At 29.0% G+C, this 121,896-nt stretch overlaps 6 protein-coding genes across 8 annotated transcripts; 3 read left to right on the top strand and 3 right to left on the bottom strand.

Moving 5' to 3' along the window:
• Positions 1-749: 749 nt before the first annotated feature.
• Positions 750-6,835, bottom strand: LOC132941594 (nucleolar protein 14 homolog). The gene is made up of 14 exons (XM_061009717.1): positions 6,611-6,835; positions 6,406-6,552; positions 6,207-6,345; positions 5,802-6,118; positions 5,575-5,723; positions 5,402-5,499; positions 3,597-3,872; positions 3,195-3,376; positions 2,976-3,128; positions 2,746-2,910; positions 2,308-2,643; positions 1,409-1,548; positions 1,192-1,347; positions 750-1,112 (listed from the first exon to the last, which is right to left on the bottom strand). The coding sequence occupies exons 1-14, from the start codon at positions 6,749-6,751 to the stop codon at positions 1,016-1,018; spliced, it is 2,496 nt and encodes an 831-aa protein (XP_060865700.1). The 5' UTR covers positions 6,752-6,835; the 3' UTR covers positions 750-1,015.
• An 18,051-nt stretch (positions 6,836-24,886) lies between these two features.
• On the top strand, positions 24,887-38,060 carry LOC132941516 (probable sodium/potassium/calcium exchanger CG1090). Of its 2 annotated transcripts, none has more exons than XM_061009605.1 (10): positions 24,887-25,300; positions 29,749-30,057; positions 32,061-32,280; positions 32,768-33,056; positions 33,156-33,279; positions 33,355-33,561; positions 33,897-34,104; positions 34,239-34,340; positions 35,569-35,700; positions 36,012-38,060. In XM_061009605.1, the coding sequence occupies exons 2-10, from the start codon at positions 29,788-29,790 to the stop codon at positions 36,203-36,205; spliced, it is 1,746 nt and encodes a 581-aa protein (XP_060865588.1). In that variant the 5' UTR covers positions 24,887-25,300; positions 29,749-29,787; the 3' UTR covers positions 36,206-38,060. The 2 variants fall into 2 exon arrangements, with proteins under 2 accessions (XP_060865588.1, XP_060865587.1); XM_061009604.1 differs by having other exon boundaries at positions 24,888-25,300; positions 29,767-30,057.
• A 6,232-nt stretch (positions 38,061-44,292) lies between these two features.
• LOC132940833 (disintegrin and metalloproteinase domain-containing protein 9) lies at positions 44,293-72,163 on the top strand. Its single transcript, XM_061008618.1, has 18 exons — positions 44,293-44,743; positions 58,683-58,792; positions 63,937-64,019; positions 64,098-64,173; positions 64,233-64,315; positions 64,382-64,497; positions 64,552-64,595; positions 64,703-64,867; positions 64,941-65,110; positions 65,182-65,397; positions 65,458-65,556; positions 65,661-65,820; positions 65,905-66,045; positions 67,141-67,313; positions 67,388-67,589; positions 67,665-67,860; positions 67,927-68,068; positions 69,764-72,163. The coding sequence occupies exons 1-18, from the start codon at positions 44,635-44,637 to the stop codon at positions 71,217-71,219; spliced, it is 3,741 nt and encodes a 1,246-aa protein (XP_060864601.1). The 5' UTR covers positions 44,293-44,634; the 3' UTR covers positions 71,220-72,163.
• A 1,672-nt stretch (positions 72,164-73,835) lies between these two features.
• On the bottom strand, positions 73,836-75,263 carry LOC132942207 (alpha-1,3/1,6-mannosyltransferase ALG2). The gene has a single exon (XM_061010524.1). It carries the CDS (start codon positions 75,051-75,053, stop codon positions 73,863-73,865), a length of 1,191 nt encoding a protein of 396 aa, XP_060866507.1. The 5' UTR covers positions 75,054-75,263; the 3' UTR covers positions 73,836-73,862.
• Positions 75,264-75,409: 146 nt separating this feature from the next.
• On the top strand, positions 75,410-76,963 carry LOC132942208 (uncharacterized). 2 transcript variants are annotated; one of them, XM_061010525.1, is made up of 3 exons: positions 75,410-75,567; positions 75,705-76,013; positions 76,081-76,960. In XM_061010525.1, the coding sequence occupies exons 2-3, from the start codon at positions 75,711-75,713 to the stop codon at positions 76,213-76,215; spliced, it is 438 nt and encodes a 145-aa protein (XP_060866508.1). In that variant the 5' UTR covers positions 75,410-75,567; positions 75,705-75,710; the 3' UTR covers positions 76,216-76,960. The 2 variants fall into 2 exon arrangements, with proteins under 2 accessions (XP_060866508.1, XP_060866509.1); XM_061010526.1 differs by lacking the exon at positions 75,410-75,567 and having other exon boundaries at positions 75,593-76,013; positions 76,081-76,963.
• Positions 76,964-80,480: 3,517 nt separating this feature from the next.
• LOC132942206 (tubulin alpha-1C chain) lies at positions 80,481-92,470 on the bottom strand. Its single transcript, XM_061010523.1, has 4 exons — positions 92,263-92,470; positions 84,044-84,266; positions 82,667-83,208; positions 80,481-82,314 (listed from the first exon to the last, which is right to left on the bottom strand). The coding sequence occupies exons 1-4, from the start codon at positions 92,263-92,265 to the stop codon at positions 81,730-81,732; spliced, it is 1,353 nt and encodes a 450-aa protein (XP_060866506.1). The 5' UTR covers positions 92,266-92,470; the 3' UTR covers positions 80,481-81,729.
• Positions 92,471-121,896: the final 29,426 nt, after the last annotated feature.

Genomic DNA, 121,896 nt, shown 5'->3' with positions numbered 1-121,896 from the left:
GCCACCTTCCAAGTTTCGATCAATATACATGTACTTAATACATAATTTTCTCTGATTGAAAAGGAAGTTTGATTCCTATTTACAAATCAAGAACAAAATGTGATTCAACAAACTTTTTTACTCTTAACCCTTTCAGTGCTAATTTTTTAAGTTTTTAATTTTGAGATCTATATGATCTAATTATTTAAGTTTAAAATAAAGCGAACCATGGTTTCCAAAACTTGTACAGTTACCGGAAAATGAGAATATTATAAAATACAGGGACTTAATAGTACATCTGGGGCAGTAAAAGGGTTCATAATATCCAAAAGCAAAAATTTTACTAAAAGAAATCTAATAATATAACGTTTTGAATCAGTTATATTAAAAACAATTATAATACAAAATATAAATTACCATTAAAATGTTGCTTTCTAGGCCCTGCTCAAAACCTCGGAATGCCTGACACTAATTACAAAAACATTTTTAAGTCGATTATATATTAAATACAATAATATAATTATCTTATTTAATAAAAACACAAATTACTAAGAAAAAGATAAACCATATAATAATTAATTCGTTGGTGTGTTGAAAAAAAATATTTTACATAATGAATCATAGAAATTCTATTTTTTATTTTTTTTAGCAAGTTTGTTAATTTCATGAGCTTGATTTGCACCCCAACTGTAGATGTACTATTATCTGGGGCAGTAAAAGGGTTCATAATATCCAAAAGCAAAAATTTTACTAAAAGAAATCTAATAATATAACGTTTTGAATCAGTTATATTAAAAACAATTATAATACAAAATATAAATTACCATTAAAATGTTGCTTTCTAGGCCCTGCTCAAAACCTCGGAATGCCTGACACTAATTATAAAAACATTTTTAAGTCGATTATATATTAAATACAATAATATAATTATCTTATTTAATAAAAACACAAATTACTAAGAAAAAGATAAACCATATAATAATTAATTCGTTGGTGTGTTGAAAAAAAATATTTTACATAATGAATCATAGAAATTCTATTTTTTATTTTTTTTAGCAAGTTTGTTAATTTCATGAGCTTGATTTGCACCCCAACTGTAGATTTGCTTAACTTTATTACGCCTTTCCACATCACTAAAAAATAATAACAATATTAATAGAGAACAGAATAAAATTGATCAACAATAATGAAATATAAAAATAGTTTTAATACCTTTTAGCCTGTTCATGGTACTTGAGTTTAGACAAGAAACTGTTATCTTTTCTTATTTCACGAACAGCCGATTTCATTTCACGTTTATATCGATGCAGAAGTTTTGACCTCTCAGCTTTTTCTTTAGACTCGGTTTTGAATGTTCGGCCATCATATCTGTTAATAAAGATTATTACAAATTTATTCAACTATTAAAAGATTGATGGTCAAAACATACATTTTTTGAATCCTAGGTTCATACAAGCGAAGTGCTTTTGGTCTGTTAGATATTGTCTGAAGTTTTTCTAATTTTTTATCGATCATCTGTAACTGCAGCTTTGTTTTATCAATTTGTGCATTCATTTCGTCAGAATCAATCTAAGAAAACACATAAAATAAATAATTTAATAAAATATTTACAGAAACATACAAATTTAAACTTAAGAACAAAAATGTTAATGGATATTTTAATCAACTAAAAAACATGAATAAGTTTGTTTTTTAATAAATTCTATATTTATAAAAAAATTACTATTAAAATAAATAATATACTCTATTCAGAATAAAATCAGCCTTTGGCAGCGACTAGTTTTCGTTTCGTGACGGTCAGACGTCGTCCCCACTACGGCGGCACGGCATGCGCTGCCACTGAACAAAGCCATGCGCACAACTTGGCTGATCTTATTCTGAATAGAGTATAGTAGTTTATAAACATTGTAATCACTAATCAATACGATAAAAAAATTTAAATAACTTAACAATACATAGTATTACTTCAAAAAATACCCCTCATTGTATATTCTTTCTCAGTCATTGTCTCATTTAATGTTTAACTACTCTGAACTTTCTTAAATTATCTTCTGTCTATGTATTACATATCAAAGAAATTAACTGTGATATTTCTTTCATCTTTTTTTATTGTATTTCCTTTTCGTATAATTGCTTTGACCTTTTATCTCGTTTTTCTTCACCCGATATCATACTTCATAGTTCTCATTAAGCTCACGCATTACATAATTATTTAACATTAATACTCGCTTCTTAATTTAAACTTTTTTTAACTATATAATATTTACCAATAGGCTATTAAATGTATAACAATGTTAAAATTAATGAAAATAATAAATCTTAAATTACCTTTAATGTAGTTATAATTGACAAATGTGGTGCCCAAATTTCAATAATGCTAGGTATATCTTCACATAATTTGCTAAACCTAAATACCAAATCTAATATGACATATAATGAAGTCAGTTTAAATACACAGTCTATATTTTTTTCACTAAATATTTCATTTATGCTCAATTTTTTTGACCATTCTGTTTGAGTTTCGTTATTTTCTAAAGTTAGTATTTTCATATTGGGCTTGAATTGTTGTACATAACTAATAGAACTGTTGTCAGTGGCCATTAGTAACATGCCTCGTAACATATTTACCACTTCTGGTATGTATCTTTTGGACAATTGAACATACTAAACATAATGCATAAGATTAAAACTTATTAAATTACAACTAAGTATTAGAAATAACTTAATTATTGTTTGGTTTAGTTTATTTTTATAAATCACACTTACTTCTAGTAAAATTGTTGTTAACAACAAGCATGATGCTACGTCTGAACGTTTTTTAATCTTGGTTTGTGATAAAATTTCACTTGCTATCATAACAGCATACGTACAAACTGGATGATAATAGTCAGATGAAGGAAACAATAGAGGAACCAATTTTAAAAAAATCAACTATAGCAAAAAAAACATAATTCATACATAACAACATTTAAATTATTTTCATATTAGTATATTACCATATCTGAAGTTATCTGCTTTGGCGAAGAATCAACAAAATCAGTATGTTTTTCTTTCAATACTTCAATAAAACATTTGGCTGCGTGTTCCGGAAAAAATTGTGTTAGGTCATACAGATGTGGGGCTAATGAATTAAGTATCTTCCAACCGTCCTAAAAAGCACAAATATACTTAGTATAAAAATCTACAGGTTTTTAGTTGCAAAGTATAACACTCACTATGGAACAAGAATTATCATTTAAATGTTGCAAAAGATAAGGATACAGCCTCTGTAAATTTGACCTGTTATCATTACCTAAGCTTGGATGATTTACTTTGATCATTCGCTCAATTATTACTGTTTGCTCTGCAATAGATCTATCTTCCAATATTTCTTGAAATCCTTCGTATAATTCAGCAACTGAAATTTGAATATACATTTTATTTAGTTATTACTCATTATATTAGTTGAGTTATTCTAGATACTTTTACCAGTTCCTCGACAAAACATACATGATATTGAAATTGTAATTGGGAACATTTAAAATAAATTAATAGAAAATATGAATATCATAAAATAAAAACTATAAATATCATCTAGGATTGCATTCTAGATACTAGTTATAATTTATAAGCATTACCTATAAAAGTATAAGGTAATTGTTGTCTTGCTTCATCCATTAAAACTTTTTTTTCCTTCAATTTTTTAGCAAATAATTTGGTTGATTTATTTTTATCTGTATTTTTGGTAGATGTATCTATTTCTTCATCATTTGAATTCTCATCATCTTCTTTAAGATCACTCATATCATTATTTAAATTGTTCTCATTTTCACTATCATCTTCTATTTCTTCATCTGATTCTTCTTCATCTGATTCCATTTCGTCATCATCTTCATTTTCCTCATCATTTAAACCTAGAAAATTATTATAAATTATTGATATTGTATAAAATAAAAATATATGTTTAAATCAATGATCATAAATTTATAATTTGTGATAATAGGGAATAAAAATGTATATAACAGAAGTATTATAATATATAATAATGAATGCTGCTTAGACCATCGTGAGTAAGATAATATACGCCTGACTATAGTCAGTAAGATAATGTAAACCCGACCAGTGTCAACAACTTACATGCACAAATTAACAAAACACAAAAATATATAGGGATGGGCCAATACTATAACCGATACTAGATATCGGCCGATATCAGTGGTATCAGTTTTATCGAATACTCCAACCGATAACAAAAAAAAACCTATAGATCAGCATATTGATACTTATTTATATTGATACTATTTAAGACTGAAAAATAAACAACAAATATGTGATAATTATTAAATAACAATCAATGTTGTCACTTTTCTAGGTAATATTTGTGTTATTGGGTATCGGTTTTATATCGGCAGCATATATCGGAGTATCGGATATCAGTAAAAAGTGGTATCGGCCCATCCCTAATTATATATTATTATTTTGGCATAGTCTTAAATCATAATATTATATCAGTAAATTATGATCAAAGCATAATATATTATATTAGATTTTGTGATATAAGCATAATATGCGTTCAAATAAATTAGCTGTATTCTATACTCTGTTCAGATTAAGATTGAACCGCTCGCTCGACCAAAACACATTTTTTTCGCGCATTCCGGACACCGGTGGGAGCATATGCACGGCAGCCAGCGATGACTGTCGGCCAATCACAGAACGCATAGCCATCGCATGGGGGGTCAGGCACTGTTCGGCGGCTCAGTCTGCATGCGTGACACGGTTCAATCTTAACCTGGACTGAGTATAGTCTTTGTAGAATCAAGATATTTTTGTGCCGTTTGAGATCGTCTTGCACGATCCAGGGGGAGTATGTTGATATGTAGCTATATGTTGAACCTTGGGTAGAAATTAAAAATTCAAAAAATAATTATCAACTGTTTGCCGGTCAGATGGTTAATTAAATGCGGTTAATAATGACTAGTAAAATTGTTTTATCTAAACAATATTATTTAATTTGCTGAATACTAAAAAAATTCTGAACAAGAACCATATTATGGACTACAGTGACAGTGTAATAGTATATTATTACTCTACAGATAGATACCTTATATTCTTTACAATGCTTATGATTTATTGCAATATAATATTATATAAAATAACCTATGGCATATGAGTAATGACTAATGTTGGTCAAAATTGTTTTTCTCAGTCATCTAACTTGAAAATATAATTCAACTTACAAGGACCCCTAAATATGAATATTGATTTTAAAAAAAAACTCAATAAATAATTATTTAGTTACAAGATGATATCACAAAATCAAATTATAATCGTGTATCTAAGTCGTTGACACTGGTTGGCCATTCTAAATATTAGCAACCATCGTTGGGCGTCTAGACACAGCGAATAATTAATATTTATTCATCGATTAAGTATATATCACCATTTTGTTCTTCGTTTACAGAAATTAAATCAGTGTTCAGTGGTTTTCCTTCAGAGTTGTAGGCTAAAGGCTGTATCTCATCGTCGCCAAAATCAAAGCTAAACATAAGTAATTTCACTATGAAAAAAATAATTTTAAAGCCATCAAAATGTAATAGAAAATATAATATATACCCATCATCTAAATCATCAGCACTCCTGTGCTTGACAATACCATCATCTTCAATTCCTTTCATTCTTTTTAATCTTTCGGATTCTAATTTCTCTAGTCGTTCTTTTTCTTCTTTAGCAATTTCTTCTTCAGATTTTAATTTATCACTAGCCTGCCAGATAAATAAATATATAAAATAAACTTGAGAATGATTGATTTAGACCATTAAAATAAAAATAAAATAGTTTACCATTCCTCTACGGTCAAATTTTAATGATCTCATTAAAATATCATAAGAATTTTTATCAACTTTCTTTTTAGTAGGAGGTTCGTCTTCAATATCAGTTTCACCACGATTCTTTGTAGGTACAACCGGCATGAGTTCCTTCCAATCTTTATCTAACTGTTCAGTAAGCTCATTTGTTTCTTGTTTAAGTTGTTTTTTTTCGTACTTTCTCAATTTAGATTCGGCTATCAATTTATCAATCAAATCACGATGACTAGTTTCGCCATCACCAGCTCGACTTAAGACACCTCCACCAAAATGTGCTTTCTCAACAAACTCAGCTAAAAAAAATTATACACTATTCATAAATTAAAAAAACAATATGCATAAAATGTAAACAGTAAAATAACAAATAAATGTATTCAGAACCTGCCAGTTTTCCACCATTACGATCATCATCCGAATCAGAATCATCATCACTCATAGGCTTTTCAAATTTTTCAATGGTAGACAATGATTGACCATGATGAGTAAGATCTTCTTCTTCGCCCAAATTATACTTCATTTTCTTTTAAAACAAAATTATTATTATTATTATCATGATTATAAAAATAACAATAATATATACTTTTTGAGCTTTAACTCTGCTTGCAGTAAATCGGGCAATAACACGATCATCAGCTGTCATTGCTCGATTTTTTTCACCAATTCGACGATCAACAAATTTATTTGATTTGTCTTTAAGTTTGTACTCAAGCAGTAATGATTTCTTTCTCTGGAATTAAAACATAACATTAATCCAAATACATTTTAATACAACAATTCTTATATACCTTTTGAATAGACTTCGATCGAGCAATACCAGGTTTACCCACTTCATTTTTTGATTTACGACCTAATATCGTGAACTTCTTGTTATTGATGTGTAATTCAAATGGATTAAGTTGCTTTTCTTTATTCTTTTTAACTTTCATCTTAAAGTAATTGCAAATATAACAGTAAAAATGAACTATTAATTTTAAGTCAAAACTCACGTGTTATACTGTTATTGTGTTAAGATAGTGTTAAGACTATTTGATGATTATGATTATAAATTTGCTTATAAAGATAACAATTATGAGTTATCATAACATTGGTTAACATGTTTTTTTAACCATAGATAAACTTGATAAGAAGGAAGAAATCACGGGAAATAGATAAGAAATCAAGAAACCTCGAATGATAACATATGGTTTAATCAAGGGGTATCAATACACTTTGGGTTAAATAATATTATTCATAAATATCGTTATTAACATTAAAATAAATTATATTATATCATTTTTTAATTAAATTAAAAATGTATTATTAAACTTCAAACTATTTTACTACAGGGCACAGAATAGAATAATCTATTAAGTATTTCAGTATGATTTCGTATATCTTAGTCCGTGGTTTTGGATGATGATGGCGATAAATCTTAGATCCTCCCTTCCCCACAGCTTTTGATTCTTTGCGGAGGGATGAATGTATAGATTTTATGATGATGTGTGTTTCTTAATTTTTTTTTGTCTCTATAAGATAATTTGCGATAACTAGTTCGAATCTAGGACATTTGACACCCGAGACATCTGACACCCAATAATAGGACAATTGACACCGAATATAAAATTTATAAATACTGAATAATCAGCGTATAATAGTATAATATAATAATATAATTGAAAAGTTTATTGTAATCAAATGAAAAGATAAACGATTTTGTAAACATTAATTTTAAAATAATATTCAAATTAGTTCAAATTGTTACGGATTCTCCTTAAATTTCTTTTTACATTATTTTCATTTGGCATCAAACAAGCGGCTACGTCTGTTAATTTGGTAACTTCTTTTGCGTACACTTTAGAAGGAATATCAAAATTGTTTATAATATTTTCTTTCATCGCATTTAAGGCACGACATACTTCAGCTTCAGCAGAATCAGGATTATGAGAATGTTTTAGAAATTTTAAAATGTTGTTTTTAGACGAATTTATCGTTACACTACCTTTACAATAATGTTTCTTTCGTTGAACACAATTATATCTAAGCCCATCGCCAACTTCTTTTTGGAACACATAAATATAATCATTCATTATTACTTTTGTTTTAATTATTTCAATTATATCGGAACATTCTGAGTCCATATTGAATGAATATTATGAATCTGTTACTTTTAAATAAAACTGAGTACACTACAACAGACACTAACTATAAAAATATAGTAACTAATAACTAATGCCTAATGCCTATAGGTACTTACCTACTCACGACTATCGTCATTGTAATCGTAATCGTAATCGCTCGGTGTCGATTGTCCGTGTTCTAAAAATATCGGGTGCAAAAAGTCCGATATCGGCAAAACCGTCGGGTGTCAAAAGTCCCGGGTGTCAATTGTCCGAAAACCAACTAGTTCAAATAAATCTTCGATTTTCAACTTTGAGGATGCTTTCTAATAAAAAAAATTGGATCTACGTATATATACTCAGTACTTTTTAAAGTAATCGGGAAAAACAAATAAATTGAAGGAAAAACGCAAATTTTGACAAGTTTTTGTCAAAAACGATTTTGTTTTTTGGTATAACTTAAAAAATAATAACCGAAGATACTTGAAATGTTCACTAAATGTTTATTTTATCATTTTCTATAGGTACATAATAACATTTTCAAAATATTTTGATTTGTTTTATCTATTGTACCAACATACCGTGTATAATATTGCTGTATTAGGTAATAGGTAGGCCGGTAGCATGTGTAACAATTTTTCAGATAAACAAGTAAAAATATATGGAAGAGTCAAGTGCATGAACATCCGGACTAGACATAGGTAATATATGTGATAATAATAATATGGGATATATAGCATAATGTTGCCCGCGCGTTGCATAAGCAATCGTAGTCAAACCAGGCGCGGCTTCAGAGGGAATCTTCCCGATGGGCCGGTTCTTGTGAGGGCCGGCAGGCGGCAGAGCTGCGATAATTACAAAAAAAAATTACATTTTTAAAAATTAAGCATAAAATATATTAAAAATCAAATACCCACGAAGGTATTATTTTTAATATCTTAAACTATTGCAATTCACAGTAGGAATTTTGGTATTTACTCTATTTCCCTCCGATTCATGCTGATGTATTATTTAGAAATCTGTGGTATTGGTATTTTATACTCTATGGTAGAATTCAGTTAGTTGCGGATAACATTGATAACCTCATCTTATTATTTTTTGTATGTATTTTGATTTTGAAATTTTTCCACAAACGAGTTACCGAGTCAGTTACAGTAATTACAGAAGTGTGTTTAGTGTAAAAATTCAATTGAACTGTGCAATTTAAATTATGTGTGACGCTGGTGAAAAACGAAAGAAGGGTGGCGCTGAAAAGGTACGAGAAAAAAAGAAAAAACTGTTTATGGGACCTATTTACGTGGAACCTTGTTTTAAATTTTCAATCCTTAGCTATAAAAGTTGAACATTTTATAAATTTTTAACTACAAAATAATTATTAAATTTTGTCAAAACTCGAACTTAAAATACTTGGAGCCGCGACTGAGTCAAACACAAAACATTTAATGAATCGCTATAATGAGGACCGAGGAGTACAAGTTAATACCTATGGTCTTGTAGGAATTTACACATAGGTACCACTATTTACGCCATATAGGAACTTACATATACGTACTTTTTTTTTCTCTGTAGGAACTCCGAACTTAAATATCTCATTTCTATATTTGTGTAAGAATCCACACATCTCATATGTAGGAATTAATGTTAGTACGTTTTTACCTATACTACTCTCGTCTCTCGTGTAGGAACTTACGATTCCCCAAAACCGTAGGCCTATTCCATAGGCTATAGATAAAATACATAGACATCAGATTCCTAATATACTATCGATGCTGTCTTGAACTATATGGCATTTTTAAAACCGTGACTCTAAAAACGTTATTTATTGAACTTATGTATATCCGATATATTATGCTATATATACTGTATACCTACTGTATATAGTTAGGTATATTTATTTGTGTATACTGACATACTGTATATATTGATTATTGATATGGTAGGTCTTAGCTTTATGGCTGGCCAGTCGTGGACGTGTGGTCACGTAAGTATTATAGATTCATAGATGGCAGATTATAATAAAAAATAATCATAATTTTTGGTTTAAATCATTTCTATTACTTCTATCAAAGTGTTGTATACCTACTTTAATAATTATTCTTCAATTATTAATCCAAAAATCAAAACAAGCAATAAATTAAAAGATAGAGTGACATCATTCTAAAATTTTAAGAGTGGAAGCGCCTGCGTACCAATATAGTAGGTATAATGTTGTACATCCACACAATTATTGATACGAGTTACAAAGAATAGCTGCTACAAGTAGGACAAAATATAGATTATTAACTAAATAAGTAGGTTGGTAACTAAGCAATGATCGTACTATGAAAATATCAATAAGTGTAATAAAAATAATATGCATTTTAAATATTATGCAAAGCTATGGCGATACCTACTATAAAAGTATAAAACGTTCAAAAGACGGGATTACTATACCTAATACAAATTTACATAATTTTTAACAATAATCCTAAATTACTAAACGATTTATTCAATCTATTGTCTATATTATGGTATAAATGTATAATAGTACCTATATAAGGGCACCAGCTGGCGTTTAGTAACTATAAAAGCACAATGTGTATGCCAAAAAAACTTGTTTAATTTAGCCACACAATAATATATAGGTAATTATAATACACAGTGTGTTCACACTGGTGTCTCTCTCTACGACTCTACCTCTACCGCTAAATATTTAGGCTGGATGATCTTGGATTGAAATTGGATTTTCGGGAGGTGAAGGGAGTTACCTACCTACCAAAGTACACATTTTGAGCAAATTACATTTTTTTAGAGATGTGAGTGCTGTACTGGTAAAGGACTCTAGATAATATCCCCGATTTCAGTAGGTACCTACTCCATTTCAACTCCTGAAAACACTATACTTCAATTAAAATTCCAAGGTCATCCATCGGAAATATTTGGTGATATATCTCGTGTAGCGTGAACAAATTGTATATTTACTGACGTATACATTATTATAATACAGCTTTTTCACTTGTAGTTAGGTACATGTACTACCTACATTACAATACCTATTAGTTACTTATTTTAAATCTGTTTTAGAACATATTTCTAATTTTTATTCTTTTATTTAAATGATTATGAATAATTTTAACCGCATTGTTTATTTAATAATTAGGTACCTAATTATAGTGATTGTATGTTATATCCTAGGATGTTGAAGTGTATACGTACTTTTCGGTGGGTAGTATATTTTACGTTAGTTTGGCATTCTGGTATTCGGTATATTATTGAGCGTAGTCGTTAATGGATATGTTATGGGCCCACTCAGTGGCGTAGTCAGTGGGGAGGGGGGAGGGGTCAACCACCCCCACCATTGACATTTCCCCCCCTAATAAATGTATTATTTATATACGAAAACTATATAAAACCTTATTTAATTTATACTTAACCCCTCGCCATTTCATAATCCTGGCTACGCCACTGGTTTAACTACACTCATACATAATAATTTCAGCGAGTTTAAATTATAGTCATAACTCATAATGTATGTAACTATTAAAGACAATTTTGATTTTTACCATATAAATAGGTACATAATAAATATTATATATATACCTACTTAGAGTAAGGTAAAAAATACTTTTTTAGAAGTATTTCAAATAATATTCAAATACAAAAAAATAAATTCTTTTTAGTTCCGATAAAATTTGTTATAATCGAACATTTGTTTATTGCATTTTATTGATTTTAAAAACATGATTCGTTCAATAATCAACATGCTGATCAGTCATATTGGTTCTTTTTTTATTGATAGTTATTACTTATTAAATGCACCTCAACAATGAATTTTCTCTACAGAGGTATATATTAGTTTAAAGTTAGGTATACAATATTATGTATTTGGTCATTTGGATATCCCATACCGTCATCGATCGTCGTCGACGATAAACGATAATGATAATATTGATAACCATTTTCTCGGTAAATAAGTAGTAATAATATTTTCGTATTGTTAAATAATAAAGTATAATAGCTGAAGCTTATTGCATACTTAATATATATTTTGTTATTGACTTAATAAGTTTATTCTGGTACCGATGTACTGTTTCGAGTCGTCGACGACTGGAGAAAGAAACATTTAATTAAGCTTTTAAATTAAATTATTATTATCATTAAAATATTGCGCTCAGAATCGTTTTTCATCGAATACAATGAATTATCATTGAATTAAAATTAAATTTTTACATATTATCCGTAAATTACTGTAATGGACCTGTAATTATATAGTGACCTACTCAATGAACAATGACAAGGTACACAGAGTACAGACATCGGTGGTCAGACGGGCGCTTGTAAATTGCGCCCACAGTAAGCAGGTAGTAAAAATACTATAGTAAATTGCGCCCGGGATTTTTTTGGTTCCAAAATAGGTGTAGTTAATTGCGCCCAGAATTTTTCGGGGTCTAAAATGGGTATAGTGAGTTGCGCCCATAGTATCTACTATCTAAGTGACCTTGAATTCATCGTTACCTATTATGTGTATTTTAAAAATACTGTTGTTAATTTATTGGTGGAGCCGAACGTTTATCGCTATAATCGATATGATATTAGCGATATCAATGCCTTTACGCGTATACAACGACTTCACGTATAGGTAATATTTAAGTAAGCCGTTTACACACAACAGTGAAGCATTATATAAATATTATGGATATTATAAATACTGAAAGCCAGAAAGGAAATGACGTTATAATATACCAAACATTTAAATTTTCAAAATTAAAACGTGAGTTATCTTCGGGTGAAACAAAGTGGCAATGTGCTGTAAAAACGTGTAAAGCATTTTTGAAAATGGTAGGAGAAAAAAATAACATGTGAATCACAGTCATAAAATAGATATTCAAAAATTACAACGACAAATTGTGTCCGCTAGTGCAAATAGAAAAGCAACCGAAGATATCTGTGAAAGACCAGCAAAAATACTCCATAGTATAGCAATTGTTCAAGATACGAGTTTAATCAAGGTTAATGATGTTAAATAAATCAAAATAAATATGTATAATGGAAGAAGAAATTTACTACCTCCGTCCTCCATTACCAAATACAACTCAATCTGTTCAGGAAGCTTTAAACTCTATGCAATACAAAAGCTTGAAAGGAGAGGATATGCTTCTGTATAATGATTTTAATAGTTGTCTCGTAATCATATGTTAAAATCAAATTTAGAAATATTATGTAAAGCAGAAATGTTATATGTAGATGGTACATTTGAGTATTGTGCCAAGCACTTCCTTCAACTATTTAGTTTTCGTGGATATTTTAACGGGCACTATATACCATTGGTGTTTGGTTTATTAAAAAATAAATCTACTAACCCTTATATCAATTTTTTTCAAACATTGAACGAAAAATGTACTGAAAACAGCTATATATTGAAACCCAACATATTATGGTTATTGACTTTGAAAAAACTATTAATTTTGCTTGCCTAAACGTTTGGCCTGAAGTCGTAATTATATGATGTCGATTTCACTTAACACAGGCCTGGTGGAGACGAATTCAAAAAGTTGGTTTAAGTTCAGAGTATAAATCAAACGGATCTATAATTAGAGAATGGTTATTACATGTGTTTGGAATGGTATTTTTAGAGCCAGAAAATGCTTTCGATTATTTTAACTATGAATTAATGCCTACGATGCCTGAAGATGATCGACTTAGACAATTTTCTTGCTATATTTTAAACACGTATATTTTATTCGCTGACTTTCCTCCGAATATTTGGGCATCAGCTTCCGCAACATTAACTCGGACAACTAATGCCTATAAATCTTTCCACGGTCATTTTAATAAAAGCTTTTATACACCTCATCCTCATATTTATAATTGTATGGATAAAATATTAGAGTTGCAATCTGAAATTTATATAAAAACGAATAGTATAAATGAACATTATAAATTTCAAAACACCAAATCAAAAAAGGTGGATAAGTGGATGTCGCTCTGCTGTACAGTAGGTTGCAAGTGGGTCACTGTAATGGATGGTGTTAAATTTGAATTCAATGATATAATATCGTTGTATAAGAAAAACGATTCTGAGCGAAAACGGTCAGTCAGCCTATGATATTACAAAGTATATTTGATGATATTATTGTGAATAAAGTAATTTATATATAACCTATTTACTTGGAGCCTTGTTTTAATTTTCAATCCTTATAGCCATAAAAGATAAACATTTTATACATTTTTAACAACAAATTAATTAATAAATTATAAATTTGATAAATGTTGTCAAAATTTGAACTTTAAATGCTTATAAAAAAAAATTGTGACTATGTATTTTTAATATTTTTCAACTGCTATTAGAACGATATATCAGGAGCCTTATATTAAATATTCACGCTTTTTTACCCAACAAATAAAATTTTATTGATATTTATAGAAAAAAAAAACTAAAAAAATTGAAAACTGACAATGTCCGTAAACAGCTCAAATAAAGTCAAAATATTTTCAAAATTTTATTGTGTATAGAAAATGCTAATATAAACATTCAGTGAAATTTTCAAGTATCTACAGTCACTTGTTTTTTAATTACAATAAAATAAGAAAATTGTTACATGAGAAATCGAGTGAATATCAAATGTTGTAAAAATATAAATTTCAGACGCTCATAAAAATTTATTCTAAGTTTCTTGTAGACATTTTTTTTTTGATAAAGGTAGACAAACTTATGAGTAATCTTATATTACAATTTCAAATCTTAGATTTAAAAAGAAAAATTTTTATGAATTCTGAACTCAAAATAATTTGCTAATTTTCGTGATTTTTCAGTATTTTGTCAAAATTTGAACTTTAAATGCTTATAAATAAAAACTGTGACTTTTTAATTTTTTTCATCTGCCTTTGAAACAATAACCTAGGAGCCTTCCATTAAATTTTCAAGCTTTTTACTCAACAGATAAAATTTTATTGATATTTATAGAACAAAAAACTAAAAAAATTGAAAACTGACAATGTCTGTAAACAGCTCAAAAAGAGTCAAAATATTTTCAAAATTGTATGGTGTATAGAAAATGCTAATATAAACATTCAGTCAAAATTTCATGTCCCTACAGTCATTTCTTTTAGAGTTACACCAAAAACCAAAATCGATTCCCGTTTTTCCTTAATTTTTCTTTTGTTTTTCACGTCGTTTTTGAAAACTACTGGGACATTTTTACTTTTGACCCCCTAAAGTACCAACTAGATTCACTTTCCTATCAGAAAACTTACTGTTGAAAAAAATCCAAGCACTTTTACTGTCCTAAAAGGTGATGAGTTATAACAGTACAGGTCGAATCCCAACAAACAAGAATAGGTAATGCATATAAGAAGTGAACAGTATAATATCTTAAAGCTAATAATTAAAAATGTAAATAAAAATTAATAACACAAAATGTAAAACGGAGATTTTCATTATAAGTATTATTTTAGTTATCGATTCTTCATCAAAATATTGAAGTGTGGGTGTGTGTGATTTAGATGGTTGTAAAATGAGCCATACTTAGCGAATGTAATTTAGTAAAAAAAAAACTCAAATTACTACAGGGTGCCATTTGCTCACCCTACCAATAAATCTTAATACTTCTCGAGAAAGTTTTTTATTTAGTGTTTTGCATTGTAAAGGTAAACACCATCATAGTTTTTACAGCAGTAATTGGGCACTGCCATTATCGAAAATGATCTTAAACATTTTGTGTATAGTCTCCTTATGGTATCAAATGTCGGTATTATATCAACAAAACTAATATTCGATTATGAAAATTCTTTGGTTTTTATGAATAATCATGTAGCCTATCAATCTACGAATATATTAAATTAGAAATAATTGTTTGTTAATTTTATGACAGACACAAAAATTAAAAAATTAAAAAAAATTTAAATTAAAAAAAAATTTAAAAAAAACACACATCATTGTAAAATCAATACATTCATCGCTTCGCTCAGAATATAAAAAAAATTTAAAAAAATGGAAAAAATTATTCAACAATACAATGCAAACACTATATAACCTACGAAGGCTGAATATATGAACATGATGTCTCATTACTATGCAGATAACTTATAACTGTATTTTTTATTATTAACATTTTTAACCTAACAAAAAATATTTAAAAAACTTAAGTTGATACCATAATATTTAAAAAAAAAAATTAATTTTCCTATTTTCATTAATTTATTTATAGAGGACAGTGATAGTCACCTCCTCGTGGTGTCCTCTGAGTTATGCTAAATGACTATCATAAATATAATATTTCCATTGGACTCAATTTACTATACAGAAATTTGTACCTGAAAAATACCGGATGCAATTTACAATTTTTTCGCTTCGTTGGGCGCAATTTACGTCTGCCCGGTCAGACATACAGTACACACGACAACTAGGTACACTAGCAGTAAACCAATAGAGTGGTTATACCTAATTGACGGCTTTTATTTTTATTATTAGGCATCGTATTAATTATTTACTAAATTAAGTTATTCTGACAAAACCAACTGTAACATTTTAATTCCCAATGACCGCTACAGCCCATCATGGATTCACAGTAATAATAATAAAAAATAGTATATCAATACGCCAAATGCCGATACTAGGTATACCTATGATCGGAATATAATTTCGATATTGATTCCAATAATATGATCATTTTCGTGTAATACAATATATTAGGTATAGATTACAACTTACAAGACACTTGATTAGCTGTACTTAATAATAATCAATACAAAAGTAATTATTATTTATTACTATTTGCTTTTACATATAGTTACAGGATAATAATTTACCAAAGCATGCTGACCCCCATTATTCTTTTAATAGTTAATTTTTAAGTGTGTGTACTCTCGACTATATTATAAGAATCGTAGGTGTCGAATGATATGTGTAATAATATTATTAATATAATACGTAAACTCTGGAACGTTATAGCAGGTATAGGTACGCCTCACCTGTATTACGTTATTACTTATAATAATAAAATATATAGTTGGTACACCGTTGGTGATTATATATTCTATCGATTAACCCACGTCAATTCAGAAAATATTTGTTTGATATATAATTACTTTATATAGGCGGTTACAAACATAAAGCCATAAAGGCCTAAACTCAGAATAACATTATTATTATACCTAAGGTCTAATGGTTGCAAAACGAGATTTTTGAATAAGGAAATTCAATCTTTTACCGTGTGTTCTGCTGTGCTACGTGGATTAACAGTATCTCCATCCAACCAAAATATTGGGAAATCCACTGAACAGGTTTAGACACTGTTATGATATAACTAAATAGGGTAAGATAGATGGTGGCTTGCGTGGGTGCGGAGTAACAATACTCCCAAAACCCACAGAACATTAATTTACGTTTTTTTTTTTTTTTTAAATATTGTTTGCGTTTGACGAATATTATATTTTTATTTTATAACGTAAGTATAATATAATATTGGAACGAATATCGTTATTTTGAAATTATTTACGAATTGGATTACAATTTACCCAAATATATATTTTCATCCCTGAAATAAAACCGTTTTATTATTGCGGCGGGTATTATACGATATAATTGAAAAAAAAGTAGTTGCGTCAAAGCAAATAATATTTGTAATAGGGGACGAGGTGGCCGAGCGGTCTAACGCGTCGGATTCGGCACAGCCGGTCCGAGTTCGATCCTCGACCACCAGGCGGCATTTTTCTCCGGGCAAGTCACGGTGTCCGGAGAACAAGTGCCGCCATCCCCCACCCGGGCATGGCAGATACCTACGGGTGCCCAAATTAAAAATTCTGCCAAAACAAATCACGAGTAAACAAATCTACAGTACCCCCCCTACAGTACCACAGGCTAATGACCTAAGTAGTCGAAGCCTTATCCCAAAAAAAAAAAAAAAATATTTGTAATAATTGAAACATTATATTTGATTATTATATATTATACAACCGTAACTCATAATATTATGTTGTATAACGTATTGTAATTTGTAGTTTATTTTTAAAAAAAATTAAGCCATACTAAAATTAGGTAAATACTTACCTACATTTTTACTGAATCTAACCCGCAGCCATCCCCCACCACAACCACTCGAGACCACCGATACAGTTTGCTGCAGCAGACTACAAATTACGATAATATTATAATATATATTATTAAGATTATTTTTGTATAATATTGTGCAGGGATGTGCGTGTATAATATATAGAATCCGGGCGATCGTTTATGGGATCGGAAAAAAACTCGGTCGTTGTATTTTCGCAATAAAGTTTTTCCTTTTCGTCCTTTTCGTTCTTCGGTGTTCCGTGGTCGCCGTGACCCGCAATCCGCAAACAAATACGAGATCGCAGCAGGCCAAGATTACGGTGGAATCCAATTTTCGATTAAATTGTCCGGTTTTAGAAGATCAATACTTACTGTATTTTTTTCCTCGGAAGATGCGACAATGGGTATTATCGACGGCGAGATCGACATTGCAACTATAATCAGGCACGTAACGGGGATTTTTCAAAAAGGGGGTGTTTCAATTTATTTTAATATTTAAACACAACTAAGGGTGGATGGGTGGTGTCGTAACACCCAAAACACCCCTCCCCTTCTCTCGTCCATCTACACGTTTCAGTCAATAGTGATATTTGTACTCATCGTTGTTATTTGATATCATTATACGACCATTTAGTCAACATTAATTAAGCCAGCAGACACATAAATGCGTATACATTTTAGGAATTTGCTTTTGTGAGAATAATAACATTGATAATATATGTATAAAATTAACCAATAGCGATATAAATTATGATATTATTTTTTCTTAACTACAGTGAGTGGTTTTAAAGCTATGAGTGGCCAATGCTATAATTTTCAAACGCAAAAAGGATATGCAGGACTGTATCTTTGATGGCCCACAGCCAAGTTTGGTTACCTGGTCCAACCCACCTCACCTAGAGATATTAATCCGAGCTTTGATCAGAGTCCCCTATTCCCGTACAAACCACCACCGGCCTTCGGGGGAAAACACGTTTACAAAATTGTCCACGAGCCCGTCTCGACGACGCTACCCCCCGATAATACCAACCTACTCGAAAATCGTATCACACATAGGATGTATAATTTCCTTCGTGAAACACGCAGGTCGCATAGGTGGAAATCCATTATCAACAAATTCCAATCCAACTCATTCGTACGTCCGCGGAGTTGCCCGTTTCGACGGATTCGCCATCACGTGCCGAATCGTCTGTTTTGGCATTGATGCCACCTGCCACTCAGAAGATGACTGCTGGATCAAAATGCCGTCATCCGTCTCGTGGCCGTTGCCACCGGTAGAAGCCGGAGTAACAGATACGGTAACCAGTTGCAGTGACGCGGGGACGGACCTGGCGGTAACAACGGTCACGCCTAGACGTCCGCGCCGTTCACTTTGGAACCGGACGAAGCGGTTCGTCGGGCGTATGTTTTGCTGTGGTGCGATATAGAGAACGAATAGGGCTTATAATATGGTTTTATTACGATAGTATTTGGGCACCAAACGTATGTATAATGTAAATTGGATATTATGTAAAATGTTTATTGTATCTATAAATTTACTTGAATAAAATTTTTTTTTTTTTTATTGATATTTAAGCTTCGGCAACTATGGCCATTAGCTGTAGTGGTTTGTTTGTGGGTTGTTAGTGTCGGTAGGGGAAGGAACACGTGTGTGTTGGGTTTGGCAGAATTTTTGATTGGACACCCGTAGGTATCTGCCATGCCCGGGTGGAGGATGGCGGCACCTGTTCTCCGGACACCGTGACTTGCACGGAGAAAAATGCCGCCCGGTGGTCGAGGATCGAACTCGGACCGGCTGTGCCGAATCCGTCGCGTTAGACCGCTCGGCCTCTCAGATCTCAGCGGTTTTGCATTTCTCCAAATTGCTTAATAATTATTAAATTTATATTTGTATAATATATATATTTGTCTCTATAGTTTGTTCTGTTCTAGAATATGGTTTGTCATTTAGATTTCTCGCCAATCTTGCTCTGTGGCGTTCATTCAGCTTGTATTTTTATTAATATTATGCAGGGACTATGGACATATCGAACACAGGTCGAGAAACGCTGACCTATGTAATGAATTTTACATTTTTTAATATAAAAATATGATTCTATGGTTTAAATCACCTACTTTGCTATTTTTTATTTTAAGTTTGTTTATATATTACCTACATTACGCTTGTTAATTTCCTAGTGTATATACTATATAGACTATAGGTATTTTCGGTTGTACCATATACGTGAGACTGTTGTAGATACCGACTGTAGGTATAGGTACCATTGTATAAAAACAAAATATGTATTTGTGTATTAATATAATATTATGTATTATTGTGCAAATGTGCTGTATACCGACACGGTTTTGTATACGATTTAGGTATTATGTCTATAAGCGTTCAGCAATAATTAGTACATTTTCTGTCAGCGAGTTAACGTGTGCCATTGATATTATAATTATTCTAGTCGTTCGATTGGGACTATAGTCACTTTGTAATTTATATGCAACAACGAATAAACAAATAAGTATAAATTTCAATAAATAGAGTACCTATTATCAGTGGCATGGCGAACTTCATTAACTTATAAGGCACAATAATTTATATGAGTAATTATAAATACTTATATAAATAATTACGTATTTACTTAAATGGTAACTGAGAATGATTGGCTTAGTCTTAGTGTGTACTTAATAAATTATTTACTATATGTGAAATGCCCCTAGTCTCCAGGACATCCACCACCCTTTAAACTGAGGCACGTACCTCAAATAAAGGCCTTCATCACGCCACTGGTGTGTAGACCAGTTTTTAAAATACTTACATTTTTATACTATTTGAAAAGTCTCCTGTACCCACAGTTTATGGTTATAATATAATTTATAATCATTATATTATCAACTTAATTTTTCAAATGAGAATCCCCCATTTTTCCAGTTAAGCATTTTTAGCAGTTGATTTTTAAAATGTTGATGTGTAATGTGTACCTTACATACATCGAAATTCAAACGAGTTTTTTTCGTAAAAACTTTTTTTCTGAAATAAACTATTTATAAGATGAAGTCCGAAATGTCTTGAAAAAAATGAAGAATATTTCTTTATAATTTCAATACGCATTTTTTAGGGTATAAAAATCGTTATTATTTAATCATTTTCAGTTCATTTGTTGAAGGTTTTTAAAGCATTAAATTCCGTAACCTAATCATGAGGAATTATATTATTTTTAAAATTGTTTATGTTGATTCATGTATTTAACTATTTCGTCTTATGACCTTTAAAAGTAACAATTAACGTGTTTTTATTTTAGTGTTACATAAGTATTGTTTTTGATTAGCGTTTTTCATGCACTGTCAGTTGTCACAATTACAATACTGATTCTATTACGAATTTTTCGAATTATTAAAGTTAGTAGTTACTATAGGTCAGTGTTGGGAAAGTTCCTTTTAAAAAGGAACTCGTTCCCGTTCCTCGTTCCTACTGTAAGAAAGGAACTCGTTCCCGTTCCTCTTTCCTGTCCCGAAATAAGAACGCGTTCCCGTTCCTTTTTAAAAAGGAACGCGTTCCCGTTCCTTCATGTTCCTTTTTTTGCAATTTGAGTGGTGGTCAATGGTGTATTTTGCGAACAATTTTTAAGTCAGAAATAATCGAACCGAGAGAGTTAACCGATTATTTCTGACTTAAAAATTTTTCGCAAAAAACACCATTGACCACCACTGAAATCGGTTAACTCACTCCTTTCTAGGAGCACCGATTTTTAACAAAAATGATTTGTCTTAGATTTTTTTTGTTATAATTCAAAAGTTGTATAGCGTAGACTTGAAACTTTATATATATACATTCATATTGCATAATTGCATAATATTATACATTTATATTACTATAGTAGTATAGTATACAGTGTATAGTGTGTACTATACACGATACACCACACATAGAGACATGCTATAGGTTATAGGCTTATAGCCCATAGGAGTATAGGACATAGTATGATACAACAATCTGTTTTTTTTTTTAATTCAATTTATTTGAAAAAATATTTTTATACTGACATTTTGTTTTGTTTGAGAAGAACTAATTTGGCGCGCGGAACCGGAAACGACCCGGAACACGACACGTAGTCGACCGACGGCGTCGCGGCTCAGTTTTGGCGCGGAAACACACTATATGCGCTTCATAAAATATACTGTGGCACTCAACGTGTTAAAATTTTTTCATTATTTGAGGAACGGAAATTTTCGTTCAAGTTCCTTCAAAATAGGAACTCGTTCCCGTTCCTCGTTCCTATATTTTAAATGGAACGCGTTCCGAGCTTCGTTCCTATAAAAGGAACGCGTTCCTCAAGGAACGCGTTCCTTCCCAACACTGCTATAGGTAGGTACCCGGATTGATGCCGGATGTTTGCTAAGGCCTAAAGCAAATAATATGCCTAAACTAAATTGTTATAAAATACAAAATGTAATGTGATTATCCGATTGTGATTATGAATTATAACTTACAATTTATAATGGATCATTGACTCATTATTATCAACTACTAAGTATTATATTGTAGTTGGTTCTGAATTTGAAATATTTCAAAATTGAAAATTTTACATTTCTGGAAATAAGAAGTTATTAAAAATAATATTATTTCAACCACACGCTATAGAACATTATTATTTATTGGTATTGTTATAATATGACCAGGGCCGTCCTTAGGGGGGGGGGGGGGGGGCGATCAGGACCCAGGCCCTGGGCCTCACGCTTTTTGCTTACATTTGGAGGCATTGTGTTTGAAAAAAAGTGGTAAAATTGGTTTAACAATTGGTGTTCGCCCTGGGCCTTGCAAATCCTAAGGACGGCCCTGAATATAACTACTTGACAAGCTTACAAATTAACAATCAGTTCAGTCAAATTATCACAATATATCTCTGCCCTGAGATTTGCACTCCTTATAATAAGACACAATAAACATATTATAATACATAATATATAATAAAAAATTTAATACATATTAAGATGAATACAAATAGTTACAATGCATACCTTAATACTTATTATAAATCTAACTTGACTATAATTTTTATCTGTCCGACTGTCCCCTTAACCCAGATTGCCTACTACACTTATACCAGGCCCATAAATATCAGCAGCTTTAATAAAAGACTCACTATTCAACGGTTCTATATCCAACGATTCTTCAACCCCTTCACTGGAAATTAACTTTGTATCCATATTAACCATAGTCGCTATAGCTTTTTAGTTTTTAGTTTTTACTCATTAATTCTTTATCCAACTCAGATTGTTTATTTTCATAAACTGACTTGATCATCTGATATAAATGTGCCTTCCACAATTCCACACAAAATTACTCTCCAGTATCCTTACTAAATAAATTATTTTCCCAAGAACCTCTTCAAACTACTCCCCTTTCCCAACTTTTCTTATTAGGATTAAACAAGTTCCTGGCAAAATACATTTTACCTTCTATGAATTCTGTTTCTTTTTTCCTTCATAGTAGGTATTTATTTAGATCATCTTTTCTACCTCTAAATTCCTCTAAATTCTAATCAAGTTCAAACTTTTCTATTAAACATTTCGTAGGGCACTCTCCAGTTACCCAATGCGGAGTGTTTCTATAATTAAACAAACATCTACTAATCATAGAATTAATTAACATGCCCGCTGTCATTGTTCTTCATACATTTTAACAAACAAGCTTTAATAGTTTTTACAGCATTGTCCGCTGCTCCATTAGTTGATGGATGAGCTGGTGGTCACCACTTAATACTATTACGCTAGAAAAATTCTCTAAATTCTGAAGAAACAAATTGTGGATCAAAAATCTCTTTAAGTTTGTCCATCAAAAACCCTGTATCTTTTCTAGACATTTCACGAAGTTCGGGTGATTACTGATTTAAAATATATAAAAATCAACTTTTTTATCATTATTTTTCACACAATAATGAAATATTTTATGAAATTTTAAATCCTAATTATATATAAACATAATGATGACATATATATAATATATACATATAACACATAAACACTACAGTATATAACAAGGGGAGACAAGGGGACTAGGTCTCCCTACCTCTGAGGGTGGTTAAAAAACGTCCCCTTTAACAAACTAGAATTAACATTATTCAGGGTTAAATGTGGAATGAGTATGGTAACACAATCTCTGTTTATGCATTACATAATATACATTAAACATTATACATACAATCATGGAACGCTTAAAACTATATGGAGACATTATAGTCCCCTCTGGAATTTGTTCCCCACTTTAAGCCCTGCCTACAACACATATAGATAGCTTATAATTTAATGTTGTCGTGGCCTCGTGGGTATGGTATTTTTCCGGGAATAAACATTCCTGATACCATTATGTATTTTAATTGAGTAGTCATAGCAAACACTGAAAAATATTATATTTGCTTATAATATACCAGATCCGTATTTATGAAGGTGGTTAGTATGTGGGATGTACCCCTCTTGACCTTTTTTTAAAAAAATAGATTTTCATATTCCAAGAAAATATTTGTTTATAGATGGGTGTTTTTATAACTGAAAATACGCACTCATATAGTAGGATTGTACATAGGTATACGTTGAGTACACTATAGAGTATGGCGCGGGGCACTATAACGGAGACATAACATGTATTGTCACTGGCAGGATGCTGGATGGGTGACCATAGTCTTTGACAACGGTGGCCACCACACGGAGAGAAAACGACCGCCGTGGGCCTGTACAACATTACAATAGTAATAATAATAATAATAATATGACGGGCTCGCCGAACGTGGAGCGGCGGCCGCGGCGGTGGCGGTAGCAGCGGCGGCGCCATCGGAATATCGATACGTTCGCTTGTGTTGTTACATATAGAAACGCCACTCGACTTTTGCGGATTCGCTGCCGAGCTTGCGCCTTAGCCGCCGTACATACGCAAGCGATATACACGCACACAGACAGTCGTGGACAAGACGAGCGCACGCACACTCGCGCGTAACGCCGAGCTATATTGCCCGCAGTGTATATATAATAGTCACTCACCCCTCCGCGTTGAAAGTGCACGTCAAGCGCTGTTTTGGTGCACCCTGTCGCCGCCGTACACTGTCCATTTGTTTTTTATTTGACATTACAATATTATATTATATCTATTAACGTGTAGCTTACAAGCGAAAAACCGAAAAAATCGTTTTTCTACTTTCGGCTTCCCCGCATCAACCGCTGCCTACGTCAAAGTGCCAAACGCATCGTACGGAAAACGCACAGCGGCCACTGCAGCAGCAGCAGCGGTAGCAGCAACCTGCAAACTGCACGCGTTAACAGCGACCACGTCGTTAACGTCGCACGCGAACTGCTTGGACGAAAGTCAAAAGGTAAAAGGGAAAAAACCGGAAAAATTACGATAATATTATTATTATGGTGAATGACGTTTATATCAATGGTTATACGGTTATATATAGGCACAACGGGGAAAAAATAAAATGTGAATTCGCCAATATAATTATAATAGTATTATTATTATTATTATTAGGTACGTGAGTATTTCCTACTCGATCAAACGACACGTCCAAGACACGCGCGCGCGGTGGACGTCGAGTTGCAGCTTTAGCCCCGATAAACGTCACGCGCAGCGCTGTCGACGTCTTTATGACGACATGTAATTGGGTTTTCTGGCTGGCTGTGAATTTTGCTGACAGGTGCCACCCCCCCCCCCCCCTCCCCCCAATCAAAACCACACACACAATTATTATTATTGTTATTTGCGTGGATCGGAGGTGGGGTGAGAGGGTGACGGGACCGCCGCCGTACTTTACCCATCTCACGACGAGTGGCGCGCACACAGCTGCAGCATGGCACTTGCTGTCTCATTAACAACACAAAAGAGATTACACGGTCGCTATAAATTTATAATACCCGTTAGGGTTTCCATCGTGCAAAAAAGCCGCCCGAACTGCGGTCGTTGGTGCGTGCAATTATAGGTATATCTGTCTATATTCTGTCATCGATCTGCCCACGAAATTGCCTACATCGGTCGTTGCATGCCAGTGTGGGCGGGTGGGTGTTCGAAATCGTTTGAATTAGTCGATTCATATTTACCCGCATGGACGGTTTTTTCCGGTGAAATTCGATAATGTGTACAGTTGCATTGACCGAAAAAAAGATAAACATAATATATTTTGTTATCATATTTAACACGACGTAATCGCTTATAAAAAAACAATGCGGGGTCACGTTAAAAAAAAATAATAATAATAAAAACACGTAATAATATACGCACATGAATAATGTATAATATATATTATAATATTATAGGGGTAATCGACCGACACTAAAATACATCGCACGCTCCGCACACGGTAAAGAGTTGTTTTTTATTGTACACACAAATATATATATATATGCTATATAATATTATTATTATTATATATATAGTCGTCAAAGTATTACAATGGATGTACTGTTGACACTGTAAAAACGTTAAAGATGGGTCAGCGATGTATGTAGTATGTACATAGTTTCCGACTGCGGGGAATATGAGTGGAGCGACGGTGGAGTAGAAACAGTTGGAATCGATAAAAAGTTTCGGGGGGCGTATGGGACTCAGTCGTTGTAATAAAGTCGCCAATTTTTCTTATATAATATAGAGTAACCCGATGTGGCCAACTTAATGATCAGTACCGACGAAAATGTTTGTCAGTTGCCACACATTTATATTTCGTATTAGCGTTGTCCTTTTGCTATTTTTTTATTGCTTTTAAAAAAATTAAAATAGATTAATACTTTAAATTATATATATTGTATTACAATTTCAATACCTACCTACTTTATTATCTACTTGTCTCGAATATTGCTCTTACGGTCACGAACTTTTAGACAGCGAATTTAAACATATTTCGTAGAATTAAATAAACTACAACTATTAAGTATTATGCAATCAATTACATTTATCACTATCACGGTCCGGACTAAAATAATATTTAGTTTGTTCATATGGCCATAAACGAATTGTAATTTTACAAACCCATTGCATTCCTTTTGCATTAATAAACGTTGTGGGTATGTAAAATACTATTAGGATCATTTTCCTCACCCTATCATATCATTTTCTTTTATGTCTTCTCTGAAAACAGACATTCTTCTTACTTGTAAAATTCCAAACATGCCATTGACTGCATTGTTCTATTAACCCATCCCTGAGTATCAGAGATTTTATTTCTAAAACATTTTAAATCACAAAACTAGAAATCCATAAAATTACTTTAATCATTCTATATATGAACCTACACATCAAAATAAAATGTATATCATATACACAAATAAAATATAATATAAGATATAGATATTTTTTTAATTTTGGATAAAAATTTTAAAATTTTAAAATTTAAAACATTTCAAAAATAAATTTACTTCTAATAATTCTTTAAATAAATAATTTTTAGCTTTAAAACAAAATCGGTGGTGTATTTAGGATTGTTACAAAGGAATATTGAAATAAAGTTTTGGAGGTCAACACATGTTTTGTTAGGTGTGCCGTGTGCATCAAGTTTAATTTTTAGTTTAGTTTTTAAATTTTTATTTTTAGTCGATATGTATATAGTATTAGTATTAGTATTAATACTTAACTAACATAATTCATATAATATATACAATGAAATCTATATAATCTTCTGTTTTTAAACATAATTCAATCACGTCATCTTGTGTGATTTCTAGTTTATACTACCACTCGGTGGCTTGCCAATAGAGTCCAGTCTATATATATTTTAGTACGATAAAAAATACCATAAATTGTAAAATATATTACAGTTACGCTTGAGTGATAAATATAATGTAAATCCCTATAGAACGACAATATAATAAAAACCATTATCATACTATCAGTGGTGTTTTTTGTTGTGTTATCGGAATCCGATTCAATTACTATGCTGTGATAGTGTGTTAATAATAATTAATATATTGTTATAACATCATATGATTTTTTATCAAGTCCTTATTTTGCCCAATTTTAGTTAAAAATAAATTAACACATGAATGAACTTTTTTTAAGTAGACATAATGACTGGTAACCACCGGCATTACTGACGTCGCCTATGTAGTCGTTGTATACCTACATTGCAGAAATTTCCGTCATTGACCATCGACGCTAACATATAAATGTATATAAACATTAAACAGTCAATAGGTATGCGCGAAGAACACTATATTTTCCAACATTCCAGATGACTTATTGACCTGTAGTTATAATATATTTCGGTGGTAACTTTAGTAAAATTATATGCGTATAAATACGTATAATTATATACATATATTAATGTATTATAACTATATGTGATTATTATAGTCACCACCACAAGCCCAAAAAAACTGGACGAAAACCTTTTTTCAGCTATTTGATTAATGATGATCACAATCCTAACTATTTCAATGAAGAAATCTTAAACTTCAACACTATTTAATCACTAACTACAAATATTTATAAATAAATGTGTTGGAAATTGCAATTCAATTTACTTCTGAAAAATCATTACTTAAATATAAAATTATTTTCCAACCGGGTTGGAATTAAATTATTGATACATTTAAACAATTTCTAGACACGTTTTAAAAATCTCTCAAGATACTTCAAATTATATTGACATTTCCAGTTAGTGCTGAAATAAATGAAAGATTTTCATCACTTAAACAAATAAATCAATCAATATAAGATGTTATCTTAGAATCTCAAGATTCAGTTTTTTTTAACTGTAGAGAATGAAAACGCTAACAAAATAAACTTGAAAGCAGCAAATGGATTTTCTAAAATGATAAGTAGAAGGTATAAATGAGAGTTACACAATACCTATAGTATTCTAATTCAATTTTACCTTATATTTAAATAATATTATTAGTTTATAACATTAATTTCCAATATAAGATATTGCTATAATTTGAATTATATATTTTTTAATAATAAATTTAGGTATATCATTGCAATTGTATAATTATTAGTAAAAACTATATTGTATTGGATAAATGTACCTAATAAATTAATTTAATTATCATGGATTAAAGTATACCAAAAGGTGAAAAAAAGTTAAAAATTAACTAACTTACAATTTTGACGCTGAATAAAATACATGCAGTATTTAGTATTTAACATGATGAAGAAAAATATTGGCACAGCTATTAAAAATCTCAAATGGCACCACTGCTCTAAAATGGTTATTTTCTGAATAATAACCAAATTGATTTTGTTAAAAATGGGTGTGGCAAAGTCGTAACGTTTTTCACGATTTTTTATTTGTGTTTATAATTATTGGTGTATTATAGTCTATAGCAGAGTGCAAAATGCATATAATAAGTATTAATTAATATAAATTAATTATTAATTATACAACTATCGAAAAATAGTGCAACAAACAATAAAGATTATACAACAACAAAAAACGTAATAAACAAATATATTTCTGGTGTCAAGTCATAAATAATATTAATAACTGAAATAATAATATAGGTACCTGCTAGGTAAAATAATATGAATATTATAAAACAATTTTCATAAGTTCAATTTTAAAATGACGTATAATAATTATATACATCATACCTATGCCGATGATACATTTAACTGATATAAAAATATAATATAACTATATTATAAGTATCACCTATTTATATAATTGTATATATTTAAATACATATTAATAGTAATTTTTAAGATGAATTAAGTACGTTGTAACCTATATATTTATACAGCCATATGTAGCTATATATAAATAGCCATATATCTTATTAGTTATTATTTATTTTCTTTAAAAATAACTTTTTTCATAACATTTTATAGGTATATATTATGTTCTAGAACGTATTGCGTGTCCGTCATATGGTTGGACAGAGGAGGCCAAGTAGATCATGTTCAATATTGATATGGGGTGGCTTTCTATTGCTTTACGCCGCGCTAACCGCAATCATAGATTGTACTCAGAGCAATGGGACAAGCACGACAGTTATTCCATTGTCGTCCAGTGTCAAGCAATCTTCATCCGCAGACCTAGTGACCACGGATGATACTTACGCGTCTGGTGACGGTCAAACAATTCTTCCGACACAATCGTTACTTCAAAATGAAAACCAAACTACGGAAAGCATTTCGGTATCTATATTTATTATTACGATAATATTACAGTTGTTAGGTAGGTATTTAAAAGTTAAAAATGTATCATTTTTGACCACTTTGACTTATTTTAATTTGTGTAGTTGATTGAGTATAAGATAAATTAAATGCATATTAATAATTTGTACTAAAATACAATACATTAGTTTAGGCTATAATATACAGTTATAATTTGGCTTATAAAATATCAATATATTTTTTAATTTTATCAATATATTATCATTATGTACTGTATTATGATAATTGAATACGTCTATGACATACATTACAACTAAATGCCATTTATGAATGGTTCTGTAGATAAATCAATTAGAAATACTCAAATACCAATATAATACCATCAATTGTAATAGGTGACTGTTTGTCGCTCTAATTACTTTTTTAATTACAGCGAAATACCCATATTGGTGTTTACACGCTTGAATACCACTAAAAATTGTTTCCAACTAAAACTCACAATGCATAATATCCTTTAAAGAATAAAAAATACGTTAGACACGATATTTAAGTGCTGAGAAACTAAAAATTAATAGAAAATAAATTTTATAACATAATTTAAATAATATAGTATTTCCCATTTCAATATAAATAACAATATTATATAAGAAATACGTACAACCTACTTAAATTAATATTTTTATTTTTTACCATCGAGGCAGATAAATAATAAACATATAGGTACACATTATGCTAGCATGCTAGCATATAAAGCTTTATACTATCACGCTCATTTTTCATAATATAAAAGATAAATCTACCACACTATCAGTTTTTTTAGTGTATACTGTATAGATGTATACAGTGTAATTTATATGTCGATACAATTAATACATTATGCTAACTCAATTTTCCCAAGTTTTTTGTAGAACCAAAAATATTAAAGTTTGAATCACAATTATTATTATATCTTTTTCCACTTAAATGAAATCGGGACAATTTCTTATTTGTATAGAACTTAAACATGTGCATATAATAATTTTAAACTAAGTAAGTACATACACTTGGTTTTTCCTGTGTTTTCCTTGAGTAGATAAGTCCTTTCACAATTTTAAGTTTTTTGTTATAGTCTTATTTAATGCTTATACCGATCGATATAACATTAAAACAATAAAACCAAAAACAACACTTTTAGAGAGTGATTATTTTAATAATGAACATTGAACACTGGTTATTAATTCAAAAATAATGAACTTTTATTGATATTTTCTTTTTAGAAAATTAAAAATACACGCAGTTCAAACATTTAAAACTGGCTTGACTTTGTTCACTCTTATGTTTGTTAAAGTAACCATCGTTTATAAACTTTTTATAAATAAATCGCAATTTATAATAATTTAAAAATTAAAAATGTATCTTTTCATTATAAATGAATAATTATGTATACAAGGTCTTTCAAATGTCGTGTACCGAAATTGGTGATGATTATTTATTATAATGGTATTCTTACGTGATCCCCATCTATATTTTTGTCACACAAATTTGATAAGACCCTGCAATAATAATTTTTTCGTCACGCCTGCACCGAAAGTTTAGTTTTCGATTACGGTTGAAGCGTTGGAAAGCGATCTTTTTCCGTCCAGTGGGCGGTAAAGTGGGAATATTAATAGTGCTGGGTGGTAAAGTGGAAATCCCAAAAAGTGCTGGGCGTACATATCAGTATATATCACCCTGCACAACCAGACACTGAAATCTATACCACGGTCCTTACAAAACACAAACTCTATTGCATAGATCTCTGCAGCCTGCATTACCTTTTACGTGATCGCGTGATCGATGAACTCAGAGGCGTGACAACAAATAGTATGTGTGGCTCGTGTGGGAAGTCACCCGCGACTGAAATAGCTCGCTTCTCGCCCTTGCCAGTTGCCACACAATATACTATTACATGAATATATCGTAAAATTAGAATTTTATTTTATATAATAAATTTTAATCTCATGTTTCCATATTTGATTTAAATTAAATAAATATTTAATTTCCAGGTTCTAAATACAGCAAACACATCAACAATTATTACCGACGAAGCAACTGAGAAATGCACTCCACCAGCAATAAAACAGTTCCCCAGGCCTTTTATGAGACCCTCGGTGAGACGACGAGGAGGAATATTAATCCACATAATTATATGTATTTATAGCTTCTTAGGACTAGCAATCGTATGTGATCACTATTTTGTAAAGTCATTGGATAGAATTTGTGAAGGTAAATATAATTATATCAGTGTGCCCTATATCTAATACAGTGAAATCTCCACCATCGGACACCGAATAGCGGACATTTTTTTGGGGATAAAACTATAAACTTTCTACAAACTGATTCATCTGAATAACAGACACCTCCAAATAGCGGACAAAATTTCAGAGACCGATAGTGTCCAATATTTTGAGGTTTCACTGTATAATATAATATATACATAAATACATAATGCATTTATACTCCATAATTAGATTTAAATTAATGCCTTGCTACATATTTATAAACTCAATTTCTAGTAAGACTGGAGAAAGAAACATTTTAAGAGCTAAAACATTATGCATCATTATTATGATGTACCTACCTATCGTATTCTTTCAATATTAAACTAAAACAAAGTGTGATTAAAGATACTAAAAATTTAAAACGTCAATTTAATGAATATATTTTAAATTGATAATGGTCATAATTTTCAAATTTCAATTTTTTTTTTTAGAACTTAAAGTAAGCCCTGATGTCGCGGGTGCAACATTTATGGCGGCTGGTAGCTCTGCGCCTGAATTGGCTACCGTTGTCATTGGTGTATTTCTAGCCAAAGACGATATAGGTGTTAGCGGAGTCATCGGATCTGCCGTTTTCAATATTATGTTTGTCATAGCTGTTTGTGGCTTAGCATCCACAACCGTGACCTACCTCAACTGGTGGCCTCTTTGCAGGGATTCATTTTTCTACACCATAAGCATACTCATCATGCTGTTAGCCATTTATAATGAAACTATATCATGGTATACATAGTTTTAACTTACAAGCCTATACATTTATTTTTATATGATTAAAACACACAGTTCTTAATATTTATAATTTACATTTATCTAACACTATAGGATCGAAAGTTCTATGCTGCTTCTGGCGTATGCGATATATTGTGTGGCGTTGTATTACAACTTGTACTTGGAAGCATGGGCCAATACTTGGAACCTACCTTTTCCACCAAGAAATCACGGACAAGTTATTGAATACTCATTGACTATTTTGTACACGATATTGAATTGTGACTATATAATATAATATTTTATATTACAGATAAATGAATTGTTTGCGGATCAAACATCAGATATCAAAGAAGGCCAAGAACAAATTCAATTGACTGGTACTAAAAGTCCGACGGGGTATGACACTACTGGATCAACTGGAATAGATTTACAAGAACAAAATCAACAGCAGAAAAATCAACAAATACAACAAAATCCAGACTATTATATACCAAAGGTGTATCATGAAGCTGATGAGGTATGTGTACAATAATTTGTATACCTATATATAGGTACTGTATATTTTAAGTATTTGAAAAATGACATAAATATTTTATCATAACTGTATCTAGTTGTGTCCACTAAAGATATAATTTATAATTATGTATAATAGACGAAATCATTTAATAATTAAATATTTTATTATTATACATGACGTAATAATATTTTAGATGATACCTATACATAAGTCATAAATACATAGGTATGACTTTCAATGGTTGAATATTTATTAATATACCAATAAATAATTTAGAATTATTTAAAAATAATAAACTTGAGTAATATTTTTTATTGTTGCTTATTATAACTTAGGTAAATCCCTTGCTTAAGCCGGAAAATGGAAATATTTTACATGTTATTCAATGGGCCGTTATGTATCCAATTTATTTTACTTGTTATTATACAATGCCGGACTGTCGGAAAGAAAATTTCAAAAACTGGTATGGATTAACATTTGTTATATCTATGCTATGGATTTCTGTGTATTCTTATATTATGGTCTGGATGATCACAGTAATTGGTAAGTTCTACTGAAAATAATAAAATACTTAAGTACTTATAATAACGTATTTAGAAAATAATAAAATGTGTATTATAAATTGTTTTATTGAAACGTACCTACTCGTATATTTAATTAAATTTAACTCACTGCAGGTAATACACTTGGGATACCAGATACAGTTATGGGACTAACGTTTGTTGCAGCTGGAGTTAGTGTACCAGACGCTTTATCAAGTCTTTCAGTAGTTAAAGAAGGTAGGGTTTAAAATGTAAAAGTATCTAAATAAAATATAATTTACAAACGTCGAACGTGATGTTATAAAGACACAATAAGACATATTTTTCATTTTTCAAATACTAATAATTATTCTAATAATACTGAGATACTAGTGTAAATACACCGTATTATATAGTTCTTAGTTTTACCATGTAACAATAATGGTTTAATAGCCCGGCACACAATTCTTAGATACATCCAAGGTCTTTAATATTAATTTTAAGTTCATTTTTAAAATTGTCAGCCTGTCTTTTATATGTTTAGGAAATATAGATTTAAAGTATTTGAATACTTTTTTTGTATTCGAATACTATTTTAAATACTTTTTTTAAAAAGTATTCAAATACGTATTCTGAATACTTTTATTTGTATTTTTTATTCATTCAAAAAATACTTTTTTCCGATCCAGAAAAATAGTTATATCATATAAATCCTGAACATTAATTTTATTCTTTGAACGAAATATAATATTGGCCCATGATATGATTATTTTTATAAACATCAATGTGTTGTATTCCGTGTAGCCCGTATCGGCCGTATCAAATGTGGTCAACATTTATAAATAACTTATGATTACAATGTATTTTTAATTATTAATTAATAAATGCTAATTACCAACCATTCAAAAACTGACAAAAACTAGTTGTGAAAAAAAGTATTCTAATAGTATTCGAATACGTATTCTGAATACCTTAGTTCTCATTTATTCGAATATGTATTCCGAATACAAAATAAAAGTACTCTTTACAAGACTGTGTACATATTATACATACTATACTTATAAGTTATAAGTCATAATATTATAGTATAGGCGGTACTTATTGATTATAATATAATATAGTATAATTTATGCATAGTAAGTTTATTTTTTTCAAAATATGCTTATACTTTACAATTTACACAGTTATGGAATGAAAAAATTTAATTTCTAAATTCAACCTAGGTATATATATGTAAAAGAGGCTTGAAATTAAAACTAGTTTTAAAATTAAAAACCAAATGCTGAAAGTATAATATTCTTTTTCTTTTTCGGATAATAAATTGGTAAAACGTATAAAAAATGCATGTTTCTACAGCCATTATTAAAGTATTAACACATAAATGTACGTATGTACCTATAATTATAAATAACAAAAGTTATTATTCTTTATAATTATATGCTCCGTAAATCATGCTTCATAATCATATTGCCAAATTTAATTTTAGGTTACGGTGACATGGCTGTATCTAACGCAATTGGAAGTAACGTGTTTGACATATTAGTATGCCTAGGACTTCCGTGGTTTTTGCAAACTGCTGTATTTAATCCCGGGAGCACTGTAAAAGTGTACAGTAAAGGTAAGAAAAATATTCCATTAACATTATTGACATTATTATAATTCATTATTAGTAATTATTGGTATTTACTATTTATTTATTATTAACTATATAAAATTTAAAATTTAATTATTTATTTTAGAATCATTAGACATGTAGGTATACGTTTTAACGTTTGTATCTGTCTTTATTTATAGTTTATCTATTTTTGTACTTATTATTACATATTTGTATGAATTTTATTTAATAGTTACACCCCGCTTGCATTTTATATGCTTACCTTGTATACATATCGGCATATCGCATAACTTACTATGATATTATTGTTACAGGTTTAACTTATTGTACATTAACTCTTCTATCGACCGTAGTATTTTTGTTGGTGGCAACGCACATGAATGGATGGAAGTTGGATAGAAAATTTGGAGCTGTCCTTATGTTGTGGTATTTGATTTTCATCGCAATAGCTAGTTTATACGAAATGAATGGTACTATGAATCCACCCAGCTGCTTAACCGACTATTAATGTTACATAAAATATTTAAACAATAGGTTACGTTTAATTTATTAATTCATTTTGGTTTTAAATAAGTTTGTTTTGTATTTTTCGTTCAAAATAACGTTATTCTCCTGTCGTGCCTGACAGTTCAGCATCCTGTGATTTTTTTGTATAAGTAATATATTATAAAGAAAATATATAATATTAGGTATAATACATTAAGCTATTATACTTAAATTGCGTATACGCGTTTTCTGGGATTAATGCTGATATTATCTGGAATAATTATTTTTAATTGGACATATTAGAAAACTTATGCCAATGATGTTATCTTTTGATAATATACTGTCTTCATATTTTTTAGTTTTATTTTTTCGTGTTGGACCATAAGTTAAATAAAAGTTATGTTATTATTAATCGCACAATTTAGATTAGTTATAAACGTATAATATGTTGTTCTATTACATTTAACGGGGTACGGAACCACGTTTTGCTTTCCAATTTGAAATTTTTGGTTTTCTGTACAATTTTCAAAATTGTTTCAATTGAAATTATGGCATAATTAAAACAACATTTTGTAATTAAGTACTAACATATTATGTTAGTTGAAAATAATAATATTTATTGTTATTATATCTCCAATTATTAATAATATACCTAGGTAAATATAGTTAACATTTTTTAATGTTATTACTTTATTATTATTTTGTTATTTAAAGTTTTTTTTTTTTATTATTGTTTTATTAAAAGGTCTGAATATTAATAATATAAATATTTGCAATAAAATAATATATTTAGAAAACAATATTATGATTACCTACTCTAAACTTAAGAGTGTTGATGCAATTTATTTAACTTCAATAATATCATTAAATAGTATTAAATTATTTATTTGATACTATTATAATCGAGACAATAATTAGTTTCATAAGTCATATATTATTAAATTTGTATAGATAGTTAATTTTAAGACAATGTTATTAAACTTTTAGCTTGTTTACGTCATATAAATTGTACTTATATAATATGAGTACCGTATCATATATAACACTATAATAACTTATAAGTAATTTATAAACTATAAAATCTATCATATATATATTACCTACCCGTTGGCCTTTACCATATTATATTCTGCTTAATTAATATTCTTCATACCATTATGTTTTTATAATATACCTAATACCTATCCTTGTTGACTATGATTAAAACATTTTCTAAATTATTATTTTTATGCATAAGCAGTAAATTGGATTTGTAACCCTAAATTTATTGTTACTTAGTTTTTATTTAATGCTATAATATTTTACTAGTTATACAATAATTATGTTATCATCTTCTATTTTGTAAGTTAGTTATATGACTTATCACTTAGGTACCTATATCTATAAAACCTATTTAGTATTTACCTATACGACTATACGATATCCTATATATACTCAAACATTAAATGTATTATTATTTTCGAACTAACATTAAAACATTATAGCCTAATGGTAATGATTATTAGACGATATTATATTAGTTTATTAAAACTAATAGAAAGCACAAATACCTATACCTATACAACAATTAACAATCGAACTAATTTTGAATTACTTAATAAATGTTTAAAATGCAATAGGTATCCCACGACCACGAGTATATCGATATGTTAACTACTTTTATGCGTGTTTCAAGTTATCTTAAATTAATTATTATTTATTATATGTTAATAATGTAAAATATTTTAAAATTTACTATACTATATTACAATTATATATTAATATATAAATATATATACTGATATTCGGTTAGTCATGTACTATTGTTACACAGTTAAAATCCATTTATTTATATCGAAAAAACGTTTAAGTAAATATACTGCGTATGTTCATTTTCTTTGACATCCTACAGTCTACACTATAATATAATAGATATATTATAATATATATCTTAACCTTCCTAACCTAATACCCATAGGCGGCGCTTGGTTCTAACTTACTCTTGGGGGGGGGGGGGCAACTACCTCCCCGTGCCCACCACCAAATGTCGCCTATAGGATATATCTCCTATAGCATATATGCTAATACCTACGACTTACAGGTAATAAGCTACTTATCTATGCCATCTTAAATACTGATACTTACTACTGTTAGCTCCACACATGTTATATTTAAAATGTAAATACACGAAACGTACCCCTAAACCTGGCTATTCATCTGGTTTAGTGGTTTAATCTTTTACGACGTTTGTGGTTCATATAATATATAACTTATAGTGCGAGTGCGTTAATGAAATGCATTCACCTTACTCTTATCCTTGTAGTTTTATATCTAAGCATAATACATTTTACTTTCGACTTTCTTAGCAGGAGGGGCAGTTTCAAAATTGTACTTTTAATTTTAATACTTAGAGATACACATTAGATATTTAGTTCTAAATACAAGACAAGCTAACAATACACAAGTTCACAACCACTTACGTCAAACAATCATAATGTCAATAATCAAATATAAAATAAAAATTGTATATTTATTACGTAATGTCGTAATACATTAAGAAAATATTTAAATTTAATAAATTATTGAATAAATTTACCTGATGAAACTTCTTTTCTCAGTAAATATTATTTATTAGTAATATGCTAAAATTCAGCAGGTATATTTCAGAAATTCCGTGGTGAAAATGTACGTTGTCACTTGTCATTCAAAAAAGGAATGAAATTAAAAATTATAACAATAAAAATTTGTAAGAATAATTTTTTCAAAAAAGTTGTTTTGTAATGGTTTAAGTTTATATAAAAAAATATTTTCAAAAACTAGTAGTTTTTGGAATAATTATGAGTGTTTTGCGTTAAATTAATCAACCGGTATAATATAATCATAATATACCTACTTCATAGTATTAACGGACAAATAACTACGTGAGTGTGCCTATAATATTTATTTATCTTAAAGCGGCCCCATGGATGGCAAGAATTTCAACAGGATTTTGTACCTACTACCTAGGTGTTTTTTGATGCAAATAATTCATCGGTGAAGATCTCAACTCCGAGAAAATTCGTGTTTTTGAGTTATCTTTAAAATTAGTAGCATAACTCGGTCACCTTGGCAATCACTATTGTTTTAATTTTTTCTCAAATACAAGTATAAAATACTTGGCTAAGTTTTCAAAAAAATAGTATCAATCAAATTATTTTGTTAAATGATTACTGAAGCGAAACACGGTATGTATTAATGTAATTATTTTCTTAATTAAATCCTATTAAAATGTAATATTTAATTTTTTTTTTTTCCGTTTGAACCGACAGCAGAGGATGATCTGTGTGAACACTACTACTCCTCTGAATATTAAATTATAATTTTAATTTTTACCATTAACAAACAAATTACAAATATATCATTTTTAAGATAAACTGAACCCTAATAAGGGTCGGTCACCCGGTGGCCGGTACTATAATATAACATTATTAATTTAACGATTTAAATCATGGGCATAACTTGTATAGAGAATAGTAGGTATTTATACTATATTATGTATAATAATATATTAATATTATTATCTATTTATTTATTATCATTGATTAAATATATATTGTATAATTATTAATTAATCAATGCTATTATCTATAGTAAATTGTTCATGTTCATGTGCAGTTGTGCACAGAGCCGTCTTAAGGTTTTACGGGGCCCCGGGCCAAACATAATTCGGGGGCCCTATAATACTAAATTATAATATATACATTTTTAACACATAATGTATAATTATTTATTAAATATTATACTTTATTAGTAAAAAGTGAATTTTTTTTTAAATCTCTGTTACTTTATTGTTTATTATAATTTCAAAATATACAGTCAAAAAATACTTTCCTATTAATTAAAACGTCAAGATATTAATTATTCATACATTAATATGTTTTATATAGTTAAAAAATAAATGTAATTCATTAAACAAAAACTAAAATAATTATCTTAAAAAGCAATATATATATTTATATATTTAATACATATTATGTATTGATATAAATTTGTCAATTATTAAAATATACCTTTTAATGGCATCTTCCTAGCTTTTTCATTCGCAAAGTCTTCTATAACATTTTCATAATCTAAACTTGATAGTAGTTCATGTTCAATACTCATTAAAGATAAGGAGTTTAACCGTTTCTGGCTCACGGTACTTCTAAGCTCTTCTTTAATTAAATTTAACTTAGAAAATGAACGTTCTCCACTACAGTTGGTAATCATCATTGATAAAAATTCGGAAAGATATTATATTATGCTTGGAAAATATGTTTCTTCTAGTCTATTTGATTTTAAACATTTGTATATACTAGAAATACTGAATTAAATTATGATATTCAGTAAATAATGTAATCTATGTGAATTTGGGGCCCTTAAGACGGCACTGGTTGTGCATCATTTATATTTTACGATTTGATAGGATTTTAATTAAAATTGTTATATGTGTATTTATATTATATTTTACAATTTCAATATTTATTATTAGTATTTCTGTAATCTGTATAATAACTATTCAAGATATAGAAATTTTTTTTATCAAATTCCATGTTACTTAATTCCACGAAGAATAGAATTGCAAAGCTAATTGACTGTTGTCATTGCGGATAGTTAAAATTTAACAATGTTTTATATATTTCCAGTTAATATAAATGACGTGTATATTTATAAAATGCCCACAGCAAAAAGAAACGTTACAAAGAAATAATATGTTGTTTTAATATTTCAGAATAAATAGTTACAAATATTTAGGTCAATTTTTAATGAGTACCTAAACCTAACATAATCATGGTCCATGGATGATTAATGATTAATGATTATCTTCTGATGACAGATTAGAAAATCATTTATTGAAGAGAAATATTACATGGACATTTTATTACAGGTATAAGCCGGATATAAGTGTGTTGGTTACCTATTGTTATGTAATGTTCAATGTAAAAACCAAATATTTATTTTATTATATAATATTTTTTTTTCAATTATATCAAATATGAAAATTAGGTTAATTATTATGTACATAGGTACTCGTAGTAATTATTAAACCAAAAAAGAACAACTTGTATGATATTTGATATATATGAGCATATTCTCGTATTTTTATTTTTTTTTTTTTAAAGACGGTAGTAGGTACCTATAATGATTAGACTTTCAGTATTTTTATAAGAATTAGAATATATAAATATAAAATTAATAAACCTTACGTCAATGAACTTTTTAGTTAAAATATTAAACTAATTAATTTTGCTATTTAGGAGTATAGTAGATACAAATACAAATTTAAAATATATAGGTAGTTTAATAGCCATTAGGTACCACAAACTATTACAACGGGTTAAAATATCTTTATCAAATTAATTTAGATAAGTATATTATATCGGAATGATTATTAGATGTTCGAAACCAAATGTTTTGTGTAAGCTAATAATTATTAAATTATATTAGTTATTTACATTTCCATAGGTTATTCAGTCACCTAATATTTTCCTACAATAAAAATAGGGCTTGGAACCTTTTAGAATTGTTCAGTTTCAAATCCAATTTAGTTATTTAAAAAAAAAATTGGTAGTGGTTCTGAAAATTACAAAATATGGATCCGGTACAGGTAAGTAACCAAGTACCGGTAACTATACTCCGACTAAATTAAGGAGATGACCAAATTGTTGACTTGTTTGCGTTCATTTTGGTCAGATTTCCGCATAGGTTACGCGTGTATAACAAAACTAGTAATTTTATTAGCTGATCAGTTTTTTGCAGCTACGTAAACATCTTTAAATTGACAATTATGAGTTCAGCAAAGACAAACAATATAAATACTTAGGTTCGATATTGACTAAAAAAAGAGATTGATAAAGAAATAGCATAAATAATTTTATCAGGAAACAAATGCTTCTATAGAGTAAGAGTAGACTCACGAGTCATGGACAAGACTATAGATATTGGAATTTATATGATTTTTTTGGTTTCGGTTACGGTTTTTAAAATTATAGAATACATGTTTCGGTTACGGTTCTTTTCAGGGATAATTCGTCGAGGGAGTTGAATAGATATATTATTGATAATTCTAGTATTTTAATTTTTAATTATTTTTATGATTTTGGCGAAGGTTGGGAATAGACTAACTTACTGTTCTTTAACTTTTTGTTACGTATAAATAAATAAGTGTATATGAGTTAATTAATTATCTAGTCCATTATTTTCATCAACATCACCATTGTCATCCAAAACTATTTATAAATTATAAACTATAGGTAGGAAAATAATCATGACGACGGGTATTGAATAGCTGACGGGCTAATGACATTAATGACAATATTAATTATTCATATATTTTTATTTTGGTAACAGCTCATAGTTTATGGTTTTCTACTTTTCTGGTGCCTATTGTTATAGATCATAGAAATATTAAATTATAAATACACATTTACAACATCAACCAAATCTAATGATTCAACTATTATTATGATTTACTACAATACTACCTAAATATATAAAATAGTTAAACAAAAACCAAAAAATTATCCATCAACATTCAACAGTTGGTATCGGTGCCAGTTTAGGTTCCTAAGAAAATCGAAAAAATTATTCGGTGAGGAACCGGTTCTAATATTTTCAAATGGTTCCAATACCGGTATTAATTTCGGTTCCTAGCACTGAATCAGAGCTAATGATGAGTTACGATGGTTTTCGGGCCGTGGTATCTATTGAAATAAATGAGTAAACAATTATAAATTATACTAATACGAATAATCACTTAAGGTGCGGAGATGTAGAAGACAGATGAGAGGAAACTGATGGTTTTTAAAAGAAAAATCCCAAAGAAGATTTTTGGACCAGTAAAGGATGAAGAGACGGGGGAGTGAAAAGCGTTGTAGCATGCCATATCTTTGGCTTATTTTCGTCATATAAAATATAAAATATATGACAGAGCAACGAAAGTATATTTACCGATACCTATATATAACATGGTCGGAGAATAGAGAAAAAGTTTATATTATGCACCTCCCCTTTCAAAAAGCTAAGTACGCCTCTGGACACTTAACAAAAAAATATGCATAATATTATATTTACCTACTTTCAAATTATTACACCATAATATTGTGTTAATATTAGTTTTTCATAACGAGGAAGACGAGGTATAGGTACCTAGTTTTATGACGTGAGTGCGTGACTATTATTTATTATATTGTGTATTTTATTTTTTTATTATAAAAGCCACTATAGTATACAACTACGATAACTTAACCTATTATTTATCATGTGTAATAAACATAATAATTGCACACCCGCCGAGCGCCGCTTCTTCAACTTCGACAATAACATACTTTACTAGGTGGAAAAGGTATATAACATTGTCTGTATTTGCTAATTTTATTACAAATTTTACAATATAAGCGGCAATTGAGTCGATGCATAAAACGCCGTGTACGACTCGCGTCTCGTTAGTGTCGTTACGTTCAAATGTTCAATAAAATCATTCCTATTGCAATTTAATAGATAATTCGTAATATTATTTTACCTATTTCGCGATATAGCTACGACAGGATTAAAATAAGTCAAATGAATCAAATAGTCAAATGTGAAATGACTCACGAGTACAATTACTATAATAGTATACTTAATGACCGCACGAGCGCCACGAGGAATGTCCGCAATATATAGATTATAATAATTATAGATGTGTCATATTGTGCGAGTAGTGCGACTATGTTGTTATTATTATTGTTGTTGTTGTTTTGATTGCATATATTAGATATTTGCATATTATAAATTATAATAATATTATTATTATAATACAAATTGTTTAATATAATTCAAAACATATTACTATGGTCTATATTAGCGCGCATCAGTGCATCACAGAATAAAAGTATAAATGTTAGCATTTAGCATAAGCGTTTTTGAGATCCGTCCGCCACAGAATATTTCTAGTACAGCGTGTATAGACGCAGACGTCTTGTAACTTGTAATTCGACAAGTATGGGAAAAAAGATTTCCTAAGCGGCCGGACCTGGCTGCACTGCGACCTCTTATAATAGTATCTTATTATTATTGTTGACTGTTGTTGATAAGTGGGAGTAATAGTGATAATAGAAGTCCTCTTATGTCAGAATCAGAACTCAAAAGGAAGTGGAAATGGTAAAAAATAAAATCGTGATAGTTTTTTTTTTTTTTTAATAACGTTTAGTTAATTATCGCTCGCTCATCTGTTCCGTCCGCTCATGTGTAGGGTTCGGCACGTCGCACGTGAAAACATAATAGAATTCTATTATAATATTTTAACAGTTTAATATTTATTAATATCAACATTTTCATTTTCAACGGTTATTGTTCGACTACTGTGTTAACTGTTAAGTATTACACCGTTTTATGTTGATAGTATCAACATATCCAAACTCATCATTTTTTACTACACTGGTGTAAAATTTAACAACGTACTGAGCTTGATGAATGTTCATCGGCGATATGCTCACCACGAAAGATCATCATTGTATACTGCTTATTGTCAAAGTGCTAGTTATCATATTCTTAACATTAGCCCATATTCAATGTGTTTGCTGTGAGTACTTTAAAACATATATTAATTGTATCCATCATGAGATATCTTATAAGATCTAGGTATAATAGGTATACTAAATGGTAGGTAATTTATTGAGTTGTAATTAATTTTTCTTTTTATTTCGATTTTATGATATTGTAAGTCATAATCAAACTTGATTTAGGTGCCCAAATAATCCCATTAAATAGTGTTTGTTATTACTATTTTAAATTAGACCATATTATTAATTGAATGAATCATTTTACATTTAACAAATATATCATAAGATTTTCTGATTACATAAAATATTATAATGTAGGTACTTGTTATTATGTTATTTTTAGCATATTATCTTAAATCTGATGGTAAAGATATATCATGTAGATGTATTTAACAAGATGTACAGTCTACTGAATTGAGTGCATAGTTAAATTTATCATTTTATTCAAAGGGGGATAATTTTTTATGGTTAGTCAGTGTATAATATTTTTTTTTTTGAATTAAAATGTTGAAGATATAATTTACTAATGTGTTATTTAAGTTCAGAAATTACTGCCATTAGTAGGTATTATTGGCATATTGCCATTGAAAGCTAAATACATGTGTGCTATAGACTATATTCATCTTAGTGATTTTTTTTTATTGTTGACTCCGTTTAAACAATAGTTTTATGCATAATATCTATGTTCTAATAATATTTGCTGTTTTTAACTGGTAAACCTGAGTCTTTTACTTTTTTTATTCAAACTTCCAACTGTGGTATTCTGAGACAATTTAATCGAGTATACATTTTTATATTATAATAGGTTTCTAAAATTTTAGATTATATTTTTTTTCTAATAGCATTCATCCCTGAATTATTATTGCTATGAAGATCACATTAGGTGATAGGCAATTATTAGGATGGGAGGGGGGAGGAATACATGGAGATGTTAAGCCTCCTAGGAGACTTTTAAGCCTCCCTAAAAGTCTAGTCTGTGTACAACACTTATAATATTTATAGATTTGTAAGGTTATAACATTAAATTAAACTTATTATTATCTATTAGGTACCTATCTATTTTTTATATATTTACTTAATTTACATTTATATAGCCGAGTATACAGCTTTACATTTGGGGACAGCATTTAGGCAGTAAGTTGAAGGTTAAAGCCTACTTTATTTTAATAATGGGTAAAAATGACACCATTCTTTATCTGTGAGGGTACCTAACTAAAAAAAAAGTTTTATAAGTACAATCTTAGAAAAGAAACTCATTAGTTTATATAGAGGTTTCTATTAACTAGGTATTAGATAATGCATTACAATGTATTGTAGTACTTAATAATCAACTGGCAGCAATTTTTTTTTACCAGCCCCCAAGCAGGTGGTGGCTTTTAAATAATTTTCGGGAATATTTTAGATTGAAATGTAGGTACTTGATAAATGGTGAGACCTAACCTATCTATATATTATTATTTATACACCATATTGTATAATTATTGTTGTCTACTTGTATGCATATAAATATTTATTTTTTTTGCTAATTATTGTAATAAAATGATGTTAACCATGTCCTATATGTCATATGATAAAATTGAGGCTATAATTGTCTTCTTTGAACCTAGCATATTATATTATATACATAACAGACATTTGTGTTTTCAATCGATGCTCCCTACATAATCTAGGTGTAGTCCTTGAGGAATCCCAAGAGAGGGGGATGCAAAATTATTTTGCACATACATCATTTTTCTCATCTCACTTTTTTCCCATTAATAGGTATATCGTACACGTAAAGTAACATATGTTGTACTGTATTTATTTTTATATTTGACTTTATACCTTTTTATAATATAATTTGTGTTTATAATACCTAGGTAATTGTTTTATGTTTTGATGACTATGATGACTACCTAATAAAGTTAAAACGTATTTACACATATTAGTTATACAGTTCAATCCCTACAGATAATAGATTGATAGTTTTTAAAAATAATAAGTGATGAGTAGATATAAATGCATGGGTGGACTGGGCCGGCAGGGTACCGGAAACTTTCCCGGTAGGCAGCTGCTCAAAAATAATTTGTTATTATTATATATTTACAATAAAATCGGGTATAAATATAAATTATAAATATATTTTTATTTAGCATTTTTTTAAAACTTGACTAAAAAAAAAAACATACAAAACAACAATTGCTAATAACAGTAAAAGTTTTTCATTTTAAAATATTAAATATCATCTGATTAACCAGTGCTATAATGAAAAACAAAACATAAATAATATACCTACCTATCTAAATTTTATTTTATATTCATTTAAAATGGCTTTTAATTTTACTGAGAATTTTATTAAGCTATTAATATTAATTGGTTTTAAATCATATTTTTTAAGGCATTTTTCTTGTTTTTTATTGCATTTAAATCCACACTCTACTTATAAGTTATAATTTACTTAATCTGGCGTTTATTATACCAATCGATTAATATATCCATGTCTAGCCAGCGAGTAATTATTATAATATTAGGTACCTAATATATAATCTAATATATTGTATTTACACAATCAAAAATATAATATTAATAAATTGTACATAATATTAAAATATAATATTATTCATGGGTTAATAGGCTGATAACTATAAGTACAGTTTCGTACAGCCAATATAACGTTTTTAACTAATAAAAGTGAATTTATTTTATTGTAGTGTGTTGTTTGTGATTTTGTAATATTTACTTCACTATTGGTTGTTTAAAATGGAAACTAAAAGAAAGGGTGGCACTGAGAAAATTAGAGAAAAAGAAAAAGGAAACTCTTAGAAAAATCAAGTTAGAACAGTTAAAAGATTGACCTATATTTTTCATCCGTTATGACTCAATTATAGAGTAGGTAACACATAATAAAAAAATACATTATACTCTGTGCTTGGGAGTTAGGATAATTAATTACTAAACACATTAAATCTTAAGTTGTTTCCTGAATAAATTGAAGATGAGTAGAGGAATAGAGGATGCAACCCTGATTTGTTAAAACATTGGTACCATATTTAAGTTTTTACATTTTGTAATGACGAAATAGCAAGGGTTGGTCAAAATATAGATTTCCCGGGCCCAATAGATGCCTCAGTTCGCCCTTGTATAAATGTATGTAAAAAAATCAACATATTTTAATAGCTATTAGGTACTTATAATATTTTATTACACCTTAATGATTGATACATATAACCTACCACCTCTGTGTTTAAAACAAAATTTTCTATTATACTCAAACTCTATAAAACTGTGATATTTTCCCTCTATATTTAAATACTATATATACCTATAATGTTACCTACTAGAAAAAATGACAAAAGTCATTGATGGCAATTTCTAATAAAAGAAGACAATGGTAATACAATTAAACATCTAATACCATTATTTATAGTATAATATTATTTAGGTTAACTAGATAAATCATAATGTCATTGTGTATTACCTTGGTATTTTTTTTATGTGTCGGTTGTTCACTGTTCAGTTTTTAAGCATTTGTTGTTACATAGTTAACTACAATGAGTTCTGAAACTTAGATTTACATAATCCAGTAGATAAACCAAAAGCACATCTATAAGTTGTACACTGTGCTTACAGTGACATATCTTAAAACTATGTGATCTAGAAATGCTCTTATAAGCTGTTGCTTTCCGTAAGAATCATTTCTCCTTTCTCTTGTGTTTAGCTTTGTAGTTACAGCCATTTCAAGATCAAGATGTTTCTGCTTGCTGCATGAGTTGATTTCTGTCTCGGTAACTGGGATAACTTATGTTTCAAAAATACTATTTCTGTACCTATACCCCATCTATTTCCCCACTGCCGTTAGACCTCCACTAATGTTAGTGCAATATTTGTTTTCTCTCTCAGACCCACACGCAAAACAGAAAAAACTTTTGAGTAATCTTAGAGTAGAAACTAGGGTTCAACATATCGGTTTTATATTTTAGTATTAAATATTTGACTTTATATCTATTCGACTTAACAAAATGTTTTCGTAAATTTAAATGGATATTAAATTGTTTTGAGATAATATTTAGATAAATCGATATGTTATTGTCATACCCTCAAAAATATTAATGTCTATAATTTTTGCAATGAGTAATTTTACTCTAAGATATATTATGTCACTCTTAAAAAATAAAAATGTAAGTGGATTTAGGCTAAACTTTTTTTTTAATTCTTGTATTAAAAACTGATAAGGGACTAGTATTAATTTTCAAGCTTTACGTATAAATTTTAAGCCATAAAATAATTTACAAATTAATGAACCAAAATATTTTGAAATTTATTTCATAATATTGTCTATTAAATTCTTATATATAAATATTCTGTAAAATGTCAAGTCTCTTCTGTTATTTATTTTTAGGTTATAACAAAAAAACAAAATTAGTTTTGCGTAAAATTCACGTTTTGCCTTCATTTTAGATTCTGAGCGAAGCGATGAATGTATTGATTTTACAATGATGTGTATTTTTTTTTTTTTTTTTGTGTCTCATCACAGGACAGTAAAAGTGCTTGGATTTTCTTCAACAGTAACTTTTCTGATAGGAAAGTGAATCTTGTTGGTACTTTGGGGGTCAAAAGTAAAAATTTCCCAGTAGTTTTCAAAAGCGACGTGAAAAACAAAAGAAAAATTAAGGAAAAACGGGAGTTTTTACGCAAAATCTGTTTTCGAGAAAATCGATTTTGGTTTTTGGTGTAACTCTAAAACAAATGATCGTAGGGACATGACATTTTGACTGAATGTTTATATTAGCATTTTCTATACACCATTATATTTTGAAAATATTTTGACTCTTTTTGAGCTGTTTACGGACATTGTCAGTTTTCAATTTTTTTAGTTTTTTTTTTTTATAAATATCAATTAAATTTTATTCTTTTGAATAAAAAAGCTTGAAAATTTAATAAAAGGCTCCTAGGTTATTGTTTTAAAGGCAGATGAAAAAAATTAAAAATCCTTAGTCACAGTTCAAATTTTAACAAAATACTGAAAAATCACGAAATCATTAAATTCTAAAATTTAACTGCGAATAAAAAATTGTAATTTAAGTAATAATGGCAATGTTTCAAGGTCTTACAATTATCATTTTCTAGAATTACAACATACCAAAAATCATTTGAGAAGAAATTGTTATTTACAAAAATCTAAATTATAGGTTACGTTTAAATGTTTTATGTATTTGAAAAGAAAGTTTGAATTCGTTTCGATCTTACTATTATATTTTTACTAGTTTGACATAATATATTATATTATTATGTATACGCTTATATATTTAATGGCATAACTGTGGCCTGTTAATCAATTCATATCCGCCGTGTTTATTATTTTTTTATCGTTTATTATTATATTTTAAATACATATTTTTATTCATTACAATAACAAATAAAGATAAATTAATTACATTTCCTTTGAGCATTAAATTCCTAATCGTTCTCTGCACGTGTTGTCGTGTTATAAAGGATTATAATATTTGCGTCCGTGACGATCTATTTTCAAAGAAAAGAAAATTCACACTTATAAAGGGTTGCAATGTAATACGAGCTTGATAATACGAAAACCACATCTATAATAGACATCCCGCATAACATCGGATATAATATGATATTAAAAAAAAAATAATATGTACACGGTACACCTACCTATATATCTAACATAATAATATTATAAGTATAGTTTAAAATTATAGCGCATACTCAACACATAATTTCTTTAATCTAAAAATTATAGTTTGTGTAAGCTGAACTATGAGTTATGACACTGTGCTGTAGCATTATGACTTATGTTTTAACAGTGAACGTTAAGTAGTTAACTATTTTTGATTCTTAGTTAAGGTCTGAATGTGTGAATACGTTTTCAAATTAGTGACATTTATGGCAGCCCTATAAGTTGTAACCACTTGTATTTTAGATAACATCCTAATTGATTCCTGGTATTGAGTGAAAAATCTAATGCCAATATTTTAAGGAAATATGATAGATTTGTATATTAATAGGGATAATTTTTTATAGAATAATTTGTGGAATTATCGTTATAATTAGGTATTTATAATGTAGTTTACTATTTCATGTATTTAGGGAATAAAAATAAATTACCTTACCAGAAAAGTAATAAAATATAAACTAAACATTGACAGAGTTTTTTTTTACTTTAGTTCCCAATACAATGTATTGAATACATCCACAAGTTCAAAATAAATTAAAATGTGCCTTACAATTATTATTCCAAGATCTGACATCCCTGCAATCTGCATAATATCATCATTCGTATTAGATTATTTAAATTTCCATACTATCGTATCTATTATGTTCTGTATACTGTATAGTATCTAATGCTTGCGGTGAACTTCAGTATGAGTAAGTACTGCACGACGCACGTGTTTCGTTTATATGCATAAAATAATAGAGTATATGATTAAAATTGTGTGAACAACAATTTAATTTTTTTTTACATTCCCGGAAATAGAAAAAAAAATCTTAAAAACTGTTTCTACTACAGTGTTTCTCACCGCTTAAGTTAGGTACTAGTCCAACACATGGGTATTTTTCATTCTTTTTTTTAATTCAAAGTTTTTATTTCGTTATTATTTTCTAATGTTGTATTTTTGGTCGCGGCACATAATCGTTATGTATCATGTATTTTTTTTTGTAAATTAATCAAAATATTGTTGAACTATTAATTATATATATTGTAGGTATACCTTTATGTTTAACTTTAATATATATAGATCTACATGAAATTCTTATTTTTAAAGCCCTTAACATTTTTGTATCGTTATATTAACTATATTATGTCGTACTAATATAAGTGATCGTGTGATACCCTCTACTCTCTAGACTCTAGAGAAGTGTTGACCAAGGAATAAAAACTAAAAAATAGGAAGAGTGCAAGACTGCAGGTTTTGGTCGGCAATTAGATGACAAATATACCAAACAGACTAAAATTTGTAATACCTCTTGTATAAATGAGCGGAGTAGAATGGAATAGTCACCCCGCAAAACGTTTGTCCACTTTTCCACTCATCTAAACTTTAAATACTTACAACTAATTACTGCTCAAAATTGTATTTTTATGTACCTATTGAAATTATCAAAAAAATATTATACTTTGGTAAATGAATTTTAAAATGTATGTCTCATTCAAACAATAAGTTTAAAGAAACGACATAATGTTTCAAAAAGTAGTAAGGAATATATTTGTTTTTAAAATAAATTGTTATGTAATGACTTAAAATAATAAAAATAAAAAACTTCCAAAAACGTTACAACTTTTCGAAAAAAATTGTGTAATTATACCTATACCTATAATATTACCTATATGATAAGTTTATAAATAATACGCAATTATACTCTTGTAGTTGAGTGTTTCTATATAGATAACAACAACATTTATCACAACAAACTACACAAATGTTTAAAAAAAGTATACTAACAGACCTTGTTTAAAAAATATTTTTATTGTTTATTTTCATCCTCCAAAAAAGTTCTTTATACAATTTTTGTTTTGGCAACATTGTGTTTTATCACAAATATCTTGCTAATTCTAGTGCCGAGAAAAATAAGACCAAGAAATATTAAATACGTGATTAATTTTGAGAGTACCTAGACCGAAGACCCTTAAACACAATGTTTACAGTTCAGTGTAAGGCAACATTTATTTATAGTAACTCTTGTAGCAATAATTTATATGGCTTGTTTATGAAACGTTTTTACAAGTTATTCTAAATGGTCTTCATTGCTAAATAATAATAAGATCCAGTAAACAATTTACGATCTAGTATTGTAACTTAAGCAAATTTTTGTATCTATAAAAGAAAAATTTACCTGTCGTTTTTTCGGCCAAATGGAATAAATATGCATTTAATAATATGTACACAATATTTTTAGAGTATAGTGATAGTATTAAAAAAAATAACAATACTAGGTACTAGCTATTCAAAGACAAAACCGGAAACCGAATCACGTAATTACCCGGTCTTGAGTCATATGAGTCATAATAATGAATAATATCAATGATGATTTTCATTCTTCAGAACACTTTATTATTTTTATATTTATAAGTAGGTACCATTCAAGTTTAGATAAAGAAAAATGTAATAATTTGTTAGGATCTACCATTTGTGATTTACCTACAAGGCTACAATAATATAAAATCAATTTAAGGTGTCTGGTTTACATCCAACAAAGTGGAATTTTAGTTATTAATTTTTTTAATTTAGTCAATAAAAAATACATATTTATTATTTTTGGCACGCTGTTTAGTCCAAGTCAAGCTCTCAATTACAAGATTTTTTTGAAATAAATTAATTCTATTTGTAATTATAAAATAAGTCTTTATTGGCTAACTATAGAATTTTTATTTATAACTTATAGATTATGTGTTTTTTAAGTCCGAACTGTTGATGTAAATGCTCATACCTTCTCTCGGGACTTCTACTATTGTATTTCGCATTTATTCATTGTATATGAATACAGAATATACATTTTTCTATTTTAATGTAAAAAAAAGTAATCCTTAATGTATGCATTTCATTCAATTGGTAATTTCATTGTTCCGTCCTGTGCAGGATGTATGTATTGAATATATCATTCGAATACTAACTAAGTACTATATTTATACCTACGCCATATGCAATTTATTTAATTTAGACTCGTATGCTTCGCTGTGTCATTGGAATATTCGATCATTGTGGGGGCTAACATGTCATCATCATTTCTGTTAATTAAAACTGCTATACCTAGCTATACTTGATAAACATTTACTTTTATTTGTATCGAACACCAACGATTATGAACAAGTGATAATTGTAATTTGAAGGAAAGTAAAATTATTAAGAATAATAGGTAGTCCAATATATAGATTAATGTTGTATAGGTACATGTTTAAATATATCAATTAATTAGTTCAACTTTATTTCTGCAAAGCATTTAAATATAATTAGTAATTATTGAGTGGAAACGAGGTATGCAAGATATGCAACTAATAAAAAATGTACAATGGGTAGATTATTACTCGAGTAACTACCTATTGTAATTGATAGGTTTTTACTACATTTTACTTTTAAATTATGTATAATAGGTATACACAATACACTATACACTATATAGGTACATTTAAAATTAATGAACCATTTTATTAAGTATTTTTATTATTATTGGGAAGACTTTTTATGGAAATATTCGTAAAAAATAAACTTGCTTAAACAAAGATATATTTATGATTATGTTCCTATACAATTTTTATTTTATAAAACATAAATCTAAATGTTACGAGGACGTCACGCCACTCTTACATTAGTTATCTCGTCCTATAAGTGCCTAAAAAATTTACTTCCAAGAGTTTACGTTTATCTTCGTCGTTTTTAATATTAGACTGAATTGTGACTTACTATCAAACCTAAAGATAATATCGTTCGTGGTTTGTTAGAGTTTTTTTCGATATTTTAATTTTAAAGCGAGTTATGATCATTTTTAAATTTTAATATTTATTACACTTACCTATAACTTATTTCTAAATTAAAATATCGAAAAGCTTTGAACAAACCACAGACAATGTTGTTACCTTTAGGTTTGATGTAATAGATTAATTCACTAAAATTAATGAAACTAAACTTGAACTGCTAAACGTAAATTTGATATGTTACGCACTTACTTAAAAGATGGAATCAACAAATTGGGTCAGATGTCATCTTAAAAGATCCTAATTTCAATCATTATTCAGAAACGTATTTTTAATTAAACACCATATCATATATTCACAATATTATATTATTTATTGTTATAGTAAATTACAAAACAATTGATTGATTTAAAAACTACAAATGTACCGACAACCTACCTACTTGATATTTTATTGAACCTTGAATAAAATCTTTATTTCAGCTGGGTTATGTTTATGTTTCTATAAGAAATACTTATAGTTTTTTTCAATATGATCCGTATGCTCTTAAATTAATATCATAATTGGTGAAATAGTACGTCTCTATATAATATATCATATCTATTGTTAATAAAATAAAGTTTTTCTATTCAATATATAATTGACGTTTGAAATATTTACCGGAATCACTGTTGGATGGAAGATTTTATAATATATAGCTCGTAGAATATTTATGATTGAAAAACCGCCACATCCGCCTAACCATATGTCTTCGTCTAACACGTACAACATGGTAAAATATATAGTAGGTAGTAGAACAAATTTTGCGTTGTTACCTTTAATATTGGAGTAAATTGACCTATTATCGGATTTAAAGGTGAGGAAAATGAGTTATGAGCATTTCTTATATTTTGCTTTGTTATAAGTACCTTCTTATAACTCTTTAAAATTAAACCCTACGAGATGCCAAAATTGGTTCTACTGAATACAAATTTGTTATATTATGTTGATACATTGACATGTACGTTTGTAAGACGGAGACGACATACGAGTCGCTAAATTGAAGAGTTCATACTAACAGTAACATACATTTTTTTGGAAAATTTTTTTTTGATATTTTCTGTACCTAATCAAAAAGAAAAACAATTTTCATGAATTTAATTAGAATGTTTAATATCCAGACAGGATACAGATATTTTATTTTTATTCTTTGGCACTCGCTTCACTTAGCTCACCTAAGCATATTATATTGTATAACACAATTATTTTAAAGAATACTACCTAATACAACTGAGTGGTTTATAATATATAAAAACGGTTGTTTACATTTCTTCAGAATGTTTCGTCGGTAATTGGTAGTATTTTCTCGTATGCATTTGGAAAATACCAAGGATACAAGAAACTACCTCTTCTAAGTACTATCTAAAATAGTTTCCTGATCTCAGACATTATTGTATGCGTAATACATTCCTCACTTTGCTTAGAAACTAAAATTGTATTGTTGAATATGCAGTTATCTAAAATTCTTATTTAAATTTAACTGATAATATGCAATTTTCACCATAATTATTAATTGGTTATTAATAATTAAAGCGAATTATTAAAAACTATAAAGAATCAGCATTGAATTTTAAAAAATATTTATAGTTAATTGTTATAAAATGAAATTAGTTATTCTTGAAAATACACTTTTATCTACTAAAAAAGAGCGTCACTATATATTTTTAGGTCTAAAGTGAAAATCGGAACTTTGAAGAATATTGTTTCTATAATTGTATGTGATTTTAATTGTGGTTGTTCGACGTTACGACTTTCCCATCATAATGAAAACCACCCACCTATGAAAACCGTTTTGATTATTTTATTTGAATTTATAAGTTAATACCTAAAGAGTGGATTTTTTAGGTTTTTACATATATTGATATATTTATTGACTTTATGTGGCTCAGCGAGGGTCAACAATGTAGACGTCTTATCTATCATATAGATTTTGTAATAAAAATGTATTGTTATTATTATTATTTTGGAGATTATACAGCTTATATATTTTATATTTAAGATATACATCGTTCATCAAAAATCACATTCGTTCAATTTTCGAGTTGTAATTATTTCGTCTCAGAAAGAAATGTTTTTAATGAAAAAATTTAAAAATTATAGAAATTGTCCAATAATTTAAATAATTTATCAAAGAAAATAATTTTATTTTTAAATTTTTATTTTATTTCAAATTATTTTCATTTTAAACATACCTATTATTACATTTACATATTATCATAATGCAATTTTAGAGGATGATAAATCTAAATATTATAAATTTATAATTTATACATAATAATATAATATACTATTACACATATTATATGTTTCTTATTGCGACGAAAAACGCGGCGTATAACGTCCGTCGTGAATAGCTGCTCCGATATAAACCAATGCATTTTTAATTCGACGGAAAACGCTGCGGAATACGCCGTGAATAGCCCTGGCCTAAGTTGTGTTTAATGATGTGAACTCATAAGAAAATTGCTTTCGTTTTTATGTTAGATAATGGTTTATTTAATTTTATGTTTTTTCACTTTTATTATAGATTTAAGTGGCATTTTTTATTTGTTCCCCTTTTTTTAATTCATTTGATTTCATTGAATTTCGAAATAATCTGCAAGATCATTTTTACGTAAATGTTTATTGAACTCCTTTGGCTATTATATTTTTTTTTTATCGCGATGACCTTATATCAAATTTCATAACTGGCGTGGTCAACGGAGTAGCTCTAATTTTTTTTTAAATAACCTAATAATATTTTGTTGAGAATAATTTAAACTATTCTATGACTCAGCGCTATTGATGATTCAAACCTTGTTATATATGATATAATTAATTAAAATATAAGATTGAAAAAAATGTCACTCCTAGAATTTAAACTAAAGCTTATATATAATGTGTATTGGGGAATGCAAAGCAATGCAATTTTCAGCAATTTTTGATTCCATTCTCCATTACATTTTTCCAAGAGTATATTTTGTCTCAAAGTAGAATATACGCCGGGCGACGACCTGTGTCAGTCCGTTAGGGCGCATCTCCCACATAACGGCAGGGTAATCAGGTTGGATTGGCACTTTTTACATTGTATATATTTATTGTGACCACATGTGTAACTAGAGCCTGTAAATAATACGAAAACAAAAACCTATTTGAATTTATTATTAAGTTTATTTTGAATCCTTTGACAGCTGCCAGTGGGTTTTGCGTTACGCTCTCCCATACATGCGTCATAAAAGCCTAAAATCGAAACAATTTCACAGAAAAATTCAGTAAATTAGTCAACTTTGGATCCTTCTAGCCACATTTTGAATTTATTATTCTTAAGAAAAACTTTAAACTCTCGCTTGTAATTTAGAAAAAATCTTGAACTTTTAGAAATTCCAATGGATAAACAATACAGTTTTAAAATTTGACTCTAAGAATTCAAAATCTAAACTTTATTATAAATTTAAATATGTTTTCAAAATTTTTATCGGAGTAAAACTCAAGTAAGTAATTGGAACTTGGAACGCGTATATAGGTCTATTTTTTTTCCCATAAAATGGTAGTGTGGAATCCCCTTGAATTTTTTTAAATTCTTAGTGCAGTTTAGTGCTTTTAGTGCATTTACACTAAATTCTGGGCTTGTTAAATTTCATTCAAAGATTTTTACTTAAAAATGTAACTTTGTAATGTGCTAGGTATATCAATTATATCGAATATAATTAAATGTACATTTTTGAACGAACCGTACGACGTAAAATTGAAATTATTTAGAGTGTCAACGGAAAATGAAATGAGAATAATTCTTACATATCATCGGTCCATGTAGGTATTGTAGGTAGTGACCAGTGGAAGGGGGCAAAAGTGGGCAGAATCAATGAATTATATTTGAAACACTTAAGTTTTTCATCTATTTGTCGTGAATCAAAACTAAATGACAAAACATATCAGATGTCAAAGTTAATATTGCTTGCTCTTTTCAAGACGGTCCCAGATTTCAAATAAATCGTACATTATATGAATTAATTTATTAGTTAAAAATACTAAAATTATATAAAAATAATATATAAATAATAATCATAGACGATTTAAAATTAATGTAAATATAATTGTTCAAATGTGAAAAATATTAAAAATATATATTTAAATACTATAATATTTTTCATCCTTCCCTTTTATTAAAGAGGTGACTCAGCCTCACCTCTTTAACTTACCTTAACTCCCTTACTTGCCTTACGCAGTGGCCATAACTGGAATGAGAGTCTATTTGAATAAATAGAATAATAATAGAATATAATACCTAAGAGAAGAACGTTAGTAATTTGTCTTAGTTCAATATTTTGAAATGGTTGTATTCTATTGGTGTTGGTCATTTTAACAATGGTTATAGTTTGATGCCATAATTTAGATTCAATGTTAGGTTATAGTTTTTATATCTGTTATTTTTAAAACTAAAATGTAAAAAATAGGAAATTTCTATTACCTACTATAGGTTTATAATTTATATAACTGTAATTTTGTAATTTTGTAAACTTTGTAATTTTCAGGTGGACTAACTGACCAAATTGATAATCAATTCAATAACTATGCATTTATTGAACCGAAATTATTTAATGCAAGGCATAAAAGAGAGATTCAATCAACCAAAATAAATCCGGTTAGTTATTATTTTATTATATTAGTTTATTTTAAATTCTATGAGAATAATAATACTAATATTAATACTCCTTATTGTTTCGGGTAATTTTTAATAACTGTAATCAATAACAAATTTATCAATACCATTATTTCAAAGTTATTTAAACAAGGTAAGACATGTTAAAATAATATATTATTCAAATTATTTTAAACGTGACATTTATGTTACTGGGTTTCCGATATTTTAAATATCATAAATCATAATGAATAGGTCAATCACATGGATTATGTTATAACTGATAATTCCAACAGTACAATAATGACTGGTTGAAGTGAATGCACATTTTAAATCCGTGATAATTATTATTGTATATTGCCTGATAACATACATATATATATATTTGACTGAACATTATACAATTATTAAAAGTCTGTCCAGTATTAAACTACCTATTTAATATTTATCCAGGTAGACAATGTTTGATAGAAGACTGGTAAGTGTAGGAGAAATATTTATAAAAAATGAGCTACAAATAATATTATACACAAATGTCCCTTCATCATATGGGAAAGTCTCAAATTTCAAAAGTTGTCTAATTATCCCGACGAATACTCTAAGGACGCCTAAATATCAGGTATTCTGAACATTCCGTTCATTAGAAGTTTTGTAAAATAAAAATGTATCCAAACGTAGCATGCTACTTGATATTTTCTTCTTCGTCGCATGGATAAAACATTGAATCATATAAGTACCTATAAAGTATAAAGGTTTTTTTTAAACTATGATTAAAAAAAGTGGTATCGTAACGTAATTATATTAATCAGGGACATTTGCTAGGGGGAACCTTATGAAAAATTAAATTACGAAAATAAATTGTATCAAAATATTTTTTCACATCATTTGCATAGAAGGCGATTTTACAAATTTAAAAATTATTAACATATTTCTATTATGTATTCCTGGAACGTGAAACGTATATTATCAATTATGAACAATTTATTGACTGATAAGAAGAGTTGAATGGACGTTTGAACCATGCTATAGTTGTGAAACATGACTATTTTTCTGAATTGCACGATCATTTGTTAAGAAATCAAGTATCAGTAAAAAAATAAACACTCATCTGAAAAATATTTACCAAAAATGACATCAATTGTGTTAAGATGCTGAAGTTTTTAGTATTGATAATATTATTATTATTTTGTATATCTTTTTTATTACTTATTAGTTATTAGTTCTGTCTCATGTTATATTAATATTTTGAAACAAATGTGTTATTATTTATTAGTGAAGGAAAAATGCTTCCATAATCTTAACTATATCTGTTACGTATAGTATTTGATATTTTGATGTTTTGATTACATCCGGAGGATTATGCATTGGTGCAGCAGATGATTCATAATTTAATAGTATTATGTTGCACCTGCAAACTTTTCTTGGCCTGTACGCAGGTTGATCAGCAAAACAAAAATATTTACTTATTAATTACAATATCTACAACCTTGTATCTACATATACATATATTATATATGATGTAGGTACATATACCTAAAAAATAATAATACTATAAATACTAATAATAATATATCATATTAAAAGGAAAATTTCGAACCAATTGTAGTAAACCATAGTTTACCTGTTTCTGTTAGATTAGGTAGGTATACTTATTAATTTTAAAATACAGGCTCAAAATATACCGAGTATAATTAATTAGTTACTCCTTTTACGTGATGACTTATCTGTGAATTTTGGTCCTCAATGCCGATTTGCGGCGACGAATGGTCGTTGGAGTCTGGAGATTACAACACTAAAAATAAATTAAAAAAATCAATCCAATTTTACCATTAGATTGCTTATGTGACTTTAGTGCGATAGGTAGCTTAATTATAAGTTATAACAGGCATCTGTAAGGACGGGCCTTATTACCACCTTGGATACTAATATTCAATAATATCGTTACAAATATTTATCTCGTACCTATACGGATATGATAAATCAAAATATTTGCAGGTGATAACACAGCCTCTTAATTTATTATGTTGCATCTACGATTAGAGTTCGGGGGGACGCCAATTATTATATTATCTAAACATTATTAGTTACCTATCTATCTGTATGATTTTAAGGTAGGGTTTCCGGTGTTTTGCAATATTGCGTCTTACACTCTTACCTAACCTTTTTGTTTCTCCTAAGAAACTCTTAAATGAGACCCATAAATTGTTGAGTTATAATATTTTATTTTATCAATTACAATAAATGATAAGTAAAAAACTTATGCCCGTATTCATAGTCGATGCTTAAGAATAAGTATTACTATTGCTTAAGCTATAATTATGAGTTATGACTCAAATGAGATTCACAAACGAGACTTTGTCTTAAGAAAATAAAAAAGTATTTCTTAAATTAAGGTTGGTCGAGACCTATTACTTAAGTTGTTATCAACATTTTTTTATTTTTTAAATTATCAAAATTAGTTTAAGCAATACTTATTCTTAAGCATCGACTATGAACACGACCCTTATTGTTGAATCAACATCAAATATTGATTAAAATATTAAGTATAAGTTTGTCGGTAACCCATACTAAACTCCATGTTTTCTTAATTGAATGTAAGGATATACTATATGTCTATATGCATGAATACATGACAATTATAATATTTCACCAGTTTTACATTAAAAAAATGTGAACATCTCATTTCCAGTACATCCTGGGTACAATTATCATCTTTTTAACTGGTTTGTTAATCTCCTTATTTAAACTTTAAAGGCACAATGAATAAACATTAAATACTTAGGTACTGCCTTCATACAGTTGAACATATGCCGTTAATTTTCATAAACACAAACTAGCATTAGCAATTTATTTGTTCTTTAATTACAAAATGGATACAACTTACATTTTAAATAACTTGACAATTCAAGTAATATAAATTATTATGTACCTTAAAAACTAAGTATTAAATAAAATAGTAATTTAAAATTCAAATGCAAAATAATATGGATTTTATGTAACACAAAATATCGTATAACATGCTATAGTCGGTATGCACCAAATATGCTGTAAAATATTCTCGTAAAAACCACAATTTAAAAAATGTATGAATTAGGTATTAAATAAATATAATACAAGTTATAGAAATGTCATCCATTAATTTTGTTTTATATAATTATAATTTCCGAAAAATTTTTAGCGAATCCAGAAAAAATATGATATAAGATAATAATTGAGTTGGTAGAATTGAAATTTATGTTTTTTGATTTCTACTGAATTGACAGGTTTTATTAAGATCTGTGTTTAAGTTTTTATTTTCTTTAAATTGTATGTTAAGTTTTTATTTAAATTACAATATAATGCATGATCCCGTAAAAAACTAGTGATCTTAAAATTGTAAAACATTCTCTAAAAATTGTAAATAACTCTTTAAGAAGTCGTAATTTTAATCACACTTGCATGAAACATATTTTGTACTTAGCTGACGATAGGTATAGACATATCATATATAGTATGATCGACCAGTTGAAATACGAACCAAGTCCTAGTTATCAGTAAACCGTATAATTCCTACTGTAGTACCGTATAGCTTACCTTGAGGCTTGATGAATCTTCTTTGTTATTGCATCGTCTAACTGTATAAGATCTTCCAATCTTCGTACATGCACACCAAGGACGCCTCTGAAGTCTGAATACATTGTCACTAATTCATCAGCTACAGAAAATAGTTGTCCGCCCGTGCGCGTCATTATAGACGAACAACGTTCTCTTTTGAAAGTGTAATATTTCTTTCTAAACATCATATAAAACTTGTATAAAACTGTCTAATTCATTCTCAATCGACAATAACATAGTGCAATTAAATATACTTAGGTAAAATAATACTCGGTGTGTATACAGTATGTCCCAGAAGTCCCGTATCTTCCTTAGTATCTCCGCGGAAAATCAATATATTTAAATGCAGTTTTTTCACAGTAATAAGTATGGAAATTCTGATTGAAAAGCATAATATTCGATTTTTTTTTCAAAAATTCAAAAATTATCAAAAAAATTTTGTTCATCGTATTTTTTAACAGTTCAAAAAAAAATTAAAAAAATATTAAAATATAATGAAAATTGCCCAAGTTAGAACTAATTATTATTTTAAATTTATAAAATATGAGCGTTCCAATTTCTGATTAAAGCATGTGAATCGTATTTTGCTAATGCCGTATGCATAGGTAATAAAACTATTATTCTTAAAAATTCAAAATAATAATTAGCTCTAACTTGGGCAATTTTCATTAAATTTTAATATTTTTTTTGAACTGTTTTAAGAAATACGATCAACAAATTGGCTATCTGGAAATTTGAAAAATTTATTTGCCGATAAATTTTTTATAATTTTTGAGTTTTTGAAAAAAAAATCGAATATTATGCTATTCAATTGATTTTCCGAGTTACTAAGGGTGATACGGGACTTCTGGGACATACTGTATACTATGTGACTTCCCCCTTCTGTCAATCAAAAAATCTTACCAAATTTACATATTGTTTAACATATAAATACAAATTGTAAATATATACATTTTTGTTCAATAAAAAAAAAAAAGGTAAAATAATATTTTAATAAATAGTGGTTTTTTAAAAATGTTGTATCCATTTTTAAATGAATATAATCAATTCATATAGTTATTTTATATATTTTAGTATTCTAAATATTTCCCTAAATGTGGTCATAAAATTAAAAAAACACGGACATTTTTAATAATTTAAAAATTAGCCTTGCTTAAACACTAAAAGTCTAATTGGATTTTTTCTTTCAAAGCTCATATTATTGAGGTTGTAACAATCAATCACTATTGTTTAATATGTTTGAATAATTAATACTAAATATCAATTCTTTAACTTTATGATACAAATCATTTTGACTCAATGGAAGTTATATTATGTCATTATATAACTCATGTAACGTGTTAGAGGTTAAATATAGATTAATATCTTCAATGTTAATCTGTAATTAATTCGTTTTTGTTCTGCATTATGATTATATAGGTAGGTGAAAACTACAACAATTGTTATCCATGATATAGTTTGACAAGATGTTTACAATTTTAATTTTGACTTTTATTTTGCTCAAGAAAATTGTTATTTTTATATTTTTGTTTTATTATATTTTTTTGTACTAGAATGGCCTGGAGCATGCCCATGGTATTACCTTAATATTTGTCGACAAACGACAAGAATATATTATTGATCTCAGCCTCAATAGGTGAGTTAAAAATATTATTTAATCACCAATAATAATAATATAAAACTAATTTATTTTGTAACTTTTTACTATCTTCAGAGGACTAATTCCAGTAAATTATTTTGAAAAACATCAGAAAGATGGAGCTCGTGTAATAAATAGACCAAAAGCTAACGTAAATTTATATTTTTATTATATCATAACAATTTAGTTAATTTATAATTAAATTAATAGGAACTTGAATTTTGCAATTATAATGGTAAAATTCGTGATTTTCCAAATTCCTGGGCAGCAATTTCTACATGTGATGGCATAAGGTTATTATAATAACTACTTATGAAGTAATAGAATGATTAAATAATTACTGACTATTATTTTTATAGAGGAATGTTTTTTGATGGGATTTCATACCATTATATTGAAAATGTTGAACGGGAATCAGGTGATAAGTACCATATTTTGTACAAACATGAAGATCTTAATACTAATCATACCTGTGGTAAGTGATTGTAAAATAATTTTTTGAATTTTAAGCATAACGTTTTATTTTCAGGATTTCCTAGTGCACCTGAATTTACAACTAATGAAATCAAACGCGTAAGTAGATTTATTTTAGCAATTATAACATACTATGATATATTGTCATATTGATATTAGTTATGTATAATACAATATGTATCATTGCACCTATATAACTTTTGTAGAATAAAAGAAACACGAGGTCTTTAAAGGGACCATACAATGAAAATGACAAATCTAGATTTATCGAATTGGTATTTGTTGTTGATCAAGAAGAGTATAAGTATTTTAACGGTGAACTGTCAAAAGTCTATCAGCATACTAAAGCTATAGCAAATATAATAAATTCAGTAAGTTATATCTGTCTTTTAATATTATAATTTATATCGTTGTATGTAATGTTATTGTTATTTTTTTTTTCAGCTTTATATACCACTAAACATATTCATTACGCTTGTTGGAGTGGTTGTGTGGACCGAATATAATGAAATTACATTAGAGTCAAATGGTGACACTACATTGACTAATTTCTTAACCTATCGTCGTGAACATCTTGTCAAAGATCATCCTAATGATAATGCTCAATTATTAACGTACATATTACTCTTTGAAAATCATTAAAATTATATAATTTGTTTTTTTAATTTTGATTTTTTTCTTTCAGAAAAGTCCAATTTGAGAATGGTGTTGTTGGTAAAGCCTTAAAAGGACCTATATGTACTTATGAATTTAGTGGTGGTGTAAACAGCGACCATAGTCTTGTACAAGGTTTGGTAGCGACAACTATAGCACATGAAATAGGTCACAACTTGGGTATGGAACATGATCAAAGTGACTGTGATTGCCCTGCTGATCGATGTATTATGGCGGCTTCTTCAGGGTAAAATTATGGTTAAACTTATATTTTTCTAAGTGTATTTAATTTTAAATTTTTGTTCAGAGCAAAGAGTCCAACCCACTGGAGTTCTTGTAGTATGGAATATTTAGCACTAGCGTTTGAGCATGGAATGGACTACTGTTTGAGAAATAAACCTGTTAGGTAAAGTTTACAAAACATAATTGTTAATTTATTTTCCACATTTTCTTTTAAATAACATATATCTCATAAATATATTTACTCAGATTTTATGTTTCTATTGCTAGATTATTTGAAAGTCCAGAGTGTGGTAATAGTTTTGTAGAAGATGGAGAACAATGTGATTGTGGGACAAAAGATATGTGCAGCAATCCTTGTTGCAATCCAGAAACATGTATGTTTTATGAAAACGCCACTTGTGCTACAGGACAATGTTGTGATTTAAATGTAAAATATATATATTATTAATTTATATTTTTATTTTTAATATATATTCAATATGCTATACTTAAAAATAAATACATTTTTTAGACTTGCCATTTTAAGTTTGCCGGTGTGGAATGTAGATCGGCTCCACATGAATGTGATTTACCTGAGTACTGTACTGGAGATTCAGAGTATTGCCCTGATAATGTGTTCAAATTTGATGGAACCACTTGTGAAAAAAATCAGGTTAGCTTAAAATGTACTGTATTTTAATTTTTAAAGGTAACTAATCATTTTTCTTAAAGTCAAGTACTTATTAAAAATTATATGTTATAAAATATCTTAGATAATCATGTTGTTAAAAACAATATAGATACCTTGCAGTGGCTCAAATAGGAAAAATGTTTAGGGGAAGCTCAAGCCCTAAGACATTTTTTATAAATTATAAAATATATTATATTATTATTTTTTGAGGAGGCTTTGAGTGATTTTGGAGGAGGGCTAAGCCCCTCAAGCCTCTCCCTATTTGCATGAATAAATTACATTTATTTAAATTAAAACATATTAAATTAAATATTAATTACATAAAAAATTGTGGATGTCGCTCTGTTGAACAGTAGGTTACAAGTGGGTCACTAATCACTGTATAATGGATGGTATTAAATTTAAATTCAATGATATACAATGACAGTTTATCAGTATGAATATTTTATATTATATTTATACTGTTATTACTTATTAGTTATTATTAATTCGGTAGCCGAAAAGTTCATATCATTGTAATAATATATTAAGAGCCTTCTATTAAATTTTCAATCGTTTTTACCCAACAAATAAAATTTTATTGACATTCATAGAAAAAAAAACTAAAAAAATTGTAAACTGAAAATTTCTGTATATAGTTCAAAACAAATCAAAATATTTTGAAAATGTTGTCATGCATAAAAAATGCTAATATAAAAAACCAGTGAAAATTGTCTACAGTCATTTGTATTATTATACCAAAAACCAAAATTGATTTTACGTAAAAATTCTCGTTTTTCCTTAATTTGTATGTTGTTTTTCCTGGTGCTTTTAAAAACCATTGGGAATTTTATATTTTAACCTCTCAAATGCACCAACTAGATTCACTTTCCCATTAAACAATATACTGTTGAAAAAAAATCAAAACAGACACAAAAAAAAACAATCGCACATCATTGTAAAATCAATATATTCTGTTCCGCTCAGAATCTAAAATATAAAAATGCTTAAATGCTTTTTATTATTTAGAAGTACCTATTCTAACCTATTTACAAACGCTCATCAATATTGTACTTTATAATTTTATTTCTGTTATAGGCATTTTGCTTTAATGGATCTTGTCGTACGCATGCAGATCAATGTCATTTATTATGGGGCCCTACTGGAGAATCATCGGCGAATGAGTGTTACCAAATGAATCTTAAGGGATCACCACAAGGTAACTGTGGTTACAATCGCCTGAACAAGTCTTATGTAAAATGTACCCAGGAGTAGGTTAATTTTACTTACTGATAATTTATTAAGATAATATTTTATTTTTATTTTATGTATTTCTTCAATTTAGAAATGTAAACTGTGGCATGTTGCAATGTAAGCACAAGAATGAACGTTTAGAATTTGGTATGGAGACTGTATCCACTGTATCGCATACATTCATTAACAACCGTGGATTAATGATACCTTGTAGAACGGCTATTGTGGACTTGGGTCTAAGTGATGTTGATCCTGGTTTAACACCGGATGGTGCATATTGTGGTGAAAATAAGGTTTGTATTATCATAATATGAACTATGACAATTATTTTTAATCGTATAGACTTTTTTATTGTTTTAAATTTTAAGATGTGTGTGAAACAAAAATGTGTAGCAGTGAAGGATTTCAGAGCACAAAATAATTTTTGTGAAAATGATTGCAATGGCAATGGAGTGTGTAACAGCAAAGGCAATTGTCACTGTAAAACTGGTTATGCCTCACCATACTGTGATCATCCTGGTCCTGGCGGGAGTGAAGATTCTGGACCAGCATCCAGTCCAAACAGTACTTATTTGATGTTTATAATTGTATTGTATTCATGTATTATATTTATATGTATTTTAATTTTAGCATTCAAAGGATTCATGACTGGAATGTATGTTCTAACATTTGGGGCCATTCCACTCTTGTTAGCTGTTTTGTTATTCGCCTATTGTTCCAAGAATCATCGATCACCATCTGACTGGAATAAAGCTAACCGCAAAAAGCTATCGTATGTATCTAAATGTTTGCCATTTATCGAGCGTTTGCAACATTTGGTCATTGATGATGGTGATGGTGATGGTGATAGTATTGCTTGCACTACTACTACAACTAGACCGCTGCCTAGTATAAACACTGTGTCATCCTTAGTTATGCAATACAACAATGAAATTTACTCAAAACCATCTAAGACTAGTAGTTTTTATAATAATACATCGGAGCCAATTTTAGAAAATGCTTTTATCAACAATGCATGTTCTGTAGCACCGCCAAATTACATTGATGTCGTGAAGTCTCGTCTAAGTAAAAGTGATATTACTATTACAAATCTCATATCTACAACTAATCCTCAAGTGAATAGTTATTTGCAAGATGGTGTATGGGGAAATTCAAAATAATTTTCTTTTATAGAGTAAATTACAATTATTTTTTTTTTTTTTTGCGTATGACACTGTCTTAGAGTAGCCCCTAAGGCCTAGTTAGGACGCCTATTTAGCAGAATTTCTAATTGGGCACCAGTTTCTGCCATGTCCAGTTGGGGGATGCAGTCTTGCTTTTCTAAACAGTTGCCTGCTTAGAGAGCGATGCCAACCGTGGCCAGGATTCAAACCAGCAACGATGTGCGTTAGCACCGACGACATAGTCTGCTCGGTCACTCCCGTCCCCATTATAATTAATATTATAGTTTATGACAACTGTAAAGTTGTTATAACGTATTATTTATATTAGCACTTAAGTCTCGGAGATCCCCCCATTGGGTAATTTAACACGTCTAGTAATCCTCCACCTTTATTTTCAATAATAATTAATGAGTAGGGTTAAAATTTTTATGCATTTACATGTTTTTTTTCTAATTTAAATAATTAAAATACAAATTCTAAATTGAATATATTATTAATATTTAATACTATTTTTTTATATATATATTTTGATCAAAACCATGGTATAACATTTTAGTATGTATTATAATATCAATATGACATATTAAAAGAATATTTTAAAATTTAAACATTATGTGTCAACATGTAATTACTAATTAAATTCTTATTTTTGTGTACAAAATATATACCTATAAAATATTAAAATATATAATTGCATTTAAAATTGATAAATTCAACTGACAATCCTAATAAACCAATAATAAAATTTAAATTTAAATTAGATCTAAGCTAAATTAAAAAAATCTCAAACTTCAAAAATGTTGCATTTTTTAATATTCAGTACATTAAAATAAATAAATTAATACATTATGTATTATTGTTTATTATTAGTATTCTCATTACAATTATTATTTCTTTCTGTTAAATGTTTTGTAAATAATTAATATTTAAATTTTATAAATTATATTTACGTTTAAATTTATTTAATTTAAAATTGTTACAATAGCAAATTAATTCTTGCATAACATATAATGCACTTAGGATGCTCATGCCTTGGATGTGGGTGTGTATTTTTATAGTGAATTTTGCTTTTCCTAACTACTAGTACTAAATGCACTTGTATTGTTTTATGTGTTGCTTTTTGTTATGTTTCAAACTGATTAATATTATTGTTTGTGTATGACTTTGTATTATATAATATTATAATGTACATTACTTGGTTTATGAGACATTAATATTATCTTATGTACATTTTATTGATCTGAACTTTCGCTATTGGTCTTTCACTTGCCGGTGTTAAATATTTTCAAATTTTCTTTTAACAGCAATGATTCAGAAGTCGGTAACAAACCTAATGGTACTGTATCACCTTCGAGTACATTATTGATAGACAATCAAAAACCACCGACACTTCATGCAGATCTGGTAGGTAATTACAAAGGATTTAGCATCAAACCGTTGGTGCTCAACGAACAGCCAGTTGTCTCTCGGACCCCAATCAGACCGGCGCCTTCTGCACCTGCTGTAGTTGCCGTGTTGAACGAAAGAGGCGGTAGGCTGCAGATAAGTCAACCAGTGTTGGACGCGACAACTTCGTCTACCGTGCACAAGTTGGTGTCGGTACCATCGAAACCGGCGCCACCCGTACCGACCGCCGCCAGACCTGCATCGTTGATGGCGGTAGACAACAAAAATAGTGGTGGTAGCGGAGGGGGAGGGTACCCAACACTGCGCAGGATAACGTCATTTATGAAAAATCAAAAGACCGACGAAAAAAAACACACGATTCCTCGTGCCAACTCCAAGTTTGACAAGGAAGAGTTGAAAAAACTGGAAATATCACACCCAATCCTCCAGAAGGAGATAAACGTACCATCGGAACCGTTGCCACTGGAGGCGGACCAACACAAAGCTGTCGTGCTCAGGGCGCAAAGTCTGCGCATCGCCAACAACGGCAATCACAGGCAGCGTGTACCGAACTTCGGGTCGATGAAGTGCAAGCGGCCCACCAGCGTTGCCGCCACAACGACGGCTGCAGCGTCTGTCGTCTCCTGTTCAAGGCCCACTTCGCCACCGCCGCCCCGACCGCCGGCTTCGGAGCCGATCCAGGTCCAAGTCGACTATCAGATACCGCGATCACTTGTGACCGACTGCAGCCGCGATGGCGACCTACCCGAAAATTTCAGTTGCGAAGAGCCGCTTTCGGAAAACATCTATTCGGTGATCGACGAGCGCCCCGCGGTGGACGTGGACGAGGACGATTCCTGCGCGTACAAAGTGCCCAGGTCGTTGGAGAGTTCATTGCTGGGCGAGATCGTATCGGCGATACAAGAACGCAATCATGAGTCCATTTACACGAGTAAACCAGCCGTCGATCAGCCACCGCAGCAACAGACTTACGAAAACTATAAGTCATCGCCTGCCGGTTCGACCACCAGTTCTGGGTACATGCGCCCCGTGGACGTCAAGTCGCGGGCTGCCTCGTACGATCAGCCGGACTTGGTAAAGAACTGTGATGAAAACCGTTCGTTAAACCCTTCGCCGGACGTGCTAGAAGCCAAAAAGCAACCTACAGCCGACAAACCAACCGTACTGTTTCCGAAACCGGTTGTCGGTGTGGCCAGCAAGTTGGCTACGGTGGGTCTGAAAAAAAAACTTTCGGACGGTAGTCGATACCCTTCAAAAGGCGTGGCCAACATTCAGAAGAGATTTGAAAGCCACGGAAATGTACTGAAAAACCCTCCGGTATCGACCAAACCAACTATCACCGGCAACAGGTAATGTTAGCCGATAAATACTGTATAAGGATGTTTTATTATTATTTTTTTTTTTTTTTGGGGGGGGGGGGGGTGGACGAAAGACTGCTGTCATGACACCCGCATTTTTTATATACAATTTTTTACATACACAATGGTGCTTATATTTATCATTTTTATTTTGGAGTTAGTTATTTCTCGTGTGTAAATATTTTGGTGTACATAGAGTATTGTTTTATTTCTTTGAACAAAATGACTTATAAAAAAAAAAAAAACTTAATGTGATAAACTTTTACTCAAAATTAAATTTATTTGTGTTCAAAAGTGTTAGTTCCTTTACAGAAAATATTGCAAGTTTCAATTTCTCGGATGAATATCCTATATAACCTATCATAATATTATTTTCATTTTTATGTATAGAAATAATTAATCAAACCTTTCTGGTGCATTATTTACCTATGGCTTTATGGCTTATAACTCCATTCATAATTTTTATTTATTTCTCTATATTTTATTTTACTAGTCATTATGTTTAATACTTTTAATGTGAAGTTTATATATATATTATTCTATATGTGTTTTGTGTTCATGTATTATACATTTTTTTCATCTCCATGCTTTTTATAAGCTTTATTATACCAGCTAATGCTCTACGTATATACAAATATAATGATTACATATTTTGCTAATTGCTAAACAGTGTAATTTTTTTTTTATTATTGTTAAATTTCACGCTTTTGGATTTAGTTGTATTTTTTTTCGCAAATATTTACTTCAAGGGAAAAATAAATAAAAGACACTAATGTTATTGACGCCAAAGGCTCATGTTCCTCATAGTCTATTATTATATTATTATATAATTATTTTATTTATTATTATTTATTGTATTTGTATATAATATTGTACCTACTTGTATTTTATATTATTTTTCATTTTTATTCGAGAATAAAATTAAAATTTTATACTAAATTATTGTTATTAGTATTGGTTTTTCATCCTGAATTTGAGATAAATTTAAAAATGTAAATAAAAGAAGCAATCTTCTACAAATATAAAATTATTATAAATACTAAAATTGTTTTTCTAAGTTTAAATATATAAATTCGTCCAAATTTGAACTTGTCTATAAAAAAACTCATATATTTTTATTTTTTAGTGACAGTATATGGACTAGTTATGAAAACCTTGATTTAAAATGTCTATCCTTAGATATAAAATTGAATATATTATACATTTTTAACAACAAAATTATTTACAAATTTTAGTGATTTTGTCAAAATGTGAATTTCGAATTTTTAAAAAAAAATATCGTTTTGATAATAACTTGTGAGGAACCTCGTATAATACGCATATTCGAGCTTTTGACTATGCAAAAATTCGGAAATTGAAAATGCCTATAAATAGCTCAAAAAAGTTAAGTATTTTGAAAATGTCATATAATATAATATGAAATGTTAAAATAAATGTTTGGTGAAAATGTGCAGTAGTATATTATAGATTGTTTGTTTTTGAATTACAACAAAACCAAAAAATTGTTATTAATTTACAAAATTACAAATTTAACCTTTAACACTCATAAAAAGTTAATATGAATTTCCGGTTAAACTATTTTTTCTTGTTAGTGGTAAGTACAAATACTTATGAAGAATCTTGTATTGAATTTTCAAATCTTAGATATAGAAATAACATCTTTCATGAATGTCTAACTACAAAATGATTTACAAATGTATTTCCTTGCATCGTCGCGTTAATTGTCAACTACCGGTCCGGACGTAAATACGTAACGACTATTCCGCCATTTGACGCTGCAGGGAAATTGTACCTTAATAAAAATATATTTTGAATATGTATTCAATATTTTTTAATTGGTATACTATACGAACAACTTATGAGGAACTTTTTACTATATAAATTGTCAAGCTTTTGGATAGAGCGAAAATGTTTTGATTGACATTTAAAATGTCTATAAATAACTTAAAAATCGTCAAAATATTTTGTAAATTATTATCTTATTTTTCCCTATGTTATTGAAAAGTACTGTGAATTTTTTTATGTTGACTCTCCCAAATACCAACTAGATCCAATTTGCTATATGAAACCACCCTCAAAGTTAACGATCAAATCATTTTTTCAACTAATTTTCGTGTGCCCATACACAAAAATTTAAAACATAAAAAAACATTTTAGTGTATAGTCAATCAATACATTCATTGCTCAGCTCAGAATCTAAAATATTTGGATTCAAGTCTGGCACATATTAGGGGAATTTTTCACATAATATGATTTATGATTATTGATAGTAAAAATTACTGATTTTAAAATAAAATTTAAATATATTAACTATAGATGATTGTAAATGTAAATATGATACCAAATAGACATTAGTGAAATAAAAACATTTTTTTTTTTTAAATAGGTATAAGTGTATAACAAGATTACAAGAAGTAAAATTAATAAATATAATGGTTAAAAAATATGTTTGCAACTTTAGTGCTCTAATTTTAAATGCATTGTAATCATAAATATATTTATATTAACCATATAAATAAATTAAATCAATATAAGTAACGTTTGTCTCAAAATAAACTTAAAAAAGCAATTAGGTAATAGAAAAAATGTAGGTTAGACTTATAACCGAATATCACAAAATAAAAATCAAAGTTGTATTTTATTCAGTCTTATATACATTTTCTAATATACTATCTATTTTATTTTTAAATGCCCCAAATGAAAATATATCATCAAATCTCTTTTTTCCATGATTTCCAAATAAATCAGCTTTTCCTTCAATTTCTACAAGCTGTTTTATAGCATCAGCAAAATCTTCAGGTTCAGCATTTCGTAAGTATCCATTATAATCGTTTTCAATAGTCTCTTTGGGCCCACCATTATTAACTGCCACGACTGGTTTACAACAGTACATGGCTTCTAACGGCACAATGCCAAAATGTTCAAAGGATGGAGTATATACCAAGCATAGACAATGCCTAAGGAGTGATATTTTTATGGCGTCCGATGGAGATTTCAAAAATATAATGCGTTCATTGAGCTTCATATCTTGAACAAGACTTACCAGCTCATGAAAATATTCAATATTTTCTAAATTCAAAGGATCATAACCTCCAGCCAAGACAAGTTTAATTTTCTTGTCAGATAACATGTTGAAGCTATGGATAGCCAAACCCAGATTTTTCTTCCTCTCAAACCTATTTATAGATAAGATATATTTACAATTTTCCACGTTCATTAAATCTTTCAATTGTAACGTTTCGGTGTCATCAAAAAACACAGTATTTATGGACGGGTAGACAACCGTCGGTAGTGTCTTAATACTTTTAAATGTACTCCTAAAGACGTCCAACGTGAAATTACTGTTAACCAAGATCATATGAGCGCAAGCAGTGGTCTTCTCTTCTAGCCAGTCCAACGGCAGTCGATAGTATCGCTTCAGAGCGTCGTCATGCGCGGCCAACAGTTGATCGGGATAATGGCAGTAAAACAGGACTTTGCAGGGCATCCAATTCAATATGGGTATGCAGGCCGATATCTGGTCAACGAACACCACGTCAGGATTGATGGAACTGAAAAACGTCAAGTACAACGCGGCGTACACCATGCGAGCGTAACTGCACAGCGCGTAACACTTGCCGAACACCGTCCTCGGTAGCCAATCGCCGACTACCGTCACCGGTAAAGTACCGTCCCTGGTCTCTTCGAAACAGTGCGAGACGCTGTGGTGATTGGTGACGAACCGCACGGCATGGCCAGATTGCTTCATCGCCACGGCCGCGTCGACCACCAACCGTTCGGCACCTCCGATACCCAGATCTGGGTGCAGGAACACTACGTTCAATTTCATCGTGAGACGTCCTCCTCGGTCGACAACATGTACTTAATGGTCCAACGGACACGTCACAAACGCATGTATATAATAATATATTATATTTTATAAGCAGTCAAACGTATGTTATTGTATTAATCCTGATGTGAAAATGCGAAAGGCGAAACGTATATTATTATTTATTGTTTTTGACGCAGAGTTGCCAAAAAAGTTCAAATAATAATTGTTATCACTTATCTTGATTCGACATCGACATAGATAATAATATCATGTAGTCGACTCATCAATTAATACTGTGAATGTGATATTATTATATATACAAAATCATGGAAACAAATATAATTATCAATGTATAATAATATTGACTTATCAAAAACAATAATAATAATAAATAATAATTAAAAATATTGCTGCTTCCCGAATCCCGGATTCGTATCGTAAAATTTGAAAAAAAATAATATATTTTAAGTTGTAAAAACAATTTACAATGTCCTGGCAAATTTGTTAACGATCTTGTTTACCCACATACCAAGTAAGTTTATTATGGCGTACACGTAAGACATATGACGCAGTTCAAGGACTGTTTTAACCCACTTTTCATAGTCGTACAATCTTTTGAAGTTTCGCAACTGAAGTACACATTGATGTTTCTTTTTCTCGATTAAACAGACTAAAATGACTGACGACCTATCACGCAATGAAGCCTCTCGCCAACGACAAGAACGTTGGGAGCATCATATGCACGGCCTTTGTATACTTGACAATCACTTGAATGTCGAAATGGAAATAGCCTCTCACCGATCAGCTGTACTCAACCATCTAGTCGAGCAAGCCAACAGGGTTAAGGATTTGTGGCTTGAATTTCAACGAAAGTCTGATAATGGACGTGTATTGGAAGATACAGCTGTACAAATGGCAATTGAACAACATGGTCTGCAGAGTCATAATTTCCATCAGCCACAATTGCAAAATATAACAGTTAGTACCTAATTGATCATCTAATATAATTTTTATTCCAATCAATAGACGTTTTCCTTGATTTTAGATTGTGTCACAACCTCCAAGTAAACCTCCAGAAATAGATTGCGATGATGTATTTAATCAAGCTGTGTCTGCAGCAATTGTCGCAAATGGATTAATGACTACTACAACTACTCAACAAGAAAATTTTAATATGTAATATTTTTATGCAAACATTTATATCATCACCAAGGGACAACATCTTGAAAAGAAAATAATATTTCTACACCATTACTTCATAAAAATTTGGTAAATATTTATTTACATAACAACATTAAATCCTAAACTACTTCAATTTTATCGAATGAAAAATGATTACCTAAATGTTTTAAACCCGAATATGTGATAGAAACACCATTTTTTTTAACAAGTCATTCAATTTATTGTATTCATAAAATCTCATAGTATATCTTATTTTTATGATTATTTATAATTTGTTTAAGTCTTCTTTTGCTTTACCTATTATTTTTAGTAAAATGATTTATTTAATTTTTAAGCTGATTGTTCAAACTATTGTATATAATTTCTTTACGTGTAAGCATTTTAATATTAATTTTTTTTTGTATTTTACGCAATACTTTTTATTAATTTGCAGATGGTGATAGAAATAATAACATTTTATATATTTATAAAATAAAAAAAAAATCTTGTATTAAGTATAATAAATATTATATTAGTCCCTATTGTGATTGATATGAATTGATGAAAGGTTTAAGTTAACTAAAATATTCAAAATATATTATACAAATATATTTTGTTTTATAGATGTGTTCAAATATTACAATAATGACTGTGTGTACATAATACATACATATTATATTATTATTTTTTACATACTATTGTTGTTATTACTTTAAAAACATATTATTAATTATCATAGATTACTATTCCATTTAAATATTATGTACATTAAAAATACAAAATAATCATTCTTCTAATAAAAATTCAAAGTATTATAGTTAGGTAATTAAATTATAGTTATTATATTTTTATTTTTAGAAAAATTAAATATTTTTTTTTACGTTTGATTTTTTTGTTTTTAATTAATAAAGCTAAGTACATTTAAAATAAATGTTTTTGTGATTTTTTTTATAATTATTATTGTGATATGTTTTTGATAAATATATTTAGTTTTGATTTTATAATTAATAACTATGATTTTCTCGTTTTTATTGTGACAAGGGTCAAATGTGTTGTTCTTTTCATTATTCCTTATTTCTATGTCATTATATATCATTTTCGTCTATATGTCCCAAAATACTGTATACCTGACTTATTCTAAAAATTATCAAACATTATTTTTCTGGTATAATTGTTATTTTTAAGTTGTAACAATTTAGTAAAAATAAATTGTGTAATTTTGATTAATGTTCATTTTAATATTAATTAATTTAATAATATAACAATTGTAAACAATATTTTGATCTATGTACATAAACCTACTTGTCCATTTATGACTGTCAAAATAAAGGTAGTTTCAAATTATTGTGAGTACGGTTTACACATAATTATAACTTATAATATAAAACCACTGTTTTTTGTACTTAGCATCAGGTGCGGATTGGTAAAATAGGGTACGGGATGGTACACAATTTAAAGGACAAATAACAAAAATTGTTGGGGCAAATTTAAAACATGTAGATTATAAAATATTAATATATTTTATTTTGTTTTGAAAAAATATTGAATATACATTAAAAACATAAATTATAAATACCAAGTTACAACAAACTTTCAATCAAAATTGTACAATATTATAGAATACTAATAATCGTAAGTTGGTAATAATCTGCTGTTCATTAGGTGTCTAGAATCTTTAAATATATAATAAATAATATTCGGCTAATATACTTTAGGGCAAGGGATGCTGTCCGCGCCTGCTTGGCATACACTTAAGCTTACTCAAAATTAAAATAATTTTTAAGAGATTTTATTTTTATCATTTTAAAGATTTATATTTTGACATTTTATTACTTCTAAACAAAAATATATAATATTGTGTATTTGTGTGGTATGACTAGTATGAGATACTATTAATTAAGTATTAACTATATAAGTTAGCAGTAAAAAGTTCATAATTTTTCTTTACAATCTGTGTGTTACTGAATTTTTCAAACATATTGCCATTGATTATAAATACTAGTATTTACTAGATGATAGTACTATAATATTAGGTAATATACCAGTTTCCACGGACCACATTATATGAGTACAGTTTTGCCATTTGAGTTTTTAATAATGGGTGCTAAAATTTAAGTATGCCACTTTTTCTTTATTATAGTGAATACCCAATACATGTTCCTATTTTATGTATGTATGGGGTTGAAAGATTAAAATATATTTAATTTTTTAATGAATTATTTAGTTGATAGAAACAAAAAGTTAAAAACAATGAATGGTATCAAAGGCGATCACAAGGTAGCGTTTTGGGTCCCACATTTTTCATTCTGTATACATTACTAGTAGGTATATATGATTTGGTAACACACATTTTAATATAATTATATGATGATGACACTAATAATTGTCTACTTTAGTGGTTGGCAACAGGTGGCACACAGTCTGCATCTGGCCCGCACAACTTTTCTATACGGTCATTATTTTTAAAATAAGACTAAAAGATATTAACTTTTGAATACGTACGCTACAGAGTCCAAAAATGTTGCCAACTCTGTTCTACATTATTCTGATATCTCTTGGACAGTTGGACTGACATGTGAACGGTCAACTACCTAAGTCCCAAATCATAAAAAACTTTCAATTAGGAAATTCTATTATGAAATACAAATTTCATTAATTTCTCAATTCTTAGAGATAAAAATATTTTTATCGTTTAATGGTAGATTGTTGAAGAAATGGAAACTTATGTAGTGATATTATAATATGACAAAGTGTGACATTCGAGAAAAACATCAGATGGACTCCACATGTCCATCTTAAATCTAAGATTTGAAAATTTAATACAAAATTCCTCATAAATTTGACTATAGCTTTATCAAAAGAAAAAAAAAATCTCTACCAAAACGTCAAATTAAATTTTTATGAGCATTGTAAGTTCAAATTTTTATAAAATTTGGTATTCATGTGATTATCTTACTATGTTGTAATTCATAAACGAATAATCGTAGACACTTGAAATTTAAATCTTATGTTTATTTTATCAATTTTTATACTTAATAAAATTTTCAAAATATTTCGATTTGTTTTGAGCTGTTTAGAGTCATTTCCAATTTTTTTAGTTTTTTTTCTATAAATGTCAATAAAATTTTATTTGTTGGGTCAAAAAGCGTGAAAATGTAATAGGTACAAGGCTCCTGATATATTGTTACAATACCAGTTGAAAAATATTATAATCACATAGGCACAATTATCAAATTTAAAAACTATTTTGTAGGTACAATTTTATAAAATGTTCAACTTTTATATCCAAGCATTGAATATTTTAAAGGTTCCACGTACTTAGGTTATTCTGTAACCAAAAAATCTAAAAAATATAAAAGCACAGTTTTTTTTTATACTTCAAATTATGAAGAAATTACATGTTAAATAACCAAGAATGACGATTTTAGTTATTTTTTTGCAACTTACTGACTGCCGTCTTAATAATAAGTAATTCAGATTTATATAAATACCTATAATATAAAATAATTAACTATAAAGACTTGCCAAATAGACGCGGTTTATTAATTAAACAATAATATAAATCACGCATTATTATTAATTCCACGAAAATAGATTTCTAAAATATCTATCATATTAAAAATATTTGATATTTTCCACCGTCGGAATCGATACATTAATATTAAGATACTAGATATAGGTATGTAATATCGTTTATATTTATTTAAAATCGAAACAGTCGAAAAAAAATCAACAACAATAAGTCATTAAAAAAATAATCGAACAAGTATTAACCGCGTGCACCTGCGATAAATAAATATATTTATTTTAAATTGCTCGTTCGAATTATTATTCAAACATCGTCAAATGGTCCAGCATAATGCATATCCACAGTATATTCCAGTATTTACAATGAAATACATATACCAGCCGCCCAGACAGGTTAGCAAGTATGCAACTATACGTGGGCTCTCGAGGGGGGTAGGTGTAAACTACTGGTGTCACGGAGTAAATAAATATATAATATAAACTATAGTATATAAAAATTAATTTCAGTGATGATAAAAATTAACTTTTTTAACTGCATGTTCTCTCAAAATACCTCTGTGTGCCACTGTACCTACTCAAATAATGAGACACGTGTTGCGCATTGTCGACGACCCTGCGCAACCATCTACTTTATGTATATGAATACTGTGTGATAATTACATATATAAATATTAAAATTTTGTTTAGAGACGTGTAAATGGGTAAGACGGATAAGACAAAGTAGGCAATGGATTTTTTTGTTTTTACCAAAGAGAGTAAGTAGCATTACTATATTATATTATAGTATACATACGAATTACAATTATTATCATTACAATTACATAATAAAAAACTATCGTAAAAATAATTATATATATAATATTATAAAATCTTATGTCTACGTTAGTTAACGTCAATAATAATTAATAAGTTATAATGTGTTAATGTTATATTAAACTAAAAAGAACAAATTTGAAATTTGAAAATAAAAAGAGCATAAAACTATCTTTAGGTAAATAGGTACTGTTAGTCGTTATACGAGCTGAGATATTATAGTATATAATAAATATGCAAACGATCTGATTTTATGTACGGAGTGGGGAGTAGAGGGTTCAAATCCCACCCTCTTAAATTTTTTTACAATGGAAAAAAATACAAATTCCCATCAATATTAAGTTTATATATTTTTTTGAAATGTTTTGTAATTATTATAAACTTTACCCACCCCCCTCCACCATACAAAATGCATGCAGTCCATTATGCCACCGATCAACACTTATAATATACAATATTATAAAATATGTATTTAGCTAAAAATAACCTTCGTGTATTAATGTCATATATTTTGTCCATGTCCGGTGGTCGATCGATTGTACGTGTTAGTGTAAGTAAATTATTCAAATTTCAGATTTTAAAGCCATTTAAGCTTTTAAGCAATTAATAGTAGAATGTATTTCAAAAATTTGAAACAGCCATTTCAACGATATAAAACGCACCCGTTGCCCGTTGGGGATTAATTTTAATATATATTATGTATTGTATTTAAAGAGTACCTATATTGTTATAAATATGCAGAGCTCGAATTGAGTGGGGAAGGGACAGCGTTTTTTCAGGTTAACACAATATATTCATTTAATGTATAAAAATAAAAAATAACTTTTTGCATTTGCATCTAGTGTACGTTAATCGTAATATGTATAGCGATCGAAATAATATGTGAAACAATCGCATAGCCCCCATCGAGTTATCTACGTGGAGTTCGATCATTGCAACGGACGACAAACATGTCTTTCACGACTTATTATAGTAACTCCTTTTATTTTTCCAATTCGAGCACTGGTTATTGTTATTATTATTTCATTTTTATTGTGATATCATAATAATATTATTGTCATCGTACGAGCGACACACGAGGACGGAAATTTCTGTAACCAGAGAGATCGTTGTCTGCGGGATCGGACGGCGGCAGTCGTTCGCGATGTTGAAACGGCGGCGGTAGTGGTGGTTGAGGTGGTGCAGGTGGTTGTTAGTATTCGTCTCCGTCGTCGCCGTCACCGTCCGCCGAATCGGTGGCAACTTCCTCGTAATCCTTCTCCAACGCGGCCAGGTCCTCGCGGGCCTCGCTAAACTCGCCTTCCTCCATGCCTTCACCCACGTACCAGTGGACGAACGCGCGCTTCGCGTACATCAAGTCGAACTTGTGGTCGAGCCGTGCCCAGGCCTCGGCGATGGCCGTCGTATTGGACAGCATGCACACGGCCCTCTGCACTTTGGCCAGATCACCACCCGGAACAACGGTCGGTGGCTGGTAGTTGATACCCACCTTGAACCCGGTTGGGCACCAGTCCACAAACTGTATGGTCCTCTTTGTCTTGATTGTGGCGATGGCCGCGTTCACGTCCTTCGGCACCACATCGCCCCTGTACAGCATGCAACACGCCATGTACTTTCCGTGCCGCGGGTCACACTTGACCATCTGGTTGGCCGGCTCAAAACAGGCGTTCGTGATCTCGGCCACGGTCATCTGTTCGTGATACGCCTTCTCGGCCGATATCACCGGCGCATATGTGGCCAGCGGGAAGTGGATCCGCGGGTACGGCACCAGATTTGTCTACAGTAAACAGATAGACGTGAACCATTATTATTTTTATAAATTTTCCTAAAAAGTACCCCTTAGAGCTTTGTACCCCCCCCCCCCCCAACAAGTGTTCAAAACCTGTTACAAATTTTCATTAACTTTAAAGTCAGATGTATTATCATTGGCCAAGCTTGGGTACATAAAATACTTTTAATTTTGACTGAATAAATTCTTATTATTAGAGGCCTATTATTAGAGTTGTGTCCTAGATGAAATAGATGAATATACTTGATAACAAAATATCGTTAATTTTCTTAGAAAAATAATAAGTAATAATAATACAACATGATGTGTTATACAAATTAATTTATTATGATTTTTTTACTTGAAACTCTGTCAAGTCGACGTTCAACGCGCCGTCAAACCTTAGCGACGCCGTAATGGAAGACACGATCTGGCCAATCAATCGGTTTAAGTTGGTGTACGTGGGCCGTTCAATGTCCAAGTTCCGGCGACATATGTCGTAGATGGCCTCGTTGTCCACCATGAACGAACAGTCTGAGTGCTCGAGCGTGGTGTGCGTGGTCAGTATTGAGTTGTACGGCTCGACCACGGCCGTGGACACCTGTGGTGCCGGGTAGATGGAGAACTCCAACTTGCTCTTTTTCCCGTAGTCCACGCTCAGCCGTTCCATGAGCAGTGACGTGAACCCGGAACCGGTTCCACCACCGAACGAGTGGAATACCAGGAAACCCTGCAAACCGGTGCATTGGTCGGACAGCTTCCGGATCCGGTCCAGCACGATGTCGACGATCTCCTTACCGATAGTGTAGTGGCCACGGGCGTAGTTGTTGGCCGCATCCTCTTTGCCGGTGATCAGCTGTTCGGGGTGAAACAGTTGTCTGTACGTGCCTGTACGTACTTCGTCTGCAGCAACAACATATACGTGATGATTCAATACGTTATACAAAATATAAAGGCATGTGATGAATGATGATGCTGTTGAGATTACAGGTATAGATTTTATAAAACAGCTGTGAGTAGGTACTGAGGACAGTAATGGTGTATGCATTGGAATATACGGACAGTCGCCAGTCGACAGTAAAACAGAGCAGAGGGCGAGTGTAGTAGAGATGAGAATGCTAATATGGATTTGTAGGGTGTCAGGACTCAGGGTGACAAGGGTAGATAGAATAAGATATAAATTCATTATAGATAGTGCAGGAGTTGCACAAATTACAAATAAAATGAGGGGGGAATAGGTAAAGATGGTTCGGTTACGTTATGAGTAGAGGTGTCAGTACGATTATGAAAATAAACCTAGAAGGAATAGAAGAAGGTAAGTAGATGATAAGGGTAAGACCGGAGAAGAGATGGACAAACAAAATAAAGAATAACACGAAAATAGCTGAGCTAAGTCATAAGTAAAATTTAAAATTCCAAAATATAGAATTTGATTAAATTTACTATTAAAAGAAAAAAAATGGGGTTTTAAGCATAATTGGTGAATACTTCAAACTATATTAAATAAAAAAAACCAATTATTTGAAAAACGTAAATAATTTATAAAAACAATACCTAATAAGTGTCATCTCTTTATGAAATCACCATGGACGATTATATTTACTTCGATAATGTAAAATATGAAAATTTGTCGAACACAGACTGTTTTGGAGCACAAAGAATAATCATATTGCTCTATATGACTGTCTAATGAGCACACCTAATATAATAATTAATAGGTAAAGAAAAAATTGCTTACCGACAACGGTTGGCTCCAAATCAACAAACACAGCTCTTGGAACGTGTTTCCCAGCTCCGGTCTCGCTAAAAAATGTGTTGAAACTATCATCTCCTCCACCGATCGTCTTGTCCGATGGCATTTGTCCGTCAGGTTGAATGCCATGTTCCAAGCAGTATAGCTCCCAACACGCATTACCGATCTGGACACCGGCTTGACCAATATGTACTGATATACACTCACGCTAAAAAATAAATTCATAAATAACATTAATAATTATTATTTTATCTAACAAAACAATTAATTCACTTAATATGGCGAATAAATTATAGTGTGACATGTAAATAATAAATTATGTTATTTTATACTGGATTACTGGGTAATGAACTACCTCAATTATAAATTAGAATATAGGTGGGGTGTTGTGTGTTTTTAAAGTGCACTTTATGCACCCATGGGTATAATTTTCATTGTTGATACACTTTATGACTAAATGTAATACTAATTTTCAATAATATTTTGATTTGGGATATTTAATGATATCAGGTGAGTATATTTCAATTGAGTCTACACTTTTACGGAATTAGATTAATTTGAGATTAAAAATTATATAGCTGTATATTACTTCTGTAGTTCTGTTCACAAAAATGGTAAACGAAACCGGTACTATATAAATTCAATAGCTAATAGAAATTATTGATTCAATTGTTTATGAAACTTTAAACACATTGCAGGTAATCGTATGCACGGTATGCTATCGATTGTAGAAATATACAATCTATGAATACGTCAAGTATTTTTTAGAAACAAATAGAAGATTTGAAAAAATAATAATATTTCAGCACATGGTAGGTACCCAGTAACAAATTAACATTTTAAACATTATTCTGTTTATTAAATTTGAGCAATATTATTTTGGCATTCTTTAAAAATATATTTAATATAATATATTATTTATAAACTAATAGCAATGGAACCTCAAATAACCAAAAATAAATTCAACATATCGAAACTTCGAGTTACCGGGGTAATTTAAAATAGTATGTGAATGAATGGGGACTGAAAAAAAAAATCTATATATTGAAACTTTGAGATTCCGGCCGCAAGTAGTAGCCAGTATGTGCCAATTAATATTTTCCATATTATACCTAGGTATGCATTATACTATTCCATAATATACATGCGGTATACTTCTGTAGCCCCTTAATATATTTAATTCGCCATCTATATTTTCGGTATAATATTATCCGAAGTACCTACTATTGCGTAGCAGTGTCACTATTTGATGATTTGTGGCTAATAATAAGATTTATACTCGATTATTTAAGTATTATTTATTTAAGTATTTTATTTAAGTATTATTTATACTCGAAGTTTTTTAAATGCTTAAGGTTCAATGTATAAAAAAATAATTAAACCAAGTCACCAAGTGCATTCTCTGTGAAGGCACTTCGGGAAACACAGATCAGGTACCCACAATTTCGTTGCCACCTCTGTCCGCCTCGCGTTAATTTTTTATAAGAAATAATTTATATAGACGTTGATGTGTTAATGTGCAAAACGAACGAAAATAATAATAATAATGAATGGAAACACACGTATTGTCTTTATCCGAATTGCTTATTTTTCTTAATTAATTTTTTTCTTATATTCAAACTGCTTTTTTTCAAACATATCAATGATGGCGACGCGTTAAACCGTGTCTTTGGATTTGGTGCGTTCTATATTATATTATAGTGTTGTTATTATTATGTATTTTACATTTTTACGTCACCGTCGAGTCATGATATGACTAGCGATCCGAAAAAGGTTCGACCGACCTCTACGCGAGGCAATGATAATAATATTATATCCGAGAGACGTCGTGGTGAACGGAAGACTCTAAATATTATCGTAATCCCACCGTAACCGATAAACAGAAGAACCAAATTGCGAATTACCTCTGGGACGCAGGAAACCGTCATACGATGCACACTACCTATATACATATTATATAAACATTAAACCTATGTATACATTCAATACAAATCTAATATTGTAATCATACTGTCGTCTGCCGGACGGGAGCGGCGATGAAATTAGGCATAAACTGCTGCGTGTGTGGGTGTATTATCTCTCTCGGTCGGATATGGTGAAAAATATAATAATAATAAATAAGGACAACGGCGATAATAAAAATGAGAAACGTCAGAAATCGCTAATGGAAACAATTACCATAATAAATTACCACAATTATTATACTGTTATATTATATGGGTTTTGTCGAGCATATTATATAATAGGCCGTTTATATATATAATAATATATAATATTATAATATAAATATAAGGACGAGTGACGCAGTTTATACCGGACGATAATATTATAGGCGTTGGGCTCGGTGGATAATTGCATGGGGACCACGGACGTACAACTATTAACACGCGATCGTGATAATGATAATAATAAGAAATATATCTTTGTTTTTTATAGTGTAAATATTACGTATAATAGCAGTATAAAAGCACGTTTACACGTAAAAACCATCCTAAGATAACCTGTTTGGACTAATATTGTAACACAGAGCTTTAAAAAAAAAATCGTTTTTGATGGGTCAACATAATATTCTACCTATTAGGGTCTAGGATTGTTTTAAACTTTAAAACCATCTAAATCCGAATCCATCTATATACTCGACATTCGACAACGTTTTATTAAGAGGCCCGACTTCCCCTAACAAATCACCCCTATATATATGATCCTTATATTCTTCAACCGAAGACGAAGCTAATATATTAATTAATAGTATGAACATGGAATTGACAGTTATTATTTTCAAAACATGACGTTTCTACGGAATCGATAAAATATAGATACATGCTAGATGTTTTTTTTTTTAAAAAAAAAGATGAATGTGTATACAGCAACAAAAGTGACTTTTTTGTCAACTATCTTAGTAAACTCCTTCCAATACACGTAAAAGCGTAATCATAGTTAATATTATCCTATTAACCTCGATGAACCATGTCTCATAAATCATAATAGCCATTAATAACTTATACATGCTACTTAATTTTCTTCTAGATACTGTTTTAATAATTGCATTTACATTAACCCTGAAAAAAGCCTAATAGATGTTTGTCCCTAAAATAGACAACACCCTATATTTTGTCATTTTTAGCAGTCCACACCCAATTAATTTTATAGTGAAGAATTTATTGCCATCGATATGTTTCAATTAAAGTATTTCTCGATTTATAAAATTTTATTAAAACGTATGTGTATAACTAAAAATATTTTACACATTATGACGTGTACTACTACTATTTATATTATATATCATGCACTCAGTAGCTCAATAATTTAAAGTTCAAAATATTAATAGATTATTACTTTTTTTTGCATTTTAGGTAGGTAGGTATATTTAAAAATGTGCATTTTTATTTTAAACAACAGAAAATAAGCAAACGATCAGATTATATTAGTTAGAACTTTAGAATTTATGATAGATACTTAATGGTTTATATTGCTATTAAATAAACACGGGGTAACATATAGGTACCTGTTCATTTATGTTAGACCAAACTTCAATTTAATTTAGATAACAACGTATCTACTTACTATCTATGACCTATGTAGGTATCTATAAACATTAAACAATACGCATCTTGATAAATATATCATCGTTTTGTTTAAAATGTCATATCACCAAAAATCATTATTTTTATTAAGTTATAAACTTTTATAAGTATAAAAAAGTAATCAATATAAATGTTTCATATTTCAACTTTATTTTTGCTTTTAATTCTATTGAATATTTAATAATTGATTATTGTGTAGGTACTCTTTTTCTTTCGCTATTTGATTATTCACAATAATAGACAGTAGCCAGTAGGCACTCGTTGAATTGACATTGTGAAATGATGAACAAATAAAACACGATTTTTAAAGCATATCTTGAAATATTCTCCCACTTCTTAAAATTAAATTCCAATTTTCTTACTCAAGTCTAAATAAATACAAATTATACAGGTACAATAAAATAATAACTCATAATTATTATATTGATTCATCTTGAGCATAATGTACAATTTCAAGGTTATAAAGAACTGAATTTTAAATTTTAATGTTCATATATTATGATCAAATTTAAAGATAATTAGAAAACTATCAATACCTAAAAAATACAATGTAAATATTATATAACACAACCTTACTGAACCTAACCTAATCTAAGAATAATTGATGTCATCAATTTCTTCATGGCATTTATAGTTTATACCTTCTTTTTTTTAACCTAATAAAAAATAAATAAATAAAAAATGTTCACAATATAGTCATAATATTTTTGCGATATAATAACACATAATTTTTAGTATATTTATAACAATCTGTAGAGTTTCATTGGAAATAATAATACATTTAATTATGTAACTCATGCTCTTAAATTATTTAAATAATATATTTTCTATGACCTAACCTAACCTAACCTAACGAATTCTCGTTCGACGATGCATTTCTCTCTATTCTTAATCAAGAGGGTTCGCATATTATGTTGCTCCGTCGTACTACTACTAACGCGTAATGTATCAAAATATACATCCGTATATAGTAGTTCCAATTTTGTATTGTTAGCTTAAATATTAGAGTGAATTGAGTATTGACCTATTATGAACATTATCTACATATGTTCTCTAGTTGGGTGTTTACGATATTTAAATTTTTAAATAAATTATGAGAATTTTTAAATATTAATATTTTACATATTCATAACTTATATAAAAATTTAAATATCGTAAAAAACCATCGAAAGAAGACAGACAATGTTCTAACATTTAAGTTTGATTGGTAATAGGTCAATTCACTCTAATATTTAAGCTAACAACACAAAATTGGAACTGCTGGATGTAAATTTTGATATATTATGCGTTAGTAAGACGGAGACAACACATGCTTGTAAGGAGTTCTCTTCAAATAAAAAAATATAACTAATAATCTATATTATGTAATCCAAAACCAATAATTAAAAAGTTTTTATTAAGGTGTTCTGAATTATTTTTAAAATATACGTACAAATAAGTGTACATAAAAAACATAAAAAAAAATATAGGTACTTTATAAAACACATATAATGAAGAATTTAAAAATTGAGACAACACTTTTTTATAGCTACCTAATTAAAATATTAGTGAACACCAAAGTATTGAGACGCAAAAAACACCTTGGGTATTATGTATACTGTATATTAGATTATATTTCATTGTAAACACTTTATAAATATTTTAATTTATAGGTACCTAATTTTGTTCATATTATTATTTCTGTCACCTGTCAGTTGTCATATTAAGACACTTAACACACTTGCAATCCTAATCGGCCATCGCTACTGTGTTTCTTTTCTAAGACTTGTCCGTCCGAAATAACGGGATTGTTTCCATCTATAATATACTTTTGATCTTAAATTTACACATATAACTCTTTTTTAAATTCAGTATATTTATAATTTATTAATACTGCAATCCGTGCTCGATGAAACAAAAACATTTCACGCCTATTATGCTTTTATGTGGCTTTTCATAGATGACTAAACAACTTGTTTTTCTCGTTGTTCTCTCGTTTTAATGAAACCTAATATACATATATATCCACCTATTTTATTGTTGCAAAACAAATTATGTCTTCTTAAATTACTAACACTCAATAACCCTATAATATGACTTATTTGGATCACTCGTGTTAAATAGTTAAATCGGGTGAATACGTATTATGATTTATGACTAGTTATTATGAGTGGTTTTAATAATTTATTATTTGCAATGATTATCAATTATCAATAACAACATGACAGTATTTTGAGGTATTTGTGTCTCAAAAATCTCATAAGGTAATAATAACATAAAACTTGTAATAGTTAAAAAACAATTCCTCAAGCTATATACCTACACATTTAATTTACCTATACACTATAGTATATACTAGTAGGTACTATAAATAAATAGTAAATAGGCACTTTGAGTGCGATCAATAATAAATAATACCAAGCTATTTTTTTATCACAGCTCATCAATTCCTGTGAATTATTTTTCCTAAAGAACTATTTACGAAATATTATTATAATTTATAGTTATTTATCAAACCTAAAACATTCAGGTCCATCATTTATATATAGGAGCTACTAAGTATTGAACAAATGTTACTTAGTAGAGTAGTTAATAATAATAAATTCGATACACTATATTGTATAGAAAATTGACAAAATGACAACGAATGAAATTAAAATAAATAAGACAAAAATCTAAATGATTTATACGTCGATATAGTGTAATATATTGTGTATTATAATCACTTTAAAATTTAAAAGAAATTTCATTACTCGCGAATATTTAAACATATATATATATGTGTGTTTCTGTATTTGTGCTTACCTACCTATTATACATATTATCGAGTAGTTCTATTTTTATGCCGATATTGAGGGTCCTGCTAAGGGGGGACTGTTGGACCTGGAGTACCTATTTTAGGGGATTGTAGCCCGTACAAATTAATTTGTTATTTTTGAAATTTTATTAGGAATACTTATTTTTACATTAAATGCGTTGCGAATTTAATTTTGGAATTATTTGCTGTCAAAAAATAAATTTTATGTTTAAAACCACATAAGTTCGTTTTTTAAATTTAAAACTATATAGAGTTTCTAAAATGTCTAAAATAATTATTTTTAAATCTACATTTCTTTCATTTATTAGAGAATAGAAGTAAATATAGTGCATAAAGTTCTGTAAATTAATACATTTTAGTGTTCTAATAGTTACGCGTACCAAGCTAGGTATATAATCAATCAAATGTCTACATAAATACTTCAACTACGCTATAATTTATGACTAACGTAGTTGAAGTATAGCCACTTTTCTTAAATTCTTGAAGGTATTCGTACTTCTTGTCTCTTGATGTAAATATTTATATTCTGAATTAAGATTATATTTATTATTTTATGTTTACTCAGATCTCAGACAACATATTTAAATATCAACACATTTATTAAATTTTGAGTATTTCATAATGCTGTGATATGAAGTAGAAATAGATTATAAAACAAATACAATATTAAAATAAGTCAAACATTGTGTTCGATTAAATTTGAATCAAACTTATCGCGTGTTAAAAGTAAATATAGTTTCTGTTTGTTATTTGTGTGTAGGTATATTTATGTTTAACACATTTTTCTTAATAAATAGAAAACTAAACATTTTATTTTATATTGTTTAGATAGAAGTTGAACTTTAAAACATACCACAGGGCTTTTCCAAAAATATTCTGTTGGTTTTAAATATCAAAAACCTTTATTTAAAAAAAAAATGGGTCCATCATTATCTGTAATATATATTACCAATAATTTCCTTGGATATAGTTGGATACGTCTTATATTTATTTAAATTTCAATAAAATTGGTACATTCAAAATAGTATAAATAGTAAATAGTACAATAGTCTAACTCTTAACTGTAATACTGTATATAGACCTTCCACCATTTTACCTGTTCCCACGACGTCTATAGAATGTACAGCACTATAGCTCTTTTATCACATAGATTATTTAATGTGGTATGATGGCGTATACGTTCAATACGCGCACGGTGTCCACCGCAATTATTAGCGATTTGTTACACATGCACATGTACGCGTATCTATTTATGACAGGCTGTTGATGTAATATGTAGCGACCGTCATCAGCATAAAATATGTACCTATACTCTAACGGGTTCGTTCACTCGTGTTGAATCAATGGGTTTTATTTAAGTCCGGAGAAGATATTATATATGAGAAATGTATAATATAATACGTGTTTTTATTTTACTTTCCTTCGTCTGCAGCGCCCATAAAAGTGGATTTACAGAAACAACGAATGTAAAATGAAGTGAAAACCGCAGATGTGCAGCGTTAAATGTATATAGGTATATGTATAATATATTGTCCATTGCAGACGACGAACGGTCAAATCGATTAGCAACGGTTTTAGTGTAAGACGTAACCGGTGTCCCGGGAAATGACAATTTTCCCAAATGGAAAGCGCGCGGTAAAAAAGAGGAAGAAAATCGTGACTAATGTCGTCGAACGTTCCGGAACGTCGGCGACGCAATGATTCAAAAGTCTCTCCGATAAAATTTGAATGACGGGAAAAACAATAATAATAATAATTATAATAAGAAAAAAATTAAAAAAAAAAAAAAAAAAAACAATAAAAAAAATCTAATTTCCGCTTACCATTTTCGACGGTCGTTTGCAGCGATTTCGATCTCAACAGTAAATCACTATGTACCTGTATGGGTTTTCGACGACGGAAAAGTATTAGCCAAGTATCACGATGTGGTTGATGTGTTTCCGTATATCAAGGCGGTGGTAGCGTTCGAAGTTGTTTCGCACGGACTTAACGGAAGACACTGAGACGCGTCACTTACCGTGCTCGCGTTCTTATATAGGCGCGACTGCCGTCACCGCCGCCGCCGCCGTACACGGGGACTGTATGTACGGGTATGCGTCTTGGTCGGTTGCACCCGCGAGACAGCGGCCCCTTCCACCGCCCTCGGCTCGGTATATATAGTAATAATAATGAAAAAAAAAACCACAAAAAACCGCGGTTTGGATGTTTAATATGCACTTACTCCGGTTATATGATGTGGACTTTAATAATAATAACACAATAATATATATATATGTACCCGCCCACCATTCACCCACTGGTAGGGTTGCTTACATCACTCGCGGGTCCTGCCGTCGTCAGTCGATGACCACAAATGGATTATACTGAGGTCGGTCCACGAACGATTTCCATGTGAATTATTATACCTACTCGTGTGATTTACATTTATATATAGGTAGGTAGTGCTACCACTATAGGCAAGTTACGCTCTTTTTATGAGCTTGCACTTGGTTAGCGGATGATATATAAGTAGGTAGGTATACGTCTCATCATTATCCCACAGAGGACGCAGATAATAGTGTTGTAAAAGATATTTATTGTTTCCTTGAATTATCCGTTTAATGTTTGTCTTCGAAAGACAGACCCATTACTGCAGTACATTGTAATAGTATTGAATTATTCGGAGTTACGTTAGTCTTCAATACCATATATTATATTATACATTTTAGTAATTTTACTTTTTTAGTATTATGTATTTTTAACACAAATGTTGTGTTCAAATTATATACTACGTAATGCACGTTTAATATACAAAATTATTATTGTACGAAATACGAATTACTTAAACTAGAAACGTCGAGCGTCGGATAAAATATTTATTGAGCACCATTAAAAAATACTATTATCCATATATTTACGGTTATTTGTTATTAATTAACGGTTAACTTTTAAATGGCAACTTTATCGACCTATTTCTAATAATGTTTTAAGTTTTTGTGTTTATTTGTATATATAAGTAGGTAGATAATAATAATATTCATATACATTGACTATATTTGTATTATACTATTATACGCTAGATATTTTCTTTAAAATACAATAATTATTAAAAGATAATTTCGTGACCATTTCTACACGAAATTATATCAAAAGCAGAACCTCCTATAATATTTGGTTACAATTTATTTCTTAATTGAATTTAAATTAGGTTGTGTTATGACGTTACTATGGGTAACATCATTGTCATTTATTTTGTTTAGTAAATACATCTACACGTACATCCGACATCGAATATCGATACTCAAACACAGTTACATTTTGGTATTTTAGAAAGAGTCAATCACCCTTTAATCATTATTTAAAGTCTACTCACTAGTCACTATATTATATATTTAAGTACCGATAGTACCTTGTACACATTCCTATAGAATGAAAATATATTTTACAACAAATTATACCTAATAACAATTCTAAGTTAATCGTTTCGATTATTTTATTATTATTAGTATATTGTTGGACATTATATCACTATATACTATATAATAAACATAAAAATGAAAAGTGTATACCTATATATTGCTGTATCATTTTTACATAATTATTTCTAACTAATTGTTTTACATAGGACGCCACACTCGTAGGTATGTGGTGTTCTTCGTCTTACAAACACAACATAGAAAATGTGTGTTACAGAATTATGTTGTTAGTTTTAAATTATAAAGTAAACTATTAGTAATTTATCTATAAATTAATTAACTTTTTATGTTTACTTTATCATGAGTTATGATATTATAATGAATGACCTATTATCAAATTTAAAATTAGGTAAGAACATTATATTAATATGTTTTTTGACGTCGTTTTTTTTAAATTTAAATTTTAAAGTGAAATTAAAATATCGGAAATATTCAAATATCCTACCGCACAAAATAATATAATACAGGTAAAATTTAACTGAAAAGAATCATCAGATATTAATTATTGACAGGAAAAATTCCTAATGAACTGTACATCACTGCATGACGATAATTGTGGTATTTGGCCGTGCTATCCTTATGCAGACCGTCGGAAAAATATACTATGATGGCCTATACTCTACATTAAATTATTAACACAGTATTTTGTAGACAATTATTAAAGATTAAAATAATACGTTAATGGTAGGTATACGAATCATTATTCACATTATTAGTGGGTCGACTACCACTCCCCAGAGCAAGGACAACCTATCTTAATTTTCAAAGCACAATTTATTTTTATTGCCAAGAACTAATACTATAATATTAAATTAAACTTTAATAATACATTTAAGTATCGCACGTTTTATTACAAAAATTGTTTTTTTTTTTAAATATATGTTTAATTGTTAAAAATATTTCGTTTCTATTAAATAATATAAGTACATTTTAATTATTGGTACTAAGTCGTATTATTTTCCTTTTAATACACGTTTATATTCGTTTTTTATTACTTGCAAATACTTAATTTAGATTTCTTTTGGCCGAGTATAATTAATATAGGCCATAGGCGATATAATTTTTAAATAAATGTCTAAAAAGGAATACCTTGTATTGGCCGTATTTATATGTAATATCAATAATGTACTTATTAATATAATATAATATAAAAATATGTTATTAGGTTACATATTATTATATATTTTAAAATACCAATAATAAGATCACTTCACCTGGGGCTGGGTTCATAATATTGCAAGCAGTGCTTCAATCGCGGGGTAGGTATATTGGTACCTAATATAGGTTTTAATATAATATATATACTTCAGTTTCGTATGCTTGTGTCAGCCTAGCGCACTTTTCACTCATATCTTTGAATTTATTTTCACAAAATCACGACGAAATTTCAAACTAGAATTATATATTTTATAAAATCAATAAATATGAAATTGTAAGAAAAGATAATTTTGAACAAGAGTTTTTTCGATATCATTTATTTTTATAGCGAGATATGAGAATCAATTTTATGTACAGATGCCTACTTAACTAATTAGGTATTTTGCTTTATAATATAATATCAAACATACTGTGAAGTTACCAAATTTTTTATTTCAATTTTAAGCTATACCTAGATGGTACTTTAATTTTAACCAAACAACCACAGTAGCTGATTTGATGATAATTCCTTCGCAAGGTTTGTCTATATTATCCATTGGAGAGACCAAGATAGCATATAAGTCGGTGTAACGTCCTTTTAAACAATGTAAATTGAAACACTCCGCGTATACGTACGCGTCCATGTGAAGCGGGCCTCAAGTTATATTATACATATTATGAGCAGAGGCGAGCCATGGCATCGAAACGGCACAGGTGGGGCGTTCCATTAAATAAAACAAAAATGATTCATTAGAAAAATTAAAACATTTCTTGAGATATAAGAAAAAATTGACATGTGCTTTATACTTTGAACCTTTTATAACATAAAACTGATTTGTACCTATAGCTATTTCTGGGTGATCATATATCTCAACTGCAACACGATTCCACATGGTTTAAAATATAATGTTTTCATACTATCGAAAAACGTTTGTATAAACAAATACTTATTATCACATAAATTATATGCTTTATGCTATAAGTTATATGTATACTATTCTGCAGTCATACAAAAAACAAAACTTTCGAAAAAACATGATTTTAGTTCACACTTTACACATTTGCCTACACATTGTTGGAGTTATTGTATTTAATATTCTGACTTTGAGTTATGGTTTATTTCCTTATTCCTTATACATTTTGGCTTATCATAACAACAGATTTTGTAAATAACCGCATAAGTTTAAAATTTAATTCAATATAAAGCATTGTGTTTTTTTGTATGACGGCAACAGTATCTATTGTCATATATCTAAAAGTTCATAGATGTAATTTTATAGATATAGTATATTATGATAGATATTAATTAAGTAATTTTAATTCAGCTAGGTTATAGGTACCTATAATAATATTCTACTATGCTACATTGCTACTACAGTACTGCTACTTGCTAGTAGGAATGTATGAACATTGAATACGTGAATAAAATAATCGTTATTGCGTATATTTGCAGGTCTATTGAACATTGATTTTAAACACCAATACAGCTGGTAAGAAAAAATATTAATACATTTAAGATTAAATATTGTGAACGATTGTATTTTACGTGTTTGTTATACGTACCTAAAGACAGTGATTGAGAGTTGAGACTCGGGAGTAGCACGATATTGTAGCGATTAATATTTTTTATTGATTACAATATACCTCGGGTAGCGAAATACTATAGCGTGCTAGAAAATTACGGTTAGCATACTGGACATTTTCATTATTTTGTCACTATGTACTTGTAAACTATTTATTTATATAAATATATTAGAATATGTTATAAGGTCTTTACAGAGTGTGTTGAGCTATGAATATAGTCAGTTTTGGTTGTTCGCTATTAAATATTCATCCTAGGATCTAGCTGTTATAACACCATATGTATGTAGGTACAATAAATATTTACGGACTTAAATTAAAAATTAATTTACCACGTTTTCTATAATATTTAAGTCACTACCATACGCGCCCAACGCGTATTTTTAAGGGGTGGTTCGCCCCTGAAGTATTTGCTTTGCGATAGTTGTATTTAAAATATAACCATGTGGGTGGTGGTGGTAACTTATTTTTATACTTTACCCCACCAAATTAAAACAGTCGCCATTGGTCACTACAAAATGTTAATTATTTTTATCGTTATCATGTTTGAAGGTTTTACTTCTATTCTACATTTTGAACTAGTCAATTAATTATGTAACTACTGTACTTCATAAAAATATCCTAAATCACTCAAATAATCTTATTTTCACTCTTGCTAATTTATTCACTCCTTCCAGTGCTCCAGTGCATTACCAATCTACATAATATTTTGGAGCCGTCTGTACTCTACAGTAGGTTATAGGTATACCCTTGTCGGGCCTATGCCATTCCGGCACTCCACTAAATTCTAATAAGTTTTAACTTATAACTAATTAAATAGGTACTCGATTTTTGAACATCGAAATTCGAAATTCTTAGAAACATATTTTGCTTTGGGCATCAAATTTACAAATCTTATTCAAAAGTTAAAAAGTTAAAAAAATTATAACGAAAATAAATATAGTAAAAACTAACTTTTTCCAATAATGTAATTTGTAATAACTTAAGATAATGTAAAAAGAATATCTTATAAAACGTTAATACTTTTTGAGATGTATAGACATGTACGATGTAGTGTAGGTATGTACATTGTACAGTGTACTGTGTTGTGTGTTCGAACTACAAAGTGTGTTTACTATTAAAATGATCTCATCCTGTATATCATTATTATTCGTTGTAGTGATATAGTTAAAACGAAAATACCACTATCACTATGCATAGAAATTTAATTTCTATTTGAATTTATACTTACCTATTTTTTCTACTACTATTTCTTTTTTTTTTGCCCTACCCCTTTGCCCCCAACCGATTCCAGCCCATCCGGCACAGATATACAATTATCGTCGACACACGCATACACACACACACGAGCATAGAATAAGTTATAAGTATAATAACTTTCAACTAACAATATATACGTGAGTCGGGGGTAGTCGCATGCCGGTACAAGGAACGAATGGATTCTCGTATCATCGCATACTCGTGTACATTCATTACCTAGGTTATGTAATATATATATTATGTTTCTAGTTTATATTATGTTTATTCATTTATTGCCGACAACCATCGTACTTCTCCACGAGAACTGTTATTCATTTGTCATTTGACTTGTCATACGTATATAATATTATAATATGTAGGTAGTTTTATTTAGGCGGACCAAACACATGCACGTTGCAATAATAATACATTTATGCACACGCGACTCGCCAATCGTCATACGCGTCCTTAAATAATTATAATAATAATAATAACTAATAATTTAAGAAAATACTCGAGAATTGGGCCACAATTAACCTTTTTTCAAAAAAGTATACGGTAATCGGGCCATTAAAGATTGATATTTAAACAGTTAGACTCGGTGATTGGGCCACTATTAAATTTTTAATTTGAATGAAATAATATTTAATATAATACCAATAGGTATACGTAGTTACAATAATTAACACTACAATGCACTCGAAAGTCGAAACTGTAATCGAAGCTACTGCGTCTGCGTGCCTTATCAAAAGGTAATAAATTATACAGTGCTCGAATTGGAACAAAAATTGAAGACGGACGCTGGTCGCTAATTTTAGTTCAGAAAACTTCGTTCCATAGAGGATAAATTTTATAGTGACTTGATTTTTTATCAATGTTTAGTATTGTACATTTTTACTATTTACTATTTACTGACTTTACCAAAAATATAGTAGGTACCTAGTTATAACTATAACTTAACGAAAAGTAATAATCACGAATTACTGTTATTCATGATGACCGCTGGATTACGATATAATCTAAAACTATGTAGGTACTTACCTACTATTGTCACGGTCCGTGGAGACTCAAATAATAGGTCCCCACCCCCAAGAAAAATTGTCTGGATTCAACACTGAGCACATTTAACTAAAATTCAAATATTTTTCTATGTCTGTTTGCACTTGAACATAAAAAAATAATAAAAGTGTACATTTAGTTGCTAAAGTTGCTTACCTTAAATAATTTAAGATTATTTTAAACTCTTCTACATCTCTTTATATAGACTTTGCCTCTTTTATTGTATTTTATTAATTGCCCTTATACTGATGGACCTGTTCTGGAAATTAAGATCGGATACATGATGGAGGGCGCTGCTGATGGTATAAACTATAACTAATAACTATATATTATGATTTATAAATATTAATATTATATATATTTATTATAATTGGCAACTGCATTTGTGCATTAGTAACTCAGTCACTTAATCGGGCCCTCTATCTCGGCTCACGGCGCATAATGTTATTATTATATAGGTAAGGCAGTCGGTCTATGATGTTATTAAATATTTATTATATTATAAGATACTCAACTTTTGGGCACACAAAATTGATTATATTTTACAAACAAAAATAATAGGTAGGTACCTAATGAAAATACAAGTAATAGTGATAAAAATGCAACATTTGTATTGGTGAATAATTTGTTAGACAAAAAATATTTGGCATACAATATTTTCTGCTACCAACTAACGATTTGATGTTATGATAGATATCAAATTATCAACAATATATTAAATAATTGTTGATCAGAGACTTGAGACATCGCTTCTAACATGATAAATTAAAATACATATACGGGGAGGGATTCTGCCACTCCCTTTTAGTAGGAAGTCAATTTCCATCCACCGTTCCACCAGATTTTTAAATTTGTGTTGTTGTAATTATTTGTAGCCCTCGTAAATTACGTCGAGTCATTTTTGTTTAAACAAATATATTTAAGGAAAGGCTCCAGTCGATGAGAAAAAAGTGACTTTTAGACCAAAAATGACAGTTAAATGCTGTACAGCCTCCCATATTATTTTTATTTTATAAAGTAAATAAAGTAAAATCATTTAGTTCTAAATTACTTCCAATAGGTACATCACAGATTATAAATTATATTATTAAATATAACATAATAAATTAAAAATCCTTTAAAAATAACTGATAGCCATTCGAAGTAATAAGCCGTTAAAGAGAAAAAGTGAAAAATGGCAGCTTGGTATACCTTGAATTTAATCTATTCTGTGTACCTGTTACGGGCAATGTTGACACGGTACGTAACGGCGACCAGTACAAGTGTACAACGTACAGGCACCGTTGTCTACACTTTGTCAACCACCATCACCGCGCCGTCGACTCTCCCAACTTGCTTCAAAGGCACAGGGCGGGACGAGAAGACAAGTCGCTCATCTCGCTCACCGACCGTCCGATTGTCAAGACACCGGTAACGACATTTTAGACCACGCACATAAAAATTGTCTACCACAGTTTTTTTTTATTGTATATTCACTACGGCCATCGTCACGCCGTAGCAAACCTCGTTTGTTTGTTTTTCTTGTTGTTGTTCTTTTAGTAAGGAAATCATATACTAGGGCGCTAGCCACGCCGTCCAGAATTGTTTACTTGTGTTAAATAAACGTCCCCCCCGGTGGACATTATTTACCACACTACACACCGATCGTGTTATTTATTTCTTTTTTATTAAGGGGATTCCATACCATGATTTTCTGTTTTTGTCTAACACACGCGCGACATGGGATTTTAGACGGATTCTTTGCTAAACATATCAATTGATCTAATGAAGTGATAATAATTCTGAAAACAGATTTGAATTTGTCGTCAAGTCTACTTGAAATCGACTTTCCCACAATTTTGATTTTTTGATTTTAGCTTCTAAAAAATTGAAATACAAAAATGTTTAAATACTCTTTCTTGATATGACGTTTTCTGGAATTTGGGGGATAATATCGAAAATGTGGGAAAGTCGATTCCAAGTAGACTTGACGACGAATTCAAATCTGTTTTCAGAATTCTTATCGTTTCAATAGATCAATTGGAATGTTTGGTAAAATCACGTCTATAAAATACTATGTCGCGCGTGTGTTAGACAAAAATAGAAAATCACGGTATCGAATCCCCTTAACTGTGAGTGTCTCCACATCACCATCACATCTGGACATCTATTGATATTAATATACCAGCTAATATATAAAATAAATAATAATATAATAATTCTCGTTTTCAAAAATATACTTATTTGATAGGTAGGTAGGGATATACAAATTTTGAAAACATCGTACAACAACATAAAATTCTTATTACATAATCTAATAACTTGATTTGTTTCACAAATTTATTCTAAAAGATTTTCAACTTAAAAACTAATAAAAATAGATATTAATTACCTTTACCTCTGGGTGGTGAGTGTGCAACATATAAACCGGGTCGACATCGTATTTAGTTACTATCGTGGTTGAAATATACAGGTTATTGCATATCGACTCGGATTGTTGTCATAAGAAACAAAATGGCTGCGTAAAGGGATATCACATATTTAAATTTTTCTTATCATCAAAAATACGTTGACAATGTCATGGTTTAAAGATGATACATGTGCTTGGCCTAAGACCCATGTGAAACGTTTTATTAAAAACCAATGTATACCAAATACTAGAGAGTTCGAGTGGTTCAAAGCTAGGGCATTGTCTACAAATATTTGTAAGCTTATATTTTTTTTACAAAATAATAACTACATTGTATAATAATATAACTTATAATTATTTTGATATACATTTTAAAATCGTTTCTTGTTGCTCGAACGAAATGCATAAAAGAATTGATCACTTCGGATTTATCATCTACTGAAGATGACAATTATTCTAAAATAAAAAATACAAATAATGGAAAAAAATCAAAATCTGGTAATAATTGCAGTAATGACAAAAAAACGGGATATGGCGCTGACAAATCAGGTAAGATGATTATATTATGTATAGTATACCTTCTTTAATAATTTAATTAATATTGGAAAAAAATATTTTATTATTAATAGTACTTTATACAATTATTAACTTATGTTTATAAAATGTGTATTATTTTTATTTTATTTTTGTAGACATTGAAACTGATAGCGATGACAATAATTATGAATTACCAGCTTATGATTCTGGTAAGTAAATATATATAATTATAATAACTATACCTACCTAAAATATATTGTACTTCAAAATTGATAAAAATCTTTATTGTAGGTGATAATAATTCCAGTACAAATAACATTAATTCTCTGTCTAAGAAATGTAAGTTTTCAATGATTTATTAATATAGTATATTTAATTTTATGTTCTCTATATTCGTTTCTAATGACTCATATTTTTTTATAGCTTGTGTTGATGATATGCTCATTACTCCATCAAAAAATATACGAACATTCGTCAAATCACCATCAAAAACTCCAGTTTTTGAATCTAGTATGTACCTACCTATAATATATTATATATATAATACTATTTTATTCTAATCATGTTTTTGGGGGAATTATGTAATATACTTGTAGAATATTAGTTACTTGAATAATTTCATTAGTTATCCAAACTGTTTCACAAAAAAAAAATTTTAATTATATTTCCGTTTACAGTTGATGATAATTTCTGCATAGTGAAAAATGTGTCACCTTATAGAAGAAATAAACATTTTGTACTTTCTCCTAATAATTTGCCAAGAGCAGAAAAAAACAAAAAGAAAAATTTATCTGAATCACCTAGAAAAGTATATCCATCTCCTGAAACTTTTCAATCACGTAACCTAATAATTAGTTATATTAAAATGCAATTTTTCTATCATATAAAAAATTAAAAATATTTTAAATCACACTCAAAACACAGAGAAAAAAATTAAATCAGCACCTCTTATTAAAGGACTATACAACTAAAAAAACCTATTTTTTTTATTATGTTAATGTATAGGGCTTTGAAAAAGAATAATTTTGGTGGTCTTAAAATTGTTGTCGGACAATTGGTTCCGTGTTTAAATATAAGTCGCGTTTTACGCGTGACGTCATAAAATCACACCGTCCAACATACATCTAATATACATGCGAGGAATTTATTTCGTGCGATTAAAATAATTATAGAGAAAACTTAATTAAAGGTACAAGTTATTAAAGTTCATTTATAAAAAGGTTATACACTTCTTTAGATGATCATATTATTTTTATTGTGTTGAAATTTGTTTCAGGGTAGTTTATAGGAAAGACAAAAAAATAAAATTTACATAAGTATATTTAATTATATTATAATCCGTTATTTAATGTATTAACGAATGTGTTATTATAATTAATAATATAAGAACTAAAATAAATGTGTATAAAAACCTCAAAATAAAATATATTACTTCAAACGTAATTGAATTATTATAATTATCATTACCTAGTTATATTATATATTTAGGTAAATCTTGAATATCTTTTTGATTTTAATTCTTCATAGGGCGGGCGAGGTGTTCTATAAATATTTTTTGGGATGTCGGTATTACATTCTTTTTGTACATCAAACGGCTGTGGTGAAATTTCTTTTTCAGCTTCTTCGATAATTGTTGACATTATATCACGTTTCCAGTTATTTTGAGTTTTATTGTAAGAATTTTTTATTGTAAATTGTCCTAGTGGTTTAGAAAATACAACTTTTTCTCCTATTAATGTTTTTCAGTATTATTGTTATGGTCGAGTATTGCTAATATAGATCGTACGAACATACCATTGAACTGTAAATGGATACGTTTAGGCATATACTTGATCCTCACGTTGTGATATGATTCCAATTTTCCGGTGTGCACAAAATGTTTTGCTTGTCTCAAATCTTTAATGAAGTCCTTCGCAGTTAGAATTTTTTTTAAAGCATCATAGGAACTAGTTTTCATATGTATCCAAAGCTTATTTTTTACTTGTTATAGTTGTTTAAAACCTACTATTACACTTCTGTTCAATCTTGAGGTTTTTTTTTACACATTTATTTTAGTTTTTTTATTCTTAATTATAAAAACACATTTGTTAATACTTTAAATAACGGATTATAATATTATTAAATATACCTAACCATGTATAATAACCTAATTATGTTTGATATTTTATATATTTTTATTTTTTGTCTTTCCTATAAACTACCCTGAAACAAATTTTAACACAATAAAAATAATATAACCATCTAAAGAAGTGTATAACCTTTTTATAAATGTACTTTAATAACTTGTACCTTTAATCAATTTTTCTCTATAATTATTTTAATCGCGCGAAATAAATTCCGACCGTGTTAGATATTAGATACGACCCGTCGGACTGTGTGATTTTATGACGTCACGCGTAAAACGCGACTTAAATTTAAACACAGAACCAATTGTCCGACAACAATTTTAAGACCACCAAAATTATTCTTTTTCAAAGCCCTATACATTAAAACAATAAAAAAAAAAATAGGTTTTTTTTAGTTGTATAGTCCTTTAAGATGACTAAATACCATTGTTAGTATATATAAATAATATGATTTTAAGGTTAGGTTAGGTTAGGTTTATATAATACGCTGATATATAGTCTTACAAACGTTTTACACTAATTTTTGTTTTTATAGCTCTTTCACAAGAAATATCTCCTATTACTGTTCAGAAGTATTCACCATTAAAAACATACGGTAAAATTATTAATAGTGTTTTTCAAAATTGTACTATACCTATATAACAAGAAAAGCATTACATATTAATTTGTATTTCTAATATAGCACAATGCAGCATCTGCGGCGAGATCTGTGGTATCCAAGCAATTATTTAGACCAGATAACTTAAGCCAACCGTTGACTACTTGTTAGTTTAAAAATATATAATATATAAATATATAATAAATTATAACTGTTCAATGATTACAATTTACTAGGATTATGTTACTTACTTATTGTATTTTCTTATATTATGTTGCAGTATTAGAAAATAAACAAAAAACGCCTCCAAAACCAAATAAATTAAAACATTTTTCAGGTATGTAAAAATAGTATCCTTCTAATGTTTTATTTTTAAATGTTTTAATTATGATGTATAATATATAATTTCAGAAGATCAATTTAAGGAACTCATTTTATACAATCTTTTAGTATTGAAACACAGCATTAGAAACATCAATGAAAAATTGATATTGGTTGTCGAAAGGCAGATTTCACACAATTATAATGTTGAAGAATCTTATGATCTTACATTAGAATATTCTAATTTGGACTCCTTATTACCAATTGATGAAGAAGATACATTAGACAATATAGAAGAACAGATAAGAAATACCATGCATCATTGGTAAGTAATTTCATTTATAATTAGACTTCATAAAATATAGACCATTTTTTTCTTAAATTAATGGTTTTTGAAACAATGTTTTAAGTTCAATTATTTAGACTAAATTGATTACAAATGTATTTTAATGTTTACAAAACGTATAACAACTATATACCTATTGTGAAACATATTTCATTATGCATTTATGCCTAGTTTTAATTATGATAAATCATTTTTATGTAATTAAATACTCGTTAAATAAATCTGTACCACAGAAGTCATGTAACGCAAGTCACAAAAATTACATTTTTACTGGAGATACAATACAAAAATGTTTGTATTGCAATGCACTTACAATTGTATATTTCAAAAATATTATTTCGCTTTACTTTTCTTATGTATCACTCTAGACATACGTTTCTATACTTCTATCATAGTTTAGGACTTAAGTTAGTATACTTCTTACTATCTATAAATTTATTGTTAATTGGACTTACGTTAAAATACAATTAAACAGATCACAGAAAGGATATTCCAACAATAGAACTGACTCAATATTTGAAAAAATGGACTTGCGTTACCTTGCGGTAGTTGACTTCTGTGTTACAGAAATATGTATAGCTTTTATTTATTGAATGATTTTAAAGGTTAAAATTAAAAGTTTTTACTAAAGAATACAATGATTTGACTTAGTAACATTAAATACATAATACATTAAATCTATATATTTTTTTATCAAATTCAAATTATTAAATGGTTATTAATATCTTATTATTCCTATTCTACATTATTTTAGTAGGTCCTTAACTTAGGTAACATGTAAATATATTGTAATGATATGCTCACACACCATTATAATAAACTAAAATTTTACAGATTAATAAACAACAGCCAGACTGTCGTTTGTAGAAATCGGTCGCATCAAATAAAACCATTGACAACGACAACTAATAATTCGACACGCACTCATAACAATATTACGTAGGATGTGTGTGACCTTATTTTATGCTGACGCCAAAGAATAATCTAGTTCCCAGGCCCACAATAAGTTAGTGACAAAGCCACCCTCCACTCTCTGGTCAGCATCCTCGCGTTCGTCCCTTAAACCAGTGCATGAGCACCAACCACCAAAGTAACAACCTCTCAAGTACCAAAGAAACCGATTTCAACGAGCGACAACTGGACTTCTTATGCAAGCAATAATCAGTGCGTTCGTTAATTCAATTTGTGTATTTGAAGTAGTACTTTATTTTATCTAAAACCTAAAACTCTTACAATATTGTCTACGAACAACTGCGAATCAGGTAAGGCATTTAATATAATATTTTATATTTATTGCGTTAATACACTATATGTGCTTTTTACATAAAATTACATTGTACGGTGTATTTGATCTAATTCTCGAATACACGATCTCGAGAGCCCTCCGAACACCTGGAGGAAGGTAATAGCTTAATTTTACTATTCTAACTTTTACTATTTTAATATAACTATCGACAGGAGTCGTATTTATAATTATTTATATTTTATCTAATTTTACGTTATTACAAAGTGGCGCCCAACACAAGTTCAGTTTATTCAGATAAATAAACTGAGAATTGATCAAATACATTTTACAAAATTATATTCGTTGTATAAGATTATAATATTTTAATATTAATTTTAAGAATTAATAAAAAAATTATATTATTAATACAAAAAAATATTAAAAATAAAACTTAGAAAAACAATAATAACAAAAAGTGATTTATTTATTAATAAAACATACTAATTTACGATTTACGATTTAACATAGGTATCATCATTTATTATAAAAACAAAACCAATAAATTTATATTCATTAAAATAAAAAAATTACTTATTTAGTAATAAATATATTAATTAAATCTATTAAATTAGTTGCAAAAATATTACAATTAAATAATGGTACATTATTTATTATAAAACTATTTTTTTTAAATAATACAAATAGGTAATTAAAAATGGGAGACAATAAAAAACCTTACTTTGAACCCGGAAAATTCACGGGAAATAATTTTGAAAACGTCGATTCTTTCTTAAAAAATTATCAAAGAGCTGCACTTATTAACGGATGGTCCGAATCTGAAAAAAGTCTATATATCCCCGTATTTTTAGAAGGCACTGCTCTCATATTTTATGACAATATAATGGATACCGTTGAAAACATTAATTGGTCTGATCTAGAAAAAAAATTTAGACTAGAATTTGAACCCATTGCCCAAACTCATATGCTTCGAATAATGCTTGAAAAACGCAAACAGAAACCGGATGAACAAAGCGTGTCTTACATTAATGAAGTAGAGTCATTGTGTAGGCGAATTGACAAAGATATGTCACAAGGAGAAATGGTACGAAGTATAATGAAAGGCTTAAAACCCACAATATTGAGATGTATAGGAATATTAGGAAATAAAACACTTGATGAACTTAAAAATAACGTTCGCAAATATGAACTTATAGAGTTTATGACAGCAGATAGTATAGATAAAAACCCATATGAAATTGAAACAGAGACAATTGAAAATAAAATCCAGCAAATAAATACAAACTACAAACTAAAAACCAACGAAAATAGTAAATTACGAGAGGAAATAGAAAATTTAAAAGAAACTATAGGTCAGTTAAAACTATCTCAGATAAACAATGATAATAATTATCAAAACAATTTTACTAAATACGACCCAATTTTGAGATATAACGAAAATAACAGTAATTATATCAATAATAATAATAATTCAGCACACACAAAACAATGCTCGATATGCTCGAAGAATAACCACACTGAATATGAATGTTTCTTTAAAAACAAAACTAATATAATATGTCAATTATGCAATAAATTTGGACATTCCGCGATCACTTGTCGTTCAAGTTCAACTAACAAGCCAAAAAAATTAAATACTAGGTTAAATTCTTCTGATAATTGCTCATCTTTAAATACAGAAATACGGAAACAAAATATAAATAAAATTAACTGTACACCCGATGCTATCTATATTGAAGCTCAATTTAATAATATTACCTTACCAATAACAATTGATACGGGGGCAAACATATGTTGTATTAGACAAGAACTACTACCTAGTAATTATAAAATAACGCCGAGTACGCTACAGCTATCAGGACCAGATAATGAACTACTATGCGTGGTAGGTATAACCAAAACTAAAATCAAAATCGACAATAACTATTTCAATATTGACGCTCACGTAGTAAAAAAATTAAGCAGCGCAATCTTACTTGGAAATGACTTTTTGATCAAAAATAATGCCCTGATCAATTTCAAAGACAGTAACATTATTTTAAATAATAATATAAATATCCAATTAAAAATCAACAATAATATAAACGCGCTCAATAGTATAGATAATACCAACAATATTATAGAATTAACAGGTAGCATATTTAATTGCCCAGATAACTTCGCTATAGCACACTGTATATCTGCAGATCTCAAAATGAATAAGGGGATAACAAATTTATTATCTAAAGTATACGGTGATACTAAACCAAAACTTGCATTACAAGAAATAAATGTGGGGGACACAATACCTATAATCAATAACTATAAAACTATATTTCACTTAATAACAAAAAATTTACACTATCACAAGCCCAAATATAAGGATCTAAAATCTTCAATTCACAATCTAAAACTTGAAGCTACAAAACTAAATATTTCAAAAATTGCAATACCCTGCACCTTAGCTTCACGAATAGACAAATTAAATTGGTCTATAATAAGACAATTAATATACTCCGAATTTCAAAATACTAACATTAAAATACATATATACTATGAAGATGAACAAAAAATAACACACAATTGGAAATCAAAAGAACACATTAACATAATAAATAACATTCATACATTTTTTAATGATAATAATAAAAATGAAACAAAAATAAAACACATGATACAACCTAAAAATCAAGCCAATAATATATGTCCTATATTCAAACCAGGAGAAAACGTCCTCGACGATGGGAATCGTGGATTGTATACCGTTAAAACAAAAATGTCCAATAAAATTCCCAACAATATGATAAAATTCACATACAAGAAATACAGACACTCGCTTCATTGATACACAATATAAAACTTAAAGATACGATAAACGATGGTAAAAACACAACGATTAAAATAAACAAAATACAAATAACTTCGATCGAAAATACAAAAAGAAATGAAGAATTAAGAAAATACCCTAACAAACCAATTGATATACAAACAAAAAAAATAAATAATAAAAGGTCAAACAAACCAACACTCTTAAAAATACAAAAAACATTAATCTTTAATTCACAAATCACACAACACTTGTAAAATACACCAATTAACAATAAAAAAACTACCCTAACAAGTATCCAAACTATATATTATGAAAACAAAAAAAATATTAATACCAAATCTTATGGGAGACTCAATCATACTATCAACCTTCTACAGGACTAATAATAAAAACCCCAAATAAATGTTTTGTTTTACTAACATCACTTTAAAAAAAAAAAATCACGAATTATTAAGACTACCTATATAACTATTATATAACTATTGTACAAGAGTTACAGAATAATAATAACAAATACGAATAACATACCTTAAGTTACTTACCTAAGCACTAAAATCTAATTTAAGTCAGCATAAGCACAAAAATAAATGTTAAAGCAAGTAAATGTATAAAAAAAAAAATAAAAAAAAAAATTAACCCAATTTAAGTTAGTATAAGAAATTAAAAAAAAAAAAAATGTTAAAGCAAGTCAAGTACAAAGAATGTGTAAAATTGTTTCTAACTTATTTAAGTCAGCATAAGCTTGAAAACAAATGTAAAAAAAAAAAAAAAACAAAATTTAAAAAAAAAAAAATGTAAAATGATTAACCTAATTTAAGTTAGTATAAGATATAAAAAAAAATGTTGAAGCAAGTCAAGTACAAAGAATGTGTAAAATTTCTTCTAACTTATTTAAGTCAGCATAAGCTTGAAAACAAATGTAAAAAAAAAATGTAAAAAAAAAATGTAAAATGATTAACCTAATTTAAGTTAGTATAAGATATAAAAAAAAATGTTGAAGCAAGTCAAGTACAAAGAATGTGTAAAATTTCTTCTAACTTATTTAAGTCAGCATAAGCTTGAAAAAAAATGTAAAAAAAAAATGTAAAATGATTAACCTAATTTAAGTTAGTATAAGATATAAAAAAATGTTAAAGCAAGTCAAGTACAAACAATGTGTAAAATTTTTTCTAACTTATTTAAGTCAGCATAAGCTTGAAAACAAATGTAAAAAACAAACAAAATTAAAAAAAAAAAAAATGTAAAATGATTAACTTAATTTAAGTTAGTATAAGGTATAAGATCAATTTAAAGCAGTGAATACAAAAAATAAACCTAATTTTAAGCTAGTACTAATAAGAAAAAAAATGTTAAGCATAAGAAATACCAAAAAAAAAAATATATATAAAAAAAAAATTAACTTTGTTTAACTTTTAAGTTATCATAAAAACAAAAAAAAAAAAATGTCTATGAACTAAATACATTGTAAGCAAAGTAAATATGAAAAATGTATAATTAGATTAGTTAAAAGTTAAAACTATGTAGAATATATAGGATAAAAACCAAAATATGTAAAAATTCATAACATGTCAACATGACAATATATTGTACACAAATATTAAAATTAAGAAAAAAAAAAAACTGTATAGCTATCATTACAACACCAGATAGGGAACTTAAAATATAAAATATATAAGAATAGAAACACATCAATGGAATGCGGGGAATACGAACTTTCAGTTTCAGTTCTATCTTCCTATTTTTTGTTTTCCAATGTAATATGTAAACTTTAATATTACTTACATTGCCCCTTTTAGATTGTATAGTAAAATTTGTTTTCTTTATATATATTATATATATATAAATGTCCAGTTTAAATTGTATATTTTTTTTTTCAACTTTCAACTTAAACTTTTAATTTTTCAACTTTCAACTTTTTCTAACTTTATCTCTCCTCTACATGAATATTTGTATTGCTCTCACTCTCGCCTACGAGTGGTGTTGTGAGGGCACAACACAAAAAAGTGCAGGGTGGATGTAATGATATGCTCACACACCATTATAATAAACTAAAATTTTACAGATTAATAAACAACAGCCAGACTGTCGTTTGTAGAAATCGGTCGCATCAAATAAAACCATTGACAACGACAACTAATAATTCGACACGCACTCATAACAATATTACGTAGGATGTGTGTGACCTTATTTTATGCTGACGCCAAAGAATAATCTAGTTCCCAGGCCCACAATAAGTTAGTGACAAAGCCACCCTCCACTCTCTGGTCAGCATCCTCGCGTTCGTCCCTTAAACCAGTGCATGAGCACCAACCACCAAAGTAACAACCTCTCAAGTACCAAAGAAAACCGATTTCAACGAGCGACAACTGGACTTCTTATGTAAGCAATAATCAGTGCGTTCGTTAATTCAATTTGTGTATTTGAAGTAGTACCTTATTTTATCTAAAACCTAAAAATCCTACAATATTGTCTACGAACAACTGCGAATCAGGTAAGGCATTTAATATAATATTTTATATTTATTGCGTTAATACACTATATGTGCTTTTTACATAAAATTACATTGTACGGTGTATTTGATCTAATTCTCGAATACACGATCTCGAGAGCCCTCCGAACACCTGGAGGAAGGTAATAGCTTAATTTTAATATTTTAACATCGATTTTAATATAAATATCGACAGGAGTCGTATTTATATTCGTATATTGTTATTCTATCTAATTTTACGTTATTACAATATTTTTACTATAGATATAATTACTATATTATGATAATATACATACTTATAGTATTATATGGAGAAGGTTTAATATTTTATGACATTAAACTTTATTTTTTTTTTTATTACATTTTAGACTAAACAGTTAGCTGGACTTGGCGGAAAAAGTATCAAAGTCATGGTCAAAAGAATCATGGGATATTTATTAACTGACAACATCTTAGCCTTATATTCTTTTAATGGCAGAGCAAATAAAAAAAAGGTGGATAAGTGGATGTCGCTCTGCTGTACAGTAGGTTACAAGTGGGTCACTGTAATGGATGGTGTTAAATTTGAATTCAATGATATAATATCATTGTATAAGAAAAACGATTCTGAGCGAAAACGGTCAAGTCAGCCTATGATATTAGTATAATACTAAGTATATATATTTGATGATATTTTTGTGAATAAAGTAATTTATATATAACCTATTTACATGGAGCCTTGTTTTAAATTTTCAATCCTTAGCCATAAAAGTTAAACATTTTATACATTTTTAACCACAAAATAATTAATAAATTATAAATTTGATAAATGTTGTCAAAATTTGAACTTTAAATGCTTATAAAAAAAAAATTGTGCCTATGTATTTTTAATATTTTTTAACTACTATTACAATGATATATCAGGAGCCTTATATTAAATTTTCACGCTTTTTTACCCAGCAAATAAAATTTTATTGATATTTATAGAAAAAAAAACTAAAAAAATTGAAAACTGACAACGTCCGTAAACAGCTCAAAAAGAGCTTCTATAAAATAATTATTCATATCAAATAATCCTAACAATTAAATGCAAGGATTCTCATAAATTGATCTTACAGCAGCCTTAAAACACCAAAAATATATTTACACAGACCACAGGAAAAAATAATTGAAAATATTAATAAAATAAAGAACACATCATTATAAAATTAATACAGTCATCGAACCGCTCAGAATCTAAAATTATAGACTTAGAGTTTTAGAAATCTAGTTGGTATTATGGTATTTGATGAATTTACTGTATACGTTTATGGCTTTATGTTAACTCTAAAATCCAGTAATCACATTTTTATTTAATAATTCATAAAATACAATATACTCTTATAAAAAAATTCTTGTGCTTCTGATATCTATTCACCACCCTTAATCAATAATTAAATTGATAAACTAAAATAATAATTTAAATAATACCTATATCATATTATTATAATTCAAATTCAAAATTGTAAACTATTTTGGTTTTATTGTCATATCAAATTTCAATAAACAAATTGGTCCTTAACACGGAACTCTTTGATATAAAAAGTTGCATTATATTATATCCGTGGATTCATCATATTGACGTACCTAGTATAATATCTATATCATTTATTTATTTATCTATGGCAAATCTCAAAGTCGTTGCAGAAGACACAGTCGATTAAAAATTCTAAAATTTCAATAAGCAAAGAAAATATGAGCAAAAAACTTACTGCGTTTCGTATAATTTTATTTTTCATAAATTACAATATTCTAAGTTCTGTAATCTGTAGCGTTTCCTCATGGGCGTCGCAGTTCACACACGTCACGGATTCCGCCGAAAGAGTCGATAATTAAAGTAAGTTTGTTTTTATATTCTTTTGGGGCTTAAATTTACTTTTAAGACTTAAAATAAATATTTAATGTCACGAAAAATGTGCTATCCAAGTGTTGTATGCGCATATTTTAGTTCCGAACCAGAAATGTATAAAATACGCGAGATATAAACGTCGTCGTCGTTTTTCCAGTCCCTGTTCGTAGAATAATCATAATTAATAGGAGCTTACCTATATAAGGTACTTAATATATATATGTTTTGGTTTAATTTATAGAAATATATGTTATAGCTTATAACTGATAATATTCATAAGATACAATTTTAATTAATAACAGGTAATTTTTTTTTCCAAATACAACGTTATTATAAGTTATAGGTAACTATTAATTTAGTGTCACATACTTAACTTCTATTGTTCACCTAATATCTATATTCTATATCATAGGGATTAGGGACGTATAACCAAGTACACATAAAAGTAATATTCACGGAATGGTCAACTGCAGCCTATCCTGCCGTGTGGGCACTTATGAATAATGTATCTACTATTCTACTCATATACTCGTATAGGTATATACTACATACACGAATGTGTTACCTTTTATGTTCCTAAAAGTTCAACAGTTATTATTAAATTTATTTATTTTTTACATATAGGTAGGTTACATTACAAGACTCTAATTAAAATCACATTTATTTTAATTTTTTCGAACACAATGTTTCAAAAATTATTAATTAATATATAATTTATTGGTATAGTATTAAAAAAATTAATGAAATAGAACAAACACACCTACTATAATTATTAGTAATAATAATATATCCATGGATAAATTATTAAAATACAAAACGAACAAACGAAAAACCATTCTGAGCAAAGACATCGTTAACTAATAAATAATATTGAGATTTGAGATTAGAGTAATTTATTTTACTATTAGGCATTAGTACCTACAATATAGTAGGTTAAAGTCATTTTTGCCCAAAAAATTACATTTGCAAGTGTCATCGTGTATATAAATTATAATAGTATACTCTAAAAGTTTCATAAATCCGCGAATACCTACTATTTTTAAATTACAACAAAATAACTAAAATCGTTATTCTTGGTTTTAATATGTAATTTCGTCCAAATTTTAACTTATAATATCTGTAAAAAGTAACTGTGTTTATAATAGATTTTTTGGTTACAATATGAACCAGGGGCGGACTGAGCCGGCGGGATACTGGGAACTTTCCCGGTGGGCCGCTACTCAAAAATGATTTGTTATTGCTATATATTTATAATTATTATTATTATAGAAGATCGGCATTAATCGGTAGAAAATCGGTATAAATATGAATTATAAATATTTTTTATTTTCATACCATGACGCGTGCGTGAAACATTGTTTATATTAAGTGTTTAAGATGTTAGATTTCGGTACGGCTGATTGTCCACCCCCCTCACTCATCAGCATCAATGCATCAGAAATTATTATTTATAATAAGGCCGTGGATTTAAATATAAACTGCATTTTCTGAATTTTCTATGACATTGCTTTCCAAGCAAAGAATTCGTTTCATATATTATCAACGAATTGAAAAATGAAATTAGAACATTTATATGGGTTGAGTCAATTTTATAAAAACTTATTAAAAAAAAATTAAATACAATTAAATAAAGGTAATTTTAGATTCTGAGCGAAGCGATAAATGTATTGATTCTACAATGATGTGTTTTTTTTTTAATTTTTAATTTTTTTTTTAATTTTTTTTTTTATTTTTGTGTCTGTCATCACCTTTTAGGACAGTAAAAGTGCTTGGATTTTCTTCAATAGTAACTTTTCTGATAGGAAAGTGAATCTAGTTGGTACTTTGGGGGGTCAAAAGTAAAAATTTCACAGTAGTTTTCACAAGCGACGTGAAAAACAAAAGAAAAATTAAGGAAAAACGGGAATTTTTACGCAAAATCTGTATTCGAGAAAATCGATTTTGGTTTTTGGTGTAACTCTAAAACAAATGACCGTAGGGACATGAAATTTTGACTGAATGTTTATATTAGCATTTTCTATAGACCATAAAATTTACAAAATATTTTGACTCTTTTTGAGCTGTTTACGGACATTGTCAGTTTTCAATTTTTTTAGTTTTTTTTTTCTATAAATATCAATAAATTTTTATTTGTTGGGTAAAAAAGCGTGAAAATTTAATATAAGGCTCCTGATATATCGTTCGAATAGCAGTTGAAAAATATTAAAAATACATAGGCACAGTTTTTTTTTATAAGGATTTAAAGTTCGAGTTGTATCAAAATAAATCAAATTTAAAATTTAATAATTATTTTGTAGTAAGGATTGAAAATTTAAAACAAGGCTCCACGTAAATAGGTTATATATAAATTACTTTATTCACAATAATATCATCAAATATACTTGGTAAAATCATAGGCTGACTCACCGTTTTCGCTCAGAATCGTTTTTCTTATACAATGATATTATATCATTGAATTCAAATTTAACACCATCCATAACAGTGACCCACTTGTAACCTACTGTACAGCAGAGCGACATCCACTTATCCACCTTTTTTATTATTATTCTTTACCTATGACATTTTTTTACTTATATTTCTATTTTTTACTTACCCATTATGTTCGATACTATAACTATTCAGTTTTCAGCTATAGAAAACAACACTTGCCAATACTGTCGAAGTTTCTTATTTTAAAATATTAAATAGCATCAGATTGACTGATGTGCTATAATGAAACTCAAAATATAACGAATACACTACCTATACACCTATCTAAATTCTATTTTATATTCGTTTAAATAGGACTTTTAATTTTTCTGGACATTTTATTAAGCTTTGTAATATAAGTGCATTAAATCGTATTTTTAAGGCAATTTTTCTTGTTTTTAATGCATTTAAATCCACGTCCTATTTATAACTTAACGTTATATTGTATTTACCAATCGATTAGTGTACACAATAAAAAATATAACATTATTGATGGGTTAATAGGTTGATAACTATTATGTAGGTAGGTACAGTTTTGTATGTTCAATGTAACGTTCTTAATTCAAAAAGTAGCTAAATGAGTCAAATGATTTTGTCAAGGGGGGGGGGGGGGGGAGGAGGATATGGCTGATTTTTTAACATGCACAATTTCAAGTGTTCATAACCTCCTATGCTACTCTAAGGAGAAGTGACACAATTTCGTAAGAGAGGAGGCGTGAAAATGTTTAAAAAAAAACACGAATTTATTTAGGTAATACATATTAATTAATAGGTATTTCTTAAATTCTTTTTATTATTTTATTTGAAACATTATTTTTAAGTATTGGGATCAATAAAACTATTTTTATTTAATAACTATTTTATATCAATTAGAATTTGTTAATAAACCAAGTAATAAATAAATGGTTACCAAGTAAAAAAACCGTTATCTATATTGTAAATTTGAATTCAATTTACCGCATAGAAATAAATAAATGTTTTTTTGAAGATAATGTAAAAATATCCATAATCCATCGGTTAGGACCATATATATATTTTCTATGATTAGGACGGTTAGGTTATAATTATAAATAATCTATGGCAAATGACAATCGTCTGAGACGAACAGCGATTCCAATACGTACTCACATATTTCGTTCCATTCTGGTTATTAAGCCTATTATTATAAATGTCATTAATCTCAAAACTTCCAGACTGAACTTTTGGATCGGAGATATGCATTTTCCTTGGCGGAGATGCACAGCTCTGACACTAGACAATATTATACACTCGAAGGGAACGCGTTTCGCCGGAAGAATAAATAATTACGTAAGTTTTGTCCATCTACTCTGTTGACGCGGTAGACTTAATGTAAATATTTATTGTCAGACAAATTTATATACTCGCTAGGCGTAGAGTAGTTTTTAAAATCCAGTTGTTATAGGTGTACAAAAATTAAGATATTATGAAAAATACCTTAAATTATAATACTTTGCCTACAACTGTTAATTTATTGTTATAGTAGAATATTTTTTAAAATTTGAAATCAATGATTAGGCAATGCTTTTATAAGTAGTAAGGTAGGTTTTTATACCTACCTAATAAAATAAGAAAATACATAATGATTAATGTTATTTAATATGATTTATAAGTACATAGCAGATTATACCTACCACTTGGTGACGATTATTTTTGTCTTATACGTTCTTCGTAATTCCGTTCCGTCACGATAGTTTTAGTTTTCGTTAAATGTGAAACATACATTTTCGACGCATACGGGATACGGGTATTAAATATTTGGGTTTTAAGAGAACACCTCAAACGTACGTTTTATTTTGGGGGTTTTACGGGATATACCTATAGGAAATTTTCTTCAAATTTTCACATTTCACTATTTGATATTATGATATTATTTGTACCTAGGTTAAGTTTCTGTTTCAGAATCGATCGATAGGTTACCTAGGTATATCACATTCTTTAATTTAAATTCTGGTAGTCGAGTATTGGACAAGTACCTACGTAACTTATAATTCGTATCGTAATAGCATGCGACCAACAACTGGGGGCTTGTTCTGGAAAATTTAAATGGTCTAATAAGGTTCATCTCATTATTTGAATTAAATTAATTTTTAAGCGATTGTTGTGTTAATCAATTTTTTAATTTATTTCATTCAACACACTCGTCTCAGTTTTCTAGTACCTCTAGATTTCTCACAAAATTCATATCAATCATCTCACAGCTTTCGTATTCAAAACCAAAAAAATATGTATTTTTATCTTATTTCAATCTTTTTCACCGAACACCAGAATATATTACAGATCATAAAGATACTAGTATTGTATACTAGATAAGTTTCAATTAGCGAGATGTAGAAAGAGATGGAGACGGATGAAGATAGCTGTTTCTTCGACGACAGCGTGTGCTGCAGTACAGCTAGGCTTCACTGAAAGAGTCGATGTTTATGCGTAAGTTTATTTTCATATTATTTTGGGGCTTACATTTACTTACTTTTTAGACTTGAATTAAATTTTTATTGTCACGGAAAATCTGTTAACTCAGTAACGTAGAAGCATAAACGTTTACTATACTACCTACCAAAGGCGCAATGTATAATAATAATAAATTATACGCCAGTCCGAACAATCCAAACGCTGTCTTACTCGTAGTCGAGTTTTAGTTGATAACTGACTTGTGAATAATTGTCATTTTTGTTAGGTATAAAAATAAAACTAATAAATCCTTGAATACAACATTTAAAATACAAACTCTGTGTAATAAAAATTAATATTAGGTATTTATTGGTAGGTTTATATAATATCTGTAGAATGTAACGCATAGGTCATTAGAATATTGTAGAACATTTTACTGCATAAGATGCGTGTTATTACAGAAATGGTATTCGTCAGTGAAAATTTTCAAACTGGGAATAATATTATATCATAAGCAGATTGAAATGTGTGAACGTTTCAGTGCTTCGAAGACTAAGTTTCGTAGCAGATTTTGATTCCGTCACGGGGTATGTATTTTCTTATTTCTCAGTAGGTTTTTTTTTTATTATTGTCAATTGATCAAAGGATGTATTGCCCGAAATTTTTCAATATCTGTATTGTAATTATACTGGTATAACACTATTCCGGCTATCAATAAAGTCGTGTTAAAAATTAGAAAATTGGGAGGTATGATATTTTTTTAAGTAATTCTTTCGAGTAGGGAATTCGCTCAATGATATTTAAATATTTTCACCGATAATCAAGTACGATGACTTGTAGGTAACTAGAGACTGGGTGAATAGGAATTAGGTAGTGTGTAATATGGCGAAGATAAGGAAATGGGTCAACAGGATTTCAGAATGTTTGGTGTATGAAAGGGAAAGATGAAAAAGAAATGTAAGGTTAGGGTAGGTAAGTGGAGTGAGGGTAGCAGATATGAGAATAATAAGTTAGGTGTTAAGGTACAAAAGAGGATAGAATAATAAATTAATTAATTAAGGGTAGTGTAGGTTAGTGTACATATTGTAGTGAAAACAAGAGAGAATAGGTTTAGGTGGTTCGGTCACTGTATGATAAGAGATAGTGAGAGTGGCTATAGAAGTTAGTTAATTTGGGTGGGAAATGAGGGGCGAGAAGACTGAAGAAGAGATGGATAGACAGAATACCGATCATACGGAGGTGTGGAATGAGAGTGGCTGAACCTGTATATAGCTGTGAGAGACGGGGGAAGAAAAAGTGTAAAGGTAGAATAGTTATGTTAACAATGCCGAATACGTAGGAAAAGATCTTGAATTGCAAAGGCCACTAGCTTCAACTAACCATAGGTTTACCTAACTATAACCTTCTTATGACTCATTAGGACACTTTGAATAAAAAGATCCTGAGTTTTTGCAGGTTGCCGAACTTAAGTGTTTGATTATCAAGTTGATCCTCTGATTGTTGACACCATGGATAGTCCACGCCTATGTTTATTACATTTGAGGCCGCGTTCCCGGAGGGGAAGGCAATTGAGGCTCCTTTATATTGATAGTCGATACTCGATATGAGTATACTTTATTTGGCCTCAATTGTTCCCCTCGAAGACCGCTGATAAGATCATTATGTCCAATCCATATCTTTATTATCTACGATGGAGCCATACCCAGCTCACTCGTGTAAACTTGTTGCTGGTTGGGATGTCAGCGCACTATTTGTTTTCCATCTTTGACCCACGCATAGCATATACCAAATGTACGATTAAGAAAACACTAAAATGATTGTGCGTGGGTCGGAGAGAGAAATAAATGGTGCGCTAAAAATCTGACATCTTCTTAAGTGTTATCAAGTTGAAGAAGCAGTTGATTGTTGACAATTTGACATTTAACATTAATCGTGGTAGGTATTATGATTGGACAAAAGTAATTAGCAGGGATGTGAATTTAATGCAACGAAAAAGTGTTAAATATTTGCCTGCATATATGCACTAAAAACAGGCAAATATATGCATTGAAATATTCAAAAATATTAAAAATAATAAATTATTCAAAAAAATACTGAATGAAAACGTTTTTATTAAAATTTTTTTAAATTAATAAATAATAATTCAAATTGGTTTACGAAAAAAATTCTTTATTTACACACTTGGTAGGTAGGTATGTAGGTAGTATTATTACATAGGGATCTCCCCAAAAAATACGTACTAATAGTTCAAACAAATCATAAAAGCCAACTGTAATAAATATTAATTTATGAAAAAGTATATTAAAAAGCATTATTATTATAAATGAAACAGAACTATCAACTATGGACCGTGACATAATATAGGTATTTCTATATTTTTAGCTCCATAATTTCTGTTAAAATATTAGGAAAATGTATTAAGTACCGTAAAAGTGCTAAATTTGAGTTATTACTTAAAATATTATATTCATAACAAATTATAATAGAAGGTTAGGTACTGTTATTCCACATACCTATTATAGTTTAATTTAACTACAACATTCTAATAGAGTCTGATAAAATTTGGTTCCACGACTTTGATCATACAAACTTTAAATACTAAACTATGGGTCTGAAATTTAGTTTATATAGATCTAAATAATCCAAAACATATAATATTGCTTCAAAATATAAAAATAAAGTTTCTTGTATTGTAGTAGGTAGGTAACTATAAAAAAAAAAAACAAAAAAAAATCATACTTGAAATCTATGTAATAAACGTTCAAATGTTTACTATAGTACATTATAAAAAATTAACTTAAGTTCAATATAATACATTATAACAGGTGTTCAAATAAACATTTCATACCACAAATTTTGTTAATTCACACAGTCCCTCTTCAATTTTAAATTTTTCTTCAAATTATCTACAAAACATAAATGTTTAGTAAATTGGAAGACTTGATTAAGTATTTAATCATTTATCTAAAAGAGACGTGCCGGGTCGCCACATTACTATATCGAGGGGCCATGGTGCAAGTGTCGTCCATAAATATCATAACATATATTATATTAGAAATACAAACTTAATATTTCACTAACAGTAAATATTATAAAAAAATATTACGATATGTACTATACTCATATTATATTATGATTGTATTAGTTACAAACTCTTGAATTAAGAGTTATGTTTGAGGATTCAATTAATTTCCTAAAAGGAAATGCCTCAAGGTTGCCTCAGTAGGTTAGGTTTACTAATTATTACTAATTATACAAAATACTGAAAATTAATGAAATCACAAATATTAGTACAATAGAGAGACTGTGCATTGATTTACAAATTTGTCTTAAATTTACTTTTTGCATAGGGATTATGAAGGTGGGCTAGGCTCTTAATATCAA

This window comes from Metopolophium dirhodum, chromosome 3 (assembly GCF_019925205.1).
Source record: "Metopolophium dirhodum isolate CAU chromosome 3, ASM1992520v1, whole genome shotgun sequence".
Classification (NCBI taxonomy): domain Eukaryota; kingdom Metazoa; phylum Arthropoda; class Insecta; order Hemiptera; family Aphididae; genus Metopolophium; species Metopolophium dirhodum.
This window is presented reverse-complemented; position numbering and strand designations above follow the sequence as displayed.

Excerpts from the sequence above, each read along its gene's own strand:
- LOC132941594 (XM_061009717.1), bottom strand. The coding sequence starts at position 6,751 with ATGAAAGTTAAAAAGAATAAAGAAAAGCAACTTAATCCATTTGAATTA. Across the intron at positions 6,553-6,610 it reads GATCGAAGTCTATTCAAAAG|AGAAAGAAATCATTACTGCT; the intron begins GTATATAAGAAT and ends TTTTAATTCCAG. Across the intron at positions 5,500-5,574 it reads GCTGATGATTTAGATGATGG|CTTTGATTTTGGCGACGATG; the intron begins GTATATATTATA and ends ACTTATGTTTAG.
- LOC132941516 (XM_061009605.1), top strand. The coding sequence starts at position 29,788 with ATGGTTGGACAGAGGAGGCCAAGTAGATCATGTTCAATATTGATATGG. Across the intron at positions 32,281-32,767 it reads ATTGGATAGAATTTGTGAAG|AACTTAAAGTAAGCCCTGAT; the intron begins GTAAATATAATT and ends TTTTTTTTTTAG. Across the intron at positions 34,105-34,238 it reads CTGGATGATCACAGTAATTG|GTAATACACTTGGGATACCA; the intron begins GTAAGTTCTACT and ends AACTCACTGCAG.
- LOC132940833 (XM_061008618.1), top strand. The coding sequence starts at position 44,635 with ATGTTCATCGGCGATATGCTCACCACGAAAGATCATCATTGTATACTG. Across the intron at positions 64,020-64,097 it reads ATTGATCTCAGCCTCAATAG|AGGACTAATTCCAGTAAATT; the intron begins GTGAGTTAAAAA and ends TACTATCTTCAG. Across the intron at positions 65,398-65,457 it reads ATTATGGCGGCTTCTTCAGG|AGCAAAGAGTCCAACCCACT; the intron begins GTAAAATTATGG and ends ATTTTTGTTCAG.
- LOC132942207 (XM_061010524.1), bottom strand. The coding sequence starts at position 75,053 with ATGAAATTGAACGTAGTGTTCCTGCACCCAGATCTGGGTATCGGAGGT.
- LOC132942208 (XM_061010526.1), top strand. The coding sequence starts at position 75,711 with ATGACTGACGACCTATCACGCAATGAAGCCTCTCGCCAACGACAAGAA. Across the intron at positions 76,014-76,080 it reads CACAATTGCAAAATATAACA|ATTGTGTCACAACCTCCAAG; the intron begins GTTAGTACCTAA and ends CCTTGATTTTAG.
- LOC132942206 (XM_061010523.1), bottom strand. Across the intron at positions 83,209-84,043 it reads TTTGGAGCCAACCGTTGTCG|ACGAAGTACGTACAGGCACG; the intron begins GTAAGCAATTTT and ends TTGTTGCTGCAG. Across the intron at positions 82,315-82,666 it reads TCGACTTGACAGAGTTTCAA|ACAAATCTGGTGCCGTACCC; the intron begins GTAAAAAAATCA and ends TGTTTACTGTAG.